The 122,768-nt window shown below is 47.9% G+C and overlaps 1 protein-coding gene and 1 non-coding gene across 2 annotated transcripts; both read right to left on the bottom strand.

The window, feature by feature from the left end:
- Positions 1–14,805: 14,805 nt before the first annotated feature.
- Positions 14,806–14,932, bottom strand: LOC113271353 (small nucleolar RNA SNORA25). Its single transcript, XR_003322123.1, has one exon. It is a non-coding gene; the product is annotated as a small nucleolar RNA SNORA25 (small nucleolar RNA).
- Positions 14,933–53,583: 38,651 nt separating this feature from the next.
- On the bottom strand, positions 53,584–102,202 carry LOC113271209 (myosin-13). The gene is given in 39 exon segments (XM_026521000.4): positions 53,584–53,817; positions 53,819–53,887; positions 55,092–55,187; positions 55,273–55,377; positions 57,652–57,822; positions 58,127–58,252; positions 60,517–60,720; positions 60,801–61,109; positions 62,050–62,174; positions 62,774–62,939; positions 63,549–63,732; positions 64,100–64,296; positions 66,367–66,485; positions 66,564–66,690; positions 68,541–68,930; positions 69,906–69,996; positions 70,113–70,258; positions 71,775–71,951; positions 73,188–73,430; positions 75,238–75,493; positions 77,174–77,310; positions 78,352–78,475; positions 80,086–80,203; positions 83,711–83,798; positions 83,894–83,967; positions 86,447–86,756; positions 87,679–87,849; positions 87,963–88,112; positions 88,825–88,943; positions 91,872–92,010; positions 94,027–94,130; positions 94,239–94,337; positions 94,426–94,489; positions 96,454–96,546; positions 97,796–97,907; positions 97,995–98,022; positions 99,824–99,980; positions 100,098–100,241; positions 101,999–102,202. Coding segments are annotated over 39 exon segments (5,970 nt in total).
- Positions 102,203–122,768: the final 20,566 nt, after the last annotated feature.

Raw genomic sequence — 122,768 nt, 5'->3', positions numbered from 1 at the left:
TAGCAGCTTTGATCGGTCTGTCTGCTCCCCGCCCCCACGCCCACCGCCCACCCGCACATCTGCACTGGCCTGTGATCGCTCCAGCTCCAATAGCACCAGCAAGTGATGTCTCCTTTGGCCCAGCAGACAAGAGCAGACCAAAGGAGCCAGAAAGCTCTCGGGAGAGGCACGGCGGTCTGCAGCTGGCAGGAAGAGGAATCCAGAGGAGCGGGCAGCTCTTTCTCGGAGCAAAACCCTTACGGTCTTGGCAGGAAGCGGGTTCAAAGCAGAGCCTGAAGGTGTGGCCTGACACCTGACAACCTTTCTTGGACGCGCTCTTCTCGGGGCTCACTACGGTGAGGGAGAAATACTGGCTCATATCCCTGACAACAAATCCCCATCGTTTTCATGCTTGGCTCCTGCTTCCTAATAAACTGGGTTTAAATCCCACGCTGCAGGGTCTTCTCCCTAAATGGGGTCCTTTTTTTTTTTTTTTTTAAGATTTTATTTATTTGAGAGAGACAGAAAGCGCACACAAGTAGGGGGAGGGGCAGAGGGAGAAGCAGATTCCCTGCTCAGGGCTCCATCCCAGGACCCTGAGATCATGACCTGAGCCGAAGGCAGACACTTAACTCACTGAGCTACCCAGGCACCCCAATGGGAGCCTTTTATATAAAAGATGCATTGTTAGAAAAGAGAGGAGAGCATTCGTCAAACACAGAGCAGACCTTCTCAAGAAAAGAGGATGAGGTCATACAGAGGCTGGGGGTCAGAGGTTCCAGAGACAAAGTGCTAATCAGAGCTGGTCAGAGATGGGAGGAGAGGGACATCTTGGATTTATTCACAGGAACTTTCACTAGTGACCAACGGTTAAAATCAAGAAAAAGTTCTCAAAAAATTAAATCAAGGGAAAAAAAAGAAGCTTAAAATGAACATAACATACATCTACTATGATAAATGGTGATTAATCTTCCTATAAATGATGCGTTTCCTAAACTGACCATCGTGTTTATAATAAGCAATCATTAAATAAAATACGTTTATTTTCAGTCTTAGAATATTAAAAACAAAAGGCTCTCAAGTTCAGTGGGGGGAAGGACTCAGCGACTGTTAAGTTCCCTTACGTAACTTCCTTGGGGGCAGAACTGTGGGGGGGACATAACAGGGGCTCTGGCACTAGCCATGACTTTGAATCAAGTCCCGCCACTCACCTCTGTGTACCCTTGGCTTTGTCACTTCTCTGGTGTCTTGTCCTTGTCTACAAAAATGGTGATCCCACCTCCCTCGTGAGCTGGTTGGTGATTGCCAGACCGAAGGACGTTGGGCAGGTACCCAAGCCCCCCAGAGTGAGCCCGGAAGCTCCCGGTCGTCATCCCAACTTCGGCGTTCTCGTGCCTTCCTTCCATCCCCCACCTGGCCCTGTTCCTGCCTGGTTTTTGCAGGTGGACCCTGCCCAGGTGCAGCTGGGCACGTTTGGTTGGAGAGGCAGGAATCCAACCAGAGGAGCCAGAAATATGCCAGTACAGGAAGGGCTTGCGAGAATTTCCAGGAGAAATCTGAAGAGCCTGGACCCGAGGACCACTTTGCTTGCCCCACCAGGTGTATCTCCCTTGGGCACCATCCCTGCGTTCCCTCCCCAGAGGTGGAGAACGACCAGGGTGATGGGAGGGGAAGAAGCCGTGAGCTCCCCCTAGTGGCGACTGCCAAGCACGCGGTCAAGGGCTTAGAGGGGCTGCGGTGTCTCCCTCCATAACCACCTGCATCCATCCTTGTTCTCCCTAAGCCAGCTTTCCAAACCTGGCCACAGCCCTCTTGATACATCATAAGGTCTGGAAACACCGAGCTGGCGTTCCTGCACTGGTCAGGGCTGTTTACCAAACAAGCAACCATCCCTGTCCTCTGGGAGCTGTAGGTGTCGTGTGGGTGGGGAGAAACGGCTGCCTCGTAAGGTCAGTTATGATGCATGGGGGGGACAGGGGAGGTCGGACCACGCAAGGCTTGCAGCGATTTGAGGACTCAGGATTTCACTCACAGTGAATACGAAGCCACTGCAGGGGTTTGAGGAGGCGAAGGACAAGACCTGTTTACGTTGGACTAGCATTCTGGCTGCTGTGTCCTCTGTAGGGCTGGGGGCAGAAGCAGGAGCCTGTTAAAATTCAGGCAGGAGGTGAATCGGACTAGGGCGGTGTTAGCCCAGCAGACCGAAGTCCGTTGGTGAAACAGAGAATGAAACCCCCCAAAAGATGTACAAAAGCATCTTCCCTCCCCCACTTCTCCCAATTTCTGCTCCCACGGCGGGGGGGGGGGGAAGAGGAGTCCTGGTTGCAGCCCCATCGGCTGTAAGTCTAAGCTGTTATCTAGTGGAGCTGATGGGTCTCCCTCAACTTTTCCACAGAGGGGTTAACCCCTCGCCCCCCAATCTTGGTGCATAGCCCAGGTTTCTGCAATTCCCAGGAGATCGCTCAGCAGGACCCAGAAGAATACCAGCTGTGCACGAGCCAATGCCAGACCCTGGTGTGACAGGGTCATTTAATCATCATAGCCCTGCTAAAGAGCCAGGCTCTCTCTCTCTCTCTCTCTCTCTCTCTCTCGGCTTTTCTACACACTCTTCTCTTTATTCTCTTAGACGATGTCTTCCCTCCTCCTGGGTAGCCTGTTCTCAGCTCACACATGGCTCTCTCCAGAGCTTCCCTGAGCCAGCGGTCTTTACTAGGGTGCCTCTCGCAAGGAGGCGGGGACACATCCAGCTGACACAGGACTGGGGCTGGGGCACGAACCTTTAGGAGGCATTGCTCTCACAGTCGTGCAAGCGTAGGTGTGGTTTTGGGGGGGGTGCTTCCTTAAATTCTACACCCTAGGAGCCTTCCTCACCGCCCTGAGTGCTGGCCGTGGCCCCACATGTGGGAACTCCGGGCAAGGGGGTGTCTGCCTGGCCCATCCCGTCCATGAATCCCTTGCCCGCGTGGCTCTGGGTTAGACTGAGCCCAGGGAGCTGTGTGATTCCAACTGCAGGCCAGACCTGCCCAGCGGAGACCTTCCTGAATTCCTGGCTCCTACAAACTGAGTGATAATAAGATGACGACTGTCACTTTAAGCCACTGAATACGGGGGTGATTTGTTACAGGGCAAGAGATCACTAGAATAGCTCCTGACTTTAAGGAACTTAAAATCTACTTGGAAAGCCAACTAACAAGTAAATTAACCAAGTTTATTAGACAGTACCAGCAGGTAAGATCCTATCTAGGTGAACATAGTGAATACCCCCACCCATGCACCCCATCTGTTCCTAGCCCCACCCCCTTCCCCTAATTTTGATTGCCGCCCCCCCCCCAAAATCCTTGATTCCCATGCTGTGCCTCAATTCATTGCAGGGCTGACACTTGCCCAAACCCTCAACCTGCTGGAGCCCTAAATTAACAAGCTGCCCGGTCTCCCCAACTTCACTCTGGATATACTGCAGAGAATGGGGTCAAGGCTGTTTAGACCACAAATCCCTGGTCCCGGCTCCTGGTTCCTGGCAACAGGCATCACATAAATTTTCTACCAAGAGACACATCCGCATAATTAGACCAAAGATATTGCAGACACAGACATATGTAAAGAGAGCGGGGCTGGGAGAAGGGTACCATTCATCAAAACCTCATCATAAATTCAAGTTGAAGGGCTGAAAAGAAACAAAACATGGACACTTCCCAAACCCAGCAGCTGGACCTCTCGCTGAAATCCCAAAATCACGGCAGCTCAACTCAACATCTGGGAGAGAATAAAAAATAATAAAGATTTAAAAAGAACAGACGCTGGGCAATTACCAATTGAAGTGCGGATTGGGCATATAAATTCTCCGAGAGCCTACAGACAGAAATATGCATTGGCACGCGGGTCTTAGGACTGTGAATTTCATCCAGCTGTCGCCACCGCTCTTTTTCATCGTGGCTAATATTTCGTTCGTAAAGGCACTTTCTAAGCGATGAACATCATTATGTTCAGGTTGACATGACCTGAAGTACGGTTACCGCATTTTTACCGACTCAACATGGGCGGCGTGCAGACGCATCCAGAAGGCTCCTGGTGCTGACTGGTAGCACCGAAGAACGTCGGGAAGCATGTCGTATCTAGATTAGAGAGACCTGGGTTCAAGTCCCGCCTCCCCCATGCCATTGTGTGGCTGGAACCTGTTGGTTAAGCTTCTAAACTTGCGAAGAAATCTGAAAATAGAGCTAAGACCTGCCCCACGGTGTTTTTATGAGGATTCAAATAGGTAATGTATCTTGAAAACTCCTGCCACATTGCCTTCAGCTTGTTCCCCTGTGAAATGAGGTTTGCTGTTTTGTAAGGATTCTTTCTCTCTTTGTTTGTTTCTGTGTTTCTTTCTGTAAGTGAGCTCTGCACCCAATTTAGGACTTGAATTCATCACCCCGACATCAACAGTCCCACACTCCACAGACTGAGCCAACCAGGCGCCCCTCTAAGGAATCTTAAGCTTATGATATTACTTAAGCTACTTTTAATACACTTAAGATACTTTTGGTTGTAAGTGACAGAATGTGAGATTTATAGTAGCGTTGAAATGGAAGGAATTGGGGGTGCCTGGGGGCTCAGTCAGTTAAGGATCTGCCTTCAGCTCAGGTCATGATCTCAGGGTCCTAGGATCGAGCCCCACCTTGGGCTGTCTGCTCAGTGGGGAGTCTGCTCCTCCCTCTCTCTCTCTCTCTCAAATAAATAAATAAATAACATCTATAAAAAAAAAGAGAGAGATAATATGAAAGGAATTGAATTATTCCAGTTAATGAGAAGGCAAGAGGTGGATTGGCTCCAGGGTGGGATCAATGTGTCAGTGATTACTAATATCAAGGCATTGGAGCCCAGTCTCTGCAGCCCATGTGGCTCTTCCCTCATGGTGGCAAGATGGTTGCTCCGGCTCCACACATCTCATCTTCACACCAGAGCACCAAAGCACAAAAGGAGAGGAATCTTTCCAAACATCTCTCTTACCAGAAGGAAACATTTCTCAGACACCTTCCACGGATTTCCTTTTATATCTCATTGGCCAGATCTGGGCCATGGCTATCCCTTGCTGGGAGGCAGCCTGGGGACAGGAATATCCAGTACCCCAAAAGCTAACTGGAGAGGCTACTTCTAACAGCAAGGGAGAAGGGAGAGAAGAATAACTTTGGGGTAAGAGACGCACCGGACCTCCACTGTAATGTATGTCAGAATGCCTACGGTGATGGGACCCATTGCTCGATGGAAGTACCATTTATTGAGCACTTACTGTATATCAGTCATCATCCCAAGTGCCAGAGGAGACTGAGACTCCACAAGAGAACATGAGACGATGCTCAGCTCATCTCTGAGGACTTGCTTGTCACCCATCCCTTTACATGGGGGGTTCAAGACATTATCTCCAGAGAGGGGGACAGCAAGCTAGGGGGCCACTGGGGCCCTGGGGAGAAAATCTCACTTAGTGCAAGGAGAAGCGTGTAGCCCCAGGGACTGAAGTTTCTGGGTGCACCACTGGATCTGACTCTGCCTGACCCTCCGCCAGGGAGCAGAACAGCGAGGAGGGGAGGGAAGCTCCTTCCCAAAGCGATCTGAAGAAGAGAAGCAACCCCCTGGCACACCAGAGCTGGGGACAAACGCTTTCCTTTGATTTCCTGTCTTGTGCCAGGCACTGTGCCCACTCAGTCCGTGCCCTCTATGGATTTCCAACAGATAAGAAGGAAACTAAAAACACAGGACGGCTGGGTGGCTCAGTCGGTAAAGCGTCTGCCTTCAGCTCAGGTCATGGTCTCAGGGTCCTGGGATCGAGTCCCGCATCGGGCTGCCTGCTCAGTGGGGAGTCTGCTTCTCCCTGTCCCTCTGCCGCTCCCCCTGCTTGCGCGCGCTCTCTCTCTGACAAATAAATAAACAAAATCTTAAAAAAAAAAAAAAAAAAGAGGGGTGAGTCTCTAACATTATTTTTCAGATCCCCAGTTCCCCACAGCTCCATCAGATCTCCTGATGAGTTCTGCACCAAAGGTCAATGTCAGCTGCGGATACGACAGTGGAAATTCTTAGTTGCCGAAAAGTTTAAGCAGAAAGAGATTTCCTCCAGGGTACTGTGTTATTTGCAACATGTTCAGGAAGGCTGGAGAACCCCACGGGTGTCACACAGCCAGGAACCATGCGGCCGATGGCCACGCCACTAGGACTTTCCTATTTTAAATTCTGTATGAAAGGTGTCTGGGATGTGCTTCAAAATAATATGGAGAGGGGAGAGCGCGTGGGGACAGAGATGAAAGAAACAGGCCTCAAGTTAATAAGTGTTGAAGCTGGAGCAGGTAAATGAGAGATTTTTTTTTATTAGTCTATTTTTTTAAAACAGATTTTTTGAAAAAGATTTTATTTTTTAAGTCATCTCTAGCCCCAACGTGGGGTTCGAACTCACAATGCCAAGAGCCGGAGTCATGTGCTCTACGGACTGAGCCAGCCAGGTGTCCCTAAAACACAGATTTATTGAGATATCATTTACCCACCATGAAACCCACCCATTCAAAGTGTATAATCCAATAAATTTTAGTCTCTTAACAGGGTTGAGTGACCATGACCACCATCTAAATTTAGAAGACTTTTATCCCCCAAAGAAAACCTGTCCCCAAGGCAGTCACCCCCTCCCCCTTTCCTCCTCTCACCAACCGCCGGCAGCCAGTAATGTTTGTCTGCCCCACAGACTTGCCTCTTCTGGACATTTCGTATAAAGGGGATTACAGAGCATGTGATCTTGCAAGGCTGCGTTCTTTCGCTTAGCATAGTGTTTTCTGGGGTAAGCCACATTGTGGCTAATATCAGTGCTTCATTCTTGGTGTTGAATGACATTCCGTTGTATGGGTAGATTGCATTTTCTTTGTCCATTCATCCGTGGATGGACACTTGGGTTGTTTTTCCCATCAAGACACCGATCTCTGCATCGTGCTGCTGTGAACACTGGTAGAAAAGTTATCTGTTTGAGTCCCTGCTTTCAGTTCTTTTGGATATATACCTAGGAGTGGAATTGCTGGATCATATGGTAATTCTATGTATAGCTTTTCGAGGACCTGCCAAGCCGGTTCCCACAGCAGCTGCGCCATTTTCCATTCCCACCAGCAAAGCACAAGGCTTCCAACTTCTCCACATCCTTGCCAACTCTTGTTATTTCTGATTCGAGCCATCCTAGTGGGTGTGAAGTGGCATCTTATGTGGTTGAGATTTGCATTTCCCTGATGGCTAATGATGTTGAGCCTCTTTTCATGTGCTTATTGGCCATTTGTATATCTTCTTCGGGGAAATGTCTATTCAAGTACTTTGCACAGTTTTTTTTTTTTTTAAGATTATTTATTTATTTATTTCACAGAGATAGACAGCCAGTGAGAGAGGGAACACAAGCAGGGGGAGTGGGAGAGGAAGAAGCAGGCTCCCAGCGGAGGAGCCCGATGTGGGACTCGATCCCGGAACGCCGGGATCACGCCCTGAGCCGAAGGCAGACGCCTAACGACTGCGCTACCCAGGCGCCCCCTTTGCACAGTTTTAAATGGGGTTTTTAAAGATATTTTTAATTGAGTTGTGAAACTTCTTTCTATATTCTGCAAGTCCCTTATCAGGAAAACGATCTGCAAATATTTACCCCCGTTTTGAGGGTTGTCTTTTCGCTTTCTGGAGTGTGTTGTTCGAAGGACAAACGTTTTAAGTTTTGACGAAATCTGATTTTCTTTTTCTTCTACTGCTTATGCTTTTTTGTGTGCGACATCTAAGAAATCATTGCCTAAGCCAACTTCGTGAAGATTTACTCTTATGTTTTCTGCTAAGGGTTTTGTAGTTTTAGCTTGCATATGTACGTGGATGATTTTTTTGAGTTAATTTTGGGGTGTGATGTGAGATAGGGAGTCTGCATTAATTTTTTTGCATGTGGATACTATGCATCTATGTTTGTGTGTGGTGAGAGTTTTCCCCAACAAAAGCTTAACTTAAGAAAAGGCAATGACCAAAAAAAAAAATTATATACCGGGTAGGAACTGCCTGTAGTTGCTAACAACAACTACTTAAGAGTGGTTTCCACAAGATATGTTTGTGCTTTTACTTATTTATTTTAGGTAAAAGAAGTTCAGAGGTAGGTACAGCTGATGTGATGGTTCTGTCATCGCTAATGAACCAGCGTCTTGCTATCTGTTTGTTTCCACATTCCTATACGTGGCCCACATCCTCAGGGTTGCCTCATGGTCACAAGGTAGCTGCTGGAACACCAGCCAACACGTCTGCATTATGAACAGGGAGAGGGGAAAAAGAATCATATCTCTTTAAACAACTTTTCCTGGAATCAGTTTAAAAACTTGGGTTTCCACCTCAGTGGCTACTCCCATGGTGGGGAGGGGCATATCAACATACTTGTCAATATAAGGGCTCTGACCGGAAGTTCAGAGTCCACGCATGGTTATCGAGTAGCCAAAGCAGCAGGCTGTGATGGCGAGTGGCAGTTGCCCACCCCATATCCAGGCTTCAGTATCTTCAGTGGCGAGTAGGATTGTGGGACGAGAGCCTGGGACTGCCAGAGCTTTTAAGTTTTAGAGGCTTCAGTTCTACATTTTGTATGAACGCTCCAGATTTTTCAGCGTTGGCAACCAATCAGCCAAAAAAGAAGAAGAAGGAGGAGGAGGAGGAGGAGAAGGAGGAGGAGGAGGAGGAGGAGGAGGAGGAGGAGGAGGAGGAGGAGAAGGAGAAGAAAAAGAAGGAGAAGGAGAAGAAGGAAGAAGAGTCTTGCCTGGGCTAAACACAATACATCTGTGGTCCATATGCCATCTCTGTGCTGCTTGTTGGCAGCCTCTGTCTTCAGGTGGACATCAGAGCCCTCTAGACACCTGAAGGGCGTGGGGGCGGCATTACAATTCCTGCGTGGCTCTGAGCCAGCGGGGAAAGTCACGAGGAAGGAGGTTTTGGCTCAACTCTAGGAAGAACTCCATCCGCGGAGCTGTCAGAAACAGAAGGAGCTGCCCGGGGAGGTAGGAAGTTCTCTGTTGCTGGAGGTGTTTGAGCAGATGCTGGAGAACTGCTTGGCAAGGACTCCAGAGTCTCCCCGGCAACCCCAGGGGTGTCTGAGGCTGGTAGAAATTGTCATGATGACGAATTCTGCAGGGTGACACCCTGAAGGAGCCCCCCGCAGGTGAGGGGAAGGCAGGATGCTATGCCGCTGGGTTTTGGGGTGTTTGGCAGCCCACGAGCGGCTCTGTCCTCACCCTCCAGAGGACAAGCAAGGGAACGTGGGAAATGCCCTCACCATTGAAGTGATCCCTATTAAGTTGAGCCTGTAGGGACAAGGATGGACTTCTCCAATATTCATGAGCATGATTCGACTCATCTCCACCCACTGCACGAGATCACACAACAGCTATATGGCTTCTCTTAGGAAGGAGGATGCGGGCTGCTCCATGCAATTCATTTGCTCGTGCACGCCTTCAAAGCTGGCGTCACGGGCGCACGCCTTGTGCGGGTGCCCAGCGACCTGCATCCAGAAGGACGCCAGGTTTGGTTTAATGCTCTTCCGTCATCTGAAAATTCTCTGTCGCTTCTGAACAAGGGGCTCCACATTTTCATTTTGTACTGGGCCCTGCAAATTAAGTAGCTGGTCCTCCATCCTTTTACTCAAAAGTGCAGAAGAAAAGTGCAAGGCATTGAGTTTACAATCTCACACAGGGTGCTTACAGTCTAGCTGGGGAGATGAGGAGACAGGTGAAGGTGAGAGGTGAGCATAGAAATATCTGCTTTGTAACGCACAAGGTATTTGTAAGAGGGACATCTGACTTAGACAGGGAGGTCAGGGCAGTGAAGGCTATTCAGGAATCCAGGTCTGAACTTCAATCACTGGTTCAAATTCCTTCTTCCATTCATTATAGGAGAACTAGAGGAAAGCACATGGCTGCTGAAGTAGGGACTACATTTCCCAGCATCCCCAGCAGTTAGTTGTGATCCCATGACTAGTTATCACCAATAGAAAGTGTGGAGATGATGAGGGCTACTTCCTGGTCTAGACCTCAAAGCATCCCTGTGGGCCTTCTTCCTGCAGGTGGGATCTACATGAGGAAGTGACCCAACTTCAATCATGCAGGGGACCATGAGGCTCTGGAAGCAGGCAGAGCAATAACTGAAAGGAACCTGGGTCCTTGAATGACCACTAGGAGCTGAGCTGCCCACTCACCTGGACAGCTCATCTCAGAACTTACTACAAGAGCAAAAATAAACGTATAGTCTTTAAGCCCCTACGTTCTGGAACCTCTTTGTCAGCTTATTCTACCAAATGCAATGAGCGAATAGCAGTTAGCCATGTGAAGAAAGGGAGAGAAGAGGCTCTGAAACACCCAGTTGAGAACGAACATAGCCCATTCAGGGAACTGGGAGTGGCTCAAGATACCTGAAGCCATGGCTGGCGGTGGGGGGGTTAGACGCTATCACCAAATACTTTGGATGGGGTGTTTCAACGTCAGATATGCATTCCTCTCAGGAGGCTGGGGAGTCTCAGATCAAGGTGCCTACAGATTCAGAGTCTGGTGAGGGCTCCCCTCCAGGCTTGCACACAGCCACCTTCTCGCTGTGTCCTTGCAGGGCAGGGGGAGAGAGCTTTGGTCTCCGTTCTTCTTCTCATAGGGACACTAATGCCATCACGGGGGCTCCACGTGAACGACCGCATCTAACCCTAATCAGAGCTTCAACATACAAACTTTTTGGGGGGGTGGGTGGGGAACACAAACATTCAGGCCTTAATAGGCAAGGAGAAGGAAGACCGGGCCATATCTTAGTCCTTGTGTGCCAGAATCTCGTGTGCCCTGCAAGGGGCTGTCGTCATCCTGTGAGCCTTGGGGAGCCAAGCAGGGAGTGATATAATGGGATTAGCTTTTTGCTTTGTCACCTTGAGCCGCAACCTGCATATTTTAGAATTTATTTAATTTATGAAATATTTCAGAAGACTAGCCGGGAATTCAAGAAGCACTCACAGACCCTACCACCTAGCTCGAAAAATACGTTACAGATAAAGTCCCAGTACCTCTTTTCTGATTCCATCTTAACTTAGTTTTCTTGCTTGTTTGGTTGGTTTTTGGTTTTGTTTATGTTTTCTTTTTTTAAAGATTTATTTATTTATTTGAGAGAGAGAGTGAGCATGAGCAGGGGGAGACGTAGAGGGAGAGAATCTCCAGCAGACTCCCCTCCAAGCGTGGAGCCTGACGCGGGACTCGATCTCACGGCCCTGAGATCATGACCTGAGCCAAAACCAACAGTCGGATGCTTAACCGACTGAGCCACCCAGGCACCCCTGGTTTTGGTTTTTTTAAGGGCAGTTGGACAGGGCAAGAAGGGAACCAGGGCAGGCATCATTGACTAGCTGGTGTGTCCTCAGCACCATGCCCGATACTGTAGGTACACATATTGAGAGAACCAACCCTAACTGGGTGGAAAAAAAAAACCAACAACAACAACACTTGTACATTCCCCGAATGAGGGGATTTCCTTCTGAGACCAGGTGCAGCACGCTGGAGGGGCATGTGTTTCTGGAGCGTAAATACAGGATGTGATGGAATATTTGCACAGAACCTCCAGCCATCATCTACTTCTTCTGATCCATGTGTAGGTCAATGGTGTGGTCAAAAGAAGCCTGAACGATGTCTCTGGAAGTTTTCCAGCTCCGAGACAGTCTCTGAAGGCTTGGAGATACCATGGTATTCCATCTTTTCATTCATCGGATGGCCGTGACTTTGAAAGAGAAAGGAGGGAATATTGGGAGTAAACAGCTGGTGACGTTGATGGTGTTGAGGAAGATTTTATTTCCCTGGGCAAGAGGCCAACACAGTGGAATATGAGGCTGCTGGCAAAGGACGGAGAGTGCCACAAAGTTAGGGAAGAATGTGTTTGGCCAATGGCATCAAAGGGCATCGAAAAAAAGATTGTTATGGGTTGCAGAGTGGACAGCTGTTGTTTTTGTCTGCTTAGTATCCATCTGTCATCTTCTTTCAATAGCCTCTTGAGCTTTGAAGGGAAGCCATTCATCTTCAACTCAAAATCTATGTGGTGAAAGTGGGTCAATCCTATGCTTTGGCACCAAAAATAGTCTACCAAAATCTCAACGACCGGTTCAGAGGTGGCCACATCACCCTCTCTGGACCAATGAAAGGTGTTGCTGGGACTTGGCTCAAATGATTGGGAATGAGGTGTGTTTCTTTCCCTAACAGAGGGGCTAAGATGGTCAATTATATGTCCGGAGCTGCTGAAAACCACCTTGCTATAGTGAGACCGAGAATGAAGCCAGTATAGCAGAACGCTGAGCCTGGTGATGGAGAGAGAGAGAAATTCCTGAAAATAATACAGCATCTGGAGTTAGCCGTACCTGAAGCTCACCCTACCCCTGGGCTTCTCGGTTACGCACACAATATTCTCCCCGCCCCCTCTGGTTGAGTGTCGTTTCAGTTGACTTACTACCACTGATGGTTGAGGAGAAAACGGAAATCAGTCTTTGTAAAGTAGTCCAAAACAGGGTAACAGACACAGTGTCATTATTCTTTTCTTTTTTTAAAGATTTTATTTATTTATTTGACAGAGATACAGACAGCCAGCGAGAGAGGGAACACAAGCAGGGGGAGTGGGAGAGGAAGAAGCAGGCTCATAGCGGAGGAGCCTGACATGGGGTTAGATCCCACAACGCCGGGATCACGCCCTGAGCCAAAGGCAGACGCTTAACCGCTGTGCCACCCGGGCGCCCCTCAGTGTCATTATTCTTAAGCAAAAATAGAGACAGCTGGACCAGAACTTTATGGCCTTACATGTCTATCACCCAGTGCAAAGGGGATAGGGAATGGATAAGGGGAGATTTTCATGTTACTGAAAGAACTTTGATTTCTTAGGCACCTGGGAGGCTCAGTCGGTCATAGGATCAAGCCCCACGTCGGGCTCCCTGCTCAGCGGGGAGCCTGCTTCTCCCTCTCCCTTTATTGCTCCCCCTGCTGGTGCTCTCTCACGCTCCCAAATAAATAAATAAAACTTTTAGAAATACAATTTCATAAGCATCACTGTCACTCGGATGGGACTCATAACTAGGCAGTGCCAATGGAAGGGTATATGCTGGTTACAAGACACCAACCTCGTAGGAAGGGAAAACGTGTTGCGTCTCTTGCAAAAGGTCTGTCCATCAGTGTGGAGACCTTTTGGGTCAGACTAATAAGGAGAACCACAGACACAAGACCCCTCTCCACCACCCCTACTCCCCGTGGGCCAGAGGAAGCTTCCAGAAGATGCTTTCCTCACACGTATCACAAAGGCCACAAAACAGGGTTTTCACGGGGAATTCCACTTACCCAGACATAAGCTGGAATTCTCCTTTTGCTAAAGTTTAGAACATCTGATAAGTCATCCAATTACTTTGCTAACAGTTTCTCAGAACACAAGAGGTAGCAACGGAAGGAACTGTTCTGTTCATTTTTTTAAAAAATATTTTATTTATTTATTTGAGAAAGAGAGAGCGTGTGCTTGTGCGTGCATGGGGAGGAGGGGCAGAGGGAGAGGGAGAAGCAGACCCACTGCTGAGCTCAGAGCCCGATGCAAGACTTGATCCCAGGACCTGAGATCATGACCTGAGCAGAAGTTAAGACGCTTCACTGACCGAGCCCCCCAGGTGCCCCTGTTCTTTTAATTTTTTTAATTTTCCTCCTTGGATATAAAAAGAAGCTTGGATAATTGGATGGAAAATTGGATAAGGTGATGGTACCATAGCAGCCCCTTACAAATCAATTTCCCAGATAGAAGTGATGGGACTTGTTCTCCAGATGCTGGCCAAGGATTTCGTAAATGGGCTCATTTACTCTCCACCGCAATTTTAAAGGGTACATTCCAGTATGAGCCTCATTCCACAGATAAGGAGACAGAGGTTGAGCAAAACTAAAACAATTCCCGAAACCAGGTTGGTGTTCCAGCCAGGATTTGAATTCCGCCATCTGGATCCTAACCTGACATGACGTTATGTATTTCTTCCCGTTTAAGTGAATTCCTCATTTTATTGTATGCTTATCATTTTGCGGCTTTGTAAAAAGATTTTATTTATTTGAGAGCGAGAGAGAGAGCGAGAGAGGAAGCATAAGCAGGGGGAGGGAGAGAGGGAGAAGCAGGTGAGCCATGGGCTCGATCCTAGGACCCTGAGATCATGACCTGAGCCCGAGGCAGACGCTTCACTGACTGAGCCCCCCAGGAGTCCCTTGTGGCTTGCTTTTTCCCCCTTCTTTTTTTTTTTTTAGTAGTTTTTTAGTTAGTTAGTTTTTTGTAAGCTCCACGCCCAACGTGGGGCTCAAACTCACGACCCCAAGATCAAGAGTCACGGGCTCTGCTGACTGAGCCAGCCGGGTAGCCCCTTTTCTCCTCTACTTGATATCATAGTATAAGCCTTTTCCCATTTTGTTTAAAATGCTTACTTTTTAAAAAGATTTTATTTAAATTCAAGTTAGTTAACATACGGTGTATTATTAGTCTCAGGGATAGAATTTAGTGATTCATCAGTTGCATACAACACCCAGTGCTCACTCCATCAAGTGCCCTCCTTAATGCCCAACACCCAGTTACCCCATCCCCCATCTCAATTTTTTTAAATTAAAAAAGTACACACGTGTAAAATAGACTAATCGAAGGCAAGCTCACGAACCCATCACACAGCTTCAACAATTAGCAACCCATCTTGTCTCCTCTGTTCACTCCCCACTCCATTATCTAAAGCAAATTGCAGACAGCACGTTATTTTATCTGTAAATACTTCAGTATGCAATTTTAGTAATTTCTCTCTTTCTTTTTTTATCTTCTATCTCCTCAGGAAACCATGGCACTATGGAGTAACTATTATATCCTATGGAGAATTTCAATATTTGATCACAGCATTAAGAGCTCTTGGTTTCAGGCCCCAAATTCCTCTTTGAAATGACCTAAGTCATTTCTTAATATTATCAGAATCCAGTCCGTGCTCAGATTTTCCCCATGTAAGCATTACTGTAAATGCTCTCCTCGATTTGGTTCTGAGGACACATCAGGAAGGATGGGTGGGTGGTGTGCAAGCGTCAGAAAGCTCGACCCAAATCGAGGCAGCAAACGGACAAGGACACGCCCCCCCAACGTCCGAAAGTTCAGTGGAAAGAAATACACCCGACTCCATCTCGCACCCCACTGTCCAGTGTGTGGCACTAACCACGTGTGGCTGTTTACGTTTAAATTAATTAAAATACAATTTTAGAGTCAGTCCCTCAGTTGGCATCAGCCACCTTCCCAGTGCCCAGTGGCCACGTGTGGTCAGTGGCTGCCATATTGGACAGGGCAGACATAGGACACTTCCACCATCAAGGAAAGTTCCGTTGGACAGCTGGTCTAGAATCGAAGAAGGGATGGTACTTACACGGGGGCAAGAGACTGTAGACAGTTTTTTTTTTTTTTTAAACTGCCTTTATAATTGTGGAAGGTCTTAGAAGAGGGCAGCGTGCCCACATGGGGACCTTGACCAACTTAGCATTCAAGAGGAAGTCAGATATATGCCTCAGGTCTCACTGCTCATTTAACAGCTTTAATTGAACAATCTCCACTTTGCCTTGTGCCAACAAGAGGTTTACTTTATTTTTAAATTTAACTTCCTTTTCTCTAAAAAAAAAACCCTACTCATGCCCGGCAGTGGAAAAACTGAAGTTAGCCCAATCTTATAAATATCAGCTGTGTCCAGCCATTTCCAGTTTAATATAGTTTCATTTCAAGGAAACCTTCTGGCACATTCAGGTGGGTATTTTCTACGGTAGTCCGGTGCAGAGCCCCTGCCCTGGGCTCGGGAAGCAGAGGAGAGTTTTGTCCATTGGTGCTCCTTCCCTTCCTCCTTGCAGTCCCTCGTGTCTGCTCCAAGAGCCCCCTTGTGGGAAGTCAAGGAGGACCTCTCCTTTCTCTGCCAGGCTGGGCTTCTGTTTGATTCGTCCCTCCATGTCTGGTGGTAGCTGTGCTTTTGTGGGGATCCCAGGTAGGATTTGGCTGTGATGCTGTCCTTGGTCTAGGCAATGACCCTGACAGTGTCTGTCCAAGGTCCTAGGCTGGGTAGACCTTCAAAGGCAGGTGGTCAAACTTTCAGACCCTCAGCCTCTCCAACCCCCAGTAGGAGACTCCCTCCTTGGTCAGCTGGACTGGCTCTCCCGGGTCAGCCCACCATTACCCAGGATGGTGGGCCTTTCTTGTATGGGTGTTCTTGTATGAAATGGCAGGGGTGAGGCACCATCTTCTGTGTGCCCAAGGAGGCCACCCCACACTAGTGAGCTGCCAACTGGCAGTTAATGACTTCAGGAAGAAAGGGGTTACATGGCCCCATCCCAGACTTTCTCTTCTACCTCACAGGGACCTCCCTTGGTGTCCTCCAATTTGAGAAGACAGGTCAAGAGTCCCCATATGGCCTGAGATAGGGGCAATGGTTGAAGGTATAATTACTTCATAAAGGATTCTGTGTCTTCTCAAACACGTCCCTCCTCATCCCCTTTTGTCTTCCCGTCATTTATCTCCTTCTGGTGCTTAAAGCTACTGACCCAGTTTAAGAGTGTATATCAGTTATCTGTTGCTATGGATCAAATTACCCCCAAAATTAGCAGCTTAAAACGACAAATAAGGGGCACCTGGTTGGTTCAGTCAGAAGTGTGTGGGGCTCTTGATCTCAAGGTCATGAGTTCAAGCCCCACATTGAGTGTAGAGGTTACTTAAGTTAAAAAAACTTAAAAAACCTATTCTATCTCACATAGGTTCTGAGGGTCTGGAACACAAGTGTGGTCTAACTGGGTGGTTCTGGCTTAAAGTCTCTTACGTGGTTTCAGTTAGGATGTCAGCTGGAGTTGCTTCATTGGAAGGCTTGACTGGGGCCAAAGGAGCCACACCCAAGATGGCGGCATAATGTGCCCATAGGCCAGAGGCTTTAATTTTGCATTTCATGGGCCTCTCCAGAGGGCTTCTCACAATATGGCAGCTGACTTCCCCCAGAACAATTCATCCAAAAGAAAGAGAATGACCAAGATGAAAGTGTCAGTATCTTCTACCACATTCTGTTGGTCTCCCAGACCAATCCTCATACAGTGTTGGAAGGGGAGCTACCTAAGGGCGAGGATACCAGGAGGTAGGGATGCTGGGGGTCAATGGAGGCTGGCCACCATGATGAGGTCCTTTGATTCCGAGGCTCTGGCTGGGAAGCCAACTCTTTTAACTTAGCTCTTCAGTACTAAGCAAATTGTTTTCACCATGAACGAACTTTTCCAGGGAAGACCCAGGAGTGCTCTTTGCTGCAATTACCTCGTACACCTTATAAAATTCCATTTTGTCATTATTATGTCATTAAACACACAGACAAGTAAAAAAGCAAGTCATCTCTCAGTTCACTATTCAAAAGCAAACTCTGACATTATGGTTTTGTAGAATTTTCTTCCATATGAATGTTTGCTTTTACAGAATCTTCCCTGTTGGTTCATGCTTTTAACAACCATTTTTAAAATATCTGTACATGTCAGTGATTCTACTTCTAAGAATTTACGTCAGGAAATATTCAAGTTCATGAGCAAGGAATTAGCTTCAACCAGTTTAACCCAATATATTTACCCGATAATCTTAATGTAGTTTTACATTCGTTTGCATTTCAGATTTAGAAATACTTCTTCATGGTTTTTGGTTCCAGAAGTTTTTATGCTCTTCTAAGCTTACTTAAATTAAATTTTAAGTGGTGAGATTTTTTTTAAGTTTCTACTTTCCTTGCATTATAATTTATTTATTTATTTTTTAAAGATTTTATTTATTCATTCGACAGAGATAGAGACAGCCAGCGAGAGAGGGAACACAAGCAGGGGGAGTAGGAGAGGAAGAAGCAGGCTGATAGCGGAAGAGCCTGATGTGGGGCTTGATCCCATAACGCCGGGATCATGCCCTGAGCCGAAGGCAGACGCTTAACCGCTCTGCCACCCAGGCGCCCCCTTGCATTATAATTAAAAAAAAAAGATATAATTATGGCTATTTGGTACCCTGTATGGTTATGATTTTTTCCCTCATTTTTTGATTTCTTTATTCTTTTCCTCTGAAGCTTGAAAGAATTTTTCAAGTTGGTTCCTACACGTGAATATTCACTTTTCACAATTTTAAGATTCTTTAAAAATAGTTAATGAAATCATTAAAGTCGATGGAGTAATATTTATAACACATTTATCAAATATAAGTGCCGTTGTCAGCTTAAAAAATCAAGCAATAAACAGTCTCTTAGAACCAACCCCCTCTTCCCTCCCCTCCCGTAACCACTGTTCTGAAGTTTGGGCTTATCATAGTCTTTTTTTTTTTTTTTAAGATTTTATTTATTTATGTGACAGAGAAACAGCCAGCGAGAGAGGGAACACAGCAGGCGAGTGAGAGAGGAAGAAGCAGGCTCCCAGCGGAGGAGCCCGATGTGGGACTCGATCCCCGAACGCCGGGATCACGCCCTGAGCCGAAGGAGACGCTTTAACGACTGCGCTACCCAGGCGCCCCTGGGCTTATCATAGTCTTGCAACAAACATACGTATCTTTATACAATGCATTGTTCCGTTAGTGCAATTTTCCCTTATGTAAATGCATGTATGTGCTCTTCTGTGAGTTGCTTCTGCTTCCTCCCTAACACTACGTCTGTGGCATGCATCTCTGTTGATGGATGTGGCCGCAATTAGTTTCTACTGTGCTGTAGCATTTCATTGTGTGAATACACCATGTCGTATGAATTCTGCCCACGGACGCCGGGAAATTCCCGGATTCTTGCAATTGCAAACAACACTGCTGGAAACATGTCATCCAGTGCCCACACGCGAGGATTTCTCTAGAGCAGTCGTACCCAAACTTGGCTGGCTCACATCCCCAAGACGTTCTGATGTAACTGATACAGTGTCTGATTTGGACATGAGGATTTTATTTATTTTTTTATATGTTTTTAAAAGATTGATTTATTTATTTGAGAGCGAGAGAGAGAGCACATGCACACAAGCTGAGGGAGGGGCAGAGGGAGAGGGAGAGAGTCTTCAAGCAGACTCCCTACTGAGCGTGGAGCCCGACGTGGGGCTTGATCTCAGGACGCTGAGCTCATGACCTGAGCTGAAATTAAGAGTTGGTTGCTTAACCCGAGCCTGAGCCACCCAGGGGCCCCCAGACGTCAGGATTTTAGGAACCAAGTTTGGAACCATTGCCTTAGTGCATATCTGCTTGGGAGTGGAATTACCACGGAACCACTAGGTCATAGACTATGTTCGTCGTATTGGATATTGTCACGTTTCTCGTAAGGAATGTGCAAGAGTCCTAGTTGCTCCAGGGCTCTGCCAACATACGGTATTGTCCAATCCATTTTTTTTTTGTAACATCAATTCTACCCTTTGTGAAGGGAGCTGTGAATTATAATCTGCTTTTTTTTTTTTTTTTTTTTTTTTTTTTTTTTTTTTTTTTAGAGAGAGAGAGTGTGTGCCCATGGCGAGGGGCAGAGGGAAAGAGAGAGAGAATCCCAAGCCAACTCCACGCCCAGCATGGAGCCTGGCACAGGGCTGGATCCTGTAACCTCAAGATCATGACCCGAGCCAAAATCAAGAGTCAGACCCTTAACCAACTGTGCCACCCAGATACCCCTGCTTTTGTTTATGGTTTCCTCGCACTCCTCTTTTATCCCCCGTTTAATGCTACTTTTATTTATCTCGGTCTGTTGCCTTTTCACCTGGGTCTATTTTTCCCTTATGATTCGATATTTCCTGTCTTCTTATATCTGAGGGTGGATGCATAAAAAGTTTGCCCACGTCTTCCTGTCCATCTGCCAACAGATGGCTCTCTCAGTGGCTTGCTTTTCCTGTAGACCTCCAATCGCACATCTGCTTTGGTTTTTTTTTCCTTCTCTGTTTTTTTCATGGACCCCATGTTGCTTTTGTTCGCTTAATTTTCTTTTTTTCTTTTTTTTTTTGCTTTTTAAAAAAAATTGCAGTATAGTTGACACACAACGTTACGTGACTTTCAGGCATTCAACAGAGTGAGTGGACAAGTTATGGTACGCTGTGCTCACAAGCGTATCTGCCACCTGTCTCCACATGATGCTGGTACAGTATCATTGACTGTATTCCTGATATACCTTTTATCCTTGTGACTTATTCGTTGCATGACTGGAAGCCTGGACCTCCCACTCCTCCCGCCACACCCTCTGGCAACCACCAATTTGTTCCCTGTATTTATGGGTCTGTTTCTGCTTGCTTGTTTGTTGTTGATCTCTTAATTTGCTCTTGAACAAATATGATCTGATGTTTGCAAATGAGTAGAAGACAAATCGCCTGTATTCTCATGGGAGCAGGGTCCCTTGTCCTTCCCAGTCTACAGCTAGAGTGAGGCTTTGGAAGCACAGACCCTAGACCACTTCCTTGACGAACACCAGCTGTCAGTTGGGACGCCACGGCTCTAGGAAGTGGCATCTTCCTCTTGCTCCCATCATAGGCTTTGGGTAGAAGATAGATATCACCGATGTAACCTCAAGTCTTCCTGCATTAATGGCGGGGCAGGAGAAAGGCAAAATGCCAGTGGCCTTCTCCGAAAAAACGGAGCTGATGAAATAGCGCCTGTGCATTAACTGCCCACAAAAGGCCCGGCACAATGACTGGCAGGTTGCAAACATTTAGTAAGTGGGACCTGCCATCATTACTGGTATTTTATGAGTGTCGTGTGTCTTTGCGTGTATGTTATGGACATGTCGCATCATTACTGTTCACCCTACCGGGATGTAAACTGCAACAAAGGTCGAGACATCTGTCCATTTTGTTCATTTCTTTATCTTTACCAACGGGAACAGTGCATAACCCATGGGAGACCCTCAAGAAATATTTGTTGGATGAATGAGTTCTTGAGAATTGGAGAGGTCATAGTAGAACTTGCTCATCATATGCCATTTTTTAAAAAAGATTTCTATTTCTTTATTTGACAGAGAGCACATGCAGGCGGAGCAGCAGGCAGAGGGAGAGGGAGAAGCAGGCTCCCCACTGAACAGAGAGCCTGATGCTGGGCTTGATCTCTGGACTCTGGGATCATGATCTGAGCCCAAGGTAGACGCTCAACCGACGGAGTCACCCCGGCACCCCGCCTTGTGCCGATTTGAATCAGAAGTTGGCAGTGTTGTTTATAATAGTGAACAATTTGAATCAACCTCTAAGTCAAATAGCAGGGTTACTTGAATGTGAATAGCACATCGTGTGCTGGAATGACATGTCCTTGTTGCAAGTTGTCTTGTGCCGTCCCTTTGATGGGGGAAATGCTTATTTATATTGTTGGAATGAGAAAAAGGAAGTCACCAAACGGTATGTACGGTGTGATATCAAATATAGATGCGTGTGTATAGAGAAAAACTGAAAGTCAAGTTTGAAAAGCATGACCTCATAATCGCTGATGATTCTTTGCACTCAAAGCCTAAGAGGAAGGGTCGCCTGGTGGGTTCGGTCGGTAGAGCCTGCGACTCTTGATCTCAGGGTTGTGAGTTCGAGCCCCGTGTTGGGTGTAGAGATGACTTTAAAAAATTAAAATTAAAAAAAAAATTCCAAGAAGAATATGCCTGATTAGCACATCCTAGGTTATGCATTCACAGTCTTGCTGGAGGAGAGGCTGGGAAAGAGGGGGTCAGCAACACTCAGCTTTGCTTTGTACTAACACTTACAAGAGCGTGGGCTTCTCAAGACAAAGAGGTTCGGATGCTGACCCACCAAGACGAATCATTGGTGTCTATGTCCTGTCCCAATATTTGGAGCAATCAAAGAAACAAGAAGGGATAAGTTTGTTTTGTCAGAAGAAGGCGGACAATAGCATTGCTTCATAATCATTTTGTTCTGGTCTTTGTCAGCACCAAGAAAAATGCACAACAACATTTTTTTAAACTCTTTTTTAAAAAAATGTATTTATTTAAATGATCTCTACACCCTACGTGGGGCTCAAACTCATGACCCTGAGATCAAGAGTTGCACGCTCTTCCAACTGAGCCAGCCAGGCGCCCCCACAACAAATTCTTTCAAAATGAATTACAAAGAAAACTGTTAGGAAAGAGTCTGGTTAATTCAGTTCAACAACTATTCCAGATTGATTAAAGATCTAAAAATTCTTTAAACCATTTAAAGAAAAATGCAGAACACTATCTTTTTTATCATTGAAGTAGTGAAGGATTTTCAACCTCAAGTATGAAGAGCATAAACAGAAAGGGGGGGAACCCTGCTAAATTCGATTATATTAAATGTTAAAGCTTTGTTATCAAAAAGCACCAAAAATAAGGCAAAAAAGATGAGTCAAAGGTTGGGAGAAGATATTTCTTCTGTAACCAACAAAAGATTAGTGTTTAGAATATTAAAAACAGGGGCGCCTGGGTGGCTCAGTCGTTAAGCGTCTGCCTTCGGCTCAGGGCGTGATCCCGGCGTTCTGGGATCGAGTCCCACATCGGACTCCTCTGCTGGGAGCCTGCTTCTTCCTCTCCCACTCCCCCTGCTTGTGTTCCCTCTCTCCCTGGCTGTCTCTATCTCTGTCAAATGAATAAATAAAATCTTTAAAAAAAAAGAATATTTAAAACAATTTCTCCAGATCTGGAAGAAAGAGAAAAAACAACCCAATAGAAAAAAGTCCCCAGAACGTTGTTTTAGTTATTTGTTGCTGCAAAAAAATTACCCCCAAACAGCAGTTTAAAACAACGAACATTTATCGTCTTCTAGAAAGCTGGGAATTCAGGGGTCTCTCAGCTGGGTAGTTCTAACAGGCAAGATGTCTCCAAGGCTGGAGTCATCCGGATTGTACTCACTTCCAAATTTATTCACGTAGCTGTTTTCTGGAGACCTCAGTTCCTTGCCATGTGGGCCTCCCCAAAGGGATCCTCACAGCATGGCAGCTGGCTTCTCCCAGATGGAGTGATCCAAGAGAAAGAGAATAACCAAGAGAGAAACTGCAGTGTCTTTTATAACCTAACCTTGGAAGTGACATGCCATTTCTTTTGCCATATGCCATCAGTCTCACACCAGTCCCGGCACAAGGCAGGAGGGGCCCACACAAGGGTGTGAACACCACTCAGTAGAGATGATTGGGGGCCATATTGGAGGCTGGCTGGCACAGTTACAACTCAGCTCCTAGAAGAAGAAACTCAAAATAACCAAAACACTTAGGAAAAGATGCCCTGGGGCACCTAGGTGGCTCAGTCCAAGAAGCATCTGCTTTATGCTCAGGTTTCGATCCCTGTGTCCTGGGATCGAGCCCGCATCAGGCTCTCTGCTCAGCAGGGAGCCTACTTCTCCCTCTGCCTCTGTCTGCCACTCCCTTGTTTGTGCTCTCTCTGTGTGTCAAATAAATAAATAAAATCTTAAAAAAAAAAAAAAAGAAAAGAAAAGATGCCCACTGTCACTAATATTCAGGGGAATGCAAATTAAAATCTTGAGAAACTGCTTCATACCCAAAAGTTTGGCAACTGTTGGGACGTCTGACAATACCAAATGTTGGGAGAATGGGGGAAAGAAGGAACTCCTCTGGTCTTGGCAGGAATATACATTGGAACCAACTGGTACTTGTGGAGGAAACGGGTAATATAAATTTGAAGACACGCGCACCCTATGACACAGCAATTCCTTTTCAGCAGGGGATTTTCTTTAAATGTGAGATTATGGGATGCCTGGGGGGCTCAGTCAGTGAAGCATCTGTCTTTGGCTCAGGTCATGATCTTGGGGTCCTGGGATCGAACCCCTCTATCTTTCCCTCTATGCCTCCACCTTACTCGTGCTCTCTCTATCACTGTCTTCCCCAAATAAATAAATAAAATCTTTAAAAATAGTAAATGTACAAAATGGAAAGCAATGACATACTCCTCCGTTTGGAGGTGGGAAGGGGATGCGAGTGGGATTTTAGTTGTGTCTGAGACATCCTAGTTCCTCTTAAAAAAAGGATCTACGAGACAAATATGACTAACTACTAACATCTGTTTCACCTTGGTGCTGGATACATGGATGCAAGCATGATCCTAGACTCAACAGTTGACAGCCCCCGGGTATCAACGAACCAGAGCAGACACTCAACGGGGGGTTGGAGCCCCATCCCGAGGTGCTGGCCATCTTAGTTGCTGGATTGTGGGTGGGCCCTTGAGAAAGACTCATTGACATGCAAATTGCCACCCGAGCTGTTGGGTTGGCTCATAGATGAGTATCTTTCAGGCTGAAGACGTGCCTCGTAGATTGTGGGGGGACCCACTTCTTGGCCGCCTTTTCAACAGTGTCATCTGTGACTTGGGTGAAAACAGCAGAGACACTAAGTCAGATTTGCAGGGGCTGCAAAATGAGAATGGAAGACTATTCCCAGACTTGACAGAACGTCAAGGCTCTTCAAGCTCATCCTTGCCTCTCAAGAGGTTAGACTGAAGCGCTCGTGTAATAATCATCTCAACGGGTGGGAGAGAGACACTAGAGCCAATTGCATACAATTAAAGAAGTGTAAATACAGTATTCCATGTAGCTTAAAATCAATGAAGACTTATAGACACCTGGCATGGCGGGACCTCATGTGAAAATTCGGGAGTCTTAGAGCCTTTTATAATTGGCTGATGGGAGTGTAAATTGTTTTCTGGAGGGTAATTTGGTGATAGATAATTAAAAGCCTCACAAGGAAACATATCTTTTGAATTAGCAATTCAACTTCTAGGAATTTTTTATATTTTATTTATTTATTTATTTATTTATTTATTTATTTATTTATGAGAGAGAGAGAGAGAGAGAGAGCACGCACAGGGGGAGGGGCAGAGGGACAGAGAAAATTCCAAGCAGACTCTGAACCAAATGCAGAGCCTGATGCAGGGCTCGATCCCAGGACCCTGAGATCATGACCTGAGCCAAAACCAAGAGTCGGATGCTTAACCAACTGAGCCACCCAGGCGTCCCCCAACCCGTAGGAATTTTAAAGAAATCAGCCGTTATGCTAAGTCAGACAGAGAAGCAAAAATACTGTGTGTTATCACTCATATGCAGAACCTAAAACAGCCAAGCTCAGAGTGGGGGTTACCAGGGGCTGCAAGGTGGGGGAGATGGGGAGATATTGGTCAGATGGTACAAACGTCTGGTTATAGGATTAACAAGTTCTGGAGACGTAATGTACAGCAAGGTGATTATAGCTAATAATACTCTATTACATACTTTGAAGTTGCTAAGAGAGTAGATTTTAAATGTTCTCACTGCAAAAAAGACATGGTAACTATGTGATGGGAGGGAAGTGTTAGCTAATGCTATGATGGAAATCATTTTACAATATATAAATGTGTCACATCAATGCCTGGAACTTAGACAATATTAAATGTCAATGATATCTCAGTAAAGGTGGGGAAAGTAGCCAGAGAATATACGAAGATGGATGTATAAGAATGTTAATCCAAGCATTGTGTGCAATTGCCGAACAAAACACAAATGTACAGAACCTATCCAGAGGGTACTAGTTAAAAACACAACCTACATTGGGGTAGTGTATGGCCGATGGAAAAGACAACATAATAAACACGGAATAGTCTGGAAGATTTTACAAGAATGTTTTTATAGTGATTATCACGAGGTGGGGAGTGGTGAGAGCCTTTGCAATTTATCTTTTGTTTATTTGTATTTTGTAATTTCCGAAGATTTTGTCTGGTTTATATGATGAAGCAATGAGTTTTAAAAAATAGTTTTAGCTGACAATACAGTTAATATAATCCAACAATGTCCTGTTGCTATGGAAAAAAAAGTGGTCGTGTAGGTAATTAGGGAAGAGACCAGGAGAAACAATGATCCTATTATAACTTTCATGTTTCTCTGTTGGGGGTCACATTTTAAGGGTTCAGAGGAGTGGTACCAGCATGTTGACAAAGTTGGAAATTACGTTCTAATTCACTGGTGAGAGATCAGGGCTGTTTATCCCAGGAAATAAAGGACTAAGGGAAAGTATCTTATCCTCAAACAATTGAAAGGCCATCATATGGAGAACATTGGCTCAAAGTTGCTCCAGAAAACAGGAAACAGTTGCTTCAGAAAACAGAAACGGGGTAGAAGTTACAAGGAGCAGAGAGCTGAGCTTGCGAAAGCAGCAACTTTCTAACAATTAGGGATTGTTACTATGGCCATAACGAGTTGAATCTGTCAGGGTTCCTTGGTTGCAAACAACAGAAACAGACTCTAGTTAGCATACGCAAGAAACAAATTATTGGAAGATTTGGAGAGTCTCATAGCAAAGAGCCTGGGGAAGCAGCTTTGGAAAAATGAAAGAATATTCTGAGTCATACGTAGGGTGTTTTGCAGAAACCAGAGGCAATTTTCATCCAAGAATATTAAGGATGTACTTCTTTAAACTCCCCAGTGTCCTCTTCGCCATCTGATGCCCTTCCACTATCCATGGCTTAAAGAAACCTTTTGTGAACCCAGATAGTTTGTGACACCCTTCCTCTTCTGGGTTCTTCATGAGGTCCATCCATTTTTGAAATCCCAAAGATCCTTATCACGTAAATGGATACTTCTGTTTCTTAGTTCCCCAGGTTTTGCTCCTAAGCGTTCACAGATGTCCCTTGGTGTCACATTTTGGGGTTTGGTGAACAAGTACATGTTTGTCCTCAAAACCCCTTTCATTTAAAAAACTGGCAAGTTCTCCACCCCAGGTTTGTTAGCCTGTGGAATGATCTTTGCTGGGAAGAGCGGTTATGGGATGGAGCCACTCCGTGTTTTCTTGCCATGGGACTGGCTTTCCTCCCACTCATCAGAGCATCATGTAGCTAAAAGAAAACTTGAGTGGAGGGGCGCCTGGGTGGCTCAGTCGTTAGCGTCTGCCTTCAGCTCAGGTCATGATCCCAGGGTCCTGGGATGGAGCCCCGCATTGGGCTCCCTGCTCCGCGGGAAGCTGCTTCTCCCGCTCACACTCCCCTTGCTTGTGTTCCCTCACTCGCTGTCTCTCTCTGTCAAATAAATAAATAAAATCTTAAAAAAAGAAAAGAAAACTTGAGTGGAAGGGAAGACTTGGAGAATCAGGAGCCAAAAGGAGAAAGGAATCAATTCGAAATTCCTACTCCATGCCAGGCATCCTCCTGGGCGCTTGCGTAAGCAGGATCCCTAGCATAAGCACAGAAATGGACTGAAGCAGATTAAAGCAGAAAAAAACCACACACAATTTTGAGGCTATTGGGTAATGCACAGAGTTCTCAGAAAGATTAGATAACCAGACAGAGCAAATAGGCAGGAACAAAATGGGGCTTTGCACTCAGAATAGCAAAAGCTTGCCACAGAACAGGTTCCATGAAAGAAAGAAGAAAGAAGAAAGAAAGAAAGAAAGAAAGAAAGAAAGAGAGAGAGAGAGAGAGAGAGAGGGAGGGAGGGAGGGAGGGAGGGAGGGAGGGAGGGAGGAAGGAAGGGAGAAAGAAAGAAAAGAAAAAGGCTGTACCAGCATCTTTATTATTTTTTTTTAAGATGTTATTTATTTATTTATTTATTTATTTATTTATTTGAGAGTGCGAACAAGCAGGGGAGAAGCAGAGGGAGAAGAAAAGGAAGACCATCTCTAGCAAACTCCACACTGAGTGCAGAGCCCAATGTGGGGTTGATCCCAGGACCCTGAGATCAGGACCTGAGCCGAATCCAAGAGTCAGAGGCTTCGCCGACTGAGCCACCCAGGCACCCCTGTGTCAGCAACTTTAAACTCCAGAAGCCAGAGCTTGCACTGCTGACCTCTCTGGCCTGGACACCGAGGCTGGGACCACTGTCCCTTGCACATGACTGTCACCCCCAGCCCCACCTCTCTCCTAGCTTCAGTTCCTCTCTCCACCCTCTTTTAAAGCCTAAGAGCACAAGCATCTGATTGAATGTAGGTCACCAGCCAAAACCCACCAGAGTCCATGTTAGCACTTGCCATATTTTTCTAACCCAATTGTCATAGCAACCCCATGAGTGGGTATTTCCCTGTCTTTTAGATGAACAAATGGAGGTTCAGATAGGAGCAGTCATTGGACTGAGGTCAGGCAGTGAGTGAGCGACCTAACTAGGGCTAGAACCCTGGCCTCCTTCCCTATCTATTCCACCACGATGTCTCATATGCCGGCCACTGCATTTAGCCCCGCACACGATTCTATGAGCGAGGCATTATTATAGCCACTTCACAGGTAAGGAGATGGAAGGTCACTCAAGGTTCTCAGTTCGTAAGTGACAGGAGGCTTGGCCGCATGACACCAAAGTCGGTCCTTCAACCACTCCACGGTACTGACTCTTGGAGAAAGAGAGAAGATGGATGAATCCTCTCTTTCTCATGCTTTCAGTCTTTGTCAGGCAGGCCTGGAGGGCACCCAGACACCCATCTCAGCCAATAAGGCACTAACCCCTCCATCACCTGTGGTTGGAAGCTTGGAACCTTCTCAACTCCTGGCTTCTCACTCCCCATATGATGAGTTGGCAACTTCTTTTTCACACGTAAGACGTGTCTTTAATTTCACCTCCTCCTTCCTGCTCACGGCAGCATCTCTGGTCCAGGTGTGATTACTTTATGTCAGTAATCTTTTTCTTTTCTTTTTTTTTGAGAGAGAGAGAGTGAGAGTGTGAGCTAGTGGAGAGAGGGGCGGGGTGGGGGAGGAGAGAGACAGAGAGAATTTTAAGCAGGTTCCCTGCCCAGCATGGAGCCCAACGTGGGGCTCAATCTCACGACCCTGAGATCGTGACCTGAGCCAACATCAAGAATCAGATGCTTAACCGGCTGAGCCACCCAGGCACCCCAATGCCAGTAATCTTGCACTGTCTTGTCGATGGGTCTCCCTGTCTTCACACTCCCTCTTGGAGCCCATCTGCATGCTGGTGACCAGTGGTGGACATCATGGCTGACTCTCCGTTATCATTCATCTCAGATGGCTGGTGCAAGCCAGCCATGGCAAATTGCTTCTGTCTTTTGAAAGGGCCATGTGACCCAAGACCTGGAGAGGGGTATCTGCTGGGAGGATGCTTCAGGATTTGGCTGTGCCTGAATGTGTTACTGGACATTTTGCCCTTAAGCCCCTCAAGAATAAAGCGGTAACTAGTGTTTGCACAGTGGAGATGCAGGAAGATTGGGGATCTTGGGGGATTGATTACTCTATGCCTGAAGCCCGCCTTTCCCTGAATTTCCAGTTAAGTGAGATAATGGATTTCTTTATTGTTCACTCTGGTTTTAGCTGAGTCTTTGTTATTTGCAGCCAAAAGCATGCCCCTGACAGTCACTTTGTTAATAGAATCTACCGATTTCCCTCCTCCGTGGCTTTGCATGGCCTTTGGAATCAAGGCCACCCTGCTTAACTTGACTCCGTGACTCATAGAGCCCCTGCTGATCTGTGCATAAGCCCCTGGGTCTTAGAATGTCCCAACCCCTTTCCCTGGGCCCTCAGTGTGCAATTAGACAATCCTGCCTCCTCTTCCCCAAAAACATCCTGTACGTCTATGCTGTTTCTTCTCTAGAATGTTCTTTTTTCTCTCTCTCCATCTACAGGACTTCTTTTCATCTTCCAGGATCAGCTCAAGTGATGACTCCTCTTTGAAGTGTTTCCTAATCCCCGGGCAGAATTAAGGACTCCCTTAAGTGTCTCGGAGCACTTCGTGTCTGTGTTCTAGTGCTTTCTGCACCCTCACGCACAGTCCCGCTTCTCTGCTAAAACACGAGCTCCTGAAAGACAAGGACTGTATTTCATGTACCTTGTAGCTCTGGTACCTTGTGCAGGGAATGATTCCGTATGTACTCATGAAATATTTCTTTTAAAGATTTATTTATTTGAGAGAGAGCGAGCACATGTGCATGGGGGGGTTAGGGGTGGAGGTGGGGGTGGGAGGAGAGAGCGTGCAAGTTGGGGGAGGGGCGAGGGGCAGAGGCAGAGGGAAAGAAGCAGACTCCCCTCTGAGCTTGGAGCCCGATGCAGGTTCTCGATCTCACGACCCTGAGATCATGACCTGAGCCAAAATCAAGAGTCGGAGGCCTAATGGACTGGGCCACCCAGGCGCCCCTGTGCTAATGAAATTTGTTACCAAAGAATCCTTGTTCATTCAGGTTGTAGATAACTTGGCATATGGTTATTCATTATTTTTTTAATTAAAATTAGAGCAATATTATCACTAATAATGTCTTTAGGACTTTGTAGTTTAAGATGCTCTTTAATATATGTTATCTCAGGGGCGTCTGGGTGGCTCAGTCGTTAAGCATCTGCCTTTGGCTCAGGGCGTGATCCCAGGGTCCTGGGATCGAGCCCCACATTGGGCTCCTTGCTCTGCTGGGAAGCCTGCTTCTTCCTCTCCCACTCCCCCTGCTTGTGTTCCCTTTCTCGCTGGCTGTCTCTCTCTGTCAAATAAATAAATGAAATCTTTCATGTATATGTGTGTTATCTCAGTTAATCCTCACATATTGCTACAACATCAATATTATCCCCACTTAGCGGATGAGGAAACGCATGTCCCGTCGAAGTTTATTTGTTGAGTGCCTACAATTTGCATAACGTTATGTAAGAGGCAAGCTGAGGAGGGAGGTTGCAAAGGGGAGAAAGCCATAGCCTCTCTCTTCACAGAGCTTGCAATTTACTTGGGGAGATAAATAATGCAGAATATTTCCATTGCAAGAGACAAGAGCCATGCGGCCCAACAGCGAAGAGATATTGAAGGCAGTCATTTATGACCTAGAAAAAGAGGGGTACAAATCAGAAGCACCACAAAATTAAGGTGGAAGATAACACCGTGAGCTGGCTGCGGGGGTCTATGAAAGATCTTCCAAAGAAGAATTGAACCACGGGCCCCTGGCTGGCTCAGTCGATAGAGCCCGTGACTCCTGGTCTCGGGGTCATGAGTCTGAGCCCCACGTTGGAGGTAGAGATTACTTAAAAAAAAAAAAAAAGAATTGAACCTAAATTTTAAGGATCAGTGGGATTTCACAAAATGGAAAAGGGGGAAAGGCACTCCCTGTGAAAAGTGAAGGCTTGACACCATGTGAAGAAGAGGGGATGGTGAAAGCTCCAAGGAAATGAATTCGTGTTTGGGTGGACGGATGGTGGGATGATAAGATAAGACAGATAAGATAAGATAAGATAAGATAAGATAAGATAAGATAAGATACGATAGGATACGATACGATACGTGGGTGGGTGGATGGATAAATGAATAGAGAATAGAGCGATAAATGCAGAGATATTTGAAGCTGGACTCATTTAACTGTCTCCCAACACAGAAGCATGATGATGGGTTAGTTATATTCTTTTTGCCAAGCAGCTTGGCTTTCCTTGTCCAGCCGAAGGAAAGGGCTTGCGGATATCCAACATCACATTGAGTTAAAACATTTGAATGTGGTCAGAACTTCAAGTCATGCCTCAGCTTAGGATGTAATCAGGCCAGTGTGGCCTTTTAACGTTATGTGTGGGTGTGTTTTCTCACAAACACGTGTCCAGAGACACACATAAAACTTTGGGGGTTTTTCTTTTCCTTTTATGGTATCACGCCAAGCTTTTGCTTTGACTGAATTGTCACTTTCCGATTTCCCGTGTGTGGGAGCCCAAAGCCCCATGAGTTTGGCATGAATGAGATACTTGGACCCATAATAATGGGTAGGAAGTGTTTACATAACTTGGGCAAAGGATACAATTTAGCTGGTTAGGGGAAGGATATTCCTGATGGGAAAGTGGTTTTGGCTCTTCAGTCCCATCCTTATTCCTGACAAAATCGTGGTCTAGATTGATGGGCTTGTGTGATCAGCATGAGGTGGGACTTGCCCCCGCCTCTGGCTTTTAATCCCTAACAACAGATGAAGCCATACTATTAGCAGAAAAGTCTCTGATTTCTGCCTTGTCCACAATGGAACCCATCATCTAGGTTCCTGGGACTGACTTTCTGGTAGGGTCACAGAAGTGGGGGCCATGTGTCTGAACACAGTGCCTCTTCCTCTAGCACAGGGCCTTTCCAGCCTAGGGTTTTTCTTACCCTAGCTCTGTCGAACCCAATGTTTGAACTTAGCTTAAAATGGGCCATTTTTCCAGGGTTCCTGAGTGGCGCAGTCAGTGGAGCGGCCGACTCTTGATCTCAGGGCCCTGGGATCGAGCCCCACGTCAGGCTCCCCACTCAGCAGGGAGTCTGCTTGTCCCTCTGCCCCTGCCTCTCCCCTTGCTCATGCTCGCTTGCTCTCTCTTTCTCTCTCTCTCTCAAATAGATAAATATAATCTTTTACAAAAAATGTGCAATTTTTCTCCATTTTCAAAAATTCCCCAGCCTGAAATGGCCTGAGTAACCTTCAGTCTGATGTCTTGTGGTTTCTCTGTGAAGGTTTTCCTGGCAGAAACTGTTATTTGCCTACCCAAGCCTTTCCTGCCCCCTCCCCTTCCTCCTGCTGCCTCCAACTATGGAAGTTGGAAATCCAAATACAGAATTTCCCCATCTTCCTTGAGTTAGACGTGTCCGTGTGATCTGGTTTGGGCAGATGACAAGAAGAGGGTGTCCTCTTCGGGCTTCTGGGAGAATTTGTCTTCCTTATATAAGGGACAAGTCGAGAGCTCACTGTCCTGGTCTTTCCCTCCTTTATCCATCTGGGAAGCAGAAGTGAGGTCTAGAGCAAGGACAGCCATCCTGGGGTCATGATGCTACAAGCATGTGGAAGAAAAGTCAACACACTAAGAATAGAAGAATAAAAAGGGGCGCCTGGGTGGCTCAGTCAGTTGAGCGACCCACTCTTGATTTCAGCTCAGGTTGTGCTCTCAGGGTCTTGAGATCAAGCCCTGTATCCAGCTCTGTGCTAAGTGGAGAGCCTGTTAAAGTTTCTCTCTCCCTCTCCCTCTGCCCCTCCCCACCTCAAGCTCGCTCCCTCTCAAATCAATCAATCAATCAATCAATCAATCAATCTTTAAAAAACCCACAAAACTATGAGGTTTGTGATTTGATCATATGGTTCAATTGTAGATTTCATTTTGCTTCCTCTAAGGTGTTTTAAAATAATAGTCTTACATTTCATCACATCAATAGACATCTTAAAACTAATTAAAAAGGCACCAGTTATGGAGAATGGTCTCGGAAAAAGTGACCACTCCCTGTGACCTTCAAGCCAAGTTCTACTGGACTTTGAGATGAGTCTGAAATAAGGAAAGCCTAGTGTAGGGATATTTTGAGGACAGACTTCTGCACAGTGCACATGGAAATCTCCTTTCATTTTGTTTAATTGTACACTAACTGAAATGTACTTAAGTCTTTAACAGGCTGGTCCAAAACTACCCTCTCTTCTCATACCTCACTCACATGCCCTGCCTAGCATCTGACCTTCTCCTAGTCAACCCTCAAGACTCAGCGTGGCCTTTCCCAATCTGCCCCCCCCCCGCCCCAATGTAGGGATAGTTGCTTTCATTCCAGGTGCCCTATAGCCCCTCGTTCCTGCCTCCCTGACAGCGGCTTATCCGGCTGTCCCACATGCTGAGATTATGTCCTTCCCATCTTTTTGCCTCTAGTATATAACGATGGTCATTGCTAACATTTACTGAAACTCACTTCATGCCAGACACAGTTCTAGGTGTTTTATGCGCATTGACCCATTTATTCTTTCCAATAACCCCGAGGTAGGTACTACGGATAATCCCATTTTACAGATGGGGAAATTAAGGCATGGGGAGCTACATGTCTTGCCTGAGGGTCATCGGGCTGGCGGGTGACAGAGCAGCATTCATATCCCGCTGTCTTAACCACGCCGTTCTGCTTTCCCTCGTGAAGGCATGGCTGTTGGGATATGACTTGAGTAGTTAAGGATGACTTGGGTAGCTCACTGAACGAACTCTACAGAACTCACTGAGCCGCTGCTGGGTGCTTGGCGCTGTCCTAGGTACCAGGGATGGAGTACGGAACATGGCGGGAAGGGTACCGTCCTCATGGGGTTGACATTCTGGTCCCAGCGAGGGGAAAGCCAACAGAGAGGTGAAAAAAATTGATGGGCCCACAGTTATAGAAATCAGGCAGGCCTGCTGCAACTTTCCCAGGCTGAGGATGGGAAGGGGCTGTTCCCCACCATGGGGCGCTACTACCAGAATACTGCAGACAAGGCAGGCTGAAGATGAAGGGATCGCAGCAGGAAACTTCACAAAACCTACTGGGCAGAGATCAGTCGGAACCATGAAAGGGAGGACGAAAGAGGGGAGAGCAAAGCAGAGAAGAGCGGCGGGGGTCTGAGGAACACGCGTCCGCGTTGCACGGAGAGAATAGGGTGGTTGAAGAACAGCCTTAAAACACTGGCCGGGCGGAAAGAGGGGCCCGTGGTAATGAAACGGATTCTCACGAGTGCCTGGAAATAGGCTGGCGGTGATTGTACAGGCGAAAGCTCAAAAAGGCTTTGTTCTTCTGTCAAACAAGGAAAGCCATTGTGGGACGCAGGAAATAAGGAGATTGTGTGTGTGTGTGTGTGTGTGTGTGTGTGTGTGTGTGTGAGAGAGAGAGAGAGAGAGAGAGAGAGAGGGAGGGAGATAGGAGGGAGAGAGAGAGAGAGACTGGGGGGACGCTCCCCACCCCACATGCTGAATGATTATCACCAGCAATTCTGTACCTTGTACGTGCCCGAGGGGAAGGGCTGGAATTGTCCCCACGGCGACGTCCATGATAAAGCCAGCCTTCGGGAGGTTGGGATGTTGTGAGCCTGACTCTCAGCACATGGCTTTCTGAGAACCACTACGACCCTCCCAGATCTGCATCAGAGCATTGCGCCTTGCTCTGGGGTCCCAGAGCCCACCAGGCAGGGGTCCAGGTGACAGGGAGAAGCAGGGACTGACTGCATCCCTGAGAACTTGCCCCCAGGGACCTCCAGGTAGGGCAGAGAACCAGTGAAGGGGGAGCACGGTGGCCCTGAGGATCCCTTTGTGACCCCAGAGGCTACGGGGTCCTATTGTCTGGCTCAAGCCAAGACTAGAGGGGACACGGGGCTGCAGAGAACAGCGGGCTGGGCCCCTCTGCCTTTCTGGCCCTCTCCTGAGGGCCAGTGTGACAAAGGCCTCAGAGTGTGGGCTCTAGAGTTACCCCCACGGCCAAATCCAGGCTCCCTCCCTTTCTACAGGGTGGCTTTGGGCGAACTCTAACCCCTGTTTCTGCAAACACGAAGTGGGCACCCTCCATGGTGGTCTAGGGGGAGTAAAAAGCTGAGAAGAACTTTATGTAGAACATAGAGAACTCTGTAGAATGTAGGAAGCACTCCATAAACATAAGTAATAGTTCTTATTCATACTGCCCTTGGGGTTGTTTGGCACTGGAAGGGCACACACTCTGGGATAGACCATTTCCCCTTGTTCCCTAGCTTCAAGGGCAACCCGAATTTTTCAGGACAAGATGAAGTCTAAGGACAAACCTTACAGGGATGTCCCAGACCCCTCAGTTCCCACCTCCTCTGTCCTCAGCCCTGGGTAGTGGTAAGTGGGTCTCCAAGGTGGTGTTACCCTGGGCTAATGATTCCCAGGAGGGGTACCTGCAAACAGGCAAGCCCAGTTTGTCACCCTTTCTCCAGATGTTCCAACAGCCCGGGTGGTAGGTTATCATGGGGGGACACTAACAGTCCCTGCCCCCTGGCCCCCCCACAGACCCCCTCCCAGCCCCCATGACATGATGCCACCTAGACTCTGCACAGCCAGGGCATCGGTCCTCTTTCTGCTCACTGCTGCGTTTCTCCCTTGGCCCTAAGAGGAGGCGGGGGCAGAAGGGGTGATTTGTATCACATTGGGAAACAGAATTTTGGCTGCTCTTGTTAGGTGCCAAGGGTTTTGTGAAGGGCACTCACACTGAAGAGGAAAAAACAAAAGGAAATATTCTGGGAATTCCCAGTTTGTTCTTGGCACCCGTCGGAATCTTAATGCTTTAGGAAGCTTCTTTCTGCATCCCTATCTCCTCCCCCCAACCCATCTGCCCCCTTCCTTCTAACACTTTCCAGCTCTGTGAGTGCCTGGGGCTAGTTTGCAACTGAAACACGCTCCCAGAGGTTCCAATGGTTCCCTTGGGCCCCCCGAGGAGACAGTGTGTGTAGAAGGGCAGGGGAACTCAGATGGGGAGCTCAGGGCCTGTCTGAATCTCTCCGCAGTGTGTTGGCCATCAGAGCCCTTTGGGGACCAGGGAGTCCACTGTGGACCTTGTTCTCACTGGGGTTCCTTGGCTTTGCTGCTGCTCCTTGCAGACGCTGAATGGGGCTGGAATGGTAGCTACCTGCTGGGAGGATAGAATGACTATTATTTACCGAAAAAGGCTTAGGACAGTGCCTGGTACATATGAGCACTCAGTAAATATCAGCTATTTTCTGTAGCACATGGTTTGTTAAAATTCACTATTTTGGGGGGCGTCTGGGTGGCTCAGCTGATTAAACCTCTGTCTTGGGCTCAGGTCATGATCTGGGGTCCTGGGATGGAGCCCTGCCTTGGGCTCCCTGCTCAGTGGGGATCCTGCTTCTTTCTCTCTCTCTGTCCCTCCCCCTGCTCATGCCCTCTCTCTCTCAAATAAATAAATAAATAAAATCTTTAAAAAAAGTAAACTACTTTTTAAAAAACACATCCTTCCCAGTCTCCTATGGGTTCCTTTTGGTGGAAAAAATCTCTCCTACTCCTCCTCATGTTTCTTCTTCAAAAATTCCTTAGTTAGGGGCACCTGGGTGTTTCAGTCAGATAAGCATCTGCCTTTGGCTCAGGTCATGATCTCAGGGTCCTGGGATCGAGCCCTGAGTCAGGCTCCCTGTTCGGCAGGGAGCCTACTTCTCCCTCTCCCTGCCCCCTGCTCGTGTTCTCTCTCTCTCTCAAAATAAATAAATACAATCTTTTGAAAAAGAGAATTCTTTAGTTATTCTAGATCTTACACGTTTCCTTATAAAATTTAGAAGCAACTTGTTAATTTCTGCCAAGGGAGGGGAGAGAGAGGGAGAGAAAGGAGAATGTAGGGAGGGGATCAAGGAAAGAGGGATTAAGGAAGAAATGTAAAAGGCTGTAGTCATTTTTGATTTGGGCTGTGCTGAATCTCTAAATTAATTTGGGAGGAGTTGATACCTTTATGTACTGCCTCTTATAGTCAATGAACGTGCTCTATCTTTGTGTTAGGTGTTCTTAGTAGCTCATGAGGAAAAAGTTCTTTATTTTCTCCGTAGAAGAAAGCAACATGATTTGTTTTATTCGCTGCCAGGAACTTCAGTTTTTAAATACTCAATTACAAGCATATAATTTAAAGAATCATTTTCCTACCTGTTTGATACTGGTATACGCAAGTACAATTTTCTTTTGCATTTTCATTGAGAGAAGTCTTTTTGTAAAGACATTTTTTGGTTTTAGATGAATTTCGATTTATGGAAAAGTTGCAAAGAATACAGAGAGTGGCTGTGTACCCCTCTTTCAATTCCCCCCACTGCTAACATCTTACATAACCATGGCACAGCTATCAAAACTAAGAAATCGGGGCATCTGGATGGCTCAGTCAGGTGAGCACCCAGCTCTTGATTTTGGCTCAGATCATGATCTCAGGGTCGTGGGATTGAGCCCTGCGTCCTGCTCCACGCTCAATGGGGAGTCAGCTGGGGACTTTCTCCCTCTGCCCCTTCTGCTCGTGCTTTCTCTCTCTCTCAAATAAATAAATAAATAAATCTTAAAAAAAAAAAAACCTAAGAAATCAACACTGATACATTACCAATACATAAACTTGAGAGTTTATTTGGATTTCGTCAGTTTTTCCGGTAGTGTCCTTTTTTTTTTTGGTTCCGAGATATAATCGTGGCTACTTCATTGCATTTAGTGTATTTTGATTTTGAAAACAGCTACCTGCTAAGCCCTCTTATTAATTCTAATATTTACATATGGATTCCTTGGGAAATTTTATGTATACAAACAACAAATAATGCCAATTCTGTTCCCCCTTCCCAATCCTGGTCTCTTTTGTTTCCTTTCCCTGTTGTATTATATTAGGTAGGACTCTGAGCTACAGAAAAAATGGCGGTAGGGGGGCGCCTGGGTGGCACAGCGGTTGAGCGTCTGCCTTCGGCTCAGGGCGTGATCCCAGCGTTCTGGGATCGAGCCCCACATCAGGCTCCTCCGCTATGAGCCTGCTTCTTCCTCTCCCACTCCCCCCGCTTGTGTTCCCTCTCTCGCTGGCTGTCTCTCTGTCGAATAAATAAATAAAATCTTAAAAAAAAAAAAAAAGAAAGAAAGAACGGCGGTGGGAATCCATGCCTTATTCCTGATCGTAAAGGAAGAGCTTTCAACGTTTCACCATTAGGGTCTGATGTTTTTGTCAGCCTTTCTGCAGGGACTCTGTCTCAGATCATGGAAGTTCCCTTTTATTCCTAGATTAAGAAGAATTTTTAAAAATGGTGAACGGGTGTTAAGTTTTATCAAACATTTCTTTTGCACCATTGAAATGATCATGATCTTTCTCCTTTAATCTGTGTATGTAGAGTACATTTTTTTTTTTTTTAAGTAGGCTACACACCCAGCATGGAGCCCAATGTGGGGCTTTGAACTCACGACCCTGAGATCAAGCCCTGAGCTGAAATCAAGAGTCAGGCACTTAACCGACTTAGCCACCCAGGTGCCCCTACGTATGTAGACTGTTAACACTAATTGCTTTTCTTTTTTTTTTTTCCGAAGATTTTATTTTATTTAAAGATTTTATTTATTGAGAGAGAGAGAGCACAAGCACGGGGCAGAGGAAGACGGAGAAGCGGACTCCCTGCTGAGTGCCGAGCTCAATGCAGGGCTTGATCGCAGGACCCTGGGATCATGACCTGAGCCGAAGTCAGACCCTTAACCAACTGAGCCAGCCAGGAGCCCCAACACTAATTGATTTTCTAATGTTAAATTGAATTTACAATCCTGGAATAAACCCAACCTTACCCCAGGATACATCATTTTCTTTATATATTGCTGGATTCAATTTTCTAACATATTTTTAGAGGGCTTTTTTTTTTTTTTTTTTTGCACTTTTATGTTCACTTTCTCGGTTGAGGTTGACCTACAATTTTTGTTTTGATATTAAAGATCACGCTGGCTTCATAAAATGAGCCGGGGGCACGTGCGTTCTTTTCTCTGCTCTCTGGGTTTGGGTACGTTTGGAATTATTTCTTCTCTAAACGCTTCACTCCCATGGGCGTCTAGAGCCAAGAAACACAAGGGATCCTGATTTGAGTGTCTCACCACCATCTGTACTGCCCTGGGTTTTTCCAGAGCCTCAGGGGGCCCCTCCTGGGTTACGCTAACCTTTTACAAAAACAAATGGGGCACGTACATGTCTGTCTCGTCGTCTCCGGGCTCTATAACTCAAGCAGACCATGTATACCATTCTTCCCTTAAGCTGAGCAGGAAACTTGTTTTCGTTTTAAAGATTTTATTTATTTGACAGAGAGAGAGAGAGAAAACCAGAGAGCACAAGCGGGGTGGGGGTGGGGGGAATGGTAGAGGGGGAAGGAGAAGCAGGCACCTTGCCAAGCAAGGAGCCCGACTTGGGACTCGATCCCAGGACCCTGAGACCATGACCTGAGTCAAAGGCAGACGCTTAACCGACTGAGCCACCCAGGCGCCCCATGGAAACTCATTTTTGTGAGCTTGTGGGATATGTGGTGGTTGGGGAAGGTGCCCCATGGGCTTGCTTTCTGGGCTGGGAAGGAGACCGGGGATTATGGAAAGCCCAGGTAGAGAGCCCCAGGTGCCCAGTGTGGGAGCGACATTCACGGTCACTCCTCAAGCTGTTCCTTGGAGTCTCGGCCACAAGCCGCAGAATCAGCATCCAAGCGTGGATGAGAAGCAGCTCTTGCTCCTTGCCCCATAGCCCCTCTCACCCCTCTCCTCTCCCGCCTGGCCCAGACATTCTCAGCATCTTCTGTGATGGGGACGCCCGCTCAGACGTTTGTTTGGGAAGACAGGGTGTGACACGCACAGGGAGGCTGGTCAGGGCACATTCCAGGAAAAGAAGTCAGAGAAGGTTTCCTTTTCCTTTTTCCTCTCCTGCATCCTGGGGAGGGTTGCCTCACTGGGGGCAGGTTGAGGGGATGCTGGGGGAGGAGTAGAGAAGGGGGGGGCGTCTCTATGGCTTTCCAAAGCTCGGGCCACAGAAGGTCCCTTTCAAGCCTTAGCTGAAGTCCTGTGCTAGTAGTTCTCAAAAGTTTTGTTCTCGGGACCCCTTCACGAGGAACCCAAAGGACTTTTGTCTGTGCGGATCATACCTGCTGATATTTACTGTCCTAAAAAACAGAACAGAGAAATTTTAAAATATTTAATTATTTAAAATAACAATAATTATGGGGCGCCTGGGTGGCTCAGAGGGTTAAACATCTGCCTTTGGCTCAGGTCAGGATCCCGGGGTCCTGGGATCAGGTCCTGCATTGGGCTCCCTGCTCAGCCTCTCCCTCTGCCTGCCGCTCCCCCTGCTAGTGCTCTCTCCCTCTGACAAATAAATAAATCTTTTAAAAAAATAATAAAATAAAATAAGAATGACCCATTACAATTAACACAAATAATATACTTTTATTAAAAAAATCAGTGCAATTTCCAAAATAAAGAAAGATGAATGAGAAGAGCAGCATTGTTTCGCAATTTTGCACATCGCCTTAATTTCTGCCTTAATAAAAGATAGCTGATTCTCATGTCTGCTTCTAGTATTAAATCTATTACAGTAAGTGTTGGGGTTTTTAGTTTTTTGGGCTTTTTTGCTAAAGTATGTGATGAAAATTTAGGCTCACATAGATATATAGTTGGAAAAAGAGGAATATTTTATTTTATTTATTTTTAAGATTCTATTCATTTATTTGAGAGAGAGAGACAGCATGAGCTGGGGGGAAGGCAGAGGGAGAGGGAGAAGCAGGCTCCCCACTGAGCAAGGAGCTCGCGGCGGGGCTCGATCCCAGGACCCGGAGATCATGACCTGAGCCGAAGGCAGACGCATCACCGACTGAGCCACCCAGGTCCCCCAAGGAGGAATATTTTAATAGCTTTTCAGATAATTACAAATGTTCTTTTTTGACCATTGGAAGTTTCTTATAAGTGAGTTGCAATGTGAACTCTAATATCCTTCAACCTTTATACTCTGTCCCGTTAAAATCCATCGGCTTATTTTGCATTTTGAATAGATCTTGTACCTATGCGTGATCTGGTCAGTGGGGACATAGTGGTTCACTGAGTTACAGATATTCCAATGTTAACACATTTCCTTGTACAATATCAAAGCATCACATTTATTTCCACTCCCCCCAATATCATCAGAAATGTCTTTGAGTGTTGAGGAAACGCTAGCTCTCAGGGTGGCAGATACAAGTTTTCAAAAATCTGAATTTTCGGGATGCCTGGTGCTCAGTCAGTGAAGCGTCTGCCTTTGGCTCAGGTCATGATCTCAGGGTTCTGGGATCGAGCCCCACATCGGACTCCCTGTTCAGCGGGGAGCCTGCCTCTCCCTCTCCCTCTGCCTGCTGCTCCCCCTTCTTGTGTGCTCTCTCTCTCAAATAAATAACTAAAATTTACAAAAAAGAATATTTTAAAGGTATTCAAGGGTTGTGGTTTAATAAAAGTAATACCGCGTACTGCTGATTGAGGACATGCGGAAGGAATTCAGGACAACCTGAATTTTGTGTTTTCTGAGAGCGCCAGGCAGAGAGAAGGCAATGGCCCTCGCAGAGCTTGGTGCCACTGCCTTGATTTGGCTAAGGCACCCATCACTGACCATTGCTTTCGTGCCCTCAGGACTAATGCTGACACAGGGAAATCGGGACGTGACGAGTCAGAATTACAATGAGAGCAGTCGTAACCGTGCAGACATCAAGACTTTCAGAGGTCCGTGAACCAGACTCCCAGAATGGATGCACTATGACGTCGACTCCATTGGACCTAGAAACTTTTGATAATTCCCAAGAAGCGATAAGCCTTCAAGATGATGATGACGAAGGTGATGGTGATGTCTACCACTTACAGAGCGCAGAATGTGCGTCCTGGGTCTTGCTAATCATTTATCATGCATTGTCTCTTTTAATCCTCTCCCCCTATTTTTAAGAGAGAGAGAGAACGAGGAGCGGGAACATGAGCGGGGGGAAGGGCAGGGGGAGAGAGAGAATCTCAAGCAGACTCTGTGCCCGACACAGGGCTCGATCTCACGACCCTGAGATCATGACCTGAGCTGAAGTCAAGAGTTGGACGCTTTACTGACTGAGCCACCCAGGCACCCCCCACCCTTCTTAATGCACTGATGCTTTATTGGCTGGCTTCACCTCGGACAGCAAGAGTGAGGAGGGCAGGGAAGAGAGAGAGGGAGAAAGGAAGGGCAGATACTGGATGGTGCTACTGAGCTGGCCCTAGCTGGTGACAGGGTCGTGTGGGATTTCTCCGGAGAGGCCATCAGCAGCCGTCCGAGCAGCTGTCCTCTGTGCTGTGATTCAGGGACCCAGACCACCTCCATCTGGGGAGGCCCCCCATCTCTGCCATCCTGGCTCCAGTTATGAGATGGGCTTTACTGTTCTTTTTTTTTTTTTTAATTTATTTTTTTTTTTTAAGATTTTATTTATTTATTCAACAGAGATAGAGAAGCCAGCGAGAGAGGGAACACAAGCAGGGGGAGTGGGAGAGGAAGAAGCAGGCTCCTAGCGGAAGAGCCTGATGTGGGGCTCGATCCCAGAACGCCGGGATCACGCCCTGAGCCGAAGGCAGACGCTTAACCGCTGTGCCATCCAGGCGCCCCTATTCTTTTCATTTCACAGATGGGGAGACAGGTTTGCTATGCCCAAGATGAATGGCTAGTGAGTTGGGGAGCTATGAGCTCTATCTCTTTGGGTCTCCTGAACAACCTGTGGGGGAGTGAAGGCAAGCAGGGCTGGGCATGGAAGACGTTGGATCCTGTCGCACCCACAGGGAGATCTCAGCCCATCCCACGCGGGTGCAGTGATGGGGTGGGACTCCGGAGCTGGGCTGTTATCTTGCTTTGAGCAAGGGGATCATCCTTCACCCCTTCTCTGCCGGGTCATTGGATGCAGACTGCCCAAGGGGAGGGGGCTTGATCCTGGGTGAGGTGTAATTCCTGGTGGTAGTGGGCGGGGGCAGTGGCTCAGCTGAGAGCTGTCAGCTACCACCATTCCCAGTAGTGCTAGCGATGGGCACCTGAGCAACTGAAGGGGAGTCTGGGAAGACCACTGCAATGCCCACGATAGGGTCTGTGGCTCAAGGTCGTTGAGTACTTTAGCCTAGAGCCTGACTCCCAATGAGAGGAGAGCTTCACCTCTGGGGCAAGAGAGATCTGGACACGCTCCGCTGAAGCCCGCTGGCTGGAATTCATCAAAGAGACTCCAGCATCTTCAAGGTAGGAGAACCCTTAAAACCATCAGACCCAAACAGCCCCTCAGATTCCGTCTGAACCACCAGGGGATGTGGATCTCTTCTGCCACTGGACGGTGGGCCAACCAGTCTCCTGATCTCGGAAACAGAAACGGTGAGCTAACAACGTGCCTCACAGGGCTATCGTGTTAAGTGTTAAGGCATTTTGTAAAGAGTGAGCTCACCTGCTTCTTCTTCTTCTTTTTTTTAAAGATTTTATTTATTTATTTGACAGAGAGAGACAGCCAGCGAGAGAGGGAACACAGCAGGGGAGTGGGAGAGGAAGAAGCAGGCTCCCAGCGGAAAAGCCTGATGCGGGGCTCGATCCCAGAACGCCGGGATCACGTCCTGAGCCGAAGGCAGACGCTTAACAACTGAGCCACCCAGGCGCCCCTTCACCTGCTTCTGTGCTGGGCTACAGTCATGGTGAGGACACCCTAAGCACCTGGGGCTGTAACTCTTACCCACTGCTCTGGACTGTCCTCTCCCCATGTCCCAGGACCAGCAGCATCCTCATCCTATGGGAGCATAGGAGAAATGCAAATTCTCAGTCCCTCCCCAGAACAAATGAACCAGAAACTCCGGGCCTGGGGCTTGGCAGTCTTCAGGTTCATAAGCTCTAGAAGTGACTCTGAGACCCACCGGGCGCGATGAGTTCACAGCTCGCACCACACGCCACTCAGCACGCCCGTTCTGCCGCACTGAAATGCGTCCTGTTCCGTGGTGGGTACGGGTCCACCGACCATGAACCTGGGTGCCACAGCGGTGTGGACGCACTACGTCCGGGAGGGACCCCGAATTCTGCATTGCTAAGCTCCCAGGGGATACCTAGACCATAGTGAGAGTAGCAAGGCCCTAGACTAGAGCCTGTTCTCTCTTCTCACGAATGTCTCCCTACGTCTCTGAAGCTAGCGATCACGTTCCCCTTCCCAGGCTGCTTCTCTGGACTTAGTAGGACCGGTTTCCTCAACTACTCTTTAGGCAGTAATGTTTCTACACGCCAACCTCTCCCACCCCGCGCCCCCCAATTTAGGCTGCAACTAGAGACATTATCCACTCCCTGGCCCTCAGCCTGCGTGGTCTCTTCTCTCTTCACCCTCTTCCCCCCCCCCCCCCCCCCCCCCGTTCTTGGCCCTTAGCGCTGTTTCCTTCAGCATTTTCTAGGCTGGCTTTGGCCCCAGGGGAATTTGCAGATTGCTCATGCTTCTGGGAAACTCTTCAGGAAAGAGGAAGGAAATCGCTCCAGAGCTGGACGGTGCGGCGTGCATCTGGCCAACCTGGCCTCACGCCCTGGTGAGCCTCCTGCCCCCAGCGCCCCCCTCGGAGGACTCCCCCCTACCCCTTCTGGAGTCATCTCAAATCACCACGAGTAACCTGGGCCTTCCTATCTGCCGTCCCTTACAGCATCCCGGGGCTGGAAGGTAGCACAGAGCCAAAAACGGGTCCTTCCTTTGCAGGGAAGAAGGGGTTCTCCGACCAGGCCAAGACGAGGGAGCCGTTGTGACTGAGTTAACACCTGCGTGGCATTCCTCCCAAGGATCCCTCATCCTCACCACCTCCTGGTCTCCTCCCTGGTCTCCTGGGACTGCCCAGAGCCAATGGGACTCCCCCCAGGCTTTGTTCCAGAAAAGCCTATAAAATGTGTTTGCTGGGAAGGAGCAGAGCAAGGCCAGTCTCACGGCTTAACATCTCAGTGAGGATTCATCCATCAAATTAGTAAAGAGTTTGCCCGTCTCAGGGCCATAAAACTCACAGGTGGATAACTATAAGAAATTAGACACCACTTCACAGGTAAATGAAGATTTAGAGATTAGAAATTCCTTTTCATTACCCTGATCGGGGGCCTGCCTGACAGATCCATAGGTTTTCACAGGGCTGTGATCGGTACTGATATATTGACTTAGATTTTGTTTGTTTAATTGCTTTTAGTAAAAACATTAATATATACGTTGATATAGACACACAGGTATGTATCTCTTCAGGCAATCCTAGACTTGCATGGTGGTCGCAAGCTTGAACCCCACCGCTTGCTGGCTGTGTGACATCAGGCCAATTCTTAACCTCTCTGAGCCATGCTTGTAAAGAATAAAATAAGAGCCTGTAGCAGAGAGGAGTTTTGTGAGGCATGAGATGATGCATGTAACGCGCTTAAAGAAGTGTCTAGCACATAAAAAGAGCTCAGTTAATGTTAGCGGCTCTTATTGTAATTATGCCCATAATGCATCCTGACAGTCCTCTATTACTAAGCATTTTAGGTTATTTGCAATGATTTTCTTATAAAAATGCTGTTAGGAACAGTCATCCTTTCTGGCAACGTCTAAGGACTGCCTCATCCACGCTAAAGCATCCTAAGATGACGAAGATGGGGCCGGCCCTTGACGGAGCTGGCCCTGCCATGGGGGAGAGAAATCAGCCCTCCCCGGGGCAGGATGGGACGTGCTGTGTGTTCCCGGAGGGCTGGGAGAGAGCACGTGAGGCAGGTACGATCAGAAGCCACTCCGGGGAGCAGCTGACATTTTGGATAAATTTGGAATGTCTTTGAGAGGAAGGCACTTCTCACACTTGTCATTTATGTCACGACTGTGTTCCCAGTACTTAGAACAGCTCCTGGCTGGTCTCAATTCCCTGTTGACTGCATGGGTGCCGCCCCTGTCCGGGCCACCGCCTGCTGTGGGCCGGCCCCGGGTTCGGATCCCAGCCACGTCCTGATCTGGGACCAGATGTTTTGTCTGGTCCCACCCGGACCTCTCCTTCCTGACTCATGGGACAGGAAGCCCCCGGGGCTGTGGGACAGCGCCTCTGAGCAATTGTCTTCCTCCTCTGTCAGCAGTGAGAGGCCCTACATGGAATTCAGGTCACTGTCGGGGGAGGAAATGATGTGATGTTAGGAGAAGTTAGACTTGTACTTAGCAGGAGTGTGGAAGGACAAGGGGTGTCTGCTGGGTCTGAGGCCCAGCTGGTTGGACGGTGAGTGAGAAGAGCTACCCCGTGAATATCTTATAGCTCAAAGTCGTAAATTAGCCACAGGGGCTCTTTTGTGGAGGGGGACAGGGGGGTAAGTAAAGGGAGAAAGGGAACGTGAAATGCCAACTGGCGTTTCTAGGTGGCCCACTGTGTGCCAGACGTTCACAGCCATTGTGGGGATTGGCCCACACCATGGTCCCGTGGGAAGGTACCATCAGCCCAGTTCCAGAAGTGAGAAGCAGACCCATGGAGCAGAAGCCTCACCTAACAGGACGAGGAAGGAACACCCCTGGTTACTCTCCATTCGTGGGGTTTGGGTGGGGCTGACCCTGGTGATTCAGACCCAACCGACCTTAAGCTCCCAGCCTCCTACCACCTCGTGACCCAGGGCCTGGCCATTTGGATGATGAGAGCCAGCAAGAGCCAGCCCCGGGGGCTTGCAGAAGCGCCTGGAAAGAGAATTTCTTTCATTTCGGCTGCTGGTGTAAGATTTTAAGATAGAAGATATAAGCGTGGCTGTTTTGGAATCATGAAGGGGCAGGCTTCTTGGGAATAAAATTAATTTAGAGGAAAGCAGAACTGAGATACGGAAAGAAAGAGAAAAATCAGGGGCGCCTGGGTGGCGCAGTCGTTAAAGCGTCTGCCTTCGGCTCAGGGCGTGATCCCGGCGTACTGGGATCGAGTCCCACATTGGGCTCCTCCGCTATGAGCCTGCTTCTTCCTCTCCCACTCCGCCTGCTGTGTTCCCTCTCTCGCTGGCTGTCTCTCTGTCACATAAATAAATAAAAAATCTAAAAAAAAAAAAAAAAAAAAAAGAAAGAAAAATCAGAAATCATGGGAAAACCTAGTCCCAACTACATATCGGTGGGGCCAGCCAGCCTGAAGATTGACTACCCTTGGAATGTTCATTTAGGTCAACCAATAAATCTTCGTTTTTCTAGACGCTCGAAGCTGACTTTCTGTCAGAGCAGAATGAATTCTTACGAGCAGGGTAGAGCGGTGGAATTGGGGCTGGGGCAGCAAGAGTCCACTTTCCTTCTCGTTCTCCGCCCTGCCCCACACTCTGCAGGATATAAATCCTTATCCCTGAGAAGACCGCTGTTTGCTGCCTTGAATGAGATGACCTAGTGGGTCTGCTAGGAGGCTGGTGAGGGAGTGGGTGGGTCTAGTCCTACGTACCCCCAGTATCTGTATGTACAGAATTGCAGATTGGTTTTAACTTGGACCCCATTGGTTCCACTTGGTGCTGGTGAATGTGTAACATGCAAACAGATAAAACAGCCCTGCAGTGTAGTATTCACCCATCTCTGCGGTGTAAATATTTCCACCATGGCCAATGGCAAGGTACCAGCATGACGTCCCTGAATGTGGGCATCGGAGAAGCACTATTGAATTGTATTCCTACCACAGTTTTAACAGTTGTCAATAACCTTAAGGTCATAAACAATAAGAAAATGCAGCAAATAATTAGGAAGTCAGAAGTTCTGATTTTTTAATGACCTCTGTTTTTAATACGCTTCATCTCCTTGTAAGTTCCTGTAATTTGATTTTTAATCATAGCAATGTAGAATGAGTGGCTCGGGAAATTCCTAAAATGTTTACAGTTGGCTCTTGCGAGCTGATATGAGCTGGTTCCAGGACACCACTGGTGGCCCCTGGATCCCAGAAGAAAGGACTGGGTTCAAGAGCTATGCAGGCATGTGAGTTCCAGTTTAAAGAAACGGACCTGGAAGCAATCGTAAAAGCTTGATTTTGGTGAAGCTCTGTCCAGGCTGAAGCATGCCATGAAATTGAAGGTGTAATTAGCTATTTGGTTGGGATTCGTGACCCAGAGACGTCTGCAAAGTGCAGCCAGGTCGTGGTCTGTTGAAAGGAGACTCCAAAGTGCAGTAACCACCTCTAAGGGAGCCATTCAGGATAGGGTGGGGAGGTGGGGGGATGATGAGGAAGGAGGTCTGCCTGCACCTCCTGTTTCAATTTTTGGAACACAGCGGACTTTTGACTTTTGTCAATTGCAACTTGTGAATTGCACCTCCGCTACCTCCTGGAACACATCCTTCTACTTCCCACTGGAATTGAGATAATGTAGCATCTGTTCGCTGAATAGCCAATAGTCAGTTTAACTCTGTCAGTGCCAATCATAATCCTTTCGAAATAACCCATGTCTTCTTGTGATTGTTGCCTTTATAAGCCTGTACTCCCTGCTTGTAATTTGGATTCCGGTAAACTGGCTGCCTCCCGGATTTCAATCCTGAAGACCCCGAATAAATGATTTGGTTGTTTTGCATCCTCTTCTTGGCCAGTGCCTCTTAACTTGGCATGGTCTGCTGGTCCTGTTCCATAGGAGGGCCATGGAGCCCTGAAATAGATGTGCGGGGGGGGGGGGCGCGGGGGGGCTTGCATCAGGTTCAGCAGGAAATAGATGCCACACCCAGATCTGCATAATGTGAGGAGTGTTTGCGGGAGATGGACCTGCCAAAGTTGTGGTCGGGTACCGGGAAACAGCAGGGCTGCGGCCAGACTCCAGGTCTGATACCTCAGGGCTCCATGACCCTGGACCTGAATGTGCAAGCAGTGGGGGTGAGGACCCGTTACTGGAGATGGGGACAGAGACGGCTGGGGGGAGTCGCACGTCTGCTAGGAAATGGGACCTTTGCCTGCAAGTCACAAACACCCCTGGCCTCGCTCTCCTCCTTCCTTCTGTTTTTCTATCTCAGCTCCCCATTAGCTGGACCCACTCACAAGCCAGAGGGCAAGGAAACTTTCAACCTCTTGGGGAGCTGGAGAAAGGTGGAGGGGTCCGAAGGGTCGGTCCAATGGCACAGGTCTTAATCTTGGCCATCTCGCTGAGGCGCGGGCACCTTGATCCTTTGTCTTATGGCTAGGAAAAGGGCCAAGGAACTTGACTTTTGGGACTACCCTGGGCTACCTTCATCCCAGAGCCATTAAGGGTCTGGTCACCTCCCCTGTTAGGGGCAGGGGGCTGTTTCTGAAAATGTACTGCCTTCTACCCTGGGGCCAGCACTGCTTTTCTAGCCTGTGAGAGGTTCCTGGGATGAGGAGAAGGGGCCTGGGGAGCAGACCCTTGGTGGTGGTCCCAGCTTCTGCTGCCAGTGCCGTTCACTCTCTCGGCCTGGCTGGTCCTAGCCCTCCATCTGGAGATCTATGGGGCCTTCTACGAACGCTCAGCTAGACAATCACGATTCCCAAGGACACCTCCGATTCTCGGAAAAGCTCGAGACTTTCGTAGCCTTGCAGTCTCAAGGTCATTTGCATAATGAAAGGTGTGTCTTTCCACAGCCAGGAGGTGGCAGCAAAAGCTGTGTTTTGAAGGGGCCGGGGTATGTTCTGCTCTGCAAAGCCCAGAGCCCCTTGTCCAGGGCTTGGTGGCTGGGCTTCACGACTGAAGAATAATTTAATGATGGTGGCGGCCATGTCATTCTCCCCGCCGTCATTGCTAGTGGGACCGTAGCAATGCTACCTTCAGTGTGGGCAATACTGCAACGTTGAGGAAACCTTCGGCACAGTATCACCTGGAAATGTTTTTCAACAACCCCATCCCACAGGTAGGTAGTGCCCAGACTTCCAGCCCCATGTTGAGGCTCAGAGACATCACCTGACCCTCCCAAGGACTTCTAGAAAGTATGACGCACCAAGACAGGAACAGAAGCTTTGCTCCCTTGCTCGCTCTACCTCTCCGCAGGGGCGACCCGAGGCAAGGCACCTTCTGCCACCCTCTTGTTTTCCAGAGCGTTAGAGGGGCCAGAGGGGCCCAACCAAAGAGGCTGAGGGTCCAGCTTCCAGCTGGAATTCAATGTGGAGACGCTGGGAAATAGAACTCAATCTTCTGATCCTTAGAAAAGAAATTTTTTAAAAAATTATTTTTATTTTATTCTCATCAGGACATACTTGGTGCCTAGGTATGGAAGATTCTCGTTCATTCATCCCTTCATGCCATGATCAGGATTCCGATGTAGTAGAAACATTGTCATGCACTGGGAAGGATAGAGGAATGTTCTTTCTCTCTAACTCAGAGATCTGGGGGCCCAGAGCTGGGATAGGGGAGCCAAGTAAGTACAGCGATGTGTGGGGGTGACTTCATTTTAGGGAGCCCCAGGTGAACTAGGGAGTGTTTGAGGGGATGGGGTCCCGATCTGCTTTCATTGGGATGTCAGAGAGGAGTGGAATTCCATCGTAATTTCTTTTGATGACCCCCAACTGCATGGTATATTATCTCCTCCAACCAGAGGAAGCCTCTTAGAGACACAGCCAAACCCCAGACTGTTGTGTGTGTGGACCCCTGTGTTACGCTCCACCGCTGTCCTGAGGTCACGTCTCGCCCCTTCCTACCATGATGACAGGTTCCCAGAGTGCTAACTATGCACCAGGCTCTAGACCGAGGGTGCTTCTTGAATCCTCTTATTTACTTCTCAAAATAACCCTATAAAGTACAGTGTTACACCCCCATTTTATAGGAGGCAGCTGGGGCTTATAGTCACGAAGCCACTTGCCCCAAATCACAAAGCTAGTTTGTGGTGGGGCAGGTCTGAGAACCAGGCAGGTTGGGACCCAGGGCTCTTAACATTACATCACATGCCTATGCAGAGGCAAAACCCACCACTGTGAGACTGTGCAGTACGGAGAGTCTGAAGAGCTGCGATCTCATCTTCTCAACACTGGACAAGCCACAGCCTGTCTGCAACACTGCTAGAAAATGAGACTGATGTCAGCCTGATCTGATGCATTTGCTGTGTGGCTCGAATGGAAGGGAGAGAAAGGAGCATGTGAACACGCAGCACATACACAATGGTTCTGAGTATTTGAAACTATTGGGAGGGCTGGACTGGGGCTGATATCTGGGGACCTTGAGAATGACCTCAGTTTCCTTGTCTATAAAATTGAGGACCTAAATAGACTCTTCCAGTCCTAAAGTTTAGCACTGATGATGATGGTGGTGGTAGTGATGATGGTGGTGATGGTGATGGTGATGACGATGGTGATGATGGTGATGATGGTGGTGGTGATGATGATGGTGATGCTGCTGATGGTGGTGGTGGTGATGATGATGGTGGTGGTGATGATGATGGTGGTGGTAGTGATGATGGTGGTGATGGTGATGGTGGTGGTGATGATCATGGTGGTGGTGATGATGATGGTGGTGGTAGTGATGATGGTGGTGATGGTGATGGTGATGACGATGGTGATGGTGATGATGGTGATGATGATGGTGATGCTGCTGATGGTGGTGGATGGTGATGATGGTAGTGATGGTGATAGTGATGATGCTGATGATGGTGGTGATGCTGATGGAGATGGTGGTGATGCTGCTGATGGTGGTGGTGATGATGATGGTGGTGGTGGTGATGATGGTGATGGTGATGATGCTGATGATGGTGGTGGTGGTGATGATGGTGTTGATGATGCTGATGATGGTGATGCTGCTGATGGTGGTGACACTGATGATGCTGATGGTGGTGATGATGGTAATGATGGTGTTGATGGTGATGGTGGTGGTGATGATGGTGATGATGCTGATGGTGGTGGTGACAATAGGGATGATGGTGATGGTGATGACAGTGATGGTAATGTCAGACATATGAGGTCACCTGACCTCAGAATTGTTTCCTGCCACCATCACTGCTGCCAACTGCCTTCAGCTTCCAACCCCACTGTGTCGAAAGTATGTGGGATGGGCTGGTGATGAGATGGAAAGGAGGATTGGATCTAGAAAGCTAGAGAGAAGGGATGATCCAAGATGTTTGGAGATAGTGTACTTATCTTGGTGCCTGGTACAGAGTAAGCTAGTTTTGGTTTTATTGAGATAAAATTCACATACTATACAGTTCAGTGGGTTTCAGTATATTCACAGCTACCCATCCAACCCCCATAATCAATTTTAGAACATTTCATTACCCCAAAAAGAAACCCTATACCCTTTGTCACCACCCCAGCCCCTCACCTGTCCCAGCGAAGCTATGATTTTTATTATCTCCACCTTACAGAATAAGGAAAATGGGGCGCAGAGAGAAGAGTGACTTGCCCAAGGCCACACAGTTAGCATGTGACAGCCCTGGGATTTCATCCAGGTTTGCCAGAACCCAAGCCCATGCCCCCAGTCAGCATGATCATTGAGGTAAGTAAGAATGTGTGGCCCACCCAAGGCCAACCCAAGGCCATGCATTTACAGCTATGAAGTGATCAGGCCGAGGCTCAGATTTAGTCCTAGCTCCTAATCTTGTCCGTATCCCATTTTGCTACATCTCTATCCTTTTTATGTAAGCAAATCAACATAATCTAATGAGGATCTGGGAGTGAGCCCCCAAACCAGCTGGGGCTTCTCTCTTGGCGCCTGGGCCAGCCTCAGCCTGGACTTTAGAACTGAACAGCTTTCGGGGCCCACCTGCTCCTTTCACGTTCCAGAGTGAATGCAGCCGGAAGGAGAAGGCAGGCGAACCCCCTACCCAGTGTTTCCCAGGAGTGAATGCATTGGGGCGCACCTACTCCCTGTTTGGATGTCACGGGGAGCAGTGGATGTACAACACAGGCCCTCAGAGGGACGGGATGGAAAAGCAGGTTCTTAGCAGAAAGCACTGCCTGGGAATCCGGGACCCTGGGCATCTCGTCTCCACCCTGCCTTGGGTAACCACAGTCACAGGGCTTAATCTACATGGGCCCGGCTGCCCTGTCTGAAAGTTGAGAGAGAAGCCGGGGAAGTGAATTTGAAACAATTCTGTGTTCCGAGGAGGAAAATGTGCTCCGGTTATCCGAAAGGGGCTTTACTTGAGTGCGAAGGAAGCCGGGTGATTTACTTGGCTGTGGGTTGGCTCTCCACCTTTCCTGCTTGGAGCCAGGAGGCCCACTCTCACATCCCTTATTTCTTTATATGCACAGCAGATTGGGCAAACCTCTCAAAGCACCCTGAGCAAGCGGGATGGACGGTGATTATGAACACGCAGAGGCAGAGAGACGAGGAGCCAGGAGACTTTATTTCTCACAACATCGTCCCTCCCCTCTCCCAGTACGTCGCATGGCAACGGGCATCAGGAAGGCCTCATTCTTCCAGCTTCTGTGGGAGAAAAGCAATCAGGAAATGAGTCAAACCCAAGGCAAGGCTGTGTCCTGACTTCACGTGGAGCACCTGGAAAGGCTGGAACTTCCAGAAAAATACCGAGGGATGGCATTGTTTCCCCTTTCACATCGCAAAATCAAAGCCTTGGGGCCCCTGGAGAGGGGCGAATCCCTCGAAAAGCAGGGGCTTCCTGGGCAGCGCCTTTTAGGACAGGGAGGGATGGGGGTGACAAGGCGTCTGGCCCCCTGTCCCCCGATGCTCATTGCCCCATGATTCTGGAACCACCAGGCGTCTGGCTGGAGGAGTAGCCATCTGTGAGTGCATGGCCAGCAGCAGGGAAGAGGCACCAAGAGACACCCTCCATGCTCTCCCTGGGTGCTTCCTTGGTCCTGGCCTCAGGACGTCTGGGGAAGACATCTGCTCTTACCTGGCCCCCCACATCTCGGCTCTTGGCCCGCAGCTTGTTGACCTGGGACTCGGCAATGTCCGCTCTCTTCCTCTGCCTCCTCCAGCTCGTGCTGCACCCTCCGGCACTTGGACAGCTGCGTGTTGGCCTGCTCCTCCTGAATGGGAGGTGGGGGGGCAAGGGCCTGAGGAAGCCCCCCACAACGGGGCTCTTTGGCTGGGACCCAAGTCCTGAATCCTCCCAAGGCACATGGAGGGTCAGAGGCCAGTGGCCCAATCCCCCTTGCCCTGGCCTTCTCCCTGCATTGTCTGTCGGTGGCCAAGCCACTGTGCCCATGTACTGAGGGCAATCCGAAGGTTCTTGAAGAAGCTGGGCTCCTGGGCACCCTCCCTCCCAGGCAGTTCTGCTGTGACCACCCTCATCCAATGGACACAGATCCCTCCCCCCAACCCCCCCATTTAACCAGCTCAGATCTGCTTTCCTGTGGTCAGGGGGGAACCACCAGCCCCTGGCAGGGAGGGAAACAGGACAAGGAGAGAAGCCATCTGCCCAGTCATGTATTCAGGGTCCCCCCAATTTTGTTCATCAGAATACCAGTCCTGTGGGCTGCTCTGCATACAATAAAAAGGTTCCAAGTTCCACTCTGGTTTGGGCCGGCGCGGGGGGGGGGGCAAAGCTGTATTCTAGAATGGCTTCAAAGTGTCCGCTTTGAAGAGTGTATTACACGTCACCTACAAAATCTGAGAAATCCTCCAAAGCAACCAGTTCAACTTTGTTCAACTTAGAGTTTCCCAAACTATTCCTTTTCTGTAACAGAAAAAGTTCTGCCTACCCCTTAGCCCCCCAGCCCAGCTTTCTGCTAGTAATAATATCCCTGAGGTCTATTTGACCAAGGGCAGGTCAGGAAGGATGGATGGGAGGGTGGCCATTAGGGAGGGTGGGAAGGAGGAGGCCGTGGGGATGAGGGACAGGACAAGATGGGATGCTGTGAACCAGGAATGGGGTTGGGGGGACGTCTAAGTTCAGGCTGACAGGGCAGGGAGGGCTGGTGGGGTGAGCTGAGCTGGCTGGGGCATCAGGATGAGGTAGGGCTAGCAGGGTGGGCTAGAATGTTCTGGGGTGGGGGATAAAGTAAGGGGGCTGGACACATGAAATGAGGCAGAAGGCATCGAGGGGGTGCAGTTGGGGGGTGGCCAGCCTTGTTTAACACAGACCAGGGGAGGGAGGAGGGAAGGCGTCCCTGAGTTTGTAGCCTGCAAATGAAAACCCCTGTCTCGGGCTCTGTGATAGGACAGATTCCTGCTGAGGGCTGGGGGTCCTTGGGCAGGCACGGGCTCCTGGGAGGGGGTCCCCCTACTCACGGCCTCCTCAGCCTGCCTCTTGTAAGCCTTCACTTTGGCCTGCAGCTTGTCCACCAGGTCCTGGAGCCTGAGGATGTTCTTGCGGTCCTCCTCGGCCTGCAAACATAGCACCGTGCCACCACCGTGCTTTCTGCTGGGGTCGGAGCAACCCAGCACTCCCTGAGGCTTTGGAGACACCTACCTGGTATGTCAGCTCCTTGACTTTGCGTTCATACTTGTGGGCCCCCTTCAGAGCCTCGGCCCCCCTCTTCTGCTCAGCATCCAGCTCGCTTTCCAACTCCCGCACCTGGGTTTTGGGGGAGAGCCCAGCGTTCGGGTCAGAGCAGCCGGGCTTCCCCCACGGACTCATGGGTGGGTGGATCATTTTAGGATCGGGATCCCTGAACTCGGGATCCCCTAATTATAGTTTGTAAAAGTATTTCCTCCTAGGGCTCGGGAACCACTTTGTAGTCACAGAGCCACCACTGTTGGTGCAGTGGTTCTGTGCAAATGAGAACTAGATGCAGCATTCGGTGCCTGCAGTGGGGCCACCAGGCTGGGCTCGGCCGAGGATGCCTCTTCCTCCAGGGCCAGCAGCTTGGCGAGGCCTCAGCTTCAGCCCTGACTCGTCTCTGCAGGTGAAGCCTGCGTGAGCATTTCAGGGGACCTGATTCCTGGTCAAGGGAGGCCACGGGGGGGGGGGTCATGGGCAGAGCCTGGGCCAGGAACGGTCAATGTGTGTTCAAGCCCCGGGGGCAGCTGACTGATTCAAAGCACGCCAGTGGCTGCCCCAAGAATGAGTTTCTATGTGTTTAGGATGGAGACTGTAATTTCTGTAATTCCTGTTCCTCCTGCCTCAAACGTGGGGGTCAAATTAGACAAAGCGTGTGCAAGTGTGTTTTAAATGATAGAGCGCTCTGCCGGTGGTGTTCATTTCATAGCTGCTTCTGGCTTTCCTGAAGTCTTGAGGGGACAGGACAGCCACCGAGGACACAGGTCACTAACTGTGGCCCCAATGCCACAGTCTAGATCTAGAGAGCCAAGACGGGAATGTGATGGCCAGCCACAGCGAATCCCAGCGGCCACAGACGCGGGCCGCTCTGGGCTCGTGGACTCACCAAATCAACCTTGGAATCCGCCAGTGGAACGGGCTAACTCTGGGCGCTGTTCCAAAAATGCTCCTCGTGCCCCCACCCCCGCCCCCCTATGAGCCCTTGGAAACTGTTTACCACTAGGTTCTTCGAAACATCTGTGTTCCTGGCAATGCTCTTGCGGCCTCTATGAGTCTGTGGAACTAAAGATAAGGGGGCAGCTGGGTCTGGAGGCCAGTCGAGGTGCCTCCCATGTGATGAGGGGGGGCTGGCTGGCCCAGGAAACAAAGAATCACGGAGGGAGGGAGGCGTGGGCTCTAATCCCCCCTCAGTGGAGGGATCCGTGAGGATGGGCTAAACTTCGGCAATAGAGGAGGGCTGGGACGCATGAAAAGTAAGCATTTAAAGAATTTGGGGGGAAGAAGTTCGGGCCTCTCTGGTGTTGACTTTTGTTATTCACATGCCTATAACCTTGTCATTTTTAGGCAAAAAAAATAAAAACAAAAATCGTTCCCATTCATGGTGTACGCGTGCTGGGGACCACATCCTTGGAGGCTGGCCTGAAGCCTGAGTGCATTTGGGGCGCTTCCCTGCTGGGAGAGGTCACCTCCTTCTCTTCGCCTGCCCCTTACCCCCTTCTCCTCCCACTCCACTATTTCCTCCCTGGGGCGGGGGACAATCGAGATCCTTCTAACAAGCTCCCCCTCACAGCCCTTTTCCAGAACATCAGCTGGTAATGGAGTCCATTTGCAAAATAAATAAAACCACGCTAGGTCTAAAGGGAAAAGCAAGGGGTCCAAGCTCAAAGGGAGCCATTAGCAAAGAAACAAAAACAAATACGAGTAAGCTCCCAGGTACAGAAAAAAGCAGGACTGCCTCTGCACGGGGTGGGGGGGGGGGGGGTGTGTTAGAATTTCCCTGGGGCTTTGGCCGGGAGGAAGGCCAGTCACCTGCCCTGTAGGACAGAGCAAGCCAGCGAGAAGCTTACCAGCATTGCTCGGCCTGACTGCGTTGAGAAACTGAGAAATCTGGGACGAATGGGAGCCGGGGGTGGGAGGTGAAGAGAGACTCTAGCCTTCACACATAGGATGGGCCATTGTTCACCAAAGCGGAGGCTGGTCCAGAATGTAACTTACACCAACTATGTAATGTTATGAGTGCAAAGTACATTTCCCCTCACTTATGCGGATCTGAATTCCTATAAAAGCAGGATGTCTTCACTTAGCAGCTCTTGGGGCCTGAGTGTTGTAAGGCAGGGGTGTGTGTGTGTGTGTGTGTGTGTGTGTTGGGGTGTAGGGACCAGTGAACCAGTGAAGGAGGACTAGGTGGGACTATCGGCTCACAGACAGCTCTGCAACTAGTCCTCAGACTAAACTTGCCTGCCCTCCATCCGCACCCACTTTCCTGCAACCTAGTTTCTGGGCTGTGGCTCTCCCCGGATGGCTGAACCGGATATCGCTGAGGGCCAGCATCTTCTCGAGATGCCCTACCCGGTTCTCCAGTTTCTGGATCTGCTTCTTCCCACCCTTCAGGGCCAGCTGCTCAGCCTCGTCCAGACGGTGCTGCAGGTCCTTCACCGTCTGCTCCATGTTCTTCTTCATGCGCTCCAGGTGGGCACTGGTGTCCTGCTCCTTCTTCAGCTCCTCGGCCATCATGGCCGCCTGGTGAAGTTCATAGAAAGTATGAGTGGGTCACCTGGCATCCCGACCAGGAGTATAGAGAGGATGCTGTCAAGGTCAATGCTGTGAGTGCTAATCCTGCCTCCCTCGTTCCGCCATGCTTGGTGATGCGTCTCCTCCCCAGTTGGTTGGTTTTGGCTGAGGCTTCGTCTAACTCCCTCTCTCTAGGAAGCCAGCATGACTGACTACAGGTCAGCAAGAGACAAAGCCTACTTGCCTTGTCCCCGCCTGGAAGCCCCTTCCCTATCTCCAAACACCGGCTCTGAAAAGAAGGAACAGAGCTCACATCCGTGATGGCCTTCTTGGCCTTCTCCTCCGCGTTTCTGGACTCCTGGATGGAGTTCTCCACATCTGCCTGGCACTGGGCTATGTCCGCTTCCAATTTCTTCTTGGTATTTATCAGGCTCGTGTTCTATAGAAAAATCAAATGCCGGAGGTGTAGGTTAGCTTTGGACGCCTGGAACAATCGAGGGGGAGAAAGTTGCATGGGGAAGGAAATCAATCACAATCATATTTCTTACTTTTCACCCCGGGGTGGGGGTTTGCTAGACACTGTTTCTTTCCTGACTAAACAGGAGGTCTTGAAACAGACCCAAGAACTGCACATAAATAAGTGAGTAACTGATAAAGGCAGACTTTCACATATTTGAGGAAGAAGAGATTATCCAGTAGAAGGTCGGGTGGGTAGCAAAGGATGGGAAGATGTAAGTATATAAAATGAGAAATAGTTCTAATGATCCAAACACACCATAAATAGAATTATAGACATGACAAAGTGGAAAACACTCATGATGCATGTTGCTGAAAAAAACATTCTCTTCCTTAACATATGAAAAAGAAAAATCATACACGTAAGAAAACAGGGCACAAAGTAAAGACAGGCAGAATACACCAGAAGAAATAATGACTCATTAGTAATCAAAACTTCATTTTATTTTATTTCATTTTTTTTCTTTTAAGATTTTATTTATTTATTCGACAGAGATAGAGACAGCCAGAGAGAGAGGGAACACAAGCAGGGGGAGTGGGAGAGGAAGAAGCAGGCTCATAGCGGAGGAGCCTGATGTGGGGCTCGATCCCATCACGCCGGGATCATGCCCTGAGCCGAAGGCAGACGCTTAACCGCTGTGCCACCCAGGCGCCCGTCTTTTATTTTTTTTAAGTAGGCTCCATGCCCAACGTGGGACTCGAACTCATGACCCTGAGATCAAGAGTTGGATATTCTACCCACTGAGGCAGGTGCCCCAAGAAAATCAAAATTATAAAGGTGAGATGTTTCCCAACCATAAAGTTGGTGAGGATTAAAAGACATATAACTAGGGTCTTTGAGAATTTTGAGGCAAGAGCTCTTACGTATTTTCCTAATGAGAATAAAAATGGAGACCACTTTGTGAAGGCTGGGTTACAAGACATTGCAAATGTCTTTATTGTTAGACCATGAAATTCTGCTTCCAGCAATCTATTTACTTCCAGGAATGTTAAGGAAATAATAATGAGAAAATGAGAAAACTTAATTATAAGTAAGTTCATCATAGAAGTCTTTCTAATGGTAAAAATTTTATTGGGAATAATTAAAAACATCCAGCCATGGAGAATTGATTAAATAAAAGTGCCTTTTCACCCTACTGTAACACATCACTTTTCCGCCATTAAAAATAGTCATGGGGGGTGCCTGGGTGACTCAGTTGGTTAAGTGACTGATTCTTGCTTTCGGCTCAGGTCATCATCTCAGGGTCGTGAGGGTGAGCCCTGCATGGGGGTCCACGCTTGGCAGAGAATCTGCTTGAAGATTTCTCCTTCAGCCCCTTACCCCATGCACGTTCTCTCTCTCTCTCAAATAAATAAATCTTTAAAAAAAAATAGTCATAGAAGATTATTTAAAAGTGTGGAAATATGTTCATGACACGTTAAATGAAAATAAGAAGTTGCAAAAATATTGATCACGGTTCTACAAAAGTATAATAATTGCAGACATCGACAAGAGCTTGGAATGAAAGATCTCAAGATGGTAACACTGTGGTTGGTATTTTTCTTCTATTTGTTTGCTTGTACGCTCTATATTTTGTAACAAAGAATTTTTTTATAAAACTTTTATAAAGGTGGCAGACAGCCTCTCCTCTGCTGTCCTGCTCACTGCTCCCTTGCCATATATTCAATAAATTTCTATCTCCTTAAAAGACAAAAACTTTCATAAAGGTGATAAAAATAATTATTTTGAAAGACAATTCTAAATTTGTAAGATTGTGGCTTAGACGTTGCTTCCTCCGTGAAGCCTTCTCCAGCCCCTTGATGCAATAATTCATCCTTCCTTTCTCGGATTTTCCCACAACGTGCATGACCTTTTATCTCCAGATTAAAGAAAGCTCAGAAATCTGTCCATCTGGAGCATAGTTATTCCAAGAACTAAGCCTCTTTGCTTTCTTCTTCTTCTTCTTCTTTTTTTTTAAGATTTTATTTTTAAGTCATCTCTACCCCCAAAGTGAGGCTTGAACTACCAACCCGGAGATCAGGAGTCGTGCGCTCTACCAAGCGCCCCCCACAAGGACTAAGCTTAATGCAACTTGGTCTTGACTGCTAGTCTGGGAGGAAGGGCAGGTGCTCCCTTCCACTGCGCGAGTGTGGGTACTGCCTTCCCCCCACCAGGGTGGGCCCCGCGTGGAGGGAGGAGGGACGCACCTGGGAGTGCAGGAGCTGCACGCGGTCGCTGGCGTCCAGCAGCTCCTGCTCCGACAGCCTGCGGGTCCGCTCCGTCTGCTCCAAGGCCACCTTCATCTCCTCCAGCTCCTCCAGCAAGAGGCCATTCCTGCGCTCCACGATGGCCAGCTGCTCCTTGAGGTCCTCATTGCTCCTCAGGGCGTCATCCAGGTGCAGCTGGGAGTCCTGCAGGGAAAGCCAGATGTGAGGCCAGAGCCGCGGACAGGCTGAGCGGCAGCCAGGTTCCCCAGAGCCTGCGGGCTCACCTTGAGCTGGCCCTGCACCGTGCGCAGGTGTTTCTGGGTCTCTGCCACCTGGCGGCTAGAATGGCCCAGCTGGATCTCCATCTCGTTGAGGTCTCCCTCTAGCTTCTTCTTCAGCCTCAGGGCATCGTTCCGGCTCCGGATCTCGGCATCCAGCACACTCTGCATGGCCTCTGCAGCCCTCTGGCTATTTCTTTTCAGCTGCTCAATTTCTTCATCCTTCTCGGTGACCCTGCGGTCAAGCTCGGATTTCACCTGGCTCAGCTCCAGTTGGACACGCAGGATCTTGCTCTCTTCGTGTTCCAGGGAACCCTGATCAAAGCAGAGGAGGGATTGAGGGATCGTGGCCAGCCGCCCTTCTTGAACGGGCATTTTCCTCCCCGTTGGGATAAAACGAGCATTATTCTACTCATTCTACAGATGAGTAGAGGTCAAACAATGTCCCTCCGCAAATGTCCCTCCTAGTAATGAACCTGAAACTAACTAAAACTTTGTATCTGTTCTTAACAACTTTATGTCTGGAGAGGGACAGAGCACCTTTTTGTATTAGTGAAACCTTTACAGGGTGTGGCTCTTTTAAGGGGGACCATAACTCAGGAGCCACCCGATTCTCTGAAAGGACAGGGTAATCGCTCTCCCCTTATCCTTCATGATGCAAATTTCCCTAGAAACAGCTCCACCATCCGCCCCGCACTGGCCACATTCAGGACACTGGGCCTATTTTGACTTTACAGAAATCCCAGTGGCCAAAGACCATCTGGAGTGTGACTCTGTTAAAGCCGAGGAATTCTTTATTTTTTTTTTTAAGATTTTATTTATTTGTCAGAGACAGAGAGAGCACAAGCAGGGAGAGAAGCAGTCTCCCCACTGTGCAAGGAGCCCGATGTGGGGCTCGATCCCAGGACCTTAGGATCATGACCTGAGCTGATGGCAGACGCTTAACTGACGAAGCCACCGGGCATCCCGAGCCGAGGAATTCTGAGCCAGCTCTCAGGATTGCTGGTGATTGATTTCTTGCTTCCCAAGGAAGACATCGAGGACATCATGAATGCATTTATTTATTTGCAAAAGGGGTAATGTGATGGACTAGAGGACACCCAGGAGATGAATCACAGCACAGCTGTTTCTCCAGGGACGGCTGGAGGTTCTTCCCCACGGAGTCTCGCCCCTCCTGGCAGGAAGCAGCCCCAAAGGTCTGGTCCAGTCGCCCTGCCTTCGGCGTGCTACCCTCCCGACCTTCCCCGACACTTGCCTCCACCTCTTCTAAGGCCATCTGGAGGTCTGACTTTTCCTGCTCCACCTGCTTCTTGGTTTTTTCCACTTCCTGGAGGCTCTTGCCAGTTTCTGCAATCTGCTCGGTTAAGTCGGAAATCTCTTCTGCAAAGGACAGGCTCGATTTAGCTGGTTTGATCGGGCTCCAGCTGACAGCAGAGGCATTCTGCCTGGCAACTTGGGGATGGGGATTCAATCACGTTTATGTAGGAGAAAAAACAGTGGAGCCCTTCAGGTGAGGTCTTGGCACAACACAGGTGTGTGGCTTCACCTGAACGATGCAGAGAGAGGAGTGGCAAGAACACTAAAACCTCACAAAGTATATAAAACAGTCGAGGCGAGGGCCGGGGAAGAAAATTCTGGAGACAACGTACAGAATACAGAATCAGAGTCTTTCGGAGCTGGAAGGGGCTTTAGGGGGCATCGGATCTGCTCTGATTTTGCACGTCAGGAGTCAGAGGTCCTAAGGCATTTAGTGGCATGCCCAAGGACATGACACAATCCACGGGCACTCTTGTTCTCTTAAGAGGTGAGCACTTCTTCGTGCTCCAGGACGACACTTGGCTATGACTGTGTTTGTGACATTAGCAGGGCTGAGCTCCAGGGTCAACGGAGCCGACGGGAGGGTTCTGCGGGGGCAGTGGGAAGCAGGAGGCAAGAGGGTGGGGTACAGGTGCTCACCTGGGATGCGGAGGGGAGCTCACCTTGCAGATTTTTATTCTCCCGCCTCAGGGTCTCCAGCTGATCTACCACTTCCTCATAGGCGTTCTGCATCTTGAAGATTTCAGTGCTAAGCGACCTGGAGCTTTTTTGAGAAGCTTCCAACTCAGCCTGACTCTCGTCCAGTTTTTGCTTCCACTCCGCAAGGACCTGGGAGATGACACAGGGACACGTGAACAGCAGGTAGGACCAGGGCACCTGGGAGAGCCCACGAAAACAAAGGCTGTCTGTCAGCAATGCCAAGCTTTTACCCTTGCATCCTGGGGACCCAAGAAACAGGGTGGGCCCTGTTCTAGATCACGGGCTCCAGACTCTGATGTTCCTACGGGCCATCTGCTGTATTCTTTTTTTTTTTTTTTAAAGATTTATTTATTTATTTATTCGACAGAGATAGAGACAGCCAGCGAGAGAGGGAACACAAGCAGGGGGAGTGGGAGAGGAAGAAGCAGGCTCACAGCGGAGGAACCTGATGTGGGGCTCGATCCCGGAACGCCAGGATCACGCCCTGAGCCGAAGGCAGGCGCTTAACCGCTGTGCCACCCAGGCGCCCCCATCTGCTGTATTCTTAAAGGTATTTGGATCTCAGAGTAATCTGGATTAGCTTGAACTAAAAATTCACTTTGCAGGGACTGTCACAAAAGCAAAGAGACGTTGCAAAACCCAACGGCTGACACTATGACTTGTTGCTCGGCGGACCTCCCAGATGTGCGTGCCTCTCGCACATCCAGCATAAGAGGCCGTGACTCTTTGGGGGCAGACCTTATCAAGGTCCCTCTGCTTCCTGTCCAGGATGGCGCGGGCTGTGTTGGTGCGTTCCAAGTCCAACATCAGGTCATCCACTTCCCCCTGGAGCCTCTGCTTGGTTTTCTCCAGGGAGGCACACTTGGAGCTCACTGCCTCGGTGTTTTCCTCTGCTTCCTGGAGCCTCTGGGCCAGTTTTTTCCTAAGAGAACAAAAAAATTTTTTTCTTGGCAAAGGTGGACTATTTCAGAGCTAACCGTCAGATCAGACGAGAATGAACAGTCTATTCGGGGCTGGAACTGGGTAAGAACAAGACATAGAATGGGATGCGTGGACAGGGTGTAAGTAGAACGTGAAGAACCGTAAAGTGCTTGGCGGCAAAGCAGGTCACCAGGAAGCCACCAAGGGACCCAGACGGAATAGACAGCCCCAGGGGAAGGACAGGGACGCCCTAACAAAACCTCCAAGTCCTGGGGAGGAAGGGACAGTGTCTCAAGGCAGGAAAAATTCTCTGTCCCTTCACTCATGTCTTGGGGTCACCTCTCCTGCTGTCGCCGGGGAGCCCGTACTTGGCCTCCTCCAGCTCCTCCGTGCGCTGGATGGCGTCCGTCTCGTATTTGGTCCTCCACTGGGCCACCTCGCTGTTGGCCTTGGACATTGACCTTTGCAGCTCGGCCTTTGCCGCCTGCTCCTCTTCATACTGTTCCCGCAACAGGTCACAGTCGTGGCGGGAGGACTGCAGGGCGTGGGCCAGGGCGTTCTTGGCCTGCGGGAGGACGGTGGTGGTGACAGATTGCAAAGACACTTAGCCAGTTTCCAAGCCAAGGTCTTTTCCTCTAAACCAGCATCTCCCAACGTGAGCTGTTTCCCAGCTGCCTTTGCAAACTTTGCCATATCTGCATATGTCCCGTTTTATTTAGTTTTTGTCAAGTTGACTCCCTTATTTTAAATAAAAGTAAACTATTCAACTACATTAAATAGAAAAGCACTAACATTTGCCACACACAGAAGGAAGCCGTAACAAGAAATGCAATAGGGGTAAAGCAGTGTTACTGGTCACCTTTCCGCCAGGTACTTGCCATGTGTCTCCATGCCTAAAGCCCACTCTGTATGCCTGATTAAGGAAAACGAGCGCATGCTAGAGAGTTGGTACCCAAATTGAGCTCTTTTCCTTATGTAAGCAGAAGAATCGAAACAGAATTAGAAAGGGGATCAATTTCGGGGCGCCTGGGTGGCACAGCGGTTAAGCGTCTGCCTTCGGCTCAGGGCGTGATCCCGGCGTTATGGGATCGAGCCCCACATCGGGCTCCTCCGCTATGAGCCTGCTTCTTCCTCTCCCACTCCCCCTGCTGTGTTCACTCTCTCGCTGGCTGTCTCTATCTCTGTCGAATAAATAAATAATCTTAAAAAAAAAAAAAAAGAAAGGGGATCAATTTCTTGCTACTTGATGCAACACTATGGAAAGATGTCGCCGTGAAAAAACTCAAAATCATTCTTTGGTGTCACCAGGGGCTGTGTCCCCACCCCGGGGAACTCTGATGTGAGCTGTTCTGTTTCTACGGCTCTGGTTCTTCTTCCTGGGCAGGGGAGGACGTGCCCAGAGGCCTCCCTTGCTCACTCCCGCCTGCTCAGGACAATTTAGCTCTCATCTTGATGGTCACAAAATTCTCTCTCTCTCTTTTTTAAGATTTTAACTAGTCTCTACATCCAACATGGGGCTTGAACTCACAACCCTGAGATCAAGAGTTTTGCAGTCTACCGACCGAGCCAGCCAGGTGCCCCACAAAACACTTTCTGAGCCCACCATCAAAGAAAGAGTTTTGTTGACCCAGCAGTCACATGTGCATTTCTGTTTTTTTGAAAACACAGATAGCAAAACTTGGCGCAAAAAAGAGAACTCAGCTGTTACTGTATGCCCACCGGACGACAGCCTGGTTCCTGTAATGGATCTCCTCACTGCTTGTTCCGGCCCTGGTTCTTACCACAACCCCCACCCCAGTCCACCGAAGACCCTTACCATAGAGTGGAAAGAAGGGAGACGAATAAACTGCTTGGTTTTGTTTTTAGAAGAAGTAAGTGGAGCTCAGGAAAATTCCAGAAGGTTGCCTTGTAAGTCTTAGCTGGCGCACGGCAACCTCGAAATCACAGAACGCGGTTTTGGAGGACTCCTGGATTTCTATTGCAATGCTTGAACACGCACTGAATGCATTTATTGGGCACCTGCTGTGTGCATTGTTCTACTGTGCACTGTACCTACTGTTTACCACCAGGGAAAAATTATTCTTGCCTGGAAGTTTGCAGATCAAAGGGGAGATAGGCACAATGAGCAGAAATATCTAGATATGGAAGTCAAGAATATGATGATGAGGTCCGTGCTTATGCATATGTCCCAAGTGTGTCTCTCCCTAAAGCCATGCAGTCTTTCTGGAAGAGGAGAACTTAAAATCGGGTATTGTAGCAGGTGACGCGTGAGTGAGGAGAAAGAAAGAGGAGGGCATCTCAGACGAATACAGGGCATACAGACGAATGGCTGAGCAGAGTGAAAGAATACACAGAGAGGGTCAAGCTGGTGCAGTGGTGGGAAGAGGAGGCCCTGGCTGGTGATGGGTGTTTATCAGACCACCCTGTGAGGGACAGAGGAGCCCAGAGGATGGAGCATCCTGGCTCTGAGGAAGGAGATCCAATGCCAAAGCCCTGTGACCTCAAAGAACAGGTTCCTACCCTCCCACACAGCAGAGAGGAGAAGCATTGGACTTCATGCTGCAGGCCTGCCTCCAACCAGCTTTCGGGGCTTCTCAGGGTCTGACTCTGACTTTTCAGAAAGAGGCATTCTTACCTTGGTTTCTTCTTCCAGTTGCCTCTTAAGCTCCTCCAGCTGCTGGGTGAGGGCCTGCTTGCCTTTGGTTAGTTGCGAAATCAGACACTCCTTCTCTTCCAGTTGGTGGCTCAGCTCCCCTACCAAAGAGATGCATGTGTGTTGCTGACCGTTGCCGACCCATGGCCTGTAGCTTCTGGAACCCAGCCCCTCCTTACCATTGTGGGTCTGCAGTCTTGCCGTCTGCATGTTCAGATCATGGATTAACTGTGTCTGCTGGTCATCCTTGGCTTTGATCTCATTAAATTGGTCTTCCACTGTCCGGCACATTCTTTCCACATTACTCTTAAAAAAAAAAAAAAAAGCCAACATGAATAGAAAAAAGCGGGTTTCTGGTGTCCAGTACTGAACTGGGAAGTTGGATAGGTTAGCTTCTTGTCAGGTAAAATGAAAATAAAAATGCAGAACACATACATGTCAGTTAAAAAATTATAATCACTTCGGATTTGCTTTAGTTTTATCTGTGATGACTGTTTAGTCACCAATAGGTTGGAGCAATAGCTTTCAACTATCTACTTATCTTAGGTAGGTAAGTATTAACTGGTTTGTGAAAAAACCTTTGAGAAAATGCTACTCAAAGGAACCCCGGAATCCTCTTGTAATATAAGTAATTCTGTTGCCGTATGAATAATACTACCTTCTAATTTGTTTGTTTGCAAGCACTATATACAAAAGATTCCTGATGCTGGAAGTGGCACTGAGGGATTCACTCCTCAGTTGGCCCATATTTTTGTGGAGTTTGTTTAAAAACCTTGAGTATATTGTAGACTTCCTTCTCCTACCTCATATAACATAAAATAAATATGTTGAGCATATAGTTTTCCTCAGACTGGGAAGTATAAGATGGGGGCAGAAGAGGCAGGGATATTAAGAGTCAAAGGAAGTTCTCAAGGGGCTTAGGATATCTTTGAGAAAATGACATATGAACATAAAATGATTTTATCCAGGGTAGTTGAAAAAGAGCAACTCACAAGGAGAAAAATCAAAGGATACAACAACTTCAAAAATATAAAGCAATATAAAGTACTTCTTCCACTGGATTCTAAAATTGCGAACAGAGAGCATGAAGCATTGATGGAGGAAGGAAGGTAGCAAGGAAGTGCTGCATGTGGGATGTGCTGTCCTCTCTTCTAACCCAGACAACCCTGCAATCTGGCCTGCCTGCAACGGGCAGGGATGGGGGTGTAGACAGAGACACAGACAGAGAATACATACAGACATAACTCCTTAGAGGGAGGAAAAGGCCAAGAAGGGCAGAAAGATGGGGAAGCCCGCAAGAGAGAAAAAGGAGTTGCAGACAGGAATTGAGGAAGAGATCAAGAGGAAGCCCAGGGTGTGGGTGCCCAGATCCTACACAAGGGCAACAAGAGGCCCCGTGAATCTAGGAGCACATCGTCACGCTCTGAGGAAGCCTTTGCCTTGAAGTCATACACAGGGGTGGGTTTACCAGGAAGCTGGTGAAGTTTGAGCTTCAGGACCTACACTTGCATGGGCCCTAAATCATGCAGGTAGCTTAGAAGGTTCCGGGTGAAGAAAGCTACACGCAAGCAGAATGTATTTCTAGGGAGGCATTTCTGGCAAATGGTCTGAGTCTCCAGGGTGTCAGTAATTCGTGACTTCTTTTTCTCACTCTAAATGAATATTTACTTTCGTGCCTAACTTTGTATTTATAATTTCGTGTACATTTTCTTAAAGAGTTCCTCCCCTCCTGAATTTTACATGCTTCGAGTGTAACAAAACTTGGACCTACCCCGGTTCTCACGCATAACTTCACATTGGTTATGCCTCCCAGGGATTGATACTGTGGGCTAAGGAGGCGGCAGGTAGATGACCATACCCAGCAAGGCTCTTTGGTGCAATCCATCCATAGGTTTAGTTCTAGAAAATGGCAGATGGATTGGAAGATTCTGAAAGCTTTCTGAAACTCCGGAAGGATGATGAAATCTTGAGTCATAGTAGGTCATTGGGTCAAGCTCCAATGACAGGAATGGATTTGGGGGGATTGGGAGCAGGCAGAAGGCGGGAGAGCCTTGCAGTTTAGAACAGACAATGAGTTTCGGGCATTGAATTACATCTGCTCCCTGAGCAGGTGGATGTGGCTGCCTCTTGTTTGCTAAGAGCAGGGGGTCAGGTACCTTTGACTTGGAGACAGTCTCCATGTTACTGGCCATGTCATCGATCTCCATCTTCATCTCACTCCTCTCCTTCTCCAGCTTCTGCTTGACCCTCTGCAGGTTGTCGATCTGCTCCCCGAGCTCGGCCACGCTGTCTGCGTGCTTCTTGCGAAGAGCGGCTGTGGTGGCTTCGTGCTGGAGGGTGGCCTCCTCCAGGTCCCGGCGAAGCTTCTGGAACTCGGCCTCGCGCTTCTTGTTCATCTCGATCTGGGCAGAAGTGGCCCCACTGGCTTCTTCCAGGCGCTCACTGATCTCCTCCAGTTCCCGGGAGAGGTCAGAGCGCTGCTTCTCTGCTTTGGCCCGGGAGGCCCGCTCTGCCTCGATTTCCTCCTCCAGCTCTTCTGTGCGCGCCTGAAAGGGTCACTGCATCAGGAATGCTGGGGGGAGGGAGCAGCCCACTTTGGGAGGGGCAGGGTGGAGAGGGACTGGGGGTAGGCACCACAAAGAAAAGACTACACGATAACATTAAGTTAGTGAGGAATAAACTTGGAAACAATCTAAATGTCCATTAGTGGGGAAATGGTCAAATCCACCATGATGGAACCATGTTCCAGAAGTTCAAGGGGCAGTTAGACTCAACCCATGTCTACCACGGGTCTCTGGAGGACACATTGCTACCTGAAAGGAGCAAGCTGCAGAACCATAGTCTCTGTAATATCATATTTAAGCTAAAAAATATAAAATAGATAGACTATAAAATATACATATATTTAATGAACATATTTACATGCATAAATATACATGTAAAGATATAGAATATATGCTTGCATATTTTTATGTCCTTGTTCCTTTATATTTTAATATATACGTGCATATACATATGTATGTGTGTATTATTTATATATCTCTCATAGATCGTTTCTTTGGGTCCTTTTTTTTTTTAATTTCATTTTTAAGTAATCTCTATACCCAACATGGGGCTCGAACTCACAACCCTGTTGCACCCTGCACCGACGGAGCCAGCCAGGAGCCCCTTTGGGTCTTAAATGCATACATAAACCCACAGCAAGAGATCCAGTAGGATACCCAATCCCCCTGAAAGTGGGAGTGACTTCTGAGAAGGGAGGGTTAGGGGTGGTGGTCAAAGAACCCTTATCAATCACATTTAGCCTTATTGATAACACTGTAATATTCTCAAGGAAATCTATGTATGTGCTACTGACAAAGTTAAAGTGTTAATTTCAGAAAAAAATAAAGAGAAGGACAGGACATTTTCTCCAGCCCTGAGGACAGGAAGAGAATGAGCAGCTAAAGAAACAAAGGCAAAAGGGCAGGAGGGACCCTTGCAGACGGTTTTCGGGGTCAGGAAGGTTTTGAAACTTCTACCTGCAGTTCTTTGATCTTCTTTTGTAATTGTAAACTGTGCATTTGCTCATCGTCAATTTTGGTTTGTAACTGACTGATTTCAAACTCCTTCCTGCAAATAGATACATAGATACATACTTTTTAAAAAAGTAACAGGAAATACAAGCCTTGTAGAGGGCTACATTGGCATTTGGGCTCAAATACAGAGGTCACACATGAGATATCTACTTCTTTAATTTCTCCTCCACTTGTAGCTTGTCATTTTCCAGGTCCATAATGGATTCCTGGGACATTTTCAGGTCCCCTTCCAGCTTCCTCTTTACTCTCTCCAGGTCTGCCCGCAGTTTCTTCTCCTGCTCCAAGGAGCCCTCAAGCTGGGGAGACACGGACAGAAAGGTTGGAGCTGGCCCCTTGAGCCAGTGTGGCTGCACCCGTGCTGGTGGCTTCCTTGAGCTCCCGTGGGGCATGACTGCTGGCCTGTGGCCCCGGGAGGGAGCAAGAGTCTCCCTGCGTCCCCACTCTCTCTTCCTGCAGCAAAGGCTACCTCAGGGGGCTGTATCTCTCAGAAGCCTTCTGGTGTCTCTTTGCGCTGATTCCTACTTGGCCTGTCCCTTCCCTGTAGGATCATGGCGCCCACAGGGGCATGCTCGTGCGCAGACAGGAGCAAGCGGGGTGTCCGTGGCCGGGCTCTGCTACGGCCAAGCTCAGGAAGGTCTAGATTGCACACTGTCAGTGCTCCCAGCTGACACCATGCATCTGTGGGGAGATTAGGGCAATTCTGTGTGTGTGTGTGTGTGTGTGTGTGCGTGCATGCATGTGGGTGTGGGGAACAGGGAGGTAGGGGTGGAGCTCGCCTGCTCTGGCCTCAGGAAAACATGCAGTCTGGACAAGTTCTAGCCACAGTTGTGAGTAAGCCTGAAAACGTCAGGCCTGGCTCTTGTACCAAGAACATATACGCAACTGATGAATCACAGCAGTCTACCTCAGAAACAAAAAAAAAAAAAGAAAAAGAAAAAAAGTAACACGATGGGGGAAAAATGATAATTGTCACGGCCACAAACAGGACTCATTTTTAACAATGTTAAAATAACTCAACTTTAGGGGCGCCTGGGTGGCTCAGTCGGTGAAGTGTCTGCCTTCAGCTCAGGTCACGATCCCAGGGTCTTGGGATCGATCCCCGCATCAGGCTCCCTGCTCAGCGGGAAGCCTGCTTCTTCCTCTCCCACTCCCCCTGCTTGTGTTCCCTCTCTCACTGGCTGTCTCTCTCTCTGTCAAATAAATAAAATAAAATCTCCAAAGAAAAATAACTCAATTTTAACAATGTTAGAACAGGATTGGAGTTTTTGGAGCCCAAGGATCTCCAAATGAATGTTGATAACGATGATGACGATATGATGATGGGGATAGTAGCAGCTAATGTTTTACTGAACACTCTACGTGCTGAGCTTGTCTTTTCTTTCTTTTTTTTAATATTTAATATATTTATTTGCGAGAGAGAGAGAGAATGAGCAGGAGGCGGGGAGGGGGAAGGACAGAGGGAGAGGGAGAAGCAGGCTCCCCGCTGAGCAGGGAGCCCGATGCGGGACTCGATCCTAGGACCCCGAGATCATGACCTGAGCCAAAAGCAGACGCTTCACCGACTGAGCCCCCCAGGCGCCCCCGTGCTGAGCTTTCCGTGGAAACTCTCCCAGTTAGGGTTGGTTGTATCCCCGTTTCACAAGGTAGACACAGGCTGCAGAATTTAAGTGGCTGGAGCATCCCAGACTCGTGTGGAGGGGACTGAGGGCCGGACTCAGTTCACCTGCTTGGGAATCAGACCTTAGACCCCCACCCCGGACCCCAGTCTCTGCAGGTAACAGCCTCTAGAACACAGTCGTGACATATCCTTACGTCATCTGTTTGCTGTTCCAGCTTGACATTTATTTTCATGAGACCGTTGACTTTATCTTCTTCTACCTGCAGATCATCCAGTGTCCGCTGATGGGCTTCCTGCAGACACTTCTTCTCTCTGGTCAGTTTGGAAATGTTTTCCTCGAGTGCTGTCATTTCTTCGGAAAGATTCTTTACCTGGGAGAATATCAACACCAATCGAATGCTCCAACAATTCAATCAGAAGCTATTGATCACCCCCCCCGCCCCGTCCTTTTCCCTTTTCTTTCTTTTTTGGCCAGTGCGTCTCTACCTCTGTGTTGGCTGCAACATACCCTGAAACCGGCAGCCTCCCAGCTCTTCACTTCCCCGCTGACCTGCCACACAGCCTCGCATCCTCCCGTTAGGGTCGTTCCCTCGAAGGGAGTGTTGTATCTTCCAAGGGGGACACTGATAGATGCGAACGGGGTGCTTCCGAAGGGCAGCCCGTCGATCTCCCTCTATCATTATAGATCCACGGGAACGTGTATTCCAGGCTGGGGGACTGGGGTTCCGAATAAGGCAGGAAGAGTAAGGAAAGATACAACGTGCTATTCAAGAACATCCAGAAGGGGAGTCCTGTGCCGTCGGGAAGCGGGGGGCGGGGGCACCACACGTGAAGCCTTGAGGTATTAAATTAAACTTTGCTCTATCTGCAACACTCTTCCAGATCAGAGGCTGTTAAACTCCTGCCCTGTGGGGTGAATCTGGCCGCAGACATGTTTTCTTAAGTTTATAGCTTCTGAATACGTTATCAGTATTGGAAAAAAAAAGTGCGATTTCACATAAAATCTGGACTCCTGGCTGCTCGTGGAAAATCCGGGTCATCTCACACCAGGTCAACCCCATCCCTTGGTCTGTCTCATTGGCTACCATTATTATGGGAATCAAGTGCTGTGTTTTTCACGCATTTCTGTAAAATGTGAGGATCCTTAATTTGACCAAGTATTTCCAATGCTTTCCCGAAGGCTGTAGCAGTGTATACTCTGCCAGTAACACACGAGGGTCCCTGTTAGCCCCCATCCCGGCCAGTGCGTGGGGTTACCCAGCTTCCTGCCCCATTCGCCACCTGCCTCCCTCGTCACCCTCCTGGCCCCTGGATTTGCTCTTCCTGAGCCATGAGCAAACAGGGATTACTAGGACGCCACCTTTGTCGAAGATCTCTTGCTTTGTGCGGGATGGGTTGGGGGCTGGAAGTTTGGGGTCCAACCAGCCAGGCAGGAGGAGGGTTGAGAAGAGCCTGCAGGGTACAGAGCAAGGCAGAGAAGGACGGAACTCGGTGGGACCTCACTGCCCGTCCGCTCGCTCCTGCCTCTGACTTCGGGCAACGTCTGCTCCTCCCTGCGAGGGAGTAAGGATGGTTCCGGAAGCCGAGGAGACTCCCGGTTTGCCCACCTTGTTCTCGGTGGCATGCTTCTCCTTTTCCACTTTCGTCAGGGTCAGCTCCAGGTCGTCGATGTCCCTTTTGAGAGACAAGCATTTATCTTCCAGGGTCCTCTTCTTTGCCACCAGTTCAGAGTTGACCTCTTCTTCCTCTTCCAGTCTCTCGTTCAGCTCCTTGACTTTGGCTTCCAGTTGGATCTTGCTTTTGATGAGCCCCTCACAGCGCTCCTCCGCGTCGATCAGGTTTTCTGTTTCCTGAAAGAACCAGATGGTTGTGTTTTGGTCAGACTCTCAGCCAACTGTACACGGGAAGTGCTCTGCCCTCCAGAAGCCCACTATCTGGACCTGAGCCAAGGAATGGGTCACACGCGCACGCACACACACTCGTGTGCACACACACGCGCGCGCACACACTCGCACGTGCATGCACAGACACGCGCACTCGTGCAATCAGCACCCACGCATATGCACACACGCACGTGCACATACATACTCGTGCACGCACACACGCATGTGCATACACACATGTATAGACGTGCCTGTGCATGTGCACACACGCATATTCACAGGCATACAGACACACGTGCACACAAACACGCACACACACAGATGCGCACAGACGTGCACACGCGCACACACGCGCGCACTCACGTGCACAGAAGCACACCTGCACACACGCACGTGCACGCCCATGTGCACACACACTCAGCGCACACACACACGCACACACACCACTTGTCTATTATCCATATACCTTTCTTTAGCCGCCAAGGGCATCCACTTAATAGAAATTCAGCTGAAATAGTTTCAAACAAAGGAGTCCATACGGTTCACGAAGCTTCTGCCGATTTGCCCAAATGTGCCCACTCTTCCTTCTACCACCCATTGAAAAATGATTCCTCTACTCGAAGTCACCACAAGCTAACTGGTATTTCCAATACTACCTTTTACTTCCAATGGGAGAGGGCGGTCTCTCCCCCGTGAGCCTGCCTCCTCGAGCCACAGAACAGAAAATTCAAAATAGGAATTCAGTGGTTAAGTTGATATACGTCCCAGAAGGCTCTGTGATGGGTTTCTCGGACAGGCCGAGATTAGCTAATTCTATTCTTAAACCTGATCGGACTGTATCTTCTTGTACAAGAGTGTTGTAAAAACTAGACCCACATTTCAAGGTTATGCCTAAGAATAAGCATCAGTGTTAATTGACCACATACTATGTGCTTGGCATTTCACATACACGGACTCATCCGATCCTCCCGACAACCCCATGATGTGTGTGCTGTTACTGTGTCCATTTTACAGATGAGAAAAACAAGGCACAGAGAGGCTAAGTAACTTGCCTGAGGCCACACAGCTATCAAGTGGAGGGTCTGGGTTATAAACTCAGCTATCTAATTCCAAAACTTATCCTCTTGCCCACTTGGCTTGGGAAAGTGCTCCCAACGACCACACTGTACTGATTGGCAAAGTAAAAAGGGGAGGAGAAAATGCTTTGTACGCAAGGCATTTGGGAGCTTATTAAAAAGGGTAAATGATAAACGCCTTAAATTGTGAACTGATACAATTATGCTGCCAGAGCGTTACAGGCTGTAAGTGGTTTCCCCTATTTCCTTGATTAACAAATGCATAACTTCAAAGCATTTTTTAGTATAATCATGTTACCAAAACTCATATATATATAAAATTATTCCTCCTTTGAATTGCTTTAGTGCTTACTTTAATATTTGTTTACATGACTTTTTTTTTTTTTTAAAGATCTGGTGCATTCCTGATAGGTTTTAATTATGAGGACAGACACAGTCCCCTCATACCCACAGCAAAATAGGTCTAACTCCGCTGTGGAGGCCAGACAGAAACGAGGGTGAGAGAAATTCCCTTTCCAGACACGCTTCGCAGCACCTCTGCGGCCGCTAAGCCCCGCCCCCTCCCTCCTCCGACCGGCGTGGTGGCGCTGCAATACTGCGTTCGCCCACTAGGTGGCACCACTGTCCCTTGAATAGACGCACCTGCTGGGGCCTCCCTTGAGGCCCCTCCTTTCTATCCTCACCGGGAAGGTACTTACAGACTGGACCTGCAGTTGGAGGTCATTCTTTTCCTGCAGCAGGGACACCATCTTCTCCTCCAGCTCCTTCCGGCGAGCCTCGGATCTGGCCAGCTCTTCCTTGGTCCTCTCGAAGTCTTCCTTCATGGTGGCCATCTCTCGCTCAGCCTCCGCGCTCTTGAGGAGCGGCTTGATCTTGAAGAAAAGGTTCATCCAGGGCCAGTGCTTGACGTTCATGAAGGCGCGGATGTTGTACTGGATGCAGAAGATGGAGTCCCTGTACGCCCCGTCCGACTGCGTTAATGAACCACAGCAAGGAGTCGTGTCCGCCCGCACCCGCCCCGGGAGACCCAGGCGCTTCCCTCTTCCCCGCTAGGTGGGAAGCAGGGGCAGCCGAGCTGTGCGGCTCCTGTGGGCCCTGGGGTGTGCTCTGCAGAGAAGGACAGAGGCAACGGCATGCACAGAGGTTGGGAGGTGAGGGAGGCCACGGGGCCATTTGTGGGCCTTCCCCTCTCCCGCCCCAGACTTCTGCCCCTACCACCTGCTGGAGATACAGTGCCTAAGGTCCTGATGACCAATGCCACCAGCATCTTCATCTCTACTCTACCGAGTCTGTCTCCCACATTTTTTTTAAAAAAGATTTTATCTATTTATTTGACACAGAGAGAGAGAGAGAGCACCAGCAGGGGGAGCAGCAGAGGGAGAGGGAGAAGCAGGCTCCCCGCTGAGCAGGGAGCCAATGTGGGACTCCATCCCAGGACCCTGGGATCATGACCTGAGCCCAAGGCAGATGCCCAACTGAGCCACCCAGGCACCCCTGTCTCCCACAGTTGAACGGCTGACTCTCACCTTTTTGAAAGACCTCATGGCCTTTGATGCCATGATTCCTGCCTCCTTGTACTCTGCCGTGTGGGCTCCCCTCTTCCTGCTTATCTGTGGGAGACCCAAGACCGTCTCCCCAACACGTGCTCTCCTAGAATTTGCCTACTTTCCTGATTTCGACTGTTGCCTATGTCCCAGTGACCCCTGTCTTACCTCCTACTCTGTATCCTCCAGAGCTCTCGTGCGCCTGAAAACTTGCTTCCCTTTCCCATAAACCGGCCCCTGCCAAGGGCTCTCCTCTCCCCCATTTCTGTGCTGGCTTCCATTCACTTCACCCAGTTAGAAGCCCGCGAGGTGTTCTTGACGAATGCACGGTGTGGCCCACGTGGCAACCCCAGGGTTGGAGCTATAGAGGGTATCAGGGAATTGGGGAGAATGGACCTCCCCCCAAGTTCCCCTGTCCCTGAAATTCCCGCACATAACCAGCCACCAGTGCCGCTGGTGAATTATCAAAGGAGTAAGACTCTTCAATGTCCCTGGGACCCATCCCCTGCTCCCCCCCACCGGACTCTGTCTTAGTTCAGGTCCTTGTCTTCTTCTGCAAACTCGATCCTCTTGCTGGTCCCTGTATGTACCTGCCATGGCTTCCCAGCCGATGCCCGGGTCTGGCCTCATTAACATGGTGCAGGGAAACCTGTGTTGGGTGCTTCTCCCTCTTTGCTCCCACCACGGTGGCCTCCAGGCCATCCTTTCTCAGGCCAAGCAAAGCTTCCTTCAGAAGGCTTTTTCTTCTTGCTGACCCCTTCAGCCTGCCCCAATTCCTGGCCAGGTAGAGGGCTTGTTCTCAGCATCCCCCATGGCCCTGAATGTGACTCTGACCTTGCACTTGTCATGCGTGTTACAGTCAGCCACGCGGGGGTCTGCTTCCAACCCACCCCTGAGCTCCTGGAGGGCAGGGTTCCTTTCTGTATCCCCAGCGCGATGCAGGGTCCCCAGCACGGAAGGGCCGCTTGGCAGGTGTTGGTTAAATGAATGAGCAAGGACATCGATGTCCCGAGACTAAAACCAGGAAGCGACCAGCAGCTGTGAAGTAGGGAGGGCGGGATAAGGCAGGGCAAGGGTCCTTCCGCATCACCTCCTCTCCATCATCTTCTTGAACTCCACCCGCATCAGGTATCCCCGGCATATGGCCTGCGTACGTGTCATCAGGGTCGCCAGCTTCTCGTCCCTCATCTCCTCCAGGAGGCCGAGAAGCCCGGCTTTGAAAAACACCTGAGTCAGGGGAGAGACGAGCCCTGCTGTGTTCTCAGCCGCTGTGCAACCCGGGGCCCTCCCGGGAGCCTGTCTCTGCCCAGCCCAGGCCTCAGCCTTCATAGCCGTGGCTTGGGACTGGCAGTCCGCTGGGCCCCGCGGTGACCTCTCCTGAGCCCTGTTCCATAGGACGCTCCAGGTCCCTCCAACCCACACAGACCGATTCGGACAGACCTCACACACAGGAGGCAAGGATGAGTCCAGAAAGTACCCTCTGAGCTCAACTGTGCCCAGATTAGGAGAAATTCACAGACGGTTCTGCCTTCTCTGTCCTCCTCTCTGTCTGCCCTCTGAGAAGACTGGTCCCACCCCCAGGCCCCCTCACCCACGGCCCACACTGGACGGACATTCCAAGGAAGCAGGGCACCCTTGGGGGCCACAGGCCCCAGTCTGGCTCTTTCCAGGAGGGAGAGCTCTGCAGGATTTGAAGCTGGCCTTTGTCCCTTACTGTCCATGTGACCTCGAGCAAGTTTCTTGCCCTCCGGGAGCCTTTATTTCCCTGCCCTCCCTGTAACCGCATGAGATCAGGACTAGCCTTACCACCTTCGGGTTATTGGGGGGACTGAATGCAGGGTGCATAAAGAGGGGGTCACAGGGCTGGATCCCCACGTGCTCAGTAAATCTCTGTAATAATCATTCCCTCCAAGTTTTCACTGTTCCTGGAATCCTTGCTGCATTCTCCTCTCTCCTTGGCTCTATCGTCCCACGTAAGAGTGCCTTTGCTCTGCTCTCTTAGGACCGTAGAGCTTTCTATTGTGTTCTTCCAGGCTGGGAGGGAGGGGAGCCTGGCTTCCAATGAAGCCTTTAGACACCTGGAAACCAACATGGAGACAGAATTCCCGATCCCTAGACCCCAGCTCCTTCTGCGTGGGCTCCTGCACAACGGGGTCATCAGGTTGGCCAGACGGGGAAAGGGGCCCTTTCTTCCCCCACCAGCCGACAATCAGCCCAGGGCTGTGGGTGACATGGGTGGAGGGATGTCCCAGCTTTGTGTGTTCTCACCTTGGTGTGGCCAAATCGATACTGCTCCCGGTCCACGTCGATGGAGCTCAGAAGCTTCTCAGAAGCATTTTTGCTGTCAATAAACTGCCCTTCAGGGATGGCGCTGGCGTTGAGGATCCGGTACCTGGGGGGTGGAACTCGGTTGGTTGGACACCTGCCGGCAGCTGGGCATGGGAGGGGGACTCGGGGGAGAAGGGCCTCTGGCCGCACAGAGCTGGGAGGGTGCTCCCTCCATGCAGTTTCCTGAATGCCTCACTCTGCTCCTCTCTGCCCAGGGGCCTCACCCCTGCCAGGGCCTAGCGCATTCTGTGATGACCCAGGCCAGAAAAGCCATGCCCTCCCCTGAGGGAACACGGATCCTGGAAAGCCACCACGGTTTAGGTGACAAGAGTCTGCCAGCACTTGGCCGAGCACACAGGAAGCAGAGGAGACACCTTCCCTTCCCTTCAATCTGGCTTTGGAAGCTGTGTCAGGCCTAGCATCTACTTAGCCCCCCCCTCATTGGCCTGGCTGGGCTACGTTGGGAGGTGGTTTCCATCAAGGGACAGAATTTCCTAAATGGTTCAATCCCCAAGAACGGCCCCATACCTGAGACAAGGTCCACCCCATACCTAAGACCAGGACTTCTAGAAACTTCTCCCACTCCAGCCTTAGGAAGAAATGGAATATTGTACAGCTCGTCTGGGAGAGGGGGTACACAGCTGGGTACACAGCTGGAATTTTGCTTTCAGGGGAAATAGTTCTTATCTGATGTAAAAGAACCTTGAAATCATCTGTGACTTGCAGGCCTGTGGTCCTCCTACCTCTCGAGTGTCCTCTCCCTTCCTCTACTCCAGACAGGGCCTGGAATTGTGAGCCTAGATGGCAGCTGGGAGGAGAGAGCTGGTCTGGAGCAGCGGAACTCAACTGGGGACAATTTAAACCCTCCCCCCCATGTCCTCCCTCTCCAGGGGACATCTGGCAATATCGGGAGACATTTTTTATTGTCCCAGTGTGGGTGGGGTGTGGTTTGCTCCCAACACTGTAGATAGAGACCAGGGATGCTGTTAAAATCCTACAAGACACATGAAGCCCCCGCAAGACAGGATTATCTAGCCTGGAACGTCAACGGTGCAGGTGAGAAACTGCTCTAGGGGCACAGTCAAGCTGGAGGGCTGGGGCTCTGATTCTGGGACCCCATTCGGGCTGGCCTGGCACTCACTTTGGGCATAGATCATCCCCCCAGCTAAAGACAAGGCTCACAGAAGCCCTGGGAAGCTGTGAGCTCACCAAACACCCAGCCCAAGGAGCTCCTCTGGGGAACGCACAAGGTGCCCTCCGAAGGAGATGTGGGGTGCCTGGGTGGCTGGGTTGGTGAAGTGTCTGCCTTAGGCTCAGGTCATGGTCCCAGGGTCCTGGGATGGAACCCCGCATCAGGCTCCCTGCTCAGCTGGGGAGTCTGCTTCTCCCTCTCCCTCTGCTACTCCCCCTTCTCATGTTCTCTCTCTCTCTCTCTCTATTCATTTGAGAGACAGACAGAGAGAGAGCACAAGTAGGCAGAGCACAGGCAGAGGGAGAGGGAGAACCAGGCTCCCCAATGAGCAAGGAGCCCGATGTGGGACTTGATCCCAGGACCCGGGACCATGACCTGAGCCAAAGGCAGATGCTTCATCGACTGAACCACTCTGGTGCCCCCAAATGAATAAAATCTTTAAAAAAGAAAAAAGGAGAGAGATGGAAAGCCAGGCAATCTACCTCTGTTTGAAGTCAGCATAGAGGATGCGGCTGGGGAATCCTTTCCTGCAAATCCGGATGCCCTCGAGGACCCCATTACAGCGTAGTTGGTGTATGACCAAGTAATGGTCCATCACGCCTGGGGAGAGAATGTTCCGGGGGTATGTCAGCGGTATTTTCTTTGTCTTTGACGGTCTGGCCTCCGTGAGACACGCCCACACGCCGAGGCTTGAGTGGAAAGAGTTAGTACTGGCTCTAAGATGGAGGGGCCAGGAGAGGCTGGAGCCTATCTACTGTCCCCCAGTAGAAATAATCCCAACCTCCTGGGGACACTGGAGCACCCCATTGTTATGGGCTAAAAGCCAGAATATTGATCTTTTACCCTGTTCCTGGCCCTTGAGTCTTAGCTAGGCTAGAATGAGTATGGGTACCCTCTGGACTTCCCATTAGATAACGTGATGTGCCCTTGTCGACTCAAGGTCAGGATGTAACATCTGTAAGCTTTGCCTTTAGTGGGAGCAGAGAAACAGAGAGGACAGCTGTGCTTTAGAGGGCGCAAGGGGTTGAATGCAGGGTGGTCATCTGCTGACGGCTGAGCATGAGCTCTGGAAAGGAAGGGGGGGACACCAACCCTGGGAGGACGACAAGGACCCACAGGGACAAGCCCTTATCAGGGACAAACCCTTATCAGGGACTCTCTTGGGTCGGGCACAAATCAAACGGGGACTGAGAAAATTCTGTACTGGGGCCCTGTGTGTGGTTAGGAGCCGTCTTATAGCTGCATAATGGCTTTTCCTTGTGGGTTCCCTAGATTGCTGGGGAGAGGGAAGGCTAAAGCTGTCTCTGATGAACCTTCTGGAAACTTCTAGAAGGCTCACAGATTTCCTTGGTGGCTGGGAGGAGAGAGGACTACTCATTTACGCAAGTTTCAAGGTTCTGTTGGAGCTGCGCTGTCTGATACGATAGTTTCTGGCCACATGTGGTTATTTAAATTTAAATTCATTAAGATGAAAAGTTCCTTTTCTTAGCCCCACCGGCTGCGTGTCATGTATCCAGTGGCTGCCGTTGTGGATGGCACAGACGTGGAACATTTCCATCATTCCTGAAGGTTCCACTGGCCAGTGATTCTCTCGAGAAAGTAGTGGTTAAGACCAAGGAGAAACATCAGACACTCAGGGGACCTCTCCTGGGAGCGAACCCGAGGGATCCCCAAGTCCAGCTCCCAGTATTTCTTGGATGAGGCTTTTGAGGGGCTCTGATGCCAGTTGTGCACCCCCATTTCTGGGAGAGGTGAGGGCCCTGCCGGGTAGCCGCAGAGCTGAGACTGGGCTCCCTCCTTCCCCTGGGCCCCTGCAGGCTCAGAACTGGGTTGACTTCTCCCTGGGCTCTCCCCGTGTCCCTCCCAACCCAGGCGGTGACGTGTCTGGAAGGCCCACAAAGACAATCCTCTCTGCCCTCTGACCCATGTGCAAAACATTTAAAAAGTCCCCCAAGCTATTGCCTTATCTTTCTCATGTTACTATTGCTAAAGAATTTTCTCTCTATCTCTCATTCATCAGCTCCAGCAAACTCCCTTCTCCTGCCATCTCAGCTTTGCAGGCAGGTGTGTGGGAGAATCAGTTTGTGGTTTGACCCAGGACCAGGACTCCAGCCCCAGCTCCCGACGCCCTGGGGCAGGCACTTCAATCTCCACAGTCTCAACTCCCTCTTCTAGAAAGTGAAGAGGCCCCAGTAGGTCCTTTCCAAAGCCTCGCCCACGCTCCTGTAGTAGGGTCTTAGTCTATTCTCAGAAATGAGAAAGAAAACAGAGAGGCGCCAACGAAGGAGAAGCAAAATGGAGAGGAAGGCTTGGAGATTTCGTCACAATTCACCTTCTAGGAGAAAAAGGGAACCAGTGGATTGCCCGGACCCCTGGGGGCCCCTAGAGGCACAGGTTAAACCCAGGGAGGGGCACTCCACCCCTGTTGCCTGATACTTGCAGCAGGCGCTTTACGGATGGCACGTTTGGTTGGTGTGGACATGTGCTCAGAACAATCATGGAAATCTGCTTTCTTTGTGACAAGACACGCAAGCCAACAATTTCGTTTGATGCGTAACCAGAGAAACAGCGCCGTTCCAAGCCTGGAGGAGACATGGGCTGTGCTGGGTTCCCTGGGAGGGGTGCAGCTTGCAAAGACAACGTGGGTCCAAGCAGTGAGCCCACTGGTTTTTGCCTTTGACTTAGATTTTCATGGTAGATGAATTCCGCTACACATAGTAGATGTGGTTGTTTGGAGAACTGAAATGTCTGGCTTTCAGTAATAATAATAATAATAATAATAATAATAATAACATAAGAATTAATGATGTAATTATACTGTAATACTATCACAAGCAATTAATAATTATTAATGTGATAATACAATTATTTCCCCATGATGTTATCATTTCTCACGATTATTATCATATATAACATTATTATCATAATTATTCCTCTTCTTGTAATTACACTAATAACGACTATTAGTATTATCATCGACGGCCAGATACACTGAGCGTTCACAAGGTGCTTGGTCCTGCTTGAAATGCTTGACATGCACTCATTCATGCGATCCTTACAACAACCCCCTTAAGACAGGTTGAGTGAATTAATATTTACAGAGTTTATAAGCACTCATTAAATAAATAAATGAAAAGCTACCTAAGTGAATGCATGCATGAAATACCACTTTAATCCTCGTTTTATAGCCCGGAAAGCTAAAGTACGCAGCTAAGGTTCCCATGGGCAGCAACGGGTGGACCTGGTTTGTTTTGTGTGTGTGTGTGTGTGTGTGTGTGTGTGTGTGTGTGTGTGTGTCCTTCCAGCCTCTGAAACCCTCTGCTCCCTTGTCACATTGCAGAGGGAGGATGCTTACTCATGTCTGGGGTAGATAACTCTATCAGCTGTAAGTGAGCTGCCTCGGAGCCAGAGCTCGGTGTGGCTGTGTGCTCTTCTCTTTGTGACAAACGACACTGAGACCCCACTACCTTCTAAGAATAGTTGTGCATCGGGGACTGAGCGATGGTTCAGGATCTATGGTACTGCCCAGTGTTCTAGATCTACATTTCTCAGTTTTCCCATCTGTAAAATGGACAGAACTATACTTACCTCACTGTTGGAAGCAGTAGAAATGATAGAGTAACTCTATACCATATAGGCTTGGGAAACAGGGGTTTTAACTGTGGAATACTCGAGATGCCGTGGTTGTCTTTGGGGGAAAGGAGTCACAGAGCCCCTGGAGAACCTTATGAATGTCATGGATCTGACGTGCCTCTGTAAGCACTTGACTATTTGGGATATGACTTCAGAGGAGGGGTGCCAGGTAAAATACAGGACGCCAAGGTGAGTTTGAATTTCGGATTCGGTAAATCATATTGTAGTGTACATGCATCCCAAACGCCGCGTGGGTCATTCTTACACAAAGACGTTTTTCATTGTTCATCTGAAATTCAAACGTAACGGGGCATCTGGTAGTTGTATTTGCTAAATCTGGCCATGTCAGTTCATAGACGGCGTTGAGAGGTGATAGACACCATAACCCTCCGCTCAGGGAAACACACACGCGCTCACGCGCGTGGAAGTTTACACACGTTTCGGGGAGTCCTGTTCTGATGGAGTCTCACTCACCGGGAGTCTTGGTCTCATTGGGAATCAGGCACCGCACAAAGTGAGGGTGAGTGCTCCTTAAATTGGTCATCAACTTGTTTAAATTTTCCTGGGACACAAATCAAAATAAGCACACGTACCTCAGCAAATGCTATTCCACAGACCAGAAGAACAGCCCAACGTAGAAATTGCCAAAACACAAACCCTGAACACCGCCGACACTGTCTGGAAAGACGAGCCTTTCTTCTTTCCGCTCTTCTTGCTCCCCCCGGAATCACCTGGAGACAGACACGGAGGGTGGGTCAGATGTAGCCCTGAGCCCTCCCCACCCCCAAGGTTATTGAGATGTCATTGACATATAACACTGTGTAACTTTCACGTGCACTGACATCACGGTTTGATACATGTATACGTTTTGAAACAGTCTCATTGAGTTTAACATCTGTGCCCATACATGGTTACAATTTTTTCCTTGTGATGAGAACTTTGCAGCTTTTTTTTTTTTTTAAAGATTTTATTTATTTATTTGACAGAGATAGAGACAGCCAGCGACAGAGGGAACACAGCAGGGGGAGTGGGAGAGGAAGAAGCAGGCTCCCAGCGGAGGAGCCCGATGTGGGACTCGATCCCGGAACACCGGGATCACGCCCTGAGCCGAAGGCAGACGCCTTAACGACTGCGCCACCCAGGCGCCCATGGAAGTTAATATCTTTTGACACCTTCATCCAATTCCCCCATCCCTTCACCCCCACCTCTGGCAACCACAAAGTCTGCTCTCTGTTTCCATGAGTCTGGTTTTCTTAGATTCCACGTATAAGCAAGATCACACAGGATTTGTCCTTCTCTTTCTGATTTATTTCATTTAGCATAGTACCCTCGAGGTCTATCCATGTTGTCGCAAATCCAAGATTTTCTCTTTTTTTATGGCTGAATAGTATGCCACATTTTCTTTATCCATTCATCTGTGGACGGACACTTGGGTTGTTTCCATGTCTTGGCTATTGTGAATAATGCTGCAGTGAACGTGGGGTGTAGATAATCTCTTTAGGATAGTGACTTTGCTTCCTTCAGATATGGACTGCTGGATCATATGGTAATTTTATTTTTAATTTTTGAGGGAACTGCATCCTGTTTTCCACAGTGGCTGCACCAATTTACCTTCCCACCAACAGTGCATAAGGATTCCCTTCTTTTAGTGGTGGCCACATCCTTCAAACCCTGAAATGGGACTTTCTGGTTTTCTTTTGATGTAACAGAGCTGAAGGGTTTTTTTTCTTTTCTTTCCTTTTTTAAAAATATTTATTTATTTATTTGAGAGAGAGAGCAGGAGGAGGGGCAGAGGGAGAGAGAATCCCAAGCAGACTCTATGCTGAGCACGGAGTCTGACACGGGGCTTGATCCCAGGACCCTGACATCATGACCTGTGTTGAAACCCAGAGTCTGACACTTAACTCACTGTGCCACCCAAACGCCCCTTCTTGTCTGTTTTTAATTACAGAATGAATGATTACATTGCCTATATTTTCACATTAAGTACATTAATTTTTAAAATTGATGTATTTAAGACAGCCCATAATTTAAAAACCCTATTGTGGCAATTATTTTAAAAATAAAATGCAAGTAGGGGCGCCTGGGTGGCGCAGTCATTAAGCGTCTGCCTTCAGCTCAGGGCGTGATCCTGGCGTTCTGGGATCGAGCCCCACATCGGGCTCCTCCGCTAGGAGCCTGCTTCTTCTTCTCCCACTCCCCCTGCTTGTGTTCCCTCTCTCGCTGGCTGTCTCTGTCAAATTAATAAATAAAATCTTAAAAAAAAATAAAATGCAAGTAAATGTAACAAGTGAGACTGGCTTGTGCAACCATTTTGGAAAACAGTCTGGAGGTTCCCCAAGAAGTTAAATATAGAGTTACCATATGACTCAGCAATTCCACTCCTTAGGTATATATCCAAGAGAACTGACAGCATATGCCCATATAGAAACTTGTATACAAATGTTCACAGCGGCACGATCCACAGTAGCCAAATGTCTATCAACTCATGAGTGGATAGACAAAATGTGTGCTATCCATTTTGGAATATTACTCATCTATAAAAAGAAGTGTGTCCCAACACAGACAAATCCTGGAGACATTCTGCTACATGAAAAAAGCCAGACTCAAAAACCCTGTAGTGTATGATTCCATTTACACAAAATGACCAGAATAAGCAACTTCATAGAGACAGAGAGTAGCTTTGTAGTTGACAGAACCTCGCGAAGGGGTAACTGGCGTGATGAAAATGTTCTCGAATTCGATAATGGGGATGGTTGAACACCCTGTAAATACACTCAAAACTGCTGAATTTTCTAAAGAGTAAATTGTATGGCATATGAGTTATGTCTCAATTTTTAAAGTTTTTATTTAGTTAGTTAAGTACTCTCTACACCCAATGTGGGGCTCCAACTCACAACCCCCAAATCAAGAGCTGCATGGTCCTCCGACCGAGCCAGCCAGCCACCCCATCTCAATTTTAAAAAGCTATTTAAAAATGTGGTATTGGCCATTTTGTCCCCTGAGAGTCCCCTGTTTACCTCTACAGAACTCAATCTCTCAAGAAGGAGGAAGAATAGGAGAAAGAAAATTGGATATCAGAGACAGGCCAATAAATCCAGCTCAGTCTGATGCTCACACTTGAATACTGGTTCTTCTAGGAGCAGCTCTGGGTCATAAGTAATTACGCAGAACTTTCCCCATGGGTGGGGGGTGGAGAGAGAATTTTACCTGCTTCTGCACCAGCATAGTTGGAAAAAAGGAAGGACAGCAGCTTTAGGGAAGACTTCTGGTACAGCCCGACCACGGTCTCGTTCAGGGGGTCCTTGTTCTTGTCGAGCCAGCCGGTGATGTTGTAGTCCACGGTCCCGGCGTAGTGGACCAGAGAGAAGTGTGCCTCGGCCTTGCCTTTGGCAGGCTTGGGCTTCTGGAAGTTGCTGGACTTGCCCAGATGCTGGTCATACAGCTTGTTCTTGAAGGAGGTGTCTGTGGCCTTCGGGAACATGCACTCCTCTTCCAGGATGGAGAAGATGCCCATGGGCTGAAAGTAGGATGACAGACCATGACTCAGCATTTAATGGTACATTTCAATGACTCCATTGTCTGCAGGAGCCAAACACAAACTCTCTGGGGCACAGCACTAGACAGAGTATATGCTTCATGAATGCTTGTTGAACAAAGGAACATGGAGAGATACTAAACTGTATGTATATAAATATAACTCACTTTTAGCAATAGGCATACCCCCCAGAAAAAGTAAAGTTACGTACATAGACATAAAATAATAGTAATATTGAAACAATCATGTTTGGATTTCTCCGTAGCCGCCTTAGGAAGATTAACTCATTCCAACATGACCAGTGCTCAAAATGTTACAGAAATTCCCTTTTTTTTAGTTAATGTTGTCTGCTTTTTTATTTTTTATTTTTAAGATTTTATTTATTTATTTGAGAGAGAGAGAGCACAAGCAGGGGAGTGGCAGGCAGAGGGAGAGGGAGAAGCAGGCACCCCGCTGAGCAGGGAGCCCGATGCGGGACTCTATCCCAGGACCTTGGGATCAAGACCTGAGCTGAAGGCAGACGCTTCACCGATGGAGCCAGCCAGGAGCCCCTCCTCTACTATTTTTATAGTAACATTATTCCGAGAACTCCACTGCTCCATAGTCTGTCGTCTTTGGGTCTTTGGACAAGTCAATAAGGTATGAAACACCACAGTTTCTCCCGGGCTCCCGTTCACATTCTTGGGAAGAACTGAGCCCTTGGATCTTAACCACCCATGGACCTGCTTAGGTGTCTGAATTATGCCTGCTTTCCCAACACTTGTCTGTGCAAGGGGATTCAGCTATCTGAAGGCCGGAAGAGTAGGGCTGGGATCACCATTCTATCATCAGGGTAGAGTGAGAGCAAAGAGATGATGGTCCCAAATAAGGAGGAGCTGTCCCTGGAGAGCATCTATTTCTCTACCTTCTCGATGAGCTCGATGCAGGCAGCCAGGTCCATCCCGAAGTCGATGAACTCCCACTCGATGCCCTCCTTCTTGTACTCCTCCTGCTCCAGCACGAACATGTGGTGGTTGAAGAACTGTTGCAGCTTCTCGTTGGTGAAGTTGATGCACAGCTGCTCGAAGCTGTTGAACTAGGTGTTGGAAATAGCAAGGAGTTGGAGTGAGTCTGGAAAATCCAGTGGCGATTCGGCAAAGCAGACCAAAATGGAAGGGCCTTAAAAGGGCATTTATCCAAACAACTCACGTCAAAGATCTCAAAGCCGGCGATGTCCAAGACCCCGATGAAGTACTGTCTGGGCTGCTTGGTGTCCAGCTGCTGGTTGATGCGGGTGACCATCCACAGAAACATCTTCTCGTAGACGGCCTTGGCCAGAGCGCCCACCGAATTGGTCACCTTGAAGAAAGATCACCCGCTCAACCCTCAAAGTTGAAGCATGAAGCTGATGATGTCTTCAAGGTCAAAAGTGGTTGGAGAATGGCAATTTCATAGAGTCCAACTTAATATTAAATATTCCTTAAAGCACTTGCCAGGTTAAGATGTTCTTCTTTTGAGAACTATCCCATTTACAAAGATAGTCTTCTAACAACCATGGTTATAACACATGACTCTAGAACTTGGCTGCACATAACCCAACCAGAGGTGGACTTCTGATCCAAGTCCGGTTACACAGAGTGTCTCTCCTGAGAATTTGGAACTGGGGTCAAAGACACTGGTCTCAGTCTCCGCAGGAGGCTGAACTACAGAGATGTGAACTTGGGAGCTAGGGGGTGGCCGTGGGCAGGACAGGTGGAGAGAGTTTGTCTGCTTAGTGAGGAAGCAGAAGAGAAGGGGAGCAATGACCATCCCCAGAGCCCCAGGGAAGGAGCTGCAGAGGGGCTGCCCAGCTCCAGAGGGCCCTTCAGTTCCTGGCTCCAGCCCTCCTGGTGCCCAATGGTGCCCCTTGATGTGCATTCCTTGAGCTACCCTGGGGGCCTAAGAATGAAATTCCCCTTAATGCTGAGGCCAGTTGCTTATGTACTTCTGACACCTGCAATGGGAGAATTTTAAGATGGTGGTTAAAATAGCAGAAAAATGGAGTCAACTGAACACAGAGCATCTCCATTACCTGCTGGACGTTCTGCCCTTTGGTGACATACTCGTTCCCAACCTTCACTCTTGGACAACACAAGCCTTTCAACATTTCTGCAGAGTTCAGACCCATCAGGTAGCCAGCTTTGTCAGCCACTGAAGGAAGAGGGAAACGGTGTCACACAAAGACGGCAGTGGCTGACATGGCGAATCAGGCCCCGGGTCCTCCCAGAAACGTTTCCCATAATCCTTTTTGGTGTTTTTATGTTCTCCTACGTGCACCAGGACTGGGCTTGTCCAAGGAAGCTTCGATCTCATAATCTAGGGGTGCAGGTTTTCCAGAACTTTTAGTTTGCCTTCTAGATGCAATCTTGAACTGAATCTTGACCTACTGATATTTAAATTTCTTTACTTTTTTTTTTTTTTTTTTGAGAGAGAGAGTGAGGAGAGCAGAGGAGTGGTGTAGGGAGAGGGAGAGAGAGAATCCTAAGCAGGCTCCATGGTCAGCACAGAGCCTGACCTGGGGCTCGATCTCCCGACCTGAGATCACGACCTGAGCTGGAATCAAGAGTGGGACACTTAACCGACTAAGCCACCCAGGTGCCCGTGACTTTCATTTTTTTAAATTTAAGATTTTATTTATTTATTCGACAGAGATAGAGACAGCCAGCGAGAGAGGGAACACAAGCAGGGGGAGTGGGAGAGGAAGAAGCAGGCTCGTAGCGGAGGAGCCTGATGCGGGGCTCGATCCCATAACGCCGGGATCACGCCTGAGCCGAAGGCAGACGTTTAATTGCTGTGCCACCCAGGCACTCCTGTAACTTTCATTTTTAAGAGGATACAGCTACACAGTAATACTGGAGTCTGATAATTCCACAAAATGGCGAATGAGTAAAGGAGGCACCATTCGGACAGTTAACAACAGTTAGCAATATATGTTAGGCAGCTCCCTAAATTTCTGCAGGATGTCATGCTCATAGCTGAGAGAGAACTAGAAAACCTTGACCCAGCCTTCTGGTGGGTTGGGAGAGGGTCAAAAGCAATTGAGATTTGGCAATTTCATAGAGTTCATTGGGGATTCAGCTGACTTTGGAATGGACCTGGCTGCCTGCACTGAACTCATCGAGAAGGTAGAGAAATACTGCTCCTCTAGGGACAGCTCCTCCTTGGTCGGGACCATTACCTTATTGCTGGCTGGGGAGTTGAGCTAATGAAAATCCTGGGCAGTACTTGTCAAGTGCTTAATAAGAGGCCAAATGTGTGCTTTCCTCTTTGCTCAAAATATCCCTTTCTCTGCTCTGCCCATGTCGGCGGATGGTTTTCTTCTAGTTACCCCAAACTTGCAAGTTTGGGGTGATTACATCCTTTCTTCTCATTGCTCACATGCCTGTGGCCAGACAGGGACCAAATCCTGCTCCCTGCCGCTTCAAAAGAGCTGGCATCGCCCTCGTTTGGAAGAGTATAGTGGCAGAGAGCCTGGGCTCTAGACTCAGAGGGCCCGATGCTCAAATTTTGATTTTGCTTCCTTACTACTCAGTTTTCTCATTTGTAAACTGGAGGGAGGGTTTGTGGCAGGACCCCATGGGTTGGGCTGTCGTGCAGTGGGGGCCTGGTGTGGGGTGAGCTTTCAGCAAATGTTCACTCGGATTGGTATCATCGTTAGAGGACCTCAGGACTGGATTATAGCCCCCACTCTCCCCTTTGCAGCATCTTTCTGCTCCTACACACGGAACACGCAGCAGCTGGGCCTGGAAGGGGGCCTGAGCCCCCGCCGTGATATTTATCATATGATCCACCCTTGCTGAGGAGCCTGATACACTTTCTTTTCATGGTCCCACTCTCTTGATAAGCCCGACTGCTCACAGATTAATTCCCACGAACTTCCCCTGCTACGTGGAGAGTTCATGGTTTCCCCCTGTGCCTACCATGTACGTTCTAAACCATTTATCCCCGCACTCAAGGCCTTCTCCAACTGATACCAAAATAACCGCTTTTTAATCCCCATCTCTTACAAATCCACCGCACATATCCTCTTCTGTAGCCAAATTGGACCCCTCTGCTGTTCAGTCCCCTCACATTCCTTCCTCTTCCCCCTTGGTTGTTATGCTTCCTCTCTGCCCAGACCGCCTTCTTCCCGCTCCCCCTCTTCAGAATCCTACCCATCCTTCAAAGTCCATGTCAGTGCCCTCTTCCTCCAGGAAGCCTTCCTTGATTATCCCAATCAGAAGTGTCCCTGGCTCTGAACAGTTTCTCTGGGGCCCCTTATCTTACACCACTGCCACAGCCAGGATTCCAAGATGGCCCCGAGGATTGGCGCCCCCTGGTGTACATTTCCTGCATAATCCCCTCCACTTGCTCGGGGGTGGAAACCAGTGAATGCTGATGGGCTACTTATTACTCCTGCAATGAGGTCACTAATCAGTCCATTTGGAATTAATAAAAGAGATTAAAGACACAGCGTGAGAGATGAGGTGCACGAGCAGGGCGCATGGTGGGTGGGTCCTGCTGCTGGTAGTCCTTCCCACTGCCATCTGCTCTGTTTCCAGGACCTGGCGGGGGGTGGGGGGGGGGTTGGAGAGATCAGCCAGGTGAGAGTCATGAAGTGGGGAGGGGGGGAGGTTCGTACACCAGTCCCTGGTTCAGGGTTAAGTTCAACAGATGTCAGAATGGAATTGAAGGCAACAGGAGGAGAAAACTTCCTCACCTGGCCCAGGTGCTCAGGACCGCATTCTGCATGTGAATAATGACGTGCACGGAGAGAAAGTGACAGAACCATATCCTCTCGTCAATGTCTACCTTAAGATAGCAGGTGAACTGCGATGGTGAGAGCGAGGTGGGCAGTGATTACTCGTCCATGAGAATGATGTCTTTTGTTTCTCAAGGATCCACCACTATCAGATTCCTTGACAGAAGGAGTGGACTTCCCCAGGGCAAGCACAATGAGCCTTGGATACCCCACTTTCCATTTGTGCAACTTCCGAAAAGCAGCTCTCGGGAGGAACCCAGAGCTCATCTCACGGGGCCCCGTCCACCCATGAATATAGGGGCAGAGTCAGACGCCAGTCTCTGCCCAGATGCGGTTACCTTCGGTGCCGTCCGGCTCTGCCTGCTCCTCCCGCTGCTTCTGCTTGAACTTCATGTTCCCATAATGCATCACGGCCCCCGTGAGCTTGTAGATCCCGACTTTCTCCTCTGAGCTGAACCCCAGGATGTCAATGGCGTTCTGGGAGTTAGAGAAAGGACAGTTGTCACAGGGACTCAGTTTTCCCTGGCAAAGACCTCACCCTTTCTGTACTGCCCGTGAGACAGCATTTGCCCAAAGAAGTGGATGACGGGGTGGTATGTTAACTTAGGGGTTAAAAGCCATTTCTTTAACATGTTTGTGTGGGAGGGTGGAGACTATGGGAGAAAATGTGAACGTTCTGTTTTCTTCCATCCAATCAGGACTGATTTGAATCCTTTACATAGATTTAGGGCCGTTTTCTGGATGAGGTCACTGGCAACCATCACGTGATACCAGGAGAAGGAAGGGTCATGGAGAGTGTCTGAGAAATAGTGTCCAACACCTCGAGAGTCTGGCATTGGAAGCCAGGAATTCTGGTGGTGTTCAGGGTTGAGACAATATGGCGCCCCAGCCTATTCGAACTGGAAGGGAAGGTCATCGAAGAGAATGCCGTCATTTTTCAAATAAGAAAGGGGAGAACTTCTGCAGAGCCCCCTTGTGCTAGGCGTGGGCTAAGGCACCATCCATATCTCACTGCGTCGCTATGAGAACCTTAGAGGTGTGCAGATCTTTCCAAAGTTCCAGGTGAGACCTGAGGTTCTAACGGGCTAAGAGACCTGCCCCAAGTCACACAGGTAGCAGATGATCAAACTGGGGCTGGAACAAGCACTGGGTCACTTCAGAGCCTACAGGCAGTAGCTGACTTGGTTTTATAGCCACTCGGCCGGTCTTCTACTGCAAAGATTTAAACTAGGAAATCCTTCTCTGGGGTCTATGTATTGACTATGTAACGGAGCTTGCAGCCTGAGCATAAGCAATGCCCACTGGGGGAGCTGACATGTCTGGAACGTGTCTGGTGAGCTGGTAGGGCAGTGTCAGCGGGACGGTATTGGACAATGAGGCTCTCTTGGGTGGCGCCCCCTTCTGGAGAAGGAGAGTCCAGGCCGGGAGCCCACCTGGCGGAGGAGAGATTCTGAGCCATGATGGCCTCCTTGACTCCATATCCCATCTCCAGCTGATGCATATCTATGCTGTAGGAGGGGGTTGCTGTAGGTTAAAAGGGAAAACCTTTCACTCCACATTGGAAGGAACCAGGTGAAAGAGTTCCTGTCTGGGAGCCTCTTGGGGAATGCAGTCCCTCGTGGGGAGCACTCCCCCTCTGCTCGGCCGTAACTGACCACCCAGGAGAAGCTCCGTGGGAGAAGCTCCGTGGGAGATGAATTGCTCAGAGATGGTGTCTATTAGTTAAAAAAATGCAGGTTCTGGGGTTGGGCAGACCTGGCTTCAAGTGTTCTGTCATTGACAAGCTCTGTCTTGAAGCAAATCGTGTGTTTTCTTTCTAAGACTCAGCTTCCCTCTTGGTAAAATGGGGGCATTTTACAAGAGGTTTTGGAGGGGGCTTAAATGAGATAAAGAAGGGAAAGCCATTTACCTCTGTTCCTAGCACATGTAAGTGCTCAGTGCACTTAGTTGTTGTTGTTGTTGTTATTATTATTATTATTCTAGTTATTAACCTTGGAAACAAGCTAACGGCCGGAGGCCTGACAGGTGCGCCGAGGACGTGTGGGAGCCGAACGTGAGCCTGATGGGGGCAGGTAGCATGAGGTGTGGCCTGTCTGCTGCTATAGAGTGGGTTGTTTTTCCTGCTTTATACTTTGCTGTATTTAAAAATTTTTCTTAAAGAACCATGCAGATGGTTTTGTAGCCCGAGAATTTCCAACAAAACCTTTAACAAACTTTATACGTGCAAAACCTGACTCTAAAATGCTGGGGAATGGAACTGGAGGCCCGTTTTGGAGAACTTTCTGTCTCCCCACGGCATCTTCTGGGGTGGAGCTGAGTGGCGAGGGGTGCCTTCTGGACTAATTCCCTTGACATCTTGATCTCTGAGAGCTCGGGTCTGTTCACTGAGCATCCTTGGGTCCCAGTCTCTGATTAGATCGCTAGGGTGCCTCTTAGTTCACAAACTCAGTAATTCTGTGCTGAAAGGAAGAAGGAAGGAAAGAAAGTGCTTACATCAGTCGCTAGAAGTTCTTCACTGTCGTTAATGCTGGCCACGGTGACCTCTCCCTGGCTCACGAAGGGGAAGTCAAAGGGATTGGTTGAAATGAGGAGCAAGTCTGCAAAACACGAAGTTCCTGTTAGCATCTCACATGTGCATGGTGCGCTCTGGGTGTTTTTCCAACGTGACTGATTTGGAGGGTGAGACCAGTACCCTAAGAACTTACCGATGAGTTCTGGCTTCTTGTTTGACAAGATTTGGTAAAAAATGTGATAGCTTCTCTCGCTGGATAACTGAAACGTCACTCTGGATTTTTCCAAGAGATCTAAGGGTAATAAGAAAGAATGTGGTTTCTGCTAGGAAGTGCCTCTGTGGCCAAATACCATGGTGCCCAATATGGCGTTGGGACTCACAGGTTTCAATGTCCGCTGATGCCAGCTTTCCTGTGGCTCCAAAATGAATTCGAATGAACTTCCCCTGTCCAATGGCAGGTTGACAAACATCACAGTTATTTGATTTAGATGGTACTGTGGCTGCCTTTTGCCAGGTGCTACCAGCCATGGGTGGGAAGGGTAGGGTCAGGGAGGAAGTGATGCTAGAAGGGGAGGACTTCCCTGCTCTCTGTCTGCCTGGCACCTGAGTCCCCAAGCTGGCTTAGCCAAGACTCAGATGTTGTATGCAAAGCATCTGGCCCTGTCCCTCCAGTTTTGGGGACATCCACGAGTTCCCTCTCCAGCTTCTGCTTGGGATCACCTTACTTTAGACAGTCCCCTTGGATTTTATCCTGTTCTCTGGTACCTGGATTCCCAAATCCTTCATGATACCTTTGATAGGCCTGGTTGCACCATCTTGCCAACACTTCTTCCTTCCTTCCTTTCCTTTCCTTCCTTCCTTTCTCCCTCGCTCCCTTCCTTTTTTCTCTCCCTCTATCTTTCTTTCTTTTGCCTCTGGGTGTTCCTTCTGAGATTTCTCACTTTGGTTTTCCTTATTGCTTACTATAAGCAAACCTAGCTCCCAGGCTCAGGCCAGGCTCTCTGGCTCCCAAAATACGCATTCAGAGTCTGAGTTCTCCCCTTTTGAGGGGAGGCAAGAGGTGAAATTTTGTGAGGGACTGGTTTCTACCACACCATGAGCAAATCTGAAGGCAACAGTGTTGCATTGTTCATCGACTCACAGAGTCTGGACTATAGTCAGCACTCTGTAATCTTCTATTTTCCAAATGAAGCTTGGGGAGAGTTGGTGAAGGGTCAGTGGAGGTGTGAGTGAACTGTAGGTGTTGGTCTTCAATATTGCTAGCTGCTCAGTGGAAAATGATGGAAGTTTTAGCCTGCAAATGTTTGTTTGGTAGGTGGAAGGTGGATAGGTTAACCGGGGCAATCATGACTTCTGGGTCAGGGCCAAGAGGAGAGACCCAAGTACTAAATAAATGGGAGTGGCAGTGGGCGTATCTAAAGGTATTGTCTTCCATTTTAAGCTGGTGCCAGGTTAACACAATAACTTGGTGCAAGTAGATGCACCATATCTCTGCTGTATAACACGCACCCGGATCCCCTACAAGCAAGAGTTTTTAGTTGTGCACTAGGAAGACACATGTGCAGATGCGCAATGCACAGAGGACCAAGGGAAAGAAAGAAAGGTCAAGGCTCATCCCCAGGGTCTCTGATGGCTGCTTCCACTTTCTTATCAGTGAGCATTTTCTCCTTGAGAAGCAACCATAAAACACAAGCTTGAGATTATCCAGCTCCTGAGATGTGTGGAGTCCTGATATTGTCTTGCAAATATAAGCATTAAGTGAGGGCTTTGCCTCATGGTAGTTGTTCATTTCGTGGTATAGTGAGATTAGGTGGAGGGCTGGATGTTTGTGTATTTGCCCATGGGGAAGTAAAGGTCTCTTTGGGCGAACAAATCTTAAGCGAAATGTCGAAGGATGAAACATATCCTTCAATATCTACATCAACGTAGTCCCAAGTTTTGAGCTCTCCTGCCTTCCCCGGGTTTTTCCTTCTCCCAATTCCTTCTGACTTGGAGCAGTTCAAAGCTGCTCCCTTAATTCAAACTAAGGTTTCCGTGGCTAATAAGCCAATGGAGATTGCTCAATGGACTTCAGCATTTTAAAATGCTTCCACCTAGTGAGACCATAAAGGAATCTCTCCCTACTTGTGGAATTTGAATCACCATGACTTTAGGATGCTCTGAGGTGATGAGCCTCGTTAGGAATGGACAGATAAATCCTCCCTCTGCCAACAATGAGCTAACACGTTCTTCAGAGTATCCGATTATCCCAGCCGGGCTCAATTGATCTGAATGACTTGAGGGTAGAATAAGGCTGGCTATACTCTAGTTTATGTGGGTTTTTAAAAAAATATATATATCTCCAGCATTTGAGGAGAGAGTTTGGTTCTTGGTGGGGGGGGGGTAGTTAAAATTAGACTGGGTCTTACAAATCTTGAGGAGTTGTCATTTCTCACGGTCTTGGCGTTTCCAAAAGCCTCAAGCAGGGGGTTGGCCTGGATGATTTGATCTTCCAGAGTCCCCTAATAATAAACAAGAAAAACCAAAAGAAGGACTTTGGAGTATCCTCTGAAGGAGCCCATGGTGACTTGAAACTGCCCAGAGCAGAGTCCTGGGAGAGACACTGACCAGCCCAGGCTGGTGGTCAGTGCCGATGGGTGAAGGTACCCATGGACCCGTCCCCACCACCCAAGGAGGCTTCAGAGTCCCATCCCGGAGAGGGTCTCCTTGGTATAGCATCAGTGTGACTCTGGCCACACCAGATTCCAGGTTTCCTCTTGATTTTTCAGACCTCCTTTCATCTCTGATAACACTCCATTATAAATCATGGATTTTTAGAATACATACCTCTGTTGCAGCATGCATCATGACCCATCTAATACAGACATTTGGGTGCAGAAGTAGACATAGAATTGAGCAATGAAAGTCACCCAAGGGATCGTATAATAGAAATAGTGGTTCTCAAAAAAAAATTTTAAGTCGCAAAAAATATGTCACGAGAATTATTGCTCGGAAGTCTGTTTATAGGGGCGCCTGGGTGGCTCAGTCGGTGAAGCATCTACCTTGGGCTCCGCTCACGATCCCGGGGTCCTGAGATGGAGCCCGGAGTCGGGTTCCCTGCTCAGCGGGGAGTCTGATTCTCCCTCTCCCTCTGCCCCCAACTCATGTTCTCTCCCTCTCTCTCTCGTGCTCTCTCTCAAATAAATAAATAAAATCTTTTAAAAAAAGAAGTCCACTCATAGAAAGCAGAATTTTTACTCTCACCCCCCACCCACGACTGCTTATCCTTCTGTCTCCAGAGCCATTTCCAAACTACTATCCCGCCCAGTGTTTCTCAAAGTGTGATCCCTGACCCCTTGTGTGAACGGCGGGAACATGAGAGAAATGCAGAGTAGCAGGACTGTGAATGTGAGTTAGTAATTTCAATCAGATTCTGGGCCCAGGGCCTAGCAATCGGTGGTTAAGAAGCACTCCTGGTGATTCTGATGTGCGCTCCTGTCTGAGAGACGCCCCCTCCCCCCAAAGCATCCGTTCTTCAGGGGAGCACAGGACTAGCTGCTTAGGGTCCCCGGGCTGTTGCTGATGGAGCCAGTGCTACCGCCTGCGTCCACCAGGTGGCACCACCTCCTGCCTTGCCCCACAAGCACGGGTGGGACCAGACCCTGTCCCGCGCATCTCTGCTGAGCACTGAGCCCTGCATACACTGGGTGCTCACCCCGTCTTTAAGTTGTCCTTGCTCCAGCAAACCTCCAGATGCAGGGAGCTCCTCACCTGCATCTTGCCTGGTTGCTGCTCCTTCTTTTTGTCCCCAGTGACCGCAATTGTCGCGAAGTACTGGATGACACGCTTGGTGTTCACCGTCTTCCCCGCCCCGGATTCTCCGCTGTCGGTTCAGAAGCAAATAAGATAAAGGAGTGCAAGGGACGGCTCTGGCTTCCAAGTCATCGTGGTGCAAACTCAGGTTACTCACGTGATGAGGATGGACTGATTGTCCCGATCTGGAGAGGCAGAGGGGAGAAAACAAAATAAAGAAACAGCAAACACACAGAATACAAAAATAGGGCAACATTGGGGCTGATTGGAGTGCATAGCTTTGCTGTGAACTAGCAGTGTGGGGACTTGGGTGTGGCTAATCTTCCTCCTATTTTCGTAGATTTCCTGAATGTGGGATGTGTAGCATGGACCGTGAGGCAAGTGACCAGTGAATCCCACAGCGGGAAAAGGATTCTTGTTCATAGATCTTCAACTGCTTGCCAGCAATTTCTCATCTCCTTTTTTAACCAAGAGAGCAAGTCTCAGACTCCGGGCTTGTGGGAAGGCGCAGCTTCTCATTATAATATATGGACACTGATTATCATTTGGTTTTTCTTTTACCTTTACTCTCTACTTGTGGAAAGTGATCATGGTCTTCCCCTTACAATAGTTTAGGAGTTGAACTGTATCCCCCGCTACCCAAATTCATCTGTTAGTTTCTTACCCCCAGGAGCTCAGAATATGACCTTATTTGGAAACTGAGTCATTGTAGATGTTATTAGTGAATATGAAGTCACATTGGGGGACGCCTGGGTGGCTCAGTTGGTTAAGCTCTGCCTTCGGCTCAGGTTGTGATCCCGGGGTCCTGGGATCGAGTCCTGCATCGGGCTCCCTGCTCAGCAGGGAGACCGCTTCTCCCTCCCCCTGCTCGGGCTCTCTCTCTCTCAAAAATAAATAAATAAACAAATAAATAAATAAAATATTTTTTTAAAAAGATGATGTCATACTGGAGTGTGGGGGGCCCTAATCCACCCTAATCCAATACAATCGTGGGCCTTATCCAAAGGAGAGATTTGGAGACAGATGCACACAGGGAGAATGCCACCTAAAGGTGACTGTGTAAGCAGGGTGGAGCTTCTACCAAGGAACCCCCAAGATGGCCAGCAAACCACCAAGAAACTTCGAGAGAAGCAGGGAACGGGTTCTGCCTCTCAGCCCTGGGGAGGAGAGGACCCCACTGACATCGCCAACCTTGGACTTCCCGCCTCCAGACTTGGAGACAATAGTTTCTGCTGTGTCAGCCACCCGTTTTGTGGTACTGATACGGCAGCCCTAGGAAATTCATACAAATAATGCTATCGATCCTCTTTTGAAAACTGATGTAGCTTCAGTCAATTTGAAGAAAAATATTAAGTGTGCAGGAATGGCTAGGCTTGAGTGTGAGAGAGGAAGGGCTGAGGTTTGGGCAACCGGAGGTTGACAGATGACTCCAAGGGTCTTCAGATCTCGAAGGCTTGCTTCTGCCTCTTGAGTCTGTAGCAGACCAAGTCAGGTGAAAGTGGGACAGACAAAAGTGACTCGAAACACAGTGACATGACAGTATTACCACGTGTCTATTTCCTGTGCCATTCTGGAAATGTAGGTTATAGACACTGCTATGCCCGGTTCTCCAAGTTTGCACCCTAGCAGCTATTAATCTAGTCTCTCTTCTTCTAAGCATGCTCATGTTGGGGGGAGGAAGGCGGTTCTTTGGAGGTGGGGGTAGGGCCTCTCCCTGCATCCTGCATTCCCCCAAATAAGCAGGTGCACAGCGAGGCTTTAGACGTGAGCACTAGCCTATGCACCGTGGCTGCTAATGGGAGATATGAACCTCTGGCTTTTCATCATATCATCAGAGTTCCCGAAGGTCACCTTGACCATCACCCCATTCAGATGATCAAGGCCTCGGAAGGACTTGAATAATTCACTAAGAACCAGTCCAGTTAAAGGGCTTGCATCATTAACTGAAACTATTTTAAAAAAATAGGGATTGAAGAAATTGCTCACCCGTCAGCATGAACTGGTAGGCGTTGTCAGAGATGGAGAAGATGTGGGGCGGGGCCTCCTGGCGCTTCTTGCCTCGGTAGGCGGCCACCACCTCGGGGTTGTACACCGGCAGCCACTTGTAGGGGTTCACGGTGACACAGAACAGGCCCGAGTAGGTCTACACCAAAAAGAAAAAAAAAAAAAAAGAATATAATCATTTCATGGGGACCTTAATCATCTATTTTTCAAACTATTAACTAGCTGCATGAGCAGAAGGCCATGAGAATGAACTCACGTAGATCATCCAGGCTGCGTAACGCTCTTTGAGGTTGTACAGCACCGCGGGCTCGTGCAGGTGGGTCATCATGGCCATGTCCTCGATCTTGTCAAATTTCGGAGGGTTCATGGGGAACACCTGGTCACTGTTGAGAGTGAGTGTCTGGGGATTGAGAGGAAAAGCACATGATGGAGAGGACAGCCAGTGCTAGAACCCTGCTGTACTTGGTGTGATGGAAGTAGCGAGAGATTGCGGTGTAATCGCCCGATTAGCATGAGTAGCTTCATGGGTCATTTCCATTCCCAGAGATGATCCACAAATAACTGTCCTTGATGAACCCAGTTCTGGTCAAACTTCATAGCCAGTTCTGGTCTGATGCCCACCCCACCCACCCCCAGGTCAGTGTGCCCTTGTGTGTGCCAAGAACGAGTTGCAGGTGTACACAGCAACAGAGCCCTTCAGCCCTCAGGGTCCAGGTGGGACTCGGGATGGCCCAGGCCATGAAAGGTTGCCTCTGTTTACCCCATTTGCTTTGAGTCCTTCAATGCAACAAAGGTTGGATGGTTGGAAGGGAATACTCCAATGTATTCTGTGCATTTCCACCTCAATACTTCTGCTCACGTGGGTTCCTTTGTCTGGACTATCTTCACTGAAATTATGTTCAGAAACCCTCAAAGTTCAGCTCAAGTGACTCCTCTTCCATGACCCGTTTCCTGTCTCCCCGTCTTTTCAAGGCTTCCATAATTCCTTGCAGCTCTGCTCTAATAGTTACAATATTTGACTTGTAGCATGGCCTGTGGCTGTACAGTATTTCTGAGACTATTACTTAGTCTCAAACCCTCCTCTGGGTTTGCCCCCCGCCCCCGACTCCCCCATTCAAATATACAGCTGGCTGTGCACTCCATTACTCAGAAGAGGTAGAAAATAGGGCAGAAAAGAGAAAGAGCTTATAAGGCTTTCTGGCTTCTGTTTTCCCAAAGCCTAAGTCCTTAGAAAAGCTTTGAGGGTTGTAGTGAAAAGACAAAAGGAAGGGGATTGGTTGGTACATACCAAATCTCTTGAGGAAAGGAAACTCTTTTGCCCCACCACCCTACACCAGAGAGACACCCAAAGTAGCAGAGGGGAGATGGGAAAGTCTGTACGTCCTGAAGCTTCAAGCCCTGGGACGTGTTTCTTAGCAGATCATTTGGGGGTGGTGGGGTGGTTGTGAGACCCTCAGTGTGGTACTGTGTAACGTCCTGAAAATGAGGCACAACCATAGGAGGGGATCCCAAGGTGAGTGAAGAAAATTTATCTCCCTCCCAGTGAAAAGAGGCTGAAACGAGAGGTTAAGTTCAATAAACAAACAAACAAGAACTAAAAGACAGATCTTCCTCATATGCCTGAGTTTGTGAACTGACAGTCATACCTGCCAGACACATCTTGATTCCTACACTAGGTGGTAAACTTTGGGAAAGCAGGTGCTGAGATGTGCTTCCATTTGCAAAGGGACGGATGGTAGACGTGCGTGTCCAGTAAATACTGAATTGACCGATGTACTGTAATTCTCAACATTAAGCTAGGCATCACCTCCAGTGCTTTCTCAGGAGGTCACTCTGCAGCGTAGGGAGGGATATTTGCCTGGCCCACCCAGCAGTGATCAGCACCAATGTCTCCTTTAAATGGTCCAGCCTCTGCCACCCACACCTTCCCTTTTCCCTGAAGCAAACATCACAAAAACTCTCAAAGCCCAAGTCCTGGAAAAGTGAAAGAAGTGGGAGTGAAGGTGTTTGCAAATAGGTGCTTTCACCGGTCGCTTCACTACCGAATAGGCAAGTGTACATTTTGTTCTATCTTCAGATTCCTCTGGACCAGCACGTGGATTCCTAATACCCCACTCCAAAGGCAAGTGATGGAGGACATCTGAGATCAACACTTACCCGGTCATCCAGGGTCTTGACTGTGACTTTGTCATTCTCCCTGCTCTGGATCATACCTTTCACGTACATTTCCTTATCATCCACTGCAAAGCAGGCTTTCTTAGAATCAAATGGGCGGTTTTGTGCCTCGATTCTCTCCTTCTCTGGCTTCCGCAGGTAGGGAGCTGCTTCTCCAAAAATGGCCATTTCTGCATCGGAGCTCATGACTGCAGGGGGCGCTGGGAAGACCAGGGAGAAGGTTGAGTCTGGAGCTTGCATGACTCCTGAATGGGAAGGGCCCCACCTTGTTATTTCTGTGCAGATGGGGCCAAGTCAAAACCTCCTGGGATTAATTTAGGTCCTGAGGAATCCAGGACCAGGTCTAGGGGCTTAGATTGGGCAAGTGGATGTGAGCTAAAGGGGAGACTGTACTCTCAGAAAAAATTTGAGGGCTTGTTTTCATCCCTGAGTGCTGATTTAGGGGGGGATATCTGTTAGTTCAGCCCCATGCATGGAAGGAAGTCTGAACCAACTAGAGTGAGCCCATTAAAGGTGAGCCCAGTGAAGGGGGATTTGAGAAGCACTTCCTTAATTACACATCATGTTTGAGCCCCATGATCTCAGCATCATCCCCAAATCTTAAGGGCATGTGAAAAGAATTATTGGGAAGTTGATAATTCCTAGTAGAAATCTCAGACAGCCCAAAGAATAGTAAAGACTTGAATGTAAAGTCTTGCCACCCTTCCTTAGTATATTCTAGGTAGCAAGCTGATGGGAGGCATTATGGCCAAATGCAGTGGTTTAACGTGCATTAACACTAACGTGCACCAGAGTTACCTGGAGGGCTTGTTAAATCACAGATGGTCTGGGGTTTCGATTCTTAGGTCTGGGATGGGCCTGAGAATTTGCATTTCTAGCAAGTTCCCAGGGAATGCTGATGCTGCTGGTCCAGGGACCATATCTGAGAACGGCTGACCTGGAGCCTTCCTACAAGTGTGGTCCTTGAATCTGTTATATCGTACCGCTCAGGAGTGTGTTAGAAATGCAGCATCTCTGGGGGCGCCTGGGTGGCACAGCGGTAAAGTGTCTGCCTTCAGCTCAGGGCGTGATCCCGGCGTTATGGGATCGAGCCCCACATCAGGCTCCTCTGCTATGAGCCTGCTTCTTCCTCTCCCACTCCCCCTGCTTGTGTTCCCTCTCTCACTGGCTGTCTCTATCTCTGTCAAATAAATAAATAAAATCTTAAAAAAAAAAAAAAAAAAGAAATGCAGCATCTCTGACCCACCCCGGATTGCCGAATCAGAAACCGTGTATTCAATGAGATCTCCAGGGGATTACATAGCCGAGCGAGAAGTATTGGGTCTGGTGCAGTGGTCTCCAAACTTCAGTTGTGTATAGCAATGTCAGAGTGTGACAAGCAGTGTTTAATTAGTTTAATATCTGCCTTACAACTCACTGGCTGGTGTGTGTGTATGCATGCGTGTGTGTGTGTGTGTGTGTGTGTGTAAGACCCTTTCTGTCTCTGCCTCTCCCTCTCTTCCACTTTCTCCCTCCCATCCCTCCTATCATTCCCGCCCCAAACCATCCCCCCTTTTCTTCAGCCCTTCTCTATTTTTCCCTGCTTAGAAGCCAGAAAATCTGGCTTTAAAGTCCCAGCGCTGAACTCGGCCAAACCACTTAACTTCTCTGGGCCCCTGTGTATTTCCACTTAAAATGAAGCAGCAAGTCGAGCTGATTTCTAAGGCCCCTGCAGATGGTGTGGTTCTCGGATTCTGCTTGTCCAGCTCCCTCTGGATTCTGACCCCTGGGCCCCTCCACTTCTTTTCCCCACGTCGCTTCCCTTCCTTTTTCCTCCCCTTTCCCTTCCCTCTCGTTCTTCTGTAACTGATTACAGAGTGAAGTCACACACATGTATCCCCATAGCTCTCTTAAGAAAAGTTCATATTTTTTAAATAAGGCTTTTTACGTTTCCTAGTGAAAGTAGGAGAATTGAACATTTTACGGTCCTCTCTTGGAAGCTAGTCCCCAAGCTCCTCCGTTATGAAATCGCTCTTCATTTGGTAACATGTTTTATTATTCCTGCCTGCGCTGCTCTGGGGTTTTATTCCTACAAAGAGAATCATCGGCTTCCCTCTGGACCTTCTTCGGCTAAGTTACATTGTAATTTTACTTTGGCCACTGTCTCTGCTGAACTGTGGTGGTTAGATTTTCAAAGAAGGAGACTGGAAGTCAGTAGCACTCCCAGAAAGAGGGCCCCTGGCCTGTGGCCATTGTGCCGGTTCAAACTTTCTCGGTTCCTGGATAGTGGATCAAGACGGATTCGTGCAGGGGCACCTGGGGGGCTCAGTCGGTTAAGCATCTGCCTTCGGCTCAGGTCATGATCCCAGGGTCCTGGGATCGAGCCCCATGTCCAGCTCCCTACTCCTCCCCCCTGCTTGTGCTCTTTCTCACTCTCTCTTGCTCTCTCTCTCTTTCTCTCAAATAAATAAAAAAAATCTTAAAAAAAAAAAAAAAGAATTCGTGCACATAGCTTTCCCATTCCCTAACGGTGGTCCCCAGTGTTGTGGCTTAAGTGGGTTTTACAATAATGGTGGTTCTCCAACCCTGTGTTCTCAGAATCCCTTCACACTCTCAAAGATAGAGACTCCAGCAAGCTTTGCTTTATATTGGTCATATCTACGGATATTTATCATATTAGAAATTACATTGCATGTCAACATAAATAACATATTTTTATGAAAATGACTATTTTTCAAAAATGGAAATAAATTAGTGGGAAGAGTAGCATTGTTTCTCATTTTTACAACTTTCTTCTGTATTTTTTTTAAAAAGGATTTTATTTATTTATTTGAGAGAGAAAAGAGAGTGAGAGAGCATGAGCGGGAGGGGGGTTGTGGGGACAGGGAGGAGCAGACTCCCAGCTGAGCAGGGAGCCCACCGCTAAGAGGATCTCGATCCCAGGACCCTAGGGTCATGACCTGAGCTGAAGTCAGATGTTTAACCAACTAAGCCACCCAGGCTCCCCTTTAGAGCTTTCTTTAATGCCTACTGAATAAAAGACAGCTGGATTTTCATGTCTGCTTCTGTATTCAGTCTGTTACTGTAAGGCTTTTTGTTTTTTGTGGGTGTTTTTGGTTAAAGTAAATACAGACAATCCACCCTTACACAGTTATGTAATTTGGAAAAGGAAAGAGTATTTTCATTGTCTTTTCTTTTAAACATGTATGTTTGTATTTATTTATGTAATCTCTGCACCTAACATGGGGCTTGAATCATGACCCCAAGACCAAGAGTCTCGTGCCTAACCGACGGAGCCAGCCAAGTGTGCCCCTTTGTTGTCTTTTCAAATAATTTTGCATATTTTTCATAGATATTATGCCAGAACTTGACAAGTGGTAGTTTCTTAAAGGCTAATTGCAATGTGGAATAAAATCTGAAACTGTATCCATGAATATTTTGTACTCTGTTATGTTATAATCCATTGGTCTGTATTTCAACTTTGGATGGATCTTTCCCCAGGTATGAACATCATACATTAGTCATTTGGAAAATATTGGTTCATGGAGTTATACAGAACTTCTGAATGTTTTAAAGAAAGCGGGGGTAATCAGAAGGGGGAACGAAGCATGAGAGACTATGGACTCTGAGAAACAAACTGAGGGCTTCAGAGGGGAGGGGAGTGGGGGAATGGGATAGACCGGTGATGGGTAGTAAGGAGGGCACGTATTGCATGGTGCACTGGGTGTTATACACAACTAATGAATCATCGAACTTTACATCAAAAACCAGGGATGTACTGTATGGTGACTAACATAATACAATACAAAAATATTATTATAAAAAAAAGAACTTCTGAATGTTGACACGTTTCATTATAGAATATAAAACAATCACAATCATTAATATCTCCACTGATTTCATTAGAAAATTCTTTAAGTATTAGGAAATGGTCAAGTTAGTGGTAGCAGTTGCACGTTTCCAAAATTCTAATTCTTGTTGAGAGCTCAAATGTTATCATCAGTAACAAATGCTGTCAGTTGTTTTCCTTGAAATAATAAGCACACTAGAAGTTCTTTCAAGTAGTAACGGGGCTGCATGAACAAAGTGGCTAGTTGATATTGCAACTCAGACAACTGTACATGTGCGTTTCTTCGAGACGACCATCAAACTCCAGTACGAGCTGGAGTACCTTATGCAGACCTCCCATTTCATCACAGAGAGTAATTATGAGTACATGTATGCAAGAATTGAATTATACTAAAGTTAATAATTTTTGCTGCTGGAAATTTTAAGGAATTTTTAAGTAAAAATTTTTATTTATTTATTTTAAATTTTTTAAATTTTTTAAATTTAAAAATTTTTTTTTGATGTAAAGTTTGAGGACTCATTAGTTGCATATAACACCCAGTGCACCATGCAATACGTGCCCTCCTTACTACCCATCACCAGCCTAAAGTAAAAATTTTTAAATAAAATAAATTGTTTTGCATGACAATGACTATTAGTCTGGCTTGGTGCCATTCCTTGATTTATAATAAAGCATCAGAAGTTTGATTTGCCTTGACTTTGCATCATTAGGTTAACAGAGTGAAAAAAGGCAGAGGGTCTGGGTATCATTATGAAAATTGTTTGGATCTCATGTTCCTCCTGCAAAGCTCTTAGAGATCTTCAAAGATCCAGGGGGCACTCTTGAGAATGGTGGTACTATGAGGGAATCTTGTCAGGTTGTAGGTTTCCTTTTCCTTTTTTTAAAAATTTTATTTATTTATTTATTTTTTAAAGATTTTATTTATTTATTCAACAGAGAGAGAGACAGCCAGCGAGAGAGGGAACACAAGCAGGGGGAGTGGGAGAGGAAGAAGCAGGCTCATAGCGGAAGAGCCTGACGTGGGGCTCGATCCCAGAACTCCGGAATCACGCCCTGAGCCGAAGGCAGACGCTTAACCGCTGTGCCACCCAGGCGCCCCTTCCTTTTTTTTTTTTTTTTTAAAGATTTTATTTATTTATTTGACAGAGAGAGAGACAGCCAGCAAGAGAGGGAACACAAGCAGCAGGAGTGGGAGAGGGAGAAGCAGGCTCCCAGCGGAGAAGCCTGATGCGGGGCTTGATCCCAGAACGCTGGGATCACGCCCTGAGCCGAAGGCAGACGCTTAATGACTGTGCCACCCAGGCGCCGCCTAGGTTGTAGGTTTATAACCGAATATAATTTAGCATGACTTAGCATTAAGCATGTACCCAAAATGTTGGAAAAGGATCTACATCTAATTCATCTGCAATAGAATCTCTGTGGCTGGGAATTTCCATTTTTCCAAGAGCCTCAAACCCTGTGATGTTTGGGAATCACTAGCTTAGTCATGATTTTGCTTCCTAACACCATAGCATGGTCCCGTTGGTCATGCATAAAACGACTTCAGGCAAGTATTTCTTAATTTTAATGATGTGTTCATTAAATCTATTATTTTATCAAAGTTGAATTGTCATCAATTGTAAGAGAAATTATGTTGAGTTTCAGAAATAAAGAAAAAATGCATCTCATGACAGTACTCGTTTCATTGATTGTAAAATGCTCTTCAAGTTCAGAGATAATATTTTGTGAAAAATGCAAAAAAAATTAAAATTGATCGCGTAGGGTAATATATGTTCTATCTGTTTATGCTGGTGATACAAGGCAGTGTTTCTCACGCGTTAGTGTGAGTATGAATACAACTGGGCGTCTTTCTGAAATGCGTGTTCTAATTCAGCAGGTCTGGGGTGGGGTTGAAATTCTGAATACCTAACAAATGTCTCAGCTGATGGTCTACATTTCATAGCAAGCATACAGGGTGGGGTGACTTTAACAAACAAATCTAAGGAGGGTCACCTGGGTGCCTCAGTCGGTGAAGCGTCTGCCTTCAGTTCAGGTCATGATCTCAGGGTCCTGGGATCAAGTCCTGCATGGGGAATCCCTGCTCAGCGGGGAGCCTGCTTCTCCCTCTCCCTCTGCTCCTCCTGCTTGTGCTGTGACTCTCTCTCTGACAAATAAATAAATAAATAAATAAATAAATAAAATCTTTAAAAAAAAAAAAAAGAATAAAGCCTGAAGTTGGGGGGAAACCGTAATAGCTCTCGGTCAAGTTCAATTTTAGGCATCTCTGAGAAACAAGACTTTCGTGTGGGTTTCAAATCACGCCCCGTTTGGAGGTGCAGACTTTTCTCCTTTTGGCCGCTATTCTCACCAGGACTCAGAACCCAGTATCTCCCAATCTTACTACCTAGATGAGACACGAGTCGTGTCAGCAATATTCTCGCAAAGGCGTTATCCCGCCTATTGAACACCTTCAGGGACAGACAGCTCTTTTCCTTTTGGGCAGTTTTCACAGGTGGAAGATTCTTCTTGCATGAGATTGAAATCTGGCTTCCTGGAACCTGAAGATAGTCGGTCCTCATTCCGGCTCTCGGTACCAGCAGAAGGAGGTCAAACCGCCTTCGCACAGGACGACTCTGCTCCCATGTGATGGCTTCTCTGCGTTCTCCTTTGCTTTATTTCTCCACGCTGCACAGCCCCAGCTGTATCTTCATCTGCTTCTTCCGTGATGTGCTTCTGCATCTCCTTTCCTGTCATGGTGACCTCACTCCTGTTAATCTCCCAAAGTGTGACATCCAAACCACATGTCGCCCTCCGGCAGCCTGTGCCCTCACCTCTCTTGACCCAGGTGTAATGCCCGAGGTGGTGACTGCCTTCTGGCAGTGTCATCCCACTGATGACTCACCGCTCACCATCTAGCAAAGCCCCTCAATCCTCTGCCTGCGTGCGGTTGCTAAGTCAAATCTTCTCGCCATATTTATGCACCTGTGTTCTGGGACCCAACGATAAAACCATTCATTCTTGGCTGATAAGCTTTGCCTTGTTAGGTCTGATCCAAATCTCCAGGCGTGACTCATGGTGCGCCTGGACTCTACCCTCCCAAAGTCCTCTAATTAGCTCCTTCTCAGTTCCAAAAGCTTGGCCTGCTTATATCGCTGCCTAGCTGTGTCCCTTCAATGACCAACTCTGTTCCTGTCTTTAGGGGTCTTCTCATTGAGACAGCCATCCCAGCCCACCTAACCTCCATTTGCCACCTTCTGAGTGCTCCCCCTTCCTCTGTTTACTGTCAGGGCACCTGACTTTGCTCTTGACTTTTGTCCCTCCCCTGGGGATTTCTCAGCCACTCTATCTTGTCAGCAATCAGGCGTCATGTCTCAATCATACTTTGCTTTCCTTGGTCCTAATTCAGCCAGAATTGTCTCTACTAAACACACATTTTGCAGGAGAGGGGGCGGCAAGGAAAGGGGTTTATTTTTATTTTTTTTTATTACCTCCCTGAGTGTAGGTTTGAACTAATCTCTCTTTATTCTCTCAGCATTATTTGTAAGTAAAGGCACAGCTGGGTAGATTCAAGGGTGCAGATTCCTCTGCTCAAGGAACAGCAGGTTAGCTCGTGTGTGAAAACAGAATCATGACAGTATAAGCATTATGTTCTGGGCCAACCAACTATAGTGACCTGGAACCTGCAGGTCAAAAATCTGCACTGTGTTTTATGCCTATTACTATAATAAGCAAATTTGGGGAACGATTCTTCTTTTGGTAAAACTTACATATTTTGAAATCTGCCTTATGAATACTTAAGTAATTGGTTTCAATTTCCTCAATTTCCAGCTTCTCATGAATGCAGTAAGAATGAAAATATGTGAAACAATATTTGCTAATTTCAATTATTGCATTCCCCAATCTGGTTGAAATTAACTCTTACCTTCTTGGTTTCCAAAGTGATGGTCAGTTTCCTTCAGGATCAAAGTGTCTTCTTGGGAGTTATTTCAGAAACCAAAACCAAACAAAAACAAAGACCAAATGAACCACAAAAAGTTTAAATAAATATAAAAACTGTGTTTGCTCCAAGTTCTACTTTTAATTAGGTACACAGTAGATGTGGGATGGAATTAAATTGGCCATTTTCCCCCTTTGGTTAAATGATTATTCTTTAAATAATGGGTTAAATACAACATATGATTAATATATTTTAACAAAGTATCTCCTGTGTGTGCAAAGTACCACGTCAGCTCCTTAAGACGAGGTGTAGAGAAGAGTAAAGACTGTCTCTGCCCTACATGAAAGCAAAATTTAGTAAGGGTTAAGAGAAATGCTCAAACAAATCTTCGAACGAGGAAGAGTAACACCAGTTCTCAAAGTGCCTAAATGAAATGTTATGGGGACTTAGATGATGCTTTAGGCTGAGAGTAGGGTGCTGTGAGTGGTCAGGAAAAAAAGAAAGGAGGGAGGGGGGATGATCCAAATTGTAACCTGGATGCTTGGAGCCAGTAAACAAATTCTTTTGGCAGTAAGAGAAAGTGGTGAATTGTAGGAAGGCTCCTTTAAGGGGTCTAGGAAGGGCACTCCTTTAAGTATTCTAAATCCTCCTAGAGAAGATGAGGGTAGGTAAAGCAACTGAAAATTCATCTAGGACTAAGGTATCTCCAGTCCAGGAGTTTATGACCTACGTGATGATATCCAGGAGCTGTGAGACTCAGAAAAATTTCAACATCAATTTTAATTTAAAGAAACTTCCCATTTATTACGCAGTGCTTTTGTGGAACCAAGGGGAACATGTCATGAAATGCCATTTGGGCAGGAAGAGACATTTCAACACTTGGCTTACTCTTTTAGTTGTCCCTTCCTTCTCTTTCTCTTATGAGTCTCTGATAATCTCCAGCTATCCCCTAAAAGTCTTACCAAATTTTTTCAGGGAAAAAATGAAATGGTTACGTATTATATCCCGAATCCTTAGTTTAAAAGAAGTAAGACTTGGTGACTAACATAATATAATAAAAAATCATTATAAAAAAAAAAAAGAAGTAAGACTTGGAGACAGAATCTCAGTCTCTTAATACCGGCTCTGTTAAGAAGCTCTTGTAATTTCTTTGAACTTTGGTTTCTTCTGTAAAATGGGATAGATGGACCAGAAACAGCTCCAAGATTCCTCTTAGCCCTGTGAACGTATGAGGAAAGTACTCTGGTAGAGATGGTGGCCGGGAATTGAAATGTCATAAGCCTCCCAAGCCTGGATGTTCCTTCAGTGTCAGACATAACCCAGCCCACAATTCACAAGGTATGTCATGCAAGACCAGTCTGGAAACCAGCCAATCATGACCAGACTATGGTTAATCCTGGGATGAATCAAATGCTTGGGAGAAATTCTTCCTTCAATCATCTCCCAGAAATCCTGACATGGGGACAAAATTTCCAGTAGCCATAAAAATTTCAAATAATACTTCAAGGCAATTGCAGAAAATATACCACAAATTAACATGTTTGGTTGGTAACTGCATGGTATAACACTGACCTAAACCATCAGGAGAGGGGGTGTCAAGCATCATATTCTGTTTTATTCTGCAGGTTATGGTTATTATTTTTTGTTGAAAGGCAATTACCTGTCTTGCCGTTTTGTCACCCATTTTGCCCTTAACACCGGACCTCACACTTAGTAGGTCTTCAATAAACACTACAGTGTGGTTGGTCCTCCTTGAGCAGTAACCTGATCAGGTTTAATCACAGCTACATGGAGCAAACAAGTGGGCACTTGTGGGCACTTACCTTGAGATGCTGTAGCGAAGCAGTTTCAAGAGTGTGGGCCCCCAGCTCTCTTTATACTCCCAAATCTGCCAGCCCAGCACTCTAACTTGGCTATATTTGGGGGATCACCATTTACTTATGAGATGTAAATGCGTCGTAGCCCTGATCTCTCACTCTTGTTAAATTACTTGGATAAATGACCAGCGGAGGCTGGATAATGCCAAGTCAGCTGCGTAGGGATTTTGACGTTGGACACAGATCTTTGAGACTTAGAGAGTCCTAGGGGCTGAGTGCACTGGGGCAGAGTGTGCTAAGAAGGTCAGGGAAGGGCAGAGCCACAGGACGAATTGTCAAGCAATGGGCGATCAATAGCACGGACCGCAACTCCATCTCAACCATCTAGCACTGACGTGAGATGGTGTGCACCTGTTCTCAGAAATTTCTGGAAAATTTAACATGGACCATTTAACATACCCAGCATTATTTATTTATTTATACAAAAAAAATCCACTGATGAAGGAGAGCTTTCTAAAATGTATTAGGTATCATCTTGTGCTCTTAAATCTGTATCTTGAATAGAATTTAACTTTTTCTGGGTCACTCAGCTGTCTGGGAGATGATGGAATGCGGTCATCTGGGATATTGGGTTTTTTTGGTGGGTTTTTCCCTGCACTGATTGTTTCTAGATTGTTATGAATTGTGTTTATTTTTTAGTTTTTTATTTCTTCACCTTCATGGCCAGCCTCTCAGGTGTGGTTAGTATGCTTGCCTCTACTAGCCTGAGTTTGCTTTTTCGAATCTGCCGTAGACTGGGAAACAGATTACAAAATTCATTGGGATTAGGCTGAAGTAAGAGTCAGTAAGTTTCAAGTAACGTTTTGGAGTTCTAATGAAAATACACGGTCTTTGTGACAACTTTTATGGTTGCTTGGGGGATTTTTTTGTTTTTTTGTTTTTTGTTAAAACGTAAGTGATGGTCGAATGTATAGGAACTCACAGCCACTGACACCAGTACGGAATGACTGTACTGATACAGTACAGATACAGAATTTCAATCGTATCTGAGCAGTGTTTGCTGAATCAAGATTCTCATTCAGTCCTCCTGTGGATTGTCTCGTACAGGTGGGGGATTGCCAAAGGACAATTGGTGTGAGTCAGGATAGCATTGTCAATAAAGGAGGAACAGAAGGGAATAGGACCTCTGCATGGTGTTTTCCGAAGCGGGTTTGACAGAATGCTGGTTCGGAGGGAAGCTGTGAAATAAAGTAGTTAACTGAGTTTAGGAAACGTGGCAAACCCTGTTCCCTGCCTCAGAGATTCACCGCAAATAGTCGCGTATTCAGGGCTCGGAGCCGCCTCTCAGTGAAGAAAGAGGAGTAACTTTTGCTCAACCTCTGGCTTGAGAGCCTGTGCCTATAACCTTTCGCTTTTGTAAGCACATCAGTTTGGAGTGCCTGCGAGGCACGGGGCTCCGCGCTTGCAGTGGGAGATAGGGACGTGGAGCAGGGTCGGTGCCCCAAGGAGCTGATAAAGGATGTGGAGACAGAGCCCGTATAGGGAATATGGATAAGCTGCTTTACCGAGGTCAACCTAAGTGCCAAAATGCGTGGGATGCGATTAGATGTAGGTACAGGGCATTTGAAACCCCGAAAGCATGTTGTGTATGCGAAATCTGATCAGAATTGTTATCGATGTAGTGATACTGCTTTGGAAGAGGAAGAGATCTGGACGGGAGTGGGAGCTGTAGAGATCACCATGACCTTCTTGTAGTACTTCACACAGCAGTTTTGCATATTTTATTATGTTTAATTTTCTCTACAAGCCTGAGGGGTTTATAGTATTCATATTCAGGTTATTATTATTCCCATTTTCCAAAAGGGGAAACTGAGGCCAAAGAGGGTTAAGGGATTGGCCAAAAGACCCCACAGTAGGTGGGCAATAGAACTAGAACTGAAATCCAGCGTTTCTGATTCCAAAGCCTTGCTTTCTCCTTTATTCTCTGTGCTATCTTTTTTTTTTTAAGATTTATTTATTTATTAGAGAGAGAGAGAGAATGAGCACAAGCAGGGGAGGGGCAGAGAGAGAGGGAGAGAGGGAATCTCAAGCAGAGTCCCAGCTGAGTGTGGAGCCTGACTTGGGGCTCGATCGTACCACCCCGAGAACATCACCTGAACCGAAATCAAGAGTTGGATGCTTAACTGACTGAGCCACCCAGGTGCCCCTATTCTGTGTCCTGTCTTAAAGAAGGGGGACTATTACATGGGTGAGAGGAAGAGGGAGGAGGTTCTAGGCTTAGGGATCATGGATTTGAAACAAGAGTGCCCTGGGTGTGTTTCGGGAAGGTTGGTCGGGCACGCCTAGAGCAGAGGTTTGGTGGGGGGGTGGGTAGTATGGAGGTAGAGAGCTGACAGGTGAGCTGGGCTCGTCTGTGAAGAGCTTCCAAGGCCCAGTGAAGTGTCAGGATATTGTTCTGTGAACACTGGGGAACGTCTTGAGTTTCTAAGTAGAAAAGTGAACATATGTATGTATATGTATTTGAAGATGATTCTCGAACTGATGGTAGGATTTAATGGACAGGAGAGAACCCAGGGGAGCCTAGAGCCATTTAGCAACTATTTAAAAAACCTTGTAGAACTTGTACAAATGATTACACAGGCTCATCAGAACCTGTGGGGCAGGCAGGCAGTTAGAGAGTTGGAATTATTCCCTGGATGTCCCTACGATCTCAGATCTGTCTGAGATCTCTCCGCAGCACTGGAGGGCTGGCTGTCACAGTGGTTGTCTCTGAATCCAACCTGCAGATTCAAGGAGACGAGCATTATGTGGATCAAAGCTTTTCTGCCTCCCTGTGCCACGTAAGCATAGCAAGAAGAGAAAAGTTTTAAACCCCGGAGGTGAAAAGACCTCTGTGAGCTGTAGGCTTATTTTCTGAAGTCTTCACTTCATGTTATGTCAGTATATTAAAATCTACTTGCATTGAATACAAAAAATGATCATGGTGTCAAAGGAAGAGGGCCTTGATTAAGTAAGATAGAAATGAGATTTAAAAGGAAATTCCCTTTCCTTTTAAAGGCGCCCGGGTGGCTCAGTCAGTTAAGCGTCTGACTGTTGATCTCAGCTCAGGTCTTGATCTCAGGGTCGTGAGTTCAAGCCCCACGTTGGGCTCCGTATTGGGTGTGGTGCCTATTTAAGAAAAAAAAAAAAGAAAGGAAAGAGAAAATGCAAGGAATACCCTGAAGGCAGGAGCCACAGGATTTTGATGACTGCCAGGCACCTTTCCTGCCTTTCTTCTGGCCCTCATTTCAGCCCGGGAATCTAGGGGCTATGACCCCAGTCCAGAGGAAATACAGAAGAGGGGAAAGATGAGTTTACGTTTTTGCCGTATTGAGGCTGAGATGACAGGAGGGAGAGACAAGTGTTCAAAGTTTAAAGAAGCCAAGGTTGGTCTATGGGGAGGTAGGTCTATGGGGAAGGGGGCAGTGGGGGGGGGGCTTTCATCTGTATGGGGTGACCCTTGAACTCATTAAGGAGGTTGAGCTCTCAGATGAAGGCTGCATGTTTAGGACGTGGGAGGAGGGAATGAAGACAGAAAGAATGGGGAGAAAAAGTTATTCTGTAGATAAGCAAATAACTGAGTGAGGTCTTGTTGAAGCCAAAAGAACGCATGGGTCCATATTTTACTTCTGCCGTTTATTGACTTTGGCAAATCACATTACCTCTTTTAGCCACTATGTTGTTTTCCCTGTAGCTGCAAAAACATGCAGATAATTCTGTTTCTGCCCAAGCAATGAGGATGGTGTGGGGGATCAAACGAAATACTGTCATCTCCATCTAGATATGGCTGTCTCTTCATGCAGTCTGTTTCCAGCCCATGCCAAACATTATGTTTCCATCTGTGTCGTCCTTGACATAGACCGAAGCAGATAATCCTTTAGCGTCAAAAACCCAAGTGAGCAATGTGGACTTTACTGAAGGTTTTGTAGGGGAGACACGGAAGAGGGTTATATTTCATACCCTAGAGTTAAGTATTCGAAGTGTGCATCAGAAATGTCACTCTAGGGGTGCCTGGGTGGCTCGGTCAGTTAAGTGTCAGCCTTCAGCTCAGGTCATGGTCCCAGGGTTGTGGGATCGAGCCCTGTGTCAGGCTCCCTACTCAGCGGGGAGTCTGCTTCTCCCTCTCCCTCTGCTGCTCCCCTGCTTGTGCTCTCTCTTTCTCTCTCTCAAATAAATAAATAAATAAATAAATAAATAAATAAATAAAGTCTTAAAAAAAGGAAGAGAAATATCACTCTACGAAGTCCATTTTCCTTCACACGGATGCTGGTGGTTTATTTTGTTTCTTCTCCTGGGGTGTCTCCCCCAACCACTGCTGGTACTCAGCTGTCCCTCTGTTATGGGAGTCTTTTAGCTCTGCCATCGACCTCTATCTCTATTTTATTCATCTGGTTACTAAAAAAAAAATAAACGTCCTCAAGTAAAGAAGGCCTCTTTTGGCCTTAGCAAGTTTGGTGACCACCTATTTTTATACTCATACGCCCTTTGGGGGGTCTTATCTTTATCCCACTGCTATCCCCCATAGTCCATAGCTCACACAGCACACCATCTTCCCATCTCTTCCACACCTGAGACGAGTTCTGTGAAGGAGGGCTTTCTCCCTTCTCGTTACAAAATCAGTTTGTCCACTCGAAGATGAAGGGAGCTTTATTATTAGTGTCAAAAGAAGTCAAGGGAGGTGATATTTTCAAGAGAGAGGATCTCACGGAGAGCACTGCAGAGAAGCCAGAGAAAAACAAGACCCAAAAAGGGCATTGGATTGGTCACGGAGGTGATCTTGACATTCATGTCAGCAGGATGGTGGGGGTGGAAGCTTTGAAGGCAAGGGATTAAGGAGTGAGCAGGTGTTAAGGAGGAGGAAAAAGGTTTCCTGGTTTTCCTAGGAGCAAATCTCTCCACCAATCACTACACAAGATGCATTCAGAGGAACTGTAAATTTCGATGGTGCAAGAAGGAGAGAGAGAGCAGTAGCAGGGCCAAATAGAGAGGACTAGGAAACAAGTGTGACGAAGGTCATTCCTCAGAGGGCTACTTGAGAACAAAGGGCAATTAATTGTGCTGATGGTGGAATCATACCTTACCCCTTACAGCTATGTAAGAGCTTATGTAACAGATGAAATTTCAAAAAGCAACAGGAAGTTTCTCAGCCAGAAACAGAAATTTCTGGGTGAATGTCGTAGAACCGGTACATTAGTGAATGACACTAATGCCCATCGGAATTGCCTAATTAAAGATTTGGGTGAGAATACTAGATTCCAGAACCAGAGGGGACCCAGAATATTATCTAATCCAACTCCGACCTTACAGATTCAGAAATTCAGGTTCTGGGCAAAGTACCTAGTTAACGCTAAAGATAGAAACAGCCCCCCTTCCATTCTACTTCAAACCCACGAGACCTAGTTCAGAACTTGTTCAGATGCAACCTATACCCTTCTTCCCCGCTGGTGTTATACATGGAAATTTTGCAAAACACAGTTGATAGGGGATTATCAAGAGAATCATTTAAATAGATGCTCCTGAAATCTCAACAAGGAGATAGATTGATCAGTTTTACATGTGGGAAAACTGAGGCTTTGGCAAGGTTAAGGGACTAGTCACACAGCTAGTCAGTGGCAGAATGGGAACTAGGACAAACATCTTTGTCTCCAAGTCCGGTTTGTCTTTTTAGTACAAGACAGCTGCTTCTGGCTTTGTAAGATCCTGTAAGACACGAATGCTCTCAGAATTATAAACGCTTCTCAGAATTACACACAAACCAGGCATCCATCTCTGAAACAACATGGAGAGATGGTGTGGATAGCCTGGGAACATGGTGTTTGAGGAAGAAATCCTATCGGCTAGGTCTGTTCGGTAAACTGGAGACTTCCCTTACTGGCCTCATAACCTGGATCAATGCCTTCGAGTGTTAGGGTTTCTTGTCATTTGCTCGTCATTTTTGTCTATTAGTTGTGTTTGGTTAGTTTCGTTGCTTAAAGCCTCATTAGAACGAGGAACAGCATGACTACTTGCTTTTAATAACTACTGTTGGGGGTCTTAAATGACATACCCTAAAATGTATACATTCTTTGCTGGGCATAGCCAAAATGTGTTAATATGGCTAAATATGGTTAAAATCTGTAAAGTAATAACTAAGAGTGGACTGTGAGAGTCACAATACTGAAGTCCAGATCCTGATGTCGTCATTTAAACTGTGAATTTCAGCAAGTTATTTAACTTTTCTGAGTCTGTTTCTTCATCTGTAAGATGGGGGTGATAATAAAACATAACTCATGGGGTTCTTGGGACAATTGAATTAATGGATACGTGGTAGGGTATGCCATCATGGAAGTGAGGCGGATGGTTTGGGAAAGGGAAGAGTAGGTGGGGCCATGTTACAAGGACAGCCTGAGATTTAGAAACCTGGAGCTTTCTCTAGAGCTCTCTCTGTCAGTGCCAGAGGGCCCTGGAAGCCAGGACAAGGTCTTTGTTGTTATTTCATGTCTTTTATGATGCTATTTGGTAAAGCTTGCCAGCTGACCACAGCCTGACCTTTGTCCATCCACGCCTCCCATCCTTCCCACTGCGTTTAGCCAAATTCCTGTTCAGATGGCTCAGAACACTCTCAAGTCAACAGCAACCCCCTCAAACACACAGTCACACACAACAATAAAATAAAAGAAGCAGGATGGAGCCTGGATACTGGAAAGCAGGGTGAGCAACCTTCCTAGTTTGTGTGGAATTATAGAGGTTCTTGAGACTTTCAGTTTTAAAATCAGTACAGTCCTGGGTAAACCCAGATAAGTTCATCACCTTATCTGAAAGGTTGTTGGGGGTATGATGGCAAAGCCCTCAAACCTGGCTAAGATAGGGCTACGTGGAACCAGCTTGAGATCTCCCATGGAGCCAGGATGGTGACAAAATTCATATCTGGAACTATTAATTTTGAGGCTGTAACGCGCAGAACCAGCAACATACTGAGCATGCACTTACTCAATCGTTTATTCATCAAACATTCATCGAGCATCTACTATGCGCTGGATTTTAAGTGCTGGGGAACAAAATAGGCAAAGTCTCTACCTTCACGGAGATTCCATTCAAGTGCCTATGCATTGTTGTCAGGGATAGACAACAAACACCTGTCTGATGTCAATTAGTGATAAATGCTCCTAAGGAAAGGAAAAGCAGGGTAAGGATATAGTGGCTGTGCGGTGTCTAAACAGACTGATGGGGAAAGGTTTCTCTGAAGGAGTGATATTCCAGCCGACACCTATTGAATTGAAGGAGCAAACCATCAGAACATCAAAGGGAGATTATTCCAGGCAGAGGAAACAGAAATAAAGGCTCTGGGAGGTGAGTGAGCCTGCACAGGAAGGGAAAAAAGGCCATTAGGGCAGGCACGAAGGGAGCCAGGGAAACCCGTAGCACTGAATGAAGTGGCAGAGGTGGCCAGGGGCCAGATGGTTTAGAGCCCTGCAGGCTAAGGTAAGGACTTCGGGTTTTAAATTTCAGTTGTTATTATAATGGCAGCTTTATTCTTCTTTATTGTGCTCTGAGTGTCAGCGCTATTAGCATCTCTGCTTCACTCTGTCGGAGGGACAGAAAGAATTTGGTGTTTGCTCTCCACTCAACAAATGGCTCATGAAGACACTGTGGTAGGCATTGGGGAGAAAAAGCTGGTTTTCAGTGTATAATCTAGTTGGGGTTTGGAGGCAGGATGGATGGGTCACGGTTCTGAAAACGTGGGAAAATACACCTGCCCTGGGCTTTGAGACACACAGCACCTTACTGGGAACAACCAATGTTTCAATTCCCAGAGAGGGGAGGGGTCATTTCCTGTGCTCCCCAGGGCATCATGGGAGGAGCCCGGTGGCTGGATGGAAAGGCCGGAAGTGACCCACCGCCATGGTTAGGACCTGGCGGGAGGCGACGACGGCGAGACCTGGCCGGTGAGTGTGCGTGTGTCGGGGTCTGTGAGGCGTGTGGGGTTTGTGTCTCCGCATCCCCACGACTTTTTCGTGCTGGACGTAACAGGGAATAACCCCCTGAGGCCGTGCGGCGGGGAGGGGATGAAATTGGGACTCGGGAGCGAATTTGAAGGCGGGGCCAGAGGAATATTTCTGGAAAAGTCTTGAGCCCCCAAATTCCACATGGCGAGTGGTTAAATCGAACATAGCTATATACTACGTCGTGCCAAATCCTGTTTGGGTTCTAGTCTGTGGGTGTCAACGGCATTACTTTTCCGAGTCCTGAGAAAGAGTAGGATTCTGTAGCCCAAGGCAGCACCCTGCCCAACCACGGTCTTCACACCCTGTCTCCTAGTTTGAGCCCTTGGCCTTTGAACCCTTGAAACTAGGACCTCCCTCTCCCCCGAGAGAGCGCGCCTTGAACCCTAGTGTCTGTGAGGGGCTGAGAACACAGCCCGCCCTCCTGCGAGGGTCAGGCTGCTATAAGCTAAGAAAAGCCCCTTTCTGGCGCTTTCTCCAAAAGGGGGCTGTGTGTGTTTTTTTTTTAAATATCACAGACTGAGTGGGTTTAAAAAAAAATTATTTATTTGACAGAGAGCGAGAGAGAGAGAGAACACAAGCAGGGGGAGTGGGAGAGGGAGAAGCAGGCTTCCCACGGGGCACGGGCGCTGGATCCCAGGACCCTGGGATCATGACCTGAGCCCAACCGCAGACGCTTAATGACTGAGCCACCCAGGCATCCCAAGGGGACTGTTTTTCTAACCTTCAGCACCGGTCGGGCTTTGTTTTTTCTTGTGGGCTCCGGAAGCAGCATCTTGGAGGCGGCCCTGGGAGCCAGGAGGGAGGAATCAGGCTGGTAAAGTCCATCCTTTCAGTAAGGTTCTTTCCATCTGCCCACGGCTGATTCTTGGGCCTCCCACTTAGGAAAATGTGACCTGTGAGGGTGGCCGGGGACGCTGGTATGTGTGACATGGGCCCAAACCCCTGCCGCAGCCAGGAGGCAGAAGTTAGGTTTGCTCCCTGACAGCTGCTGTGTTAGCCCTGGAATGTTAATCCCCACGGAAAGCTTGGATGAAGGGCAGAGGCTTTTAGCAGCTGTGCTAATGGGCTCATCCATCAAATGACCCTCTCCCTCTTCACCTTTCTGTAGTCAGTTATATCCACGTCTTTGATGAGAAGTGGATGTGAAATCTCCTCAAGGAACAGGTGACTTTTATTTCTTTATTTATTAAAAAAAAAAAAAAAGAACCTTTAAAAAAATTTCAAAACCAGGTCTTCTGGTTGGCTCGGTCCGTGGAGCTTGCGGCTTCTGATCCTCGGGGTCATGAATTCAAGCCTCACTGTGGGTATAGAGATTGCTTAAATAAATAAACTTAAAAAAATTCTCCACAACTAGTGTTTACGTTATAGAAAGACCAAAAAATAGAATCAAACCTCAAAGGAAGATTTTTAAAATCACTCCTAAAATTTTAGCATAGAGTTTATGTAAATTTGGGGCTAAACTCTTTTGCATTTCCCCCCATATTTGTGAACATAGACACGATTTTTCGAAACAAGTTTTTAAACACACAACTGGGATATCAGCCAATAGACATGATTTTGTGCCCTGCCTTTAAAATTTAAGAGATGATGAAAAGTTTCTTGTGGTATTAACCCTTCTTCCACATCATGATTTTTTAAAAAGGATTTATTTACTTGGGTGGGGGAGGGAGAGAGGGGAAGGGAGGGACAGAGGGAGAGAGAGAGTCAAGCAGACAACTGAAGAACTGAAAATGACCCTGATCCAATAAGTTTTTCACAAGAAGGAGTTCAATATCAAAGGATTAGGAAGGCCCTTAAAAATACTGATGAAGCCATCATACATTTTATGCAAAAAAGGACATTCTTTATGACTGCATTGCAAAAATTCAACAGAAGGGATGTCACAGCATGTAAGACTGCATATTACAGTTTGGCTATTATAAATAATGGTGCCGTGAACACGGGGTGGAGGGGTGTGCGTATATCTTTTCAACTTAGTGTTTTCAGTTTTTTCAGGTAAATACCCAGAAGTGGAATTGCTGGATGATAGGGTAGTTCTATTTAAAAATTTTTGAGGAACCTGCATACTGTTTTCCATGGTGGCTGCACCAGTTTGCATTTTCGATACCAGTGCATGAGGGCTCCCTTTTTTCCACATCCTAGCCAACACTTGTTTCTTGCCTGTCATTCTGTCAGGTATGAGGTGGTGAAATGTTTATTTAAATCTTTTGCCTCTTTAGAAATTGGGTGATCTGTTTTCTTGAGTTTTTAGACTTTTTCAAATCTTCTGGGTACTAGTCCTTTATCAGGGAGGTAATTTGCAAATACTTTCAGTCTGTGGCTTGTCTTTTCATCCTGTTTAACAGTGTTTTCAAAGAGCAGAAACTATATTTTGATGAAGTCCAATTTATCAGTTTTTTCTTTCCTGGCTTGTACTTTCAGTGTAGACAAGAGATCTTTGCCAAAACCAGGGTCACAAAGATTTACTCTCATGTTTGCTCCTCGAAGTTTTTGTGATTGTAGTTTTGGTTTTCTCTTTGATCTAAAATTTTCCTTAAGAAAAGTTATTATATTTATTTTGATTTTTTTTTCATTTTAAACTTTTGTTAGTAATCTTAGACATATTTGAGATCATGGGCTGTACAGTTTGTAGTGTAAAAGACTGAAGCTGACAGGGTTGGGAGCTAGGGGGGAGTAGATGCTGGAAGAGGGACAGGAGCCCATAAAATACGATCTTTGCCTAGGTCACTGTTTTTGCTCTACTGATTCTCCTCTTTCTGGAGACCAAACTCCTAATGTTTGCACTCCACCATTTCTTTCTTGTCTTATCCTTTGTCCCTCCTTTCTTAAAAATTTTTTCCCCTCTCTCTTCCTTTCTGACTTCCTCATTCAGTTGGTCAGAATGTCCTTGTATGCTGCCTTCGTAATTTACCTAGCATCCTGCACTCTCATCGTTTCCCAGGGCTGTTTCTCCAGTCTGAGCCACTGCCATTTGTTATCTTTAATTTTACCGTAGGCTCCTAACTAGTCTCCCAGTTTCCATCTTTGCCACCTTCAGTCTTTTTCTCAACAGGGAAGCCAGAGTAATTTTTAAAAATGTGTGTTAATATGCCTTCTCTACTTTAAACCCGCCAAAGCTTTGACAACTCACTCTAAGGACATAAATCTGTGGAAAGGCCCTCCGACC

The sequence above is a fragment of the Ursus arctos genome, unplaced genomic scaffold (assembly GCF_023065955.2).
Source record: "Ursus arctos isolate Adak ecotype North America unplaced genomic scaffold, UrsArc2.0 scaffold_14, whole genome shotgun sequence".
NCBI lineage: Eukaryota > Metazoa > Chordata > Mammalia > Carnivora > Ursidae > Ursus > Ursus arctos.
The sequence above is the reverse complement of the archived record's forward strand: the minus strand, read 5'-3'. Positions and strand labels throughout refer to the sequence as shown.